This window comes from Tamandua tetradactyla, chromosome 5, assembly GCF_023851605.1.
Source record: "Tamandua tetradactyla isolate mTamTet1 chromosome 5, mTamTet1.pri, whole genome shotgun sequence".
Classification (NCBI taxonomy): Eukaryota; Metazoa; Chordata; class Mammalia; order Pilosa; family Myrmecophagidae; genus Tamandua; species Tamandua tetradactyla.
In genome coordinates this window covers 105,076,313-105,220,491 of record NC_135331.1, presented here as the reverse complement: position 1 = coordinate 105,220,491, position 144,179 = coordinate 105,076,313, and the positions used below count along the sequence as shown (strand labels likewise).

Below are 144,179 nucleotides of genomic sequence, written 5' to 3'. Positions count from 1 at the left end.
ATAGAGCTTTCAAGGTGTGACCATGGGACTGAGAAAATTTTGAGTGACACTCCCTTCATTCAGTGTATGGATAGATGAGTAAGAAAAAAAAAATACAAAAAGTAAATAAATAATAGTGTTATGGGATGTATTCTTTTTAACTTTTTTTTCTTTTTTAACACAGGCAGGCTCTGGGAAACGAACCCGGGTTCCTGGCATGGCAGGCGAGAATTCTGCCATTGAGCTACCATTGCCCACCCTCTTTTTAACTTTTATCTTTACTTTTATTCTTAGTTTTTTTTTTTTTGGATTAATAAGAATGTTCAAAAATAGATTATGATAGTGAATGCATAGCTATATAATGTTACTGTGAACTACTGATTGTACAATTTGGATGGTTAGATTGTATGTGAATATATAATATATCAATAAAACTGTATTAAAAAGATTTCTTTGTGTCTACCCATGCATGTATATCTGTATCTATACACAGATAAAGAGGCATGTATACATACATACATATGTGCACACACACACTCTCCATATATATCTATATATAGTGTATATATTTATATATAGTATATGTACTTATATATAGGTATTTGTATATTGTCTGTACATATAGTATATGACACACAATACACAAATACAATTAATTTGTTTTTTTATCATTTTAAAACAAATAAAGACATAGGATCATCCTAGACACATTATTTTGCACTTTTTCATTTAACATATCATGACTTTTCTTGATTAAAGTTGATGAAATTGAGGGCCAAATAAGATAAAATGTGTGGTTCAAAACTAATATGCATATTATTTCTGGATTTCAAGAAACTGTTTTATATATATATGTTCTAGTTTGCTAGATGCCGGGATGCAATATATCAGAAACAGAACAGCTTTTAAAAAGGGAAATTTAATAAGTTGCTCATTTACAGTTCTAAGGCCAAGAAAACGTCCCAATTAAAGTAAGTCTATAGAAATGTCCAATCAAAGGCATCCAGGGAAAGATACCTTGGTTCAAGAAGGCTGATGAAGTTCAGGACTTTCCTCTCAAGTGAGAAGGCACATGGCAAACACAGTCAGGGCTTCTCTCTCAACTGGAAGGGCACATGGCAAACATGGCATCATCTGCTAGTTTCTCCTCCTGACTTCCTGTTTCATGAAGCTCCCCGGGAGGTGTTTTCCTTCTTTCATCTCCAGGGCGTTGGCTGGTGGACTCTCTGCTTCGTGGTGCTGCAGCAGTCTCTGCTCTCTCTGAATCTCCTCTATTCTCCAAAATGTTTCCTCTTTTATAGGACTTCAGAAACTAATCAAGACCCACCCAAATGGGTGGAGACATGTCGTTACCTAATCCAATTTAGCAACCACTCTTGATTAAATCACATCATCCAGGGAAATGATCTGATTACAGTTTCAAGCACACTGAATAGGGATTATTCTGCCTTTATGAAATGGGATTTAGATTAAAACATGGCTTTTCTAGGGGACATACATGCTTTCAAACCAGCACGATATATTTAGAGATAAGAACAAAGCCAAACAGGTTGGGGTTAAAGTAGTTTAGAACACAGAGGTAAGGGAGATAATGTTTATATTTTAGAACCACACATACTCTTTGAGTTCAAGGGAAGAAAGATTTTTTGGTTTGGAACTGAAATTTTTTGTAGCACATATTCTAACTCAACCTATCTGTATAGCTCGTTTGAACAAATGAAACACAGTGAGTCCAGAATAATCCTTTAATCCTGTATAGCTTAATGTAAGGCCTGGATACATCCTAGAGTATATTAAGCAGATAATCAAAAAGTATTGGTAAAGTCTCTTGAGGGGTGGGAAAAAAATAGGTAACTCTGAAACTTTACTATCAGGAAATTCCCTGATACTGTATCAAACTATAGAGACACCCTAGGCCATGCCCTTGATCTTGAAGCTTACTCTTATGAAGTTTATGTAGGTAGTGGAGAAGTTTAGACTACCTATAGGTATGCCTAAGAGTTACTTCTGGAGGACCTCTTTTGTTGCTTACATGTGGCCTCAGTCTCTCTAAGCCCAACTCTGCAAGTGAAATCATTGCCCTCCCTCCTACATGGGACATGACATCCAGGGGTGAAAGTCTCCTTGACAACTTGGGAGATGACTCCCAGGGATGAATCCAGACCTGGCACCATAGGCTCCTGACCAAAAGGGAGAAAAGAAGTGTAACTAACAAAGTTACAGTGGCAGAGAGAGTTCAAATAGAGTTGAGAGGCTACTCTGAAGGTTGCTCTTAACGGAAGCGTTAGTTAGACATTGACACCTATTATAACCTGCCAAACTCCAACCAGGACCATTCCAGTCAATCCTAAAGAACACCTAGGGTAATGTATAATATTCCAAAAGGGTCTCATGCACTAGGGTAACTTTCCAGAAACCTACAGCCTCCAGATGGGTCCCTGGTCCAGATAAGTCCTGAAACCTAGAGGGCCCAGCTTCTCCAGAACATCAGATAGTTCCATCTTCCTACTCCGTATTAGTGACAGACCCTTCCAACATGAAAAAGTTAGAATGGCCATAGCCCAAAAACCCCTAAAGAGAGGGAAAAAAAGATCAAAGGTAATGGTGGAGTTATACAGGAAAGACAGGATTTAAAAAAATAATATGATTGCTGAATCATTAAATTGATATCTCGTTTAGTCTCCAGTATCTTAGAACAGCTATAAGTAAAAACCTAAAATTGTGGAATTGTAACACATGTCAAACTTTGAAATATGTTCTACAACTAATTGTGGTGCTGTGCTTTGAAATTTATTGCTTTTTTTTTGTATATATGTTATTTTTCACAAAAAAGAAAGAAAAAAGGTTGATTGTGGTGATAAAATATTTAAGCCCTCTAGCCTCCTATGTTCCAGAGCAGCTAGAAGGAAAAATCTGAGAGGATGGTATGGTAGCCCATGACAAACTCTGGGATCTGTTCTGTAACTACTTGTTGAAGAGTGCTTTGAAAACTATTGCTTTTTTCTTTCTTTGTTTTGTATATATGTTATACTATACAATAAAAACAATTAAAAAAAGAAAAAGACTGGGATGTAGCTAGTGTTGGAACAGAATGGGAGTCTGCATTATTCACTTGGCCATTCTGCCTTCACCTACTACACAGCCTAACTTTGATGCTATCCTCAGAGCACAGACCTTGCCTGAGATGGATCTGGTAAAATCAAGATGCTTTGCTCATGCAAAGGTTTACAACTTTTGCTCCTCTGCAGAAGTACATTCCCATTCCAGAACCAGCAGAGTTGACAAAGTGAGTCTTCCTTTTATTCTTACCAAACAAAGAGAAGAGAAGTTCCAGGAAGGGTCCCTTGGGCCGAAAGTGACAGAGGCCCCAAGAACAAAGTAAATACATGATGCAGTAGGATCCATTCATTAACAATTCTGTCCTCTCTAATCCTTGTTGCAAAGTCTATATGAATTTAATGTGTATCTTTATATCCTAATGATAAGATATCAGTTTTTGATTTATGGACCTCAAATATGACTACACTAAAATTTTCTATTCTTGGCACAATCCTGTTTCTCAGTTACAGGGAGTGTCTTCTTGATGTCCTTATCTTATTAACCTATACAATTTAGACCAAAAATCCAAGGGACAATTATCAGGAATTATACTGTCTCCATAAAGCTGTCTAGGCAAAGTAGTACCAGATCACCAGGAGAGTTCCCAAGGGAAGAAGCCCACTAATATGCTTTTACTCTCCTTTCCTTATTTTTGCATACCAATCCCAAAGTAAAGAAGTAAAGAAAATGTGGATATACCCTCAACTCACTCCCCATACAAGTTGCACTTCCTTCTACTGCAATAAATACTGGAATACCCTGCTTCATTATCATCATCCATTCCATCTGTTATCATTCCTCAAATCTCATCTCAAGTCCAATTGTCTGCAAGAGAGAGTGGAATGAGGAACACACTGGAGCCAGATGAACTTGGATACAAATATAAACTCAGCTCCTAATTGGCTGCATGAACTTGGGAATGGTTTTAAACCTCTTTGTGGTGCAGATTCTTGAGGAGTAAAATTCATAAATAATGACTAACTTCTGAGTTTGCTTTGGTTTTCTAGGATCACAGTGGAAATACCACTAAGTAGGTACCTTAAAGCCACAGAAATGTAATGTTTCATAGTTCTGGAGGCTGAACGTCCAAACTCAAGATGTCAGGTGGGCCACGCTCATGCAGAAACCTGTAGGGGAGACTCCTTCCTTGCTTCTAGCTTCTTGTATTGCCAGCACTCCTTAGTTCTCCTTGACTTGTAGATGCGTCACTCCAATCTTTATCTCCATCTTTACATGGCCTTTGTCTTGCTGTATCTCTTTCCTTCTTATAAGGATATCAGCCATCAGATTATGGTCCAACCTAATTCAGTAAGCCCTCTTCTTAACTTGAATATATTTACAAGGACTTTAGTTTCAAATAAGGTCACATTCACAGGTCAGGGACAGAGGTCAGGACTTTGAATTATATTTGTGGGAGGGCACAATTCCATTCACTCCAGATTGTTATGGGAATTAAAAAATTAGAACAGGTACTAAATCAATATTAAACATTCTTATTGCCCCTTCTCTTGTCCATACTGATTTCCCCCTTCTTGGAACTTCCCTAAGACATGAAGGAGAACTCAATAACTTACCTTTTTTTTCTGATGCCTGGTCTGGGAATCGAATCAAACTTAGGTCTCCCACATGGCAGGTAAACATTCTACCATTGAACCTGCCGTGCACCCTCAATAATTTACTTAAAAATTTTTAATTTCATTTTATGGTGTAAGTTTTGTCTCACCAGCAAGAGCTTGAAAGGGACTTTCTTCTCCTGCTTCTGACTTTCCCCTTCTCCTCTTCCCCATTTCTTCCCTCCAATGTCTATAATATCTGGTGTTTAACAAATACTTATAATCATCTCGACTAGAGTATTCCACCCTTCTTAGAGACCTCTAGAAAAGCCTCAGTCAGGCCCAAAATGACTGGAAGGTTGTGGAGAAAAGGTTCCTTAACAGAAAGAGAAGCAAAATGTCACTGTTGAACAAATGCAAGCTGAACGTGAAGGATGGCGCCAAACATTTTTGTGTGCTCCTACAGTTACCTTGAATCCTCCAAGCGCCTACCTCAGATAGGCAACTGGATGCCTTTCGCAGTGTGGTCTGTCCTTTCTCCAACCCCTTGATACTTCCTAACCTAACTGAGGTTCAGAAATGATGCTGGGCGTGGCTGGATGAGGCTTTATGTTTTCCATATTCTTCTGAGGAGCATTTGGGAGCCATAAACAAGCAACACTTCTCTTGTCAATACATAATCCTGCTCAGAGAATAACTTCATTTCTGCACAGTACCAACAAAACCTCTGCTTCTGTATTGCCTTTTTAAAAAAATACCTTTTATTTATTGACCACATATATTTAAGCCTATGAGGTAGTTACTATTATTACCCCTATTTTACAAATGAGGAAACTGAGACACAGAGAGTTTGAATAACTTGTCCAATGTTATCTATTGCCTAATTAAAAACTGTACCATCATTGCCCCATGGTTAAATGCAGTTTAAGGAAAGAAACTCCCACCATGCTTACTACGTCTTACTGTACAGAGATGCTTCACCTAGTCATCCCTCAGATTTCCCAAAGAGTAAGTGACTGACATGGGAGTCTTGTTCTCCAGCCAATCTCCTAAAGAGGATTCGGTGGGATTAGTGTTTGACTGTCAAGGTCACTCTTTCAGGCTTACTAGGTTATATGGTCAGTGGGGAGTCAAGTGTTCTTGCTGTAAGTGTCGTGATCTGTTATTATCAACCTGAGAAGGGACGTCACATAACAGTAAAATATATTAGGAAAACTCATCCTGTCAGAAAAAAGGACAAAGGAGACCATCCCATGAAATCAGCCTGTGTGCATTTCTAGGGAGCAAGTCAAGAACACTCATTTGGAGCAGTAGCCTGAGTGTATAATATCAAAGGGATGTGAATAGAAAAGAGCCAAGGGAGCCTTGTCCTGCATTTCACTTAAAATGCTCTACTGGCTGTCAGGGACAGTCACATGCATGCACAAAGTATGAAAATCCTCATCAGGAAAAGGTGCTTTAGGTAAAACAAAACCTAATGAAGTATCTTCATGCACAGGAAAATCACACATATTTATCTTGATGTCTTTAGTGACGAGCCCCAGCCACAGAAAACCAGCCCTTTGTTTCCGCCCTCCATAAGCACAGCTGTGACCCAGTTCTTCTTATTCTGTTGCCACAATGGGAGGTGCACAGTTGATTTTTCCCATGATAAATCTAAAGTAGGTAATCTTTCTTTTCTCTAGTAAGCAAGGCAGCACTTAGATTCTGCTTTTCTAGTTCATTTAAACTCGTAATTTCACATGGGTCTGTGGTGATATAGCAGACCCTCAAAATAGGTTAGTTTCATCTTACTGCCCATAATCAGAAAACAGACAAATGAAAAAAAACCAGGTTTTTTTTTTTGGTAGGGGAGTATGGATAGCTAAATTTCATATCATATTCTTAAGCCACAATAGATGACTCCATGGATGTATAATCAAGTCCATTTCCCTGGAGAGTCACTGGAAAAAAAGATGCTTCCTATTTTTATGGATGCTTGAAGCCAAGTACTCAGCTTGATGGGAATGCACATTGTGCTAGTTTGAATCTGTTATGTACCCCAGAGAAGTCTATGTTCTTTTAATCCATTCTTGTGCGAACAGACCTATTGTTTCCATGAAGATGTGACCCACCCATTTCAAGGTGGATCCTTTCTTGGCTTAATCCTTTACTGGAGTCTTTTATGAGAGGATAAAAGACAGAGCAGTTTAGAGAGAGCTCAGAGGCATTTGGAGGGAGATGAAACCAAGAGATGGACACCCAGAGAGAGAAATGCCCCAGAGATGCAAAGAAAGGGCCCATGGAAGCTAAGAGAAAGCCACTGAAACCAGAAGCTAAACCCAGGAGAGAAGGACCAGCAGACATTGTCATGTGCCTTTCCATGTGAAAAAAAAACCCTGGATGCCAGCGGCCTTTCTTCAGAGATGGTAGCCTCTTGTTGATGCCTTAGTTTGAACATTTTCGTGGTCTTAGAACTGTAAGTTTGTAAGCTAATAAAACTTCATTGAAAAAGCCAACCCATTTCTGGTATATTGCATTCTTGCAGCTTTAGCAAACCAAAACACACATGAAATGCCCTTTCATTGTCCATTCCATAATTGCCCCAGGATGTCAATCACTCACCCAGCTCCAGGGCTTGCAAACTGCCAAGGATCTTGGGCCAAAGGACTTTGACCCTATTAATTTAATACAAAATTCTATGAAGGGCTTATAGCCTTCAAAGGAACTTAAAATAATTATATTTTGGCTATAACATAGAATCCATTTGTTCCACACATTTAAATTAATCCAATTGCATTTCAATTTACACCCAGTTAAAATCTGCTGTGTGGCAACTGTGAATAAAGCATTATGAGGGGCCCTTAAGAACAGCAGTTCTCACCTCAGGTAGCACATGAGATGCATGGAAGCTTTTTTTTTTTTTAAGCTTTGTCTAAGAAATTTTACCTGCTATAAAATTCACGCATTTTAAGTATACAACTCAATGATTTCTACTAAATTTGCAGAACTTTGCAAACATTGTTGCAACCCAGTTTTAGAATGTATCCATCACCACAGGAGCTTTTAAAAAAATACCAATACCTGGGCCTCACTCCAGACCAATTAAGTCAGGCTTTTGGAGGGTGATTCAGGCAGCTTCCCAACTAACTGCTAAATGCAGCCCTTGTACCACAAATACTGCTGCAAAAGATGCCAGCCTGAGTGGTACCTGGTTCCCTGTGTTAGGGAATTTATAATCTACGGCAAGATTTCTCAACTCGGCATAATTGGTATTTTGGTGTGGATAATTCTTGTAGGGGTCTATTGTGTGAATTATAGAATGTTTAGAAGCATCCCTGGCTTCTACCCACTAGCACCACCACCCATTTCCCCAAGCTATAGCAACCAATCTCCAGACATTGCTGAATGTCTCCAGGGGGGTCAAAATAATTACCCACAGTTGAGAACCGCTGCTTTATAGGGCAATAATACATGATAACAAATACAATGAAGACTTTGGCAGAAAAAAATAGTACAAGAATAAATTACACTGCTATAGCAATTTAAAGAGGGAAGAAAAGATCTTGTGGGTGTCACAGTGTGGTTAGTGGCAAGATGGAAGGAAAAATTGGAGATGGTAGCCCATCTGTGGATGTGTTTGGGAGTGGTTGTTATGGCACTTCCCATAAAATACCAAATATTAAAAAAATAAACTAAAATTTTTGGTTTGGAGGATTTGGTAGGAAAATATTTGGGATTCTGATGGCAATAGTAAGGGAATCAGCATTGCTGAAGGAGGGGAAAATGTAAGCAAAGGTGAGAGGCTTAAAAGTATGGAGCTTCTTGAGTGTGGCAGTAACAATGTAATATGTATGTTCTAGTTTGCAAGCTGCCAGAATCCACTATACCAGAAATGGAATGGCTTCAAAACGGAGAATTTATTAAGTTGCAAGTTAATATGTTCTAAAGCCATGAAAAAGTTCAAAGTACAGCAAGGCTATAGAAATGTCCAATTTAAGGCATCCAGGGAAAGATACCTTGGTTCAAGAAGGTCAATGTTGTTTAGGGTTTCTCTCCCAACTGGAAAGACACATGGCAAATGCAGCAGATGTCTGCTAGCAAATGGCATTTCCTTTCCTCATCTCCAAAAGTCTCTCACTGGATGAACTCTAAAGCTTTTCCCAAAATGGTTTCCTCTTAAAAGGCTTCAGTAACAAGCCCTGCCTTGAATGGGTGGAGACATATCTCCATGGAAATTATCTAATCAAAAGTTACCACCCACAATTGGGTGGGTCATGGATAATCAAAAGGCTTCTACCCAGCAATACTGAATGAGGACTAAAGGACATGGCTTTTCTGGGGCACACAACAGATTCAAACAGGCACAATGTAGTTTACACTTACTGGGTATACTAGTCCTAAGCATGTTATGTATATCATCTTACTAGCTTCACAAACAGCTTTGTGAGGTAGATATTATTTTCTCAGTTACAGATGAAAAAACTGAGGTGCAAAGAGGTGAAGTAATTTTTATGAGATCATAAAGCCAGCGAGTGGTTGAGCCAGACAACTTGACACCAGAGCCTGCCACTCAACCTACAGACTGAGGAAGGAAAATGTGGAAAGGCAGATTGGGAGCAAACTCACAACATAAGCTACTAGGCATTGGACATTTGCTTTTGTCTAGCCTCTTTACCTTCATTGCACCCAATGCTCAAACCAACTGAATTGAGGTACCTGAGGCTCAATAAGTATATGGGATTTATGTAACAGGGCTTCTCAGTCATGGAGTTTAAATGCAAACTTTAATTTTTCTATTGCCAAATCCTGATTGCTCCACAATACCAATATTGGCTCTCTTCTTTGAATTCTATAGCTTAATAATTATTTTAAAATATTTATTCAACTATGTGATGATATTATGAGGAATTGATTGTACATACACCTTGTATGGAATGTTTGTGTATTAAGATTAATCAACAAAATATTTTTTTAAGATGAAAAAAATTACATGCCCGTGGTTCATTCATTTAACATTTACAGAGTACATGCGTTGGACTGGAGACTCAGAGAGTCAGAGAACTAAGACATGGCTGTGTCCTGGAGGGGTTCACAATCTAGCGTAGGAATAGACAGATGAACAATTGATTCTAGCATTAAAAGATATGATAAAGACCTCTGTCTAGAGAAAAGGGAGGAGTAAATTCTACCTGAGGGAGCAGATGTGGCATTTAAACACAGTCTTAAAGAGTAAACCCAAAAGCTAAGCTTGGGGCTGGGTCTCTTCTTAATTCTTCTGATGATAGGGGGTGAGTACAGAGTCTGTTAGGGATTGAATCATGTCCCCCACAAAGATTTGTTTAAGTCCTAACCCCGGTCCTGTGGATGTGAACCCATTAGTTAAGCACTATATCAGGGTGAGCCTTCATCCAGTACACCTGAAGTTCCTATGAGAGAAAATTTGAGCAACATGAGAGAGAGAAGCAGATGAGAAGAGAGAAGGCGCTGTCACAGAGGCAGAAGTTAAATTGTGGATCACCAGGTGCCCACCACCAGAATCGTACAGACTTAGAGAAAGCCTGGTCCTGCTGGCACCTTCCTTTTGGACCTCTAGACTCTAAAACTGAGAGGCAACGCATTTCTGTGGTTTAAGCCTGCGCTGCTTTGTTACAGCAGCTACGTCAAACTAAGACAAATTTAAAAAGCATTTTAAGAGTAGTTGATGGTAGGATAGAAAATTGATTGAGAGGAGATAAATTATTAGTCCAAGCAGAAAGCTATTATGGTAGCCTAGGAATCAGATGGGATCCTAAATTAGAGCTGGGTGAATGCAGAAGGGAAGAGAAATGGTGGAGAGTATTGTGCATGGTAAACATGAGGTTATTATGCCCTGCAATGTGCTCTATACAGGGAAGGAGGATTTATAGAGGCATCAAGGTGCAAGGCTGAATCTCTGTAATTTACTCCCTGGCCCAGAGGAGAGCCTGAATGATCAGTTAATAAAAGGAAGAGAATCTTAAAGCTCCACTGCTTAAGATTTCTCTCCTTTCTTCCCACACACATAAAATTCCTTCCTTTTGGAGTCAGAAAGTTGCTCTTTGGCATGCAAATACTTTAGCAAAATCATCTGATGTCTGGGAGGTAATGAATAAGAGGTCAAGATAAATTTTCCCAAATTTTTAAATCTTGCTAAAATCTCTGCCAACAGCTCATGAATGAAAGTTCTAACTTTGAGCAGCCCTTATTACAAGCTTACCATTTTTATTCCCATGTTTGCATTAGGTAATCAAGTCTCAGTTCTTAAAATAAAGTATATGAATTTACATTGTTCCCTTTCTTCTATTCTCACTCCCTCCTTCTCCTGTTTCTTTTTTTTTTTCAACAAATATTTGTTCAGAGCCTTCTATGAGTTAGCTATGAGAAATCTGGGCCTTGGCTTGGGCCTTAATATCTAGACAGGATTGTCTTGTACCCCTATTCCCTGTCCTATGGAAATCCAAAGCCCACCCTAAGATGACTGTGAATTCCCAGGAAGTTACAGTAACTTCTGACTCCAAGCTCCTGTGTTTACTGAGTTTACAGATTTATGGCTCACCTGGCAAAATTCTGTGTATTGCCCTGTCCATTTTTCCTCCTGCACAGCCCTGAGCTGAGTGGCCAACCCCTATTTCAGTTTGCTAAAACTCTTGGAACATGATAGACCTGAAATGGGTTGGCTTTTACAATGGAGATTTATTAGTTTATAAATTTACAGTTCTAAGTCCATAAAAATGCCCAAATGAAGGCATTAAGAGAAAGATACTTTCTCTGAGGAAAGGCTGCTTGGAGGTTTCCTCTGTCATGTGGAAAGGCACACAGCCAGCATCTGCTGGTCCCCTGCTCCCAGGTTCTGTTGCTTTCAGCTTCTGATTCCAGTGGTTTTCTCTCTGAGATTCTGTGGGCCCTCTCTTAACATCTCTGGGGCATTTCTCTCTCTCTCTCCCAGAAAAGGTGTTTCTGCCTTTTATCTTCTCATAAAGGACTCCAATAAATGATTAAGACCCACCGTGAATTGGGTGGGTCACATCTCAATGGAAACAACCTAATCAAACGGTCCCACTCACGATAGGTTTGCACCACAAGAATGGATTAAAAAAGCAGTCTTTTTGGGGGTACATAACAGCTCCAAAATACTGCAGCCCTTGTCATTCCAAGCATTATTGGTGATAGAGGACTCACTGAAGATTTAAGTAGGCAGAGGAAAGATTTCTGCTATCAGAAAAACAAACATCTTCAGATCTAAAAAGTCCTACGGCTTTATCACTAACAGCAATTTTCTACTGTTGCATTGCCTTACCCAGCACAGACTCTCAATCCCTCCATCTTCCCTTTCTCCTTCCTCTAAATTCTCCTCTTTGCTTTCTATGAAGGCATCCAGGTCCCAACCTACTTTCCCAGACACAGCTCTAATTTACCATTGCATATCAAAATGACTCAAGAGCTCAGCAGCTCAGTAGGGCTTGTTTATTTAACGGAATGCAGCCTTTTTAGATAGAAATTTGTGGTTGTTAATAGCAGACCTTCTCTGCCTCCCCACCTCACCTTCTGCCTCATTACATAAAAATTGCTATCACAAGATATCTTCCCTTTAGGAGATTTTGGTCTCTTGGGGGAGATTAAATATGTTAGTAGGTGAATAGTGATCTTGAGGGATAAGGACTAGAAAAAGTATATACAAAATGGTATAAGGACATCAGGAAAGGAGAGACTGAGAGGCTTGTGGGTATTAAAGGAAAGATTTCTGAGAAGTTAATTAATTCATTCATTTGTTCATTCATTCATCCATACTTAACAAACATTGACTGAGATCTGCCTAAGTGCCAGACACTATTCTCAGCCTTGCGTCAGTGTGTGTCTCATCATTCCCACCAAGTGAGTCAGTGAAGATGGAGCATTAATTCATTTGAGCAGACATATCAACAGCATCTGGAGAGGAGCCACCAGACCCATTACATTCACTCAAATGATGCGATTAGGACTAGTTTGAAAGCAGCAAACCTCAGACACTCATACCTCAGTCATGACTTCTTCAACCCACCTGCTTCTCAAATCTGTATTCTTAGCTGACTCCTATGTCCACATCCTCCCACTCCCCAGTCCCAGGACACACACTCTTTTTTACTTTCTCTCACCTGTGGTTTTGATACTTTTGTCAAATCACAATGGTCATTGGATCTCCATAACATTAAGGGGGGGGGCGGAGTCATAGACTCTATCCTCCTTAATGTTGGGGCAAATACTGTAATATAAAACATGGTCCAATCCAAATATCTTTACACCTTTATTCAATTCATTAAATTCTAAAGGCAAGACCTGGATGGGACCTTAGAGACCATCTACTGAAATCTAACTTCTTCATTTTAGAAAAACTCAGGCGCAGAGAAACTTAAATAATGTAACAAGGCTTTGGAGATGAAAGGAACAGAGGCGCATTGTTTCCCCTCACTCAGTGGGGGTTATATATGTATGAGTGGGTTGTTGTGTGTATATGAGTGAGTGAGTGTGTGCATGTAGGGTGGTGGTGAGAGGTCCTAGGACTATAAGGGAATTAAAAGAGGTCAAACATAATCCCAACAGCCAAATGGCCAGTTTTTATGGATTCTGGAACATTCTTTAAGTTCTGCAGGAACACTTGAAACAGCCCAGGGTTCAGGCCATTGGTGATGATCTCAGCAGTGGAAACCCCTACTCCCTGTGCCATGATGTCTCAGCTCTTCTCTTGCTCTCTCTGCTTCTACCATTCCTGCTTCTTCAGCTAGCTCAGGTTACCAACTTGGAAAAAAATACCGCTACATTCTTTATGGCTTTTGCTGACTCTTGGCCTCTCCTGATTATAGTTTCTGCTTTTTTGTTCTCTCTATGCATCTTTCAGCTGGGGGACATTTCTGACTCAGGGCTTATGCATTTGCTGTTTCTGCTTGGGTCTCTCCTTCACTTTCCTCAGATCTTTATGCAAATATCACCTGCTCCAAGAGGCCTTCCTTGGCTACCCTATTTAAAATCGCAACTTCTCTCTCTGCTTTGCACTGATCACTATCATATTGTATAAATAGTTATTTATTAACATTTGCTTATCATCCCTGAAATGTAAGTTCTTTGAAGACAGGAGTTATTGTCGGTTTTCTTTGGTGCCTTGTGCTCAGAGTTTAGAATAATGTTTGGCACATGGTGAGTACCTAATCAGTATCTGAAATCAATAGATTGTATAGGAATAGAAAAGAAAAATGATCTTTCAATAGTTTGGACATACAATGGCTGGTGACGGCGTATATAGTGAATTTAGAGAGCTGTCTTCAGCAAAGATGACTGGTAAGGGGGAGATGGATTTTAGATTATTCTCTGATCTTCTGGATAAAGCTGCATTTTTCAAGCTCTTTCTTTGTTCCTGCCACCAGCAGCTGTTAGCCCCAGGTGCTTGAGTAGGAAGCTAGCTTTCTTGTTTGGTTTGTGAGCTTGGGCTGTTGCTTCCCTTTTTGAAAATGTGTTTGTTTGTCTGTAAAATATTGTTTTATTTTGCTAAAGCTGCTGGAATACGATATACCAGAAGTGGAATGGCTTTTAAAAAGGGAATTTATTGAGCTGCAAGTTTACAGTTCTAGGCCATAGAAATGTCAAACTAAGGCATCCAGAAAAAAATACCTTAACTCCAAAGAAAGGGTTAATGAAGTTTGGGGTTTCTCTCTCAGCTGGGAGGGCACAAAGCCACGTCTGCTAGCTTCCTCTTCTCATTTCATAAGGCTTCCCTGGGGGCATTTTCCTTCTGTATCTGCGAAAATCTCTGGCTGTCAGGGCTCTGTCAGCACTCAGGCTTTTAAAAAATGTTACCCCCCACCCACTTTTTTTTCTTTTTTTTTTTTTCTCTCTTAACTAAACAGGTGATATCTATTTAATATGTAAGAATAACCTCCAGGATAACCTCTTGACTCTATTTGGAATCTCTCTGCCATTGACACTTTATTTTGTCTCATTTCGCTCTTCCCCCTTTTGGTGGAGAAGGTTTTCTCAATCCCTTGATGTTGAGTTCCGTCTCATTCTAGGATTTCTGTCCTATGTTGCCAGGAAAATCCACACCCCTGGGAGTCATGTCCCACATAGAGAGGGGGAGGGCAGTACGTTTGCTTGTCATGTTGGCTGACAGAGAGAGAGGCAACATCTGAGCAACAGAAGAGGTTCTTTTGTGGGTGACTCTTAGGCCTAATTTTAAGCAGACTTGGCCTATCCTTAGTGGGGTTAAGTTTCATATGAACAACCCCAAAGATTGGGGGCTCAGCCTATTACTTTGATTGTCCCCACTGCTTGTGAGAATATCAAGAATTCTCCACTTGGGGAAGTTGAATTTTCCCCTTTTCTCACCATTCCCCTAAGGGGACTTTGCAAATATTTTTTTATTCACTGTTCAAATCACTCTGGACAAACCTACAAAATCTCATACCCTACTCAAGATTCTGAATTTTTACAATCAGTCTTGTTGCACAATCTGTATCCCTTCCACTCCAATTACCCAATATCTATCCCTAATTTTATCTCCTGATGGTCTCTGTTACCAACTGAAATTCTCCAAGTTCATTCACTAATGTCAGTTCATATCAGTGAGACCATATAGTATTTGTCCTTTATTTCTGGCTAATCTCACTCAGCACAATGTCCTTAAGGTCCATCCATGTTGTTACATACTTTAAAACTTTATTCTGTCTCACAGCTGCATAATATGCCATCATATGTATATACCACAGCTTTTTTAGCCATTCATCTGTTGATGAACATTTTGGCTGTTTCCATCTCTTGGCAACCGTAAATAATGTTGCTATAAACATTGGTGTGCAAATGTCCATTTGTGTCCTTGCCCTCATGTCCTCTGAGTAGATAACTAGCAATGGTATTGCTGGGTTATATGGCAATTCTATATTTAGCTTCCTGAGGAACTGCCAAACTGCCTTCCACAGCGGTTGTAACATTTGATATTCCCAGCAACAGTGGATAAGTGTGCCTCTTCCTCCACATCCTTTCCAGAACTTGTTGTTTTCTGTTTTATTGATAATGGCCATTCTGGTGGGTGTGAGATGATGTCTTATTCTGGTTTTGATTTGCATTTTCCTAGTAGCCAGAAAAGTTGAGTATCTTTTCATGTGCCTTTTGACCATTTGCATTTCTTCTTCTGAGATGTATCTGTTCATGTCTTTTGCCCATTTTGTAATTGTGTTGTCCATCTTTTTCTTGTCAAGTTGAACAATTTCTTTATATATTCTGAATACTAGACATTTATCTGATATATTGTTTCCAAATATTGTCTTCCATTGTGTAGGCTGTTTTTTTTTTTACTTTCTTAACGAAGTTCTTTGATGCACAAAAATGTTTAATTTTGAGGAGTTCCCATTTATTTCTTTCCTTCTTCAATGTTCGTACTTTGGATGTAAGGTCTAGGAAACTACCTCCTATTACAAGATTTATAATATATTTTCTACATTTTCTTCTGAAAGTTTTATGGTCTTAGATATAATGTTTAGGTCTTTGATCCATTTTGAGTTAATTTTTGTACAGGGTGTGAGATATGGATCATCTTTCATTCTTTGGCCTGTGTATATCCAGTTCTCTAGGCACCATTTATTGAAGAGACTGTTCTGTTCAGGTGAGTTAGTTTGACTGCCTTATCAAAGATCAATTGTCCATAGATGAGAGGGTCTACATCTGAACACTCTATTCAATGCCATTGGTCAGTATATCTATCTTTATGCTAGTACCATGCTGTTTTGACCACTGTATCTTCATAAATATACCTTAAAGTCAGGTAGCATGAGGCCTCTGACTTCATTTTCCTTTCTCAGGAAATTTTTAGCTATTCAGGACATCCTGCCCTTCCAGATAAATTTGTTTATTGGTTTTTCTATTTCAGAAAAGTAAGTTTTGGGGATTTTAATTGGTATTGCATTGAATCTGTAAATCAATTTAGGTAGAGTTGACATTTTAACTATATTATCTTCTAATCCATGAACACAGTATGCCCTTCCATTTATTTAGGTCTTCTGTGATTTCTTTTGACAATTTCTTGTAGTTTTCTTTGTATAGGTCTTTTGTATCTTTAGTTAAATTTATTCCTAAATATTTTATTCTTTTGGTTGCAATTGTAAATGGAATTTTTTTCTGGATCCCCCTCAAGTTGTTCATTACCAGTGTATAGAAACACTACGGATTTTTGAGTGTTGATCTTGTAACCTGCCACTTTGCTGTACTCATTTATTAGCTCTAGTTTTCCTGTGGATTTTTTGGGGTTTTTGACATATAGTATCATATCATCTGCAAGCAGTGAGAGTTTTACTTCTTCCTTTACAATTCTGATGCCTTGTATTTCTTCTCATTGTCAGATTGCTCTGGCTAGAACTTCCAACACAATGTTGAATAACAGTGGTGATAGTGGACATCCCTGTCTTGTTCCTGATCTTAGGGGGAAAGTTTTCAGTTTTTCCCCATTGAGACTGATGTTAGTTGTGGGTTTTCCATATATTCCCTTTATCATGTTGAGGAAGTTCCCTTCTATTCCTATCCTTTGAAGTGTTTTCAACAAGAAAGGATGTTGAATTTTGTCAAATGCCTTTTCTGCATCAATCGAGATGACCATGTCATTTTTCCGCTTTGATTTGTTGATATGGTGTGTTACATTAACTGATTTTCTTATACTGAACCATCCTTGCACACCTGGAATGAATCCTACTTGGTCATGGTGTATAACTCTTTTAATGTGCTGCTGGATTCAATTTGCAAGAATTTTGTTGAGAATTTTTGTGTTGATATTCATTAGAGAGATTGGTCTATAATTTTCTTTTCTTGTAATATCTTTTGTCTGGCTTTGGTATGAGGGTGATGTTGGCTTCATAGGGTGAGTTAGGTAGTTTTATCTCCTCTTTAATTTTTTTGAAGAGTTTGAGCAGGTTTGGTACTAATTATTTCTTGAATGTTTGGTAGAATTCACACGTGAAGCCATCTGGCCCTGGACTTTTCTTTTTCTTAATGACTGATTCAATTTCTTTACCTGTGATTGGTTTGTTGAGGTTGTCTGTTTCTTCTTGAGTCAATGTTGGTTGTTCATGCCTTTATAGGAAGCTGTCCATTTAATCTATATTGTTGAGTTTATTAGCATAAAGTTGTTCATAGTACCCTCTCATTATTTGCTTTATTTCTGCACTGTCAGTGGTTATGTCTCCTCTTCCATTTCTGATTTTATTTATTTGCATCTTCTCTCTTTTTCTTTAGGTTAACCTCACTAAAGGTCCATCAATCTTATTGATTTTCTCATAGAACCAACTTCTGGTTTTGTTGATTTTCTCAATTGTTTTCATGTTCTCAATTTCATTTATTTCTGCTCTAATCTTTGTTATTTCTTTCCTTTTGCTTGCTTTGGGGTTAGTTTGCTGTTCTTTCTCTAGTTCTTCCAAGTGAACAGTTAATTCTTCGATTTTTGGTCTTTCTTTTTTTTGATACAGGCATTTAGGGCAATAAATTTCCCTCTTAGCACTGCCTTTGCTGCATCCCATAAATTTTGATATGTTGTGTTTTCATTTTCATTTGCCTTGAGATATTTACTGATTTCTCTTGTAATTTCTTCCTTGATCCACTGGTTGCTTAAGAGTGTGTTGTTGAACTTCCATATATTTGTGAATTTTATGGCATTCTGCCTATTATTGATTTCCAACTTCTTTTTTTTATGATCTGAGAAAGTGTTTTGTATGATTTCAATCTTTTAAAATTAATTGAAACTTGCTTTGTGACGTAGCATATGGTCTATCCTTGAGAATGATCCATGAGCACTTGAGAAAAAGGTATATCCTGCTGTTGTGGGGTATAATGTTCAATAAATGTCTGCTAAGTCTAGCTCATTTAATGTATTATTCAAATTCGCTGTTTCTTTATTGATCCTCTGTCTAGATGTTCTGTCCATTGATGAGAGTGGGGAATTGAAGTCTCCAAGTATTATGGTAGATGTGTCTATTTCTCTCTTCAGTGTTTTCAGTGTTTGCCTCATGTATTTTGGAGCATTCTGGCTCAGAGTATAAATATTTATGATTATTATGTCTTCTTGTTGAATTGTTCCTTTTATTGGCACATAGTGTCCTTTGTCTCCATTAACTGTTTTACATTTGAAGTCTAATTTGTTGGATATTAGTATATTCTGCTATTTTCTGATTGTTATTTGCATAAAATATCTTTTCCCAACCTTTCAACCTATGTTTATCCTTGGGTCTAAGATGCGTTTCTTGTAGACAGTATATAGATGGGTCCTGTTTTTTAGTCCATTCTGCCAGTCTATGTCTTTTGACTGGGGAGTTTAATGCATTAACATTTAGTGCTATTACTGTATGGGCAGTACTTTCTTCTACCATTTTGCCTTTTGGATTTTATATGTCATATCTAATTTTTCTTCTTTTTGCCTTTACTGATAGTCTTCATTTCTACAGTCTTCTCCACACCTCTCTCTTCTGCCTTTTCCTATCTGTCTCTAGTGCTCCCTTTAGTATTTCTTGCAGAACTGGTCTCTGGGTCACAAATTCTCTCAGTGATTTTTTGTCTGAAAATGTTTTAATTTCCCCCTCATTTTTGAAGGACAATTTTGCTGCATATAGAATTCTTAGTTGGAAGTTTTTCTCTTTTAGTAACTTAGCCTCTTAAAGGGCTCCAGTAAGCAAACCCACCTTGAATGGGTGGAGACATATTTCCATGGAAACCATTTATTCAAAAGTTAACACCCACAACTGGGTGGGTCACACCTCCTTGGAAACAATAAAAAAGATCCCAACCAGCAATACTGAATGAGGATAAAGGACATGACTTTTCTTGGATATACTATAGTTTCAAACCAGCACAAATATGGTTAAGGATTCCTGCCCCATGGGACTCATATGATATAATATTTTGGGAAATGTCTGGCATACAATAATCATCAAACTGAAAGTTTCTGACCTATGAAATTCCAAGTTACTCCTTTCTCTGACCTCTGAAACACTGGCTTCCCCATTATTAAATTCTGTTCTACAACTTAAAAATCCCTCTGATTCAGTTCACTCGACAGGACAAGCAGCAGCAGAAATGAGAGTGTAACTATAGTTTGAAGTTATTTGTAAGCATATCATTATTTCACTATAGAAACAATAATTTTTATGCCTTAAATGAAACTCATTTCTGCAATTACATTTAAGAGAAAAGTTGCATGAAATACCAAGTTATCAATCAATAATGTCAACATCAACCCTTATATTTTAGAATAATATCTGCTCTTTATTAAAGATAGAATGTGATTTGAAGAGTAGAAATGTAACTAGGATGGATTTTCAACCATCACTGATCATAAATCAGTTCTCAAAAAGATAGCTTTTAGAAACAAAAATCCATGGTGTTCATCATTATGAATTTTTAAAATTTAGCTTCAGTTTTAGTGCTGTGAATAGAAACGGCCAAAAACCCCATAAAGAGACAACCACGCTGTTGGTTAAATCTAAGGCTTTACATATTTTAGATTTTTCAGTGAAATAATTATTTTTCAAGCAAGGTTTGGATGCTCATGTTGCTTGGAAATGACTTCAGATACAAGCAAGTTAATTCAATTTGACCTAAGATGTAACATTATGTACAGAGTGTCCCAAAAATCTTACACAGTTTTAAGTTTTAATCACTTCAAAAGTATGTTTGCTACACTTTTGCAATGTGATTGTGTGATTGTGAAAACCTTGTGCCTGATGCTCTTTTTATCTACAATATAGACAGATGAGTAAAACATATGGATTAAAAATAAATTAATAAGGGGAACAAATGTTAAAATAAATTTAGTAGATTGAAATGCTAGTGATCAATGAAAGGGAGTGATAAGGGGTATAGAAAAAAATAGGAGAAACAAAGGCTTAAATATATTGGGTAGATGGAAATACTAGCAATCAATGAGAGGGAAAGGTAAGGGGTATGGTATGTATGAGTTTTTTTCCTTTTTCTTTTTATTTATTTTTCTGAATTGAATCAAATGTTCTAAGAAATGAACATGGTGATGAATATACACCTATGTGATGAAATTGTGAAGTATTGATTATATACCAAGAAAGGAATGATCATATGGTAAGAATGTTCATGTTTGTAAGTAGTTATGTTTAAAAATCATAATAATGATAATAAAAAAGAGGCACCCAAAAGGTTGGCAGCCAAAATGAAGGGGAAAAGGATGTAATGCTGCTCTGGGCACTTAAAAAGAATATTATGGAATTTTAGGGGGAGGAGAGTGTGATTTTGTGATATTCCTTGTATCTGTTAACATTTTTCATTTGTAAGTTCTTTTTACTTTGCTCATTATAAATAAATATTAGTGTTTTTTTTAAAAAGTATATTTGCTGCAGACAACAACAAAAACATTTGGAAGTTTTATTATTTCAATTTCTTTACTTTTATCTATTTTGTTGACTTTTCAGTAATAAATGTTTTACCTTAATTTTTTGTTTCAGTCTGTGTGTATCATCTTCAATCCAAGGGACAAAAAAGATTTTAAATTAAATATGCTCTAAGGGTACATCAACTTAAGAATGCAAGGGGAAACTGTGGTGTACACATATAATAACAATAGACTACTGAGCAGCTCCAAAGAAGGAATGAAATTGCGAGGCATGCAAGTAGATGAGTGAATCTTGAGGACAGTATGTTGAATGAAATGTCAGAAACAGAAAGCAATTATTAGCATGTCTCACTCATATATAAACTTGGATAATTGAAATCAAGAGCATAGGGTATCAAATTAAGGCCTATTGTAAAGTTTCCTAGATTGTAAGCTCTTACGGCAGTCACATCTATTCTAGAGTTGTAACATTTCTAAATTCGGAGATACTGAGCTATTTGTATATAACCTGGTCATTCCCTGGAATTTTGGGTATTTGTGTGACACCTGAAACTCAGAGTTAGAGTCCTGAAGCTATTAAAGCCAGCATTGTCCCATACAGCAACTGCTAAAAAAGTTGAAAAAGTGATCAGATTTCAACTAGAGATATGAATGAAGCTGATTTGGCTAGGACTAAAGTAAGTCAGAATACAGGGTAAAGGATAATATGGTCTGTATTTTAAAACTTCAACTTCTGTGTGAGACCAAAAGAAGTGATGTATATTTGGTGCAAAATTTATATGTATTTTTAGCACAATATCTAATTTAACTTGTATGGTCAGCTTATTTGAACACCATAATTACATGGAATCTTGAATAAGGAATGAGATCTTGTTGGATTATACAGGTCACTGTGATGCCCTAATACATCCCAGAGTAATTTGGGCAGAGAATAAAAAAGTATTTGTGGGGTCTCCTGGAGGGACTGGGGAGAAGGGAGGTAACGTTAGACTTACCCACCTGGGGAATTCCTGCCATTCTTGCAGGCATTGGAGACAAACAATTTAATGGGCCAAGCCCTCAATCTTGGGACTTGCCACTACGGGGCTTGTTCTTGTGGAGGAGAAGCTAAGCTTACTTATGACGAGCCTGGGAGTCATCCTCAGAGAGCCCGTTTTGTGGCTTGGATTTGGCCTCTATCTCTAGGCTGGCTTGGCAGATGAACTCACTACCTGCACCACCACCCCCACCCCCCACCATGGTACATGACTCCCAGGGGTGTAACTCTCCCTGGCAATGTGGGACATGGCTCCCGGGGATGAGTTAGGACCCAGTATTATGGGATTGAGAAGGCTGTCCTGACCAAAAGGGGAAGGAGAGCAATGAGACATGGTTTCAGTGACTGAGAGATTTTGGACAGAGTCGGGAGGTTATCCTGGAGGCTGTTGTTGTGTATTATATAGATATCCCTTTTTAGTTTGTAGTGTATGGGAGTGGTTGGAGCGAGGTATCTGAGACTGTTGAACTGTCTTCCAGTAGCCTTGATTCTTGAAGACTATTTAACTCTATAGCTTTTACAACGTGACCATGTGATTGTGAAAACCTTGTGTCTGATGCTCCCTGTATCCAGGGTATGGCCAGATAAGTAAGAAAATAAGGATAAATAAATAAATAAATAATGGGGAGGATAAGGGATGAAAAAAAAGGTAGATTACAATACTAGTGGCCAGTGAGGGGGAGGGGTAAGGAGAATGGGATGTATTTTTTTTTTCTTTTTTTTTGCAGTGATGCAAATGTTCTAGAGGTGTTCATGGCATTGAATGCATGACTGTGTGATGATGTTCTGAGCCATTGATTGCATACTTTGGATGGACTGTATGGTATGTGAAGATATCTCAATAAAAATATATTTTTTTAAATAAAAAAATAATTAAATCTGTATCATTCACAAATCACAAAATTTAATAACTGCATGAAAGAAAGAGTCAAATCATTCTGTTTTCAAATGATTTTTTAAAAGTTTGTAGCATGCATACTTCTGCAGGTATGGAACTTTAAAATTGCATTAATACCTTTGGGACACCTGTGTAAAACACTATATATACCAAGTGCTGTGGGAAATTAAAAAGTGAAAAAGATTTAATCAGAGAGGAATTCCCTCCTAAGAAAGAAGTGCTTTTTTTCCCCCCTCAGATCTGATGTTATAAGTAGGGTGCCGCAGACTAAGACATTCAAAAAACCCAAAGACCCCCAAGGGGACGTGGGGATGAAGTGAGGTGGGGTGGGGAGGGGCCAAATTGCCATTCTCTTGCTCAAATGACTTTGCAATCCAGTTTTCTTTTGCTAATGAAATGACCCTTTCCATTCATTTATCAGAAAGTTTAAATGTTGCACTTACCATTTACAAAGCTGAAACAGTTGCCCCAAGAAAGGTGCTCAAGTATCTATTGCTCAAAGTATCTTTTGAAACAACTAACAACCTGCTATTGTAAGGTAGTCCTGTGTGTATTAACAAAGAAGGTGAGCCATGAAGCCAGAAGACTTGGGTTCACATCCCGTACCATGACTGGCTAAGTATGTGATCTTAGGTAAGTAACATAACTTCTTTAAGCCTCAGTTTACCCATCTGTAAAATGGGAATGATGACAAGAAGATAAACCCCACCTCCCCAAATTTTGTTGTGTGGATCTCATACAACACTCATTCAGTTTTTTGACAAATATGTATTAAGCACATTCTGTGTGCCAGGCTCTATACTAGGCATTCATTACAGAAGGTTAACAACGGAAAATATTTATATTGCTGTCTTCCTAATAATACTGCCAGGCCCTGAAAACAGTGGTCACTTTTCGTCATCATTTTGTTATATGCATTGCCTAGCATGGCGTTTTGAACATAGTGGGTTTTCAGTAAATATTGCTGAATTGAATGGAAGTGAATGAGAGAGATGAAATTCTGAGATTGGTCTTGACTGGTGATTTCGACTGTTAGATGTTTCAGGCAGAGAAAATGGAATAAACAAAATCACTTAGGAAAGTGCAAGATAGGCTCTAGGAGCAGTGAGAAGTGCATGTTCTCAATAGCTGAGGGAGTAGTGGATAATGAGGCAGAGAAGGGACATTGAGGAAAGAGACTAGAGAGAAATAGTCTAGTTATAAGGCTAATGAGTTCAGCTAAATAAAGATGTTAAAAATTTCAATTAAATTGTTTGAAGAAAGAAATGGAAAGATACACAAAGATACAAAATATTTTGCTACAGTACAAGGCTTAGCAGGAAAGTAAATTCTGGGATTAGGGTATAGGGGGTATAAGTAGGGAAAGAAAAGGAGTCAGGGTTAGCTTTGGGATCGAAGCCCATGGATGGGGAAGTAATGCCACCAAAAGAAACAGTGATAGTAAAAAAAGAAAAAAGGCATTAGCTTATTTAGGAAAGCAATGGAGGTTGGCTTTGAAAATGTGAGGTTTGAGGACCATTTCTGTATTGAGGAAAAAAGCATTGCGCTGGAAACACAAAATGGGTTTTAAGCAAAATGTAGGATCAGAAGAGAAGAGTTGAGAGCTATAGGCATAGAAACAGTGCTAATACCATGATAATAAATGCACTTACAAAGGAAAAGACATCAAGAGAAAAAGAAGAGAATTGAAGAAAGACTATCAGGGACGCCTGCATTTAGGCAGAAAGAAAACTGAATCAAAGAATGAAGCAAAAGCAAAGCGGGTCAGAAAATTAGACATGTTCAGGTGATTCTATGGAATGGAAGCTGGTAGAGAACGATTTCAAGGATGGAGGATGGAGTCGATAGTGCTCAAAGCTGAAGTTTCTGTGGAGCAGGAGCACTGAGAACAGTGATTTGATGAGAGGAGAAACCAGACAAAAGCAGGACGATGATGTGGTGTGGAAAAAGTGGGTTGCTTTTTCAAGAAGTTGATAAAAAGAAAATAGACCTTTTTGTCTCTTTGCCTACTGTATTAGTTAGGGTTCTCTAGAGAAACAGAATCAACAGGAAATAATCATAAATATAAATATAAAAGTGTCTCACATAACCATGAGAATGTAGAGTCCAAAATCCGCAGGGCAGGCTGTGAAGCTGACAATTCCGATAGAGGGTCTGGATGAACTCCACAGGAGAGGCTCGCCAGCCAAAGCAGGAAGAGAGCCTGTCTCTTCCGAATCCTTCTTAAAAGGCTTTCAGTGGTTAGACTAAGCATCACTCATTGCAGAAGACACTCCCCTGAGCTGATTACAAATGGAATCAGCTGTGGTTGCAGCCAACATGATCATGATTTAATTCTATGAGATGTCCTCATAGCAACAGACAGGCCAGCACTTGCCCAACCAGACAAACAGGTACCACCACTTGGCCAAATTGACACATGAACCTGACCATGATACCTACCTGGGGTAAAATGTACTTGTTTATGTGTGTGTTTATTTATTTAGATAGATACTTGAACATTGTTATATGAAGGGGAAAACAAGAAGAGAGAGATTTAAGATGCGAAGTTGAAAGAAGGTACAAGTGTAGAGGAGGAAAGGACAGTGAACTGAAGATCCTAGAAGGACGCATTGAGTCTGGCAAGAAGTACTAATGCTTCAACCACTGAAGCAGAAGTGAAAAAAGAAAAGGAAAAGGAAGACACAGAATAATTTAGACTTGTAAAGAAGGAAGTATAGGAAGTTCATTGTGGAACCATGATCATTAAGATTGATTATATGATGAAAGTGAAGGGACCATGGCAGGGGCAGAGGATTTGAGGAAAACACAAAGAGTTTAGAACAGCCACCATGTAGAGCACAATGAGAAGGAAAAGGAAAAAGTAGAATTGCCACTGAGTAGTGAGGACCGAGCTAAGGTTAGGCAGCATGGAGTTGCATGATCTGAGACTTTCCCGACACTGGGTATTCACAAGGCAAGAACTGAGAAAAGGAAGGGCAGGGCTTATGCCAGATTGCCTTGTAAGTTAGGAATGGCAAGCCACAGGGTAAGAACTTGGAGAATTCTGGGAGCAATAAGGTGACAATGGGGGGAAGGATGACACACTGGGAGAGCAAAGTGAGGTAATAGATCAGAAGCTATGATGAGAGCACAGGTCAGACTTAGTGGGGCTGAAAGAGAGAGAAAAGAACCAGGTGTTTAGTCGGAGAGGGTAGATCTTAGAGGCTGAAATGGCAATGTCAGGCCTTCCTTGTCTGTGCCTTTTCTTGTATTGCTTCTCTGGCTAGGAAACCAAACAATTCTTCTAACAAAAATATTTCTCATTTTCATGGAATAATCTATCAAGCCTTCCCCAAATGCCCCAAACTCTTAACTCTTTACTTGGACCACACATCTTGGTAATAAATTACGTTCAGTCCTATATGCTTTTATGTATGTTCAGCTCATCTGTTTGCTGTTATTGTGAGCCTCTGGAATGGAGAGACCTTGCCTGATATTCTGCCTGCAACCTTCCCTCTTAGCACAGCTCTGGACCGGAGAAAGCCCTCAATAGTTACTTGGCAGCTGACCAGATGAAAGGAGAGTCAGAGAGAGCAAGTGAGAAAAGTAGTGAAGCCAATTACTTGATAAAGCTCAAACTGGATGAGCAGTTCCTGAACAGAAGCTGTTTGTGCTCCATGATCCTTCCACATCTCCAATTCTCTGCTTGGATGTCTCTTTCCCCAAATATTTCCTTCTTCAATCTTCTCATCCTTCCTCCTTCAAACAGCCTGAACTCCTCATAGCCAGGAGAATGTATGCCACATGGGACAATTATCACCCTAGAGTTTCGGGTGTAGAAAGGATCATAAAAGATCGCTTAATCCATGTTCATCATTTTTCACATAAAGTGGCTTTAAAAGGCAACAAACAGATACAAAGAAATTCTATGGTTTATGCAAAGTTAGACAGCTGGCTAATGCCAGACCCAAGACTAGAAACCAGGTCTCCCAATTATTACACTTTTCTTGACACCAGATTGCATAATATCCAAATAAGCAATTTTTCTATCCATTTCAACTCTGAATTCTAATGTGTCTCTGAAGAAATGTCAAACTTTCAAATCCCATACTTCCTCCCTAATAAGAGTAGTTTAAGAAAGATTATCCTTTAAAAAAAAAAAAAGAACTGGAGAAGGGAAATTGATTTATGGAATACAAATTGAAGGGCAAGTCCTATACTGGGAATGTTGCACATTTTGTCTCAGTTATTCCCCTATAACCACTATGAGATAGTTCTTATTAAACTGTTTTACAGATAAATAAACTCAAAGACAGTCATATACTTGTTCAAACTTACCCAATTAATAAGTGGAAAGGTAGAGATTTGATCCAATATCTGATGGCTTCCCAAACATATGTCTTTGAATTGCTATTAGATCTTCCTTTTTCCAGCAAGGAAAGGGAGGGCTGAAGAATGAGGTCTATTTTCTTATTAACTGTCCCATCCAGTGAGAAATGAGTCAGGGCCCTGACTGGGAAAAGCTTGTGGAAAATCTGAAGTGTTACAGGTACACACTCTTGAAGTAGATGGGTGGTGGACAACTCAAGGTGAGCTCCAGTTTTCACAGTGCTACATCCCTGTAGGTTCTTTCCTTCAAAGAAGAGAAATAATTATCTCACTGATCCTATAAGTAAGACAAAAGTGTCAAAAATTTGAGAGATTGGTCATCTTATTTTTTCTTAATGATCCCTCTCTTTTCATCCAAGAGACAACTTCAGAACTAGGCCTGCTTTGCAATTCTATCCCTATTTAATCTTATTCAAGAGTGTCATCTTTGTAGCATGTCACCATGGAGACTTGAACAAACTCATGCTCATGCACTTAATCTTGCAATCTGTTGCCGAATTGTTGATATTCTCTCTTTGGCCAAAGAACAGCAGGTTCTCAGATTAATTCTTTTAAGGAAATAGCTGCTGACAAACTGTTTAACCCATGTCGGGAACAAGGCACGTTAGTAAGCACAAGATTAAACCTATAATTGTTTGTGTAACACAACTCAAGCTCTTTGAATTAAGGCTTTGAAAAAGAAAAGAAAACGCAGATGTGTTGACTATTTCACTGCTTATCAAACTTCCAAGTGTGTTTCATTCAACATATAATTACTGAGTCAGGAAAATGCCACAGATCTTTGCTTTAGAAATATGAAGATGACTAAGAAGTGGACTTTGTACTCAAAGAGTTCAAGATCTGGCCAGGGATTCAGAGAGGTAAACTAACTATAGGATAATATCCTATCATACTATGACAGAGCCAAGTGGTAAAAAACTGGAGAAAGGAGAAAGTAACTCCTTCCAAATGGGAGTGGGGAAGGTGAACAAAGGAAATTAGGAAAGAATTCTCAGAGTTGGTACCAATGGAGTTTGGTCTTAAAGGGCAAATTCCTAGGAATTCAGTATGCAGAGGAGGGGAAATGAAAATAAAACAACACCTAACTAAGGCTTGGAGATATGATACGATTTATGTAGTTAAGAAACACAATGAAGGGGGTGCACAGGTAGTTCAGTGGTAGAATTCTCATGTGCCGTGTAGGAGATCTGGGTTCAGTTCCTGGCCCATGCACTCAAAACAAACAAACAAATATTCAACAAATGGGGCTGTAATAATGGGATAGTCACATGGGAAAGAATGAAATGTGACCCCCACTGCACAGATACAAAGAAATAAACATAAAATTAAAAAGGAAACACAATGATCTAATGGAATTAGTGTGTTGAACCCAGGGTAGGGATTTCTAGGGACTGGCAGGCAGTGTGGATAGAGAATGAAGCAGGGTAGGAGGTAAAAGTCTTTATGTGGTTTACTCGTGCGTATTTATTCAACCCTGTAGCAATGGGGAGTGATTGAATCCTAAACAGGTATCAGAATAGGAGTGGTTTTCTTAGGACTTGAACTTCAAATTGAGCATAATGGGGAAACTTTGCTGGGCTCCTGGCATGGGAAGGATATTACCAAATTTGGGTTCTAAAAAGCTCACTTTCCTTAGGGTGTAAGAAAAGATTTATTATGGGGCCCAGAGATCCTGCCAAAATCAGAGGCAGGCCTATAGGTCAGAACTAAGGCAGAAGCAAAAGGAATATAAGAGGAAGGGCAAGGGAACAAAATGAGAGACCCCTAGCTGGAATCAGCAGACTTCGGTGACAGTTGAGTGAGAGAGATGATGGATGACCAAATCCTAGCCAATGGGAAGCCTTCCCGGAAGGCACACATGACAATCTTGATTGCACCCCATTGGCCAGAACTTTAGTCATGTGGTCATACCTACCACCACTGGAGGCTGGGAAACGGAATCTTTCCTTCTGGGCAGTCATATAAGCAGATGAAAATCAGCGGGTACCTATAATGAGGGACAATGTGCAATCTCTACCAACCCGTAGGTACCTGTACTATAGTTGTACTATTTTAGTCATCTTTTTATCTTTCTGCCTCCCTCCCCAAACATGGCATTAGTTCTAATTATTGTATCTGCACACCCAGTAATTCAGGGTACATAGCAGATAATCAGTACATGCTGAAATGAAACAATATCGCTATTGATTAGAAAAATTTCATTCCCTTCCTCCCTCTGAGCTCGTCTTCAGCTGACACCTGTACCTTTTGATGCCCACACTTACTCCCATCAAATTCCTGCCAAACTTCATGATCAGCTCTGGATGTTGGCCTGAAGTAGTCACTTCTCAGAATGTGAACAAGTGTTATTTTCAATCTGAAAATGGTTATTTATATTTTTAAAAATTGAGATTGTGCTAGAACTGCCAAAAGTGTGCAGAAGAAATTTTTTTAAAGAAGGAAAAACTGAAGACAGAATAATAATTCTGGTAATACTCCAGCGTCCAGATATAAAGGATATGTTTTTAACTAGAAAAACAGAGAAAATGGGAAAAGTAGAAGCATAGAAAAAGCAAATTGAGGGTGGGCCACGGTGGCTCAACAGGCAGGAATACTTGCCTGCGATGCCTGCCTGTGATGCCAGAGGACCCGGGTTCAATTCCTGGTGTCTGCCCATGTTAAAAAAAAAAAAAAGAAAAAGCAAATTGATTGGAAAGGTACTTAGGAAGAAGGAATTAGCTATGATTTTGTGGCTGGAAAACTAAAATCATGCAGCCTTGGCAGAAACAGGAAAAAAACCAAAGCCCAGGTGTGATTGGGGAGGTGGAGGTTGGGATAAGAGTGATTTTATGGAGAAGATTAATTTGATCTTACACAAGTCTTATTATAGGCCTTTGGATTTTAGCTATAACTGTAATTTATCCACACTTATCTTCTCTTTCTTTGAACCTTGAAAAGAAACTTCTTCATGAATTATTAAATCTCTATTCTTTCCCAGAAAATATCCATGCCTAAGTGACCATAATGAAAATGCATCAGTGAGTTACTTAATCAATGGTCAAAGAACATTTCCAAAGTGAAATGAAAGCCATTTGTATATTTTAGTTCAAATTAACAAAACTTCAGACCCCATTTTTAAATTTTTATTGAGATATCTTCAACACACATACAGTCCGTCCAAGTATACAATCAATGGCTCACGGTATCATCACATAGTTGGGTGTTCATCACCAAGATCATTTTTGGAACATTTGCATCACTCCAGAAAAAGAAATAAAAAGAAAAAAGAAAAAACTCATACATTCCATAACCCTTACCCTCCCTCTCATTGACCACTAGTATTTCAATCTACCCAATTTTTTTTTTTACCCCTTATCCACCACCTTTTGTTTACTTATTTTTTGCCCTTATTTTTTTACTCAACTGTCCATACCTTGGATGAAAGGAGCAGCAGCACAAGGTTTTCACAATCATAGTCACATTGTAAAAGTTATATTGTTATACAATCGTTTTCAAGTATCAAGGCTACTGGAATACAGTTCGACAGTTTCAGATACTTCCTTCTAGCCTCTCCAATACACCACAAACTAATAGAAGGCACAAGAATAATTTCTAGCATAACTTCTCAACTCTGAAATCTCTCAGCCAGTGAAACATTATTTTGTCTCATTTCTCTCTTCTGTCTTTTGGTCAAGAAGCTTTCTTAATCCCATGATGTTGAGTCCCGGCTCATCCCCAGAAGTCTTATCCCATGTTGCCAGGGAGATTTACACCCCTGGGATTCAGGTCCCACATGGGGGGAGGGCAGTGAGTTTACCTGCCAAGTTGGCTTAGAAAGATATTCAAACCTCGTCTTCATTCAAATTATCCACAATCTATCACTAGCACAGAGGGACATTTAATTAAATGTTAGTAGTAAACAAGTTTGAATTTCTTCATCTCTCACAATGGATATTCAATTTCAACCTGATATGATCAATGTCACATCAGGAACTGAAACTCAAGTCAAATTCCTTTACCTGAGGACTATACATTTGATCTCAATTCTCTTCACATAAAATCCATGCTTTCTTTATAAGATTTTATGGAGAGAAATAGTTGAGAAAGGATTCCTCATACCTGCATCATAATCCAAACTCTGAACTTGCCCAGCTCTATGGGGCAAATCAATCAGATCTTACCTTGAGAAAGAAAGTGTTTAATGTAAGTTTAAATACAAAGAATTAATGGATTGACATTTTTATTTAACTGAGTAATCAAGTCATTTAAGCTTAAAAATACTAACAATTGTTCTGACCTTTTTCTTTATTACATAGTTGTAACATCTTTTAAGAAGAACTTCTGATAGTACTGACCGGTCATTTGAATTTTTAAAGAAATAACTGAAATTGTTATGCCTGGGGAAATAGCTCCTGTCCCTCATTCCTTTGAACTTCTGAAAACAGGGAGAGGAAATCAAATCAGAATATCATCCTCTCCCTAGAGCTCCATATATTGTGGTAATATTTTCCAGAATTTCTTTGCAATTTACCACAGGCTATATTCTGTGGCTTTTCCCCCTCCCACATTTATGGACAATCCTTTTCTTTACTGGTGAGTGTTTGAAACAGTAGATTGGAATTAGTGCTCAACTTGGTTTTCAGCTTCTTCCAAAATGTGCACAGAACAAAAGCCAAAGGAAAAAAAATGTTAATAAGAAATCCAATAGTTGGCCCTTCCTTCTTCACAGGTAACTTTAGGGGTCCTGAGTATTGGGGTCTTGAGGCTGATAATTGGAAAAGTGTTTCTCAGGAAGTAGAATGGGTCAAGGAAGACTAGAATAAGGTTGGCATCACAAGACTCAATAGAGTAATGTAAACCAGATGGCTAAAGAGGTCATTTCAACATAACATGCCGCATCTAGTACCTAGGTAATGTACAACACCGTATCAGAAATGGTGGCCAGTCAGGAGACTCTGTCTCTCTGCAGGTGAAACAAAGAAAAGGAAGCGTGATCCTTCGTCACACTCAGAAGTCTGGGAGATGTCAACCAGCTAAGAGAAGACCCTGGCTGCTCTTATTGCTGAAGCAATGTCCTACCTCTCTTCTACTCACCCACACCCCTGCTCGTCTCTCCAGGCCTTTGGAATTCAACTCAAACAATTTTTTTGAACACTCTTTGGGAAAGGGAGTGATAATCTGATTCAAAACTCTGGTTCCTTTAATTAGAAAGTACACTTGCACACGCTTAAAGGAATTCACAGCCTCTCCACCACCACCCACAAATTCAACTCCATGAAACTCAGATTTTGAATCCTTGGTTTGAATTTCTCTAACAGTATTAAGTTTAGAAGTTCTCAAACTTTGCCTATATTGAAATCACCTAGTAACAATTTTTTAGATGCAATTTTATTGAAATATATTCACAGCACCTGGAAAACTTTTTTAAAAAATATCTTTATTGACAAATCTTCACACACCTATATTCCATATATGGTATACAATGAATGGCTCACGATATCATCACATAGCTGTGCATTCATCACCATGATCATTTTTATAACACTTGCATCACTTCAGAAAAAGAAATTAAAAGAAAAAAGAAAAACTTCATGCACACCATACCCCTTACCCCTCCCTCTCATTGACCACGAGTATTTCCATTTACCCAATTTATTTTACCCTTTGTCCCCCTTATTATTTATTTTTTATCCATATGTTTTTACTCATCTGCCCACACCTTGGATAAACGAAGTATTAGACACAAGGTTTTCACAACCACACAGTCACATCATAAAAGTTATATCATATACAATCGTCTTCAAAAATCAAGGCCAATTTTCCTAGCAACATGGGACAGAACTCCTGGGATGAGTTGGGACTCAGCAACAAGGGACTGAGAAAGCCTTCTTGATGCAAAACTCCAAAACCATAAACTAAAAAGGGATATCTATAAAATGGATAAGAATAACCTCCAAGGATAATCTCTCAACTCTGTTTGAAATCTCTCAGCCATTGAAACTTTATTTTGTCTCATTTCTCTATTCCCCCTTCTGGTCAAGAAGGCTTTCTCAATCCCTTGATGCCAGGTCCCTGCTTATTCTGGGATTTCTGTCCAACGTTGCCAGGGAGATTTACACCCCTGGGAGTCATGTCCCACATAGCCGGGGAAGGCAGTGAGTTCATCTGCCAAGTTGGCTTAGAGAGAGAAGCCACATCTGAGCAACAAAAGAGGTTCTCTGGGGGTGACTCTTAGGCATAAGCAGGTTTAGCCTGTCCTTTGCAGGAATAAGTTTCATAGGGAATAACCCGGAGATCGAGGGCTCAGTTTACTGATTTGGTTGTCCCTACTGCTTGGGAGAATAACAGAAAGTCCCAGTGCCATGGCCCAGGCCACGTCGCATTCCAATTAAATTAATCTCTCTATATGGGATTAATTAATTTCTCTATGTTTAACTCTCGGTTGATTTCAAAACCAACCGAGTTTGAGAACCAAGGCACTCATCTCTCTTTCACACGCGGTTGATCTAAGACTACTGTGGTCCTTAGCTGTTTTTAATCATTGCCTCAGGAACAATAGAAAGGCGGGTGCCGCAGACGTGGCTCAGCAAAACAATTTATTTAGAATAATCTCAGGTAAAAAAAGTACATTTGGGTCAGGGGTGGGTTGACTTCTCAGCTCTTTCCCGGGGACAACAAGCAGCTGCAATCTCCTCAGAGAACGCCAGGGGGCACCCTCTCCCTCCCGGCTCCACCTGGAACGCCCTCCCTTTTCCCACCGCACAAAGAGCCCGGCCTCCTCCTGGGTGACATCACAAAGGGCCAAACCCCCCCCACCCCACCCCGTTCGGCGCCACCACGTGTGTCCCCTCACCCGGCAGCCGCCCGGCTCAGTCCCTCGCCGGCCGGTCTGGGCAGCGGAGGAGGGTGGTTGTCAGCAGCTGGAGGCTTCGCTATGGGAAGTTGCCCCTTCGCTCTCTCGCACCCAGCCCGCCTCCCTGGTTCTCCGCAGCCGCTGTCGGAGAAGAGCACGGGGAGGCGCGGGCTGGAGCCGCCGCTGCCTCTCTCCGCCGGGGCGGCCGCGCGGCTGGGCAGGTGCTGAGCGTCCCCGGAGCCTCCTCGCCGCTCCCCTCCCCTGCCCGGCTGCCGCAGTGCCCATGGGGTGTTGGAGGTAGATGGGCTCCCGGCCCGGGAGGCGGCGGTGGATGCAGCGCTCGGCAGAAGCAGCTCCCGATTCCAGCTGCCAGGGGCCCGCGCGCCCCCGGCGCCCCTGCGAGCCCCTGGCTCAGCCATGGGGATCTCTACGAGCAGCAGCACCGCCGACTTCACCGCCTGCAGCCGCAAGGCCGGTCGAGCCGGAGCCACGATGAGCGCTGGCTTCCTTCTGGTGAGCGCCCGGGGAGGCTGGGAGCGGCGGCCGCGCGGGAGCACAGCGCGCGGCTCTCCCGGAGCTGGGCGGGACCCAGGCCGGGCTGCGGGAGGCACCGACCTGACTGGCCAGGCTGCCGAGGCTAGCCGGGGCAGAAAACACACCGGAGGGCTCCGACCGGGTCGCTTGGGGTAGCCCTCGGGCCCCGCCGGGGTTCGGGAATGCAGGCGAATTGTTTTCCTTCCAGTCTGGCTGCGCTGGGAGAGGCGCTAGAGGTGGTCACTCGGCTCCCCGCTTGTTTCAGTGTTTTCACCCACGAGGCCCACCTCGTGGGCCCCCCCCCCCCCACCATATCCGGCGGCCGGGGCCTCCTCCGCGTGGCGTGGGGCGACGGTTGCGGTGCGGGGCGCCGAGAGCCAGCCGCGGCCACCGCTTTGTTGCAGCTGCAGTGTCATGTCGGGATGCTACCGCAATGGAAGAGAGTGGTACACGGGTGCGCGCCGGACCCTGAAGACAGCTGGTGGCATTCGCGCCCGGAATTCCCGAGCAGGGCTTCAGCGCCGGCCTCTCCACCCGGCCCCCAATCTCTCCTTCCTCCTGATTGGGATGGGTCCCTGTATCTGCGGGCCAAAAAATCCTTAGACCCGCTCCCAGGCTTTCTCCAAAGCCCCGGCTGTCAGCCAGCCCGCGCTCCGACACTCGGTAGGGGGGAGGGGAAAATAAATCTCCATAAAGAAAGAAGAATTCTTTCTCTAGCTGGTCAGGTCCCTCGTTACCTGCAGCGAGGCAGGTGATCCTGCAGGATGGTGCAGGCTCCTTCGGGACTCAAGCTGCATCCGCCTCTGGGCGTGCCCTGTACTTAGTTCTCCATCATTTACCTGGGCAACGCCTGAAACCTCTCGTCACCCAAAACTTCTTTAACTTACTCCAAATCTTTTGTCTTCTTTTCGGATGTTCCCGGGGCTTGGGTGGGGATAGGTGATAGTGGAGGGGAGATAGGTGAATAAGCCACAAGAAAATTGTGTTGAGCTCAAACCCTTGAGCCACGAAAAGCTTTCCGTGCCTGTCTTTTTGTCCCTGCAGTGGGGGAGGGTGGAGAATCTTAGCTAAAACAAAAAGATGAAAAACAACAAACCAAGACCCCTGTCTTCAGGGCAGGACTGTGTAAGGGAAATGTGGGCTTGCTCTCTGTCTCCTTCCCCACAAGTACTTGACGTCTTGCGGCCCAGAGGGGCATAGCTCCCAGGGCATTGCAGTTGCTGTGGATGGAATATTCATCCTACGCTCTGGTTCCCGGTGTATGTTTTAGGGGGAAGGGAGAGACTAAAGAAAAGTTTGTTGCTGTTAGCACTTATGATGGGGCAACACATTGTCTCCCGTGTCTGTCTGAGACTCTTTTCAGCACATTTGTTATAATGGAAAGGCCAAGGTTTGTATCTTTGTAACAAGTGTGGTGGATGGTAAGCTGTAGGGGCGTCTCTTCTGAGTAGAGAACCTGGATTGACCAATCTTGGCCTACGAGAACCCTAAATCCATGGGAACCTGGATTCTTGAGTTTTCCTTCCCGATGGCCTTAGGTAGGTCCACCACTCTACCCCACCATGTTTGTCAGGTCCTTCCCACACGTGATTTTTCTATTCCCTAAAGAGTCCACTCTTAGATTAAATCTTCCGTGTGTGATACTTCACTTATTTTACCTTTTAGCATGATAAAAGTGTTAAAGTAAGGTCGTGATGTAATGAAAGGGAAAGTTCCTTTACCAACCAAGAGAGAACCAGCTCCCTTTCTTAAACCATCCAGCTCAGTTTATGTAAACATTATGCACTAGATTTACAGTTGAAAAAAAAGAAAGGAAATTTATAGAGGGGGTGTAGAAGCAATCTCAAGGTGTTACCCAGTATAAGATTCCTTACTCTCCTGCTACCTATAATAGAAAAGGCTTCACTTAGTATCGTGGAATGACATGGGGTTACTGCATTTGTCCTGAAGAGTAATGAAAGGTGTGCTGCAGGGATCATCAGGGACCTTGCTATACCCCTCAACTAGAATGGGAAAGAAATGCCTTTGGTTTTTCCCAAATCCCAGGACAGACTTTGCTGATAATGTAAAATGCTGGTCTCAAGTTCTAAGGATAATTTATCCCATTGGGGTTCTTGAAAGTGAAAATGAGATGCACCAGGTATTGGAGCCCAGGTAAATACTGCAGAGTGCTCAGAACTCCACTAGGGGCAGGTGGATTAGTGACCTCTCTATATATTGCACTTAGACTAATAATAATAATAACCAATAAAATGTCATGTTTCTTATGGTTTTCAGTTATCCCTGTTCCTTCAAACACCCCCTTTTTGTGAAAAAATATTTGTTGTTTTTCTGACACTTTTTTTTGTTGGGATATGCTTACTGCGTGAAGGAGAGTTTACTATAAACTTTTTACAAATAGTAACCGATGTACTAATATATATATATAAAATGCTGCATACGTTATATACACCTGGGAAGTGGTATTATCACCATTTTATTGATGAGTCAAAGGAGGCTCAAAGAACTTCAGTGTTTGTCCTTGGCGACGCAACTAGGAAATGGTGATCAAGGGTGGGGACCCAGTACTACTGCCTGATTCCTCAACTCATGCTCTTCCTCTCCCTTGTTCCATGCTGCCTGTTTCACAGGTCCAAACTGCTACATGATGAAATTTAACCAGAAAAGATTCACTGGAAGAAAGTTGGGACTGGTGGTTTGGTTTGTGCAAAAGATAAATGAGAATTACATGTGTGTCTTTGGAAGGAAATGTTTTTACCTCTTGCACTTCTGTTTCTGCTAAGTTGAGGCATCTGCCTGCTATTAGGAAAGTAAAACACAAACTGAGAGACAAAATATATGTTTCAAACCAAAATCCTGGAGACAAGATAGAGACCTTAAGTGTTGCGCCAGTGCTATAGAAAGCCCTAGAAGGGCTGTGACACAACAGTCAGAGGTGTAGCTTGCCATCTGGGAGCTTACTATGACTGAACAGATACAATGTTGGCAGTCAGCAGGAAAAGGAGCCATTATTGATAAGAAATGAGGTCTGCAGTTTTGGAAACTTCTATTCTGCATGTATAAAATCTAGATAGAGGTCCATTTGCTGTAAGAGCCAGCACCAGCTATGTGCTTGCTAGAAAGTATTAAATATTAGTGTTTGTCATTGCGTTTGAGACTGGACAGCCAGCTTACTGCCAGCTTCGATCTTCTGTTGTTGCAGTTAATTTCCCTATATCTTAGCATCTCATTTGGATATTTGACTAGGCAGATATGGATGGTCCAGTGGCGGTTGTTCATATCAGGATTTGGTGGCAATTTTAAGTAGAATTCTGAATGAGAGCTGATGTTATTGTATTTGAAAAATTGTTTCCACAATTCTAGAGAGTGAAAGCTGGAAGGGAGCGTAAAACTCAACTGATCTAACATCCCACATTTTTTTTTATTAGAGAAGTTGTGAGTTTACAAAAAATCATCCCTAAAATAAAAGATTCCTGTGCGTCACCCCACAACTAACACCTTGTTTTGGTGTGGAATATCTGTTACTAAGGATGACAATACTTTTGAAATATACTATTTTTTATCAGTTGTTGCCTTTGTTGCAATTGATGAAAGATTATTAAAATAGTGCTGCCATCCATTATTTATACGAGGTGTAGCTTTTCTATGTACCACACCATTACCACCTTGTATTAGTATTGTATTGTTGTTATTCATGAAAAGAACAGTCTTTTATTTGTACTATTAACTGTAGTCCATCATCTACAATAGGGTTCACTGTGTTGTACAGTCCTATGTTTTATCTTTTAATTTTTATTCTAGTGATATATATGACCTAAAGTTTCCTCTTTTAATCACATTCATCTATATAGTTCAGTGCTGTTGATGACACTCACAATAATGTGCTATCATCACCACCATCCATTTCCAAATCTTTACCATTGACCTAAATAGAAAATCTATACAAATTGAGCGTCAACTCCCCATTCTCTAACCCCAAGCCATCTCTTGGTAACCTATATTCTAGATTTTAACTCTATGAGCTTGCTTATAATTAGTTCATAACAGTGAAATCATACAGTATATGACCTTTTGTGTCTGGCTTATTTCACTCAGTGTAATGTCCTTAAGGTTTCTCGAGGCTGTCGCATGCATTGGGACTTCATTCCTTTTTACAGCTGAATAATATTCCATTGCATGTATTTACCACATTTTCTTTATTCATTCTTTGGTTGGTGGACACTTGGAGTGCTTCCATCATTTGGCTATTGTTGAGAATGCTGCTTTGAACATCAGTGTGCAAATATCTGTTTGAGTCCTTGCTTTAAATTCTTCTGGATATATACCTAGTAGCAGGATTGCTGGATCATATGGTAATTATATACTGAATTTCCTGGAGAACTGCCAAACTGTCTTCCAAAGTGGCTACAGAATTCCATATTCCTAAAGCAATGAATGAATATTCTTATTTCTCTACATCCTCTCCAACCCTTGTAGTTTTCTGTTTTTAATAGTGGCCACTGCGATATCTCATTGTAATTTTGATTTGCATTTCTCTAACAGTGATGTTGAGCATATTTTCATCTGTTTTTAAGTCATTTGTATTTCCTCTTTGTAAAAATGTCGTTTCATACCTTTTGCCCATTTTTTAATTGGCTTTGTCCTCTCATTGAGTTGTAGAGGTTCTTTATATAGGCTGGATGTTAACATCTTGACTATGTTTAGTCTTCCAATCCATGAACATGGATTGTCCTTTCATATATTTAGGTCTTCCTTAATTTCTGAATACAGGTCCTTTAGATCCTTGGTTAAATTTATTGTTTGATATTTTACACTTTTAGTTATTGTAAATAGGACTTTTTTTGCCTTGATTTCCTCTTCAGATTGTTCATTACTAGTGTATAGAAGCACTACTAATTTTTGCCTGTTGATCTTATATTCCACAACTTTGCTGAATACATTTATTAGTTCTAGTAGCTTTGTTGTGGATTTTTGGGGACTTTCTGTATATAGGAATATGTCATCTGCAAATAGTGAAAATTTTATTTCTTCCTTTCCAATGTAGATGCCTTTTATTTCTTTTTCTTGTGTAACTTCTCTGGCTAGAGCTTCTAGCACAGTGTTGAGTAACAGTGGTGACAGTGAACATCTGTGTATGGTTCCAGATCTTAGAGGGAAAGCTTTCGGTCTTTCACCGTAGAGTACAGTGTTAGCTGTGGGTTACATCTCCCATTTTTTGTTTGAGACAAAACAGGCCAAGTTTGAGAAGTGAATTATTTTTCATGTAAACAAACCTATACATGCACTGTCTAAGCATTGGGAACCCAGGGATGAGTTAGGATTTGGATCATTTCCCAAATGGACTATTTATATGGTGTTTAAAAATGCACTGCCATCAGTAATGCTGGTAGGGGGTTCTTTGCTTAGATGGAGTCAATGGAATCAAGTCCTATACACAGTAATATGCAAAATGCAATTTATATTAAAATCTTTAAAACATTTGAACTAAGTTTCACTCACTTCAGAAGAAGAAAATACTTCCATATATCATAATAATACACATCAGACCTTGGTAAAGAAAGTGACCTGATCAGGGCAATTGGAAAAATAGAACCTATACTGAATGCAGGACTCCTGACTTCTTGTAAGTCAGCTGCCCATTCCTCCAGTCAGAATGAATAGAATGGAGCCAAGCTTTCTCATCTGAACTATTTTTGAAGGGTTATGGTCACATGTGCCTTAGGTCCAATTCAAAACAAACCAACCAATCTCCAGTGCAAATAAATTATACAAGCAAACCAAAGAAGCACTAAGAAAGCTCTTTGAAATGGAATTCATACTACCTTAATTTGAGATTAAAAAAGAGACTAAACAGGTAGACCCACTAACTGGCTTCATTAAATATTTAGTGTGGCTACTTTGGGACAAAATCTAGCATGCTGGATATGGTAAACACAGTAGTACTATGTTTTCCAGGGCAGAGTTTTCAGAGGTGTGTCCATATTGAACAGGGGCAAGTAGGTGTGAGCTACTAGGAGCTCTAGCTCTCAGTCTACTTACTATACCATAGATCAGGGTGTGAAGAGATCACACTTTAATGTTGCACTTGAATTTATAAAGCATGTAAGCTATAATTGACTTATTCTAACTTTATTAATTTTTTTCTTTTTAAAATGATGGGAAATGGTCAGATGCATCATCTGCAGTGCCGATTTTCCAGTAAGCACTAGTGGCACCCTTCTGGTCCTCCTCCCCCAAGCAAGCCTGGCAGAGTCCAGTGATGCCAGGTCACCAGAAATTTCCTGGCAAACTGAGGTGCTTCTCTTCTGTGACAAGAGAAGCCTAGCCTTTGAGCATGTGTCTGATGACTCTTTGGAGCAAACTCAAGTCTGGATTGTCAGATGCAGATGTGTCTGCTTAAGAGAATGAAAACCAAGCTCATAATAGGAGTCCGCTTGGTCCCCAAAGTTGAAACCCCAATTAGTGTTAACAGGAGGCTGAATTGTTTTGCTGCTGCTATAGCAGCTGCCGAACTTTTATTCTTTAGAAATAAGGATGAGACCATGAATAAATACCGGCATTGTCCCAGTGTTTGTATTTGCCAAATACGAAAAAATAAACAGGGATCTTAAATTGGTTTGTATGCTGCCACCTGGTTTTCCTACCCCCTCCCATTTCGAGCCTGAATCCAAGAGGAGAGGACCTTGAATAGAGGTTAGATAAGCCCAGAGCCACCTGTGGGCAGGTGTAGGACTGGGAGATGTAGATGGGTAGGGCTGACTGATACTTAGACTGTTGATTCAAAGCAGTAAGTGACTCCGCTCTTTTTGAGGATGTTAGAGGCCATCAGGAATGGTTATCTCTGGTTTTGTGGCTCTCTGGATTTTTCTCACATGTCAGCGTCCTGGTCTTGGAGACAGCAGAGGTTTGAGGTGGTGGGAAAGTCATCTTGAGAGGAACATCAGTCAAACGTGGGGGGTGGGGGGTGGGGTGTGATCATGGTACTGAGCTATGTATATATTGCCTGCTGTTCTCATTAGAATATTTAATTTAGGATGTGTAGAATATTTAAATTATTTAAAAATGATGTCTATGGCTTTGTTCCAAATTAAAAAACAAGAAAAGGGGGTTGCACTTTGTAAGCTCATTATTTGAACAAGGCTCATTATCTGATCTTTCTGTAATTTCAATTTGCTTCATTTAACCCTCTGCCACCCAAATGGGCTTGGTGGCACTGTTCCTTGGAGTCATTTGCAAATCTCTCTGAGAAGAAGGAGCAAGAGTGTAATGAACATAGGAGAGAGGAGAGGGGTGAGTCCTTGAGTGCTGACATCAAATAAGGACAGCTGTGGATTCAGTAGGGCTATGGCACCAAGAGCCCAGAAGAGATAAATAAGAAAGTCACTGTTAATATTCATCATTAATATTAATATTCCTAATCCCCTATTTATTGAGTGCTTAACGTTGGCATTGTGTTGAATACCCTCTACAAATGTGACTCTTACAAGCCCTTGAGTTGGTAGCATCAGCTCCATTTTACAGATAAGGGAATGAAGCTTAAGTGGTTATGGTCACAGTCACACAGGTGGCAACTGCTAGAGAGAGGATCCAAATCTATATCGGTGTGATTTCATACACACTGCTTTCTGCCAACTTGTGGGCTGGGGACGGGTAACCTGAATTTATCAGAATTTTGTTTCCTGTCATGGGAATAATTTTATCAGCGTTATATCTTCTTTCCATGCAATGACAGTTTGGCTCCTTGATGGTGCGCAGAAGTTGAGCTGAAATGACTGGTTATAAAGTAAGAGCAACGTGTTTATGTGGATTGAAAGGGAAGGGCGTGGAGTCATTGCCAAGCATTTTCCTATGGTATGACTATGACAGGCAATCGTGCCATACTTATGATGGAAAGATACTCCTACAAATTGAAATGTTATAAATAGGGAATGGATGCTTTCTTTGCTGCTACTTGGGTCATTTTGAAAAATATTTGCTTAGTGAGTAATAATGTGACATGGGTCCTACTTAACAGTGTAGTTTCCATTTAGGTATCCTAAGAACTTGAAGAACTTTAGCATTTTCTTTGCTGTCAGCCTAGTGATTTATACAGGATGGCTACATAGGCTTGCATCATCTTTTATTGGTATTTCCTTTGTTAACTTTTCATTTCAGATCTCTTAGATATTGGTTTAACTCCATAAGGTCCCATAGGTCATGTGTTTGTGTGTGGTTTATCACACTCCCTTGTAGAATTCTTCTATGCAAACTTTTGAACACCTCTTTGCTTGCCAGCTATAGATTGTAGAGACTGAGTGGAATGTAGAAAGGTAAAGAGTGAGAGGAAATTGTTGAACCAAGAGGTTGGAATTCTGGTCTCCTTAAGACGCTTTGGGGTTAGATCATCATCTGAATCCGTCCTGAGTATGGCCAGATCAGCTCAACCAGTATTAAGACGGGGGAAAGGTTGTGAAGGGCACAGTAGATTCAAAGGCAAATAGTGACAGGTTCCCAGAGTAATTTAATGGTTATTGTTCAATCCTTGCTCTTCCTTTACTCCTAGAAGTCCACAGCTCCTTTCTCCATGGCTTATGTACCTGGTACCTTATGTACCTGGTCCATGGAAAGTCAACAAAATGGACAAGGTTTTGTGTGTGCTTCTTTCCTGGTTTGGAATGCTCAAGGCCAATGTTGTTTTTCTATTTTAGTTTTTCGAAGACAACAGACAATATGCTATTCATCTTTGGGTTTCCGGCTCAATGCCCTGACATAGTAGTTAAGCAATAAATGATTGGGAGTGAATTCAAGGAGGATCTTGCTCTAAACTCAGTGTCATTCATTCTACACTAGCTAGAGGGTAGTTGTAGCTTGATCTGCATCTCAATACTTTGAGCTACAACTCTAGGGTATCTGAATTATTAAGAAATAACATTTTATATTTAAGCAAGTTGGCAGACCAGAAGAACCTAGTGGATGCGGAATTCTCTTTGTGTGTCTCCTCAATTCAATTGTTTTCTTTGATGGCGAACAAGCATTTATGCATAATAAAACTAATATGTTTGTTCTTGCTTTTCTATGTAAAGCTATTTTTATTTTTTTCATTAATTTAATATGTATTTATGGGGCATCTACCAAGTGTCAGGCATTTCTAGATTTGGGGAATATGGTAGTGAAAGCTTAGTCATGTCTCCTGCCTCTTGGAGTATATAGTCTATGGGAGAAGTCCGAAGGGGTGGTGTTTAAGAAGGACTGACCATCAAAAAGCAGAAGAAAGAGCAAACCAATAGGAGGGAATAGCATGTGGATGAGCCCAGAGGTAGGAAAGAGTCTACATATTCAGATAATAGGGAGAAGGCCACTGAGGTTGGTGCTCCGTGAACTGGGCACTGAGGGAGCATGGCTTGAGGTTGAAGAAGCAGGGAAGGGCCAGTTGATACAAGACCTTCTAAAGTGTGAAGGCATCAGGATATCACTAAAGGTGCAGTGGGAAGTAGGATCAGAATACAACTTGATTAGAATTAGATTTTTCTAAAGATCACTTTGGCTGCTGTGTGTAGAATGAATTAGAGAGGAAAACCAAAGCAGGCCAGTTGGAATCTTTCGCAGTATTTCAGGGGATAGATGATGGTTCTGGGATGGTGGCAGTAAAGATGGGGATTTCTAGATTTGAGAAATTTTGGACAAAGAACTGACAGTTTACTAATGGTGAGATAGGAAAGGTGGGGGTGGGATTGAAGGAAAGGTGTTCACAAGGCTGACTAGCTCCAGCAATCTATGGGGCTCTGATTACTTGAAGGAAACACTATGGGAGGAATGGCTGGGATTAGGGAATCCGAAGTTTGGATTTGTATTTAGGAAGCTTGAGGTGCCTGTGATTCCTGTCAGTTTGGACCTCCAGCTTGCCATTTTTAATAGCCGCATCTCATCCAGGTGGCAGTATGCTGAGCCATCCTTCTGTTGTTGGATTCTTGGGTTGTTGTCATTGTTGTCCCACTGCAGGCAGCACTGATGAAGTTGTTCCTGTACAACCCAATTACCCTTTATCCTTTGGGCTGTTTCCCTGAGGTGTATTCTCCAAAGCAGCATTGCCAGGTCAAAGGAAATGAATGAACAGTTTTATGACTCTTGCTGCATATTGCCAGATTGCCTGCAGAAAGGCTGAATTAATTTAGAGTGCCAGCAACAACCTATAAATGTGCCTTCTATCTTACAAGTCAGCCAGCATTGAGGTTTATCATTTTAATTTATTTATGCCGCTTCAACTTAGATATATAAGGGTCCTTGTTTGTGGAAATTTGCATTTCATTAGTTGCTAGGGACATCATAAATTTACCCATATGATGATTAACTTTGCAATTCCTCTGTATCAGTGATTGGGTGGAATTTGTATAAGCCTCATTTGCATTAATTCTTTATACAACTAGGTTATGAATTTTATTTTATTAGGTGTATGGCATATATTTTCCTCATACTACTTTAAATATTATATTTAATAGTACAGAAATTTAGGTTTATATATTTAAACCCACTTTCTTTTTTTTCATTTCTAACGATCTCTCTTTTGCTCACTTTTTTCTGTGGGTTTTTTTTGTATGCTGTATGGCGGGGATCACATTTCCTTCTTTCTCCGTGTGAATATCCCGTTATTGCAGCACCATTTGTAGATTTTTCTCTTTTTTGTTTGTTTGTTTTGGGGAAGTGCATGGACCAGGAATCGAACCCGGGTCTCCCACATGACAGGCGAGAATTCTACCACTGAACTACCCTTGCACCCCGTCATTTTGTTTTTTAATAGTCACAAATGGATCGCTCTTTACAGATAGAGTTAATGAACTATTTTGATTTCTTTGAATTTTAAATGTGACTTTTAAAATGTTGGGTTGTAAATGTTATCGGAATTTAGTGTCGTGTTTGTAGTGAGGACTACCTCCATGTGTCCTGCAGGGAGGGTACACATGCTGTTTGTATAAAGGATTGTCTGGTCAGGTCAGTTTAGGAAGTGCTAGGTTCAAGAGGGTCACAGTGTTCTGCCGTCCTCCTGCAGGAGCTCGGTAAGCTAATATCAAGTGAATTTCTGCAAAAGAGGACAATAATTGGGAGCAAATCCTAAACTTTTTAGACCATGAGGTACATAAACTTCATCTGTAATGAGCCAGATAGTAAATATTTTTGGCTTTGTGGGCCACTGCAAAGCTGAAACTACTCAGCTTTGCCTTTGTAGTGTGAAAGCAGCCCTAGGAAATACCTAAAGGAATGGACATGGTTACGTTCCTATAAAATCTTATATTTGAATTTCTTATCATTTTCATGTGTCATAAAATATTATTCTTCCTTTGATTTCCCAACCATTTAAAAATGTAGAAAACAATCTGAGTGCGTGGTCTGTACAGAAACAGGCAGCCAGCTGGTTAGAGTTTGTCTATCCCTCTTTTAGGCGATATTCATTAACCTCTTATGCGACTACATCAGGAAAATTCACTCTGGAAAATGCTTATTTAAATTCTGCTCTATAGTCTAACGTATATTTTCTGTTCGTACAACCTTTCTCCTCTCTTTTCTTTTCTCACTTGCTGTACACTGAGTTTATATTTTAAATCTTTTTGAAAATGACAATTGGTTCCTTTTTCTCTTTAAATTCACTCCACCCTCTATGTTTTTTACTTTATTAAAAAAAAATTGTAGTATGTTCTGAGTCCAGTTGGGTATTTTTCAGGATTGCCCAACTTTTAAAAATCTGGTGTTTTTCATACAATTCTCAGTAATTGGATATGCATTTTAATTGAGGAATTTCAAAGATTGTCTGTTCCCAAAGGAATTAAGCTAAATACATAGGATGACAAGTGGAGAGAGTTATAGTTAAAATAACTAACATTTATGAAGTATTTACCATGTGTCAGACATATTTTACTTGCTTTACCTGTATTACCAATTAATTCTCAAAACAATCTGATGAGAGGTAGATATTATCTCCAGTATATTAGTTGAGGACACTAAGGCACAGAAGTTGAGCCGCTTACCCAAGGTCACCCAGCTATTCCCTAGTAGAGCTGGGCGTGCTTGGCATATACCAGGCTAAAATATGTTTTCTTATATTTCCGTGCTAGACTTGCTGCAGTGGCTGGTGACGTTGGTTCCTTGGTTTAGATGCTTTTCTGTAAATCCTTAGGGAAGGGCACAGAGGACTATTCCTTCTATACGTATACATTGTCTTGTATATTAATGCCAATTTATTTGCAACTTTGTGGTTTAATGAACAGGCAATTTGATTTTAGTTTTGTGTTAGAGTCTTAGCCTAAAGAAATAGGCGTTGTGATGGGAGGGTCTGTGGCCTAAGGGTTGAATGCTGAACACAACATACTATTCTGCATTGCAAGTTCCAGGGAAGATGCATCTGGGTTAGTTTCTCCTATTTTCCCTTTTCCTTGTGTCTCCTGAGTTTGCCTCCTTCTAATCCTTTAGTCAGCAGTTTCTACCTTTGGCATTCACTATACTCACCAGCTTTAAAAACAGGCTCTGCTTTTGCCTGAGTAACAGAAGTTTTTTTTTTTTTCTGTTATTAAATCAGAAAGGATAGTAGGAAATGCAGGAGCTGACCAAATTTATGTAACATGATTGACAATATATGAGAATATCTGTGTGCTCTGTGGTTGTTTTATCCTTAAAGCTTCCCTCTTGATGCATTTCCCCCCTCCCGTCAAATCTAGAAAATTCCAAGCAGCCAGTGTCTTAATACTACAAATTTAATGTGATGCTTAAAATAAAATGGCCAGAAATTCTGGAGGGACCCAGCTCTGCTTGACTTTGGCCTTTTGATCATATGTTAGCGTGTTTTCCAGTCACCATCTCAGGAACAGCGTGGTTGCCTTATCTTTGTTGTAATTTTCACAATAACTGAGTTTCTTCTTAAAAAAAATTACTTTTATACAGCCTTAAAAAAATGCCAACAGCAAACTCAACAGATGGTCTCTCTGCTCATCCATTATGAACAAGCAAAAACTTATCACTGCCTTGCGTTTGCTCTTTTTCCACTAACAAATCATTAGAATTTGATTGGGAATAAGAATGACATAAATATGTTGTAATCATAAACTGCAAGGAAGTTTTTTTTTGTTTGAAGGATGAGGTCATACCATAATATAATATAAATAGATATCAGCATTCTGATGTGTATTGGCACAGTCTACACTTCTTGTCTTCGGTTAGGTCCATCTCTGTGCCCGAAAGCAGAAATGACCACGAGACAGGAATGATGCATTTACAGCCTAAAGTGTGTACATTAAATGTGTGGAAACGGTCTGGAAAAAGATGCATCACAATTGACAGTGACTCTCTCTAAGAATGGGTGGGTTTTTTGCTGTAAAAATAATAATTAAAAAAAGAACCATTTTAAAACAGTAAGAAGTGCTAGGGTGGGTAAGTGCAGAGGGAAGGTCTCTGAAAATGATACTGGGCTGTCTCCAAAGTATTTCTTATAGACTCGGAGAATATTAAAGCCAGAAGGGCCTTGGCTTAGTCCTGGGGGGTCCAAAAGTGCTGAGTGCTGAGACCCTGGAAGCCATCAGATCTGGTCGTCTTAGAGTTACGTCTTCCCTCTTGGCTTTGTTCTGGGTTATCTTTTAATCATTCAGTAAGTATTTATAGGCTTCCATGTCCTGCACAATTTGGGACGGTTCACTGATATTTGCTTTATTTACCCACTATTGTCAGTGGCATCATTGTCCTGGATAAGTGAAAATTATCAAAGGAGCTGAAGTTCGAACTAGAATGGGCCATAAATAATTTCTGAATAATAATCTTTTGATACTGCTTGTAATTCTAAGCACCAAGGTAGTAGGTTTGCCTGTCATCTTAAGCACCATGCCAAGCGGCGTAATTCTTGTAATGCCAAGCATAATTCTTATAAGTCAGTCATGGTATAAAGCGGAGTGCAGACCTCTGAGTCTTTGAAGACAAAATGAACTCTTTGCCACTACCCTGATGAATTCCCATAGAAAGTCTGCTTTATTTCTTGAATTATTATGGCTTCTTGTGGATGCTTTTTGGGTTTTCTCAACACTTGCTTTCATATACATCCTCATCTTCAGCCACCTCCTTCACCACCACACTTTAATTTGCTGCTTCTAATTATTTGTGGTTGGCAAATCTATTCATTTAATTAGTAAACATTTGTCAGTTATACCATGAATCAGGCACTGTCCTCGAGGGCTTGGAAAGCATCAGTAGGTAAAGTAGACCCATCCTTGGCCTCATGGACTTGTGGTTCAAGGGGAAGCCATGGCAAATAGATTGTTTAAGTACAAAATTAGAGTAGTCATCTAGAAAAAAAGGGATTGAGGAGAGATGGTGAATATTGTTTTAACTTGGGAAGGGGAGGGCAAGGATGGCTTTCTAGAGGAAGTTTTGTCACTGTTAAAGATTTTGCATTTCATCTTAAGTCATGTGGGGAGCCATTGGGAGTTTTAAGTAGGGGATGAAAGGATTAGATTTGGTATGTGAGTTGGGGGGGGGGTGTCAAGAAAAGAAGTCAAGAACTCAATACTCATTGGTAGACTCTCAGAAGAGGTCTGAAGGTTCTTATGAGTGAGCAATTGGTGCCTGCATCTTTGGACATTTCTTTTGACTGCCTAGAGCTGGGATCAACAGATTTTTTCTCTAAAGGGCCAGCTAGTAAGTATTTTCAGTTTAGGAGCCGTGCAGTCTCTGTCACAGTTGTTCACCTCTGCCATTGTAACATGAAAGCAGCTATAGGCCACATCTAAATGAATGAGCATGTTCCAATAAAACTTAAAATAAGAGGTGGTGTGGGGAATTTAATTTGCTGCTCCCTAGCTCAGAGGATGTTTTGCTTATTATTTTAATGCTCTTTATTGTTGAAGTGGTTGAGCAAGGGAGGAAATGCAATCTATGAGGTTGTCCCTGACCTTCAGCTGCTTATAATCATTATGTTCTGGCCTTGAGCTGCTTATATTCATTATGGGAAGATAAATATATACACTTATGAGGCCATCAGCAAACATTACAAGATAATATGTAATTAGGTACCAGAATGATTAATAGAAACAGGAAGTGTGATGAGGAGTTCAGCTCATCTGCTGGAAATTTGGGGTATTTAGGAAGAGCTCAGAAAGTCTTCTCAGAGATGGCAGAACTTGATACAAATGCAGACTTCTAGAAGGTTCAAGTTGAATACATGCTAGTCCCACCTGCTAGTTTTATAGGTGAGTAAAATGAGGTCCAAAGAAAGTGAAGCAGCTAAACTTAAGGCAGAGCCTGTACATGAATGCAAATCTAATGTTCTCTAAAACTTTGCTCAGGTATGCTTTCTACTCCAGGCCTTGTCCTTCCATGAACATGAAATATATATGTATACTAGATGCACAATAATAGAAAGGAGGCGATGGAGTGAGAGGTTTCTAGTGAGGAGAAAGCAGTTCTCAAAAGACTGAGGGCAACATGGTTGTGTCTGTCATTTAGCATAGGAAAGAAAGAAGAGAAAAACTGGGAAGGAGCGGAATATGGAATATTAGAAGATGCATGTACATGATGACATATGGACAAGGAGATAACCTCATATTCTTGAAGGAAGCAACTTTAAATTAAGGCATATCCAGACTGTGAAAGACAGCTTGGCTTTATAAAGAAGGATGTAGTCTCTGTTCTGACATGGAAGAAATTTAGTGATGCAGTCTTAGAAGACAAATGAAAGCAAATTACAGAACAGCGTGTGCGGCCTGTCCCCACTAGATACATGAAACAAAATAGAGCCAAACTAACTGAAACTATCAACTTAACATATGTATATGTAAATGCATAGGAAAAGATCTAGAAAGAGCTGGCACCAAAAATTGATCATGAGTCTCTCTGGGGATGGGTGGGAATTTTGATATAAAAATAATGATTGAAAAGAGGAACCATGTTAAAATAGTAAGAAGTGCTAGGTTGGATAAGGGCAAAGGGATGGTCTCTGAAAGTGGGACTGGATTGTCTCCAAAATATTTCTTTTAGAAGCAGAGAATATTAGAATCAGAGGGGCTTTGGCTTAGTACTCGGGGCGGTGTCCAAAACTTGGTTTGGCAACAGCAACACTTGGAGAACTTTAAAAACAAAACAAATTCCTTGCCCCACTGCAGACCCACCATAGTCTCAGGTGATGGGTCTGGGGATGTGCAGTCCTAAGAAAGCCTCCCAGATCATTGTGTGGCTGTTTTTGAGGTTCCAGGCTTTGGTGACACAAGTGAAAGAACTGAGAGAATCAAAACAAGTCTTGACTGGGGAAGACCCAGCCTCCAGTTTTCTGGCTCCCACTCTTCTGTATTTTTTTTTTTTCTTTGAATGTGTCTCCTGCTTCAGGTGTTTTCCTTAGCATTAGCCGTAGGTATCTTCTCAACTTGTTTTTACCTTATTTAGAGGAAATTCTTGAATGTATTTGAATCTGATCCGCTTCCTCCCACTAGCCATTGTTTCACCCACAGAGTTGTCTGGAATGATTTTTCAGAATTTAAATTTTCCTAGAAAACAGAGGGGTGCCATTCAGCTAGTGGGAAAAGCTGTAGTTTTACATCGTGAGTATTTGGTTGACCAAAAGGCCCTAGGAAAACAGCTTTTATCAGGTTCCATCTGTGTCTCTCTATAAAAAGAAAAAGAAATTGCTCCCTTCTCCTTTCCTCAGTGGGGTTTTTGTAAGGGAAAAAAAAAAGCCCACAAAGCAGTTCCTTAACTATGAATTTGCCTATTCTAGGTATTTCATATCAGTGGAATCATACAAAAGTTTCCTTTCGTGTTTCGTGTACTTCAATTAGCATAATGTTTTCAAGGTTCATCTTAGCTGTTAACTTTGCAGTTGGAAGAGATCTTAGGGCTCTTTCTAGCTCAGGGATTTTCAAACTTGTTTTAGTGGTAAAGCCTCCTTTCAGAAGATTTCTTACTTGGAATCCCCGTTAGCAAATTGGTAAAGCAGAGCTGCTCTCTTTGCAGCAGAGATGAGGGGCTGCGGAGGTGGAACTCTGCCTCCCGTGCCTCCCCTGGAGCCCTCAGTTGTACCCTCCCCAGCCTGAGCGGCAGAACTGAGAGCTGGGTTCTGTCCAGTGTTCTCTTGTTCAATTTGAAAAATCAGTTTCTTCTTCTTTCCCCTCCGTGGGTAATCATTCATCAACTCCTGCTCATCTAAGCCATCAAATCTGTCACCTTCTCTCCACAGCCACCATCCTAGTCCAGGTCAGGGTCAACTTTCACCTTTTCTTTACCCTTCTAATGGCCTTTCTCACCCGCTCTCCCTGCCACCACTCCCCTTTTGTCTTTTCTGCAGCCGGGTGACATTTTTAATGCACAGATCTGATTATATCTCTTCTCCCCTTCCCCCGTATAAACATATAGTGGCTTCTCATTGAATTTAGGATGATCCAAATCCAGAGCCTCTCCAGATTCAACTAGGGCTTCTCTGCTGCATCTTGAGTTGAGCCACATAGACTTCTTGGTTCCTGAGCTGAGCTTCTTCCTTCTACTTGAGGCTTTTGTGCTGCAGTTCCCTATGGCTGCCTCGAGTTGATTTCTGCTGCTCTGTCTTTCAGACAGAGCATTTCTCTTAACATCCCTGAGCTATGAAGTGCTTATTCTTCCTCTCCCACAGGACTCTGTATCTATCTTTCTTGCAATTTCAAATCTAATAAAGTAGTTACTGGTGTAATTAGTTGTTTTCATCCATTCTCCCTTATAGTGTCAAACTCCATAAGGGCTTGAAGAGTTTTCAAAGTTCCGTCCTTAGCCTGTGGCACATAGTAGGCCTTTAATAAATATTTGTCTAATAAATGCAGAGCATCTAGCTTTTGTACAAATCTCTTATCTAGTGGCCAGCCTCCCGTTGACTATCCCCAGAGGCAAGACTGAGGAGACATTGTTTGTTGGCTCTGTTTGTAGGAGCCATAACTGTCCCCCGTAGGGTAATTTAAAGGTCCACCTTCAAAGTCACATCGTCTAAAGTGGGCTATCGAGTATGAAGCAGCTTAAACAGCCAATTTTGCTTTAATTAGAAACTTTTCAGTTTTTCATTGAAAAAAAAGAGCAAAACAATCCACTTAAAAAGAAGGAAAGAATACCGGTGGAGTGGGACTTGGAGGTGGCTTTTGTGTACTGCTTGGGGGCTTCTGGTAATACAAAAATTGGGAAACTGATGCAGAACCTACCATCCCCTGCAGACTGCCTTAGTCAGTATTTAGAAGTGTGTGCCCTGGGGAAATATATAAGTCTGTAGGAAACCTGTCTCCCCACTCCCCCCTGGGCTACTCTCATCCCCATGTGCTGGTTAGGCAGAGTCTGCAAACCTGTGTTTGTCCGGGTGACTGCCCAACTTCCCAGCAGAGGTCGAGAGGCCGACTTAAGTCCCACAGCACATCACGGCAATGTTTGTTCCCTGGCCAGATGGTGTCTTTGGTTCTCAGCTTTTATTTAATCTGCACCAGTGTAATAACCTGTCATTTGGGTTCTTCATACATCTTTTCAATCTTCTAGAACACTGCAGCTATCTAAAACTGCCTTTGCATTTAGAAACCAGATAATGAAGAACTCACAAGAAGTACAGAGCAGGGATGCATTTGCAACCTTTTGGGCCAGTCTTTAACATCAGGGAAATTGGATCTAATCTCATCCATGGTGTCCTTGCCAAATGGAAGTTGGGCTCCCCAGGATGGTGATAGGCTTTTTCCCCAAGAAAAGGGCTCAGAAGAGGGTGGCTGGAGCCAGTTTTGCAAATAGAAGCAGCAAAGAAAGGAAAGGAGAGGTAAAGCCAGAAGTAAAAAGGGAAGATGCTACTGAATTTATCACCATTGGGCAATAGATTGTTTTTTTAAAAGGTGAACAAAGTCTTCATAAACCCAAAAAAAAAATAAAAGAATATATTCTCATAAGTTGAAAATTTGTTTTCAATATTATCATTTAACCTGAGGCAGCTCTGGTATATAGGGTATGGGGCCTTCAAGAAAGATATTTTTGGTTTCTGCAGTTAAACTTTTTTGGGATAAGTGTCAAGGTGCTGAAGAAGACAGGAACTCAGGTCACGTTGAAAAATTCGGGCTTTCTTCTCTGAGTTACTAGTACGGTGGGTGATTTCCAAGGAATTTGCCCTTTCAGGCAGCTGGTAGTTTGAGGCAGCCATTATTTTCTTGACACATACACTTCCTCCATTTCATAGTGGATAGTGAAAGCTTTTGGTTGGAACCTCTGCTCTTTGTGAATACAGAAGAGCTCTCTCTTTTACTATGAATTCTTAAACTTTTTTTTTCCTCCAGAAGAATCTCAGGATTTAGCAGCACAAATATAATTTCCTTTCTCCCAAATCTCCATTCTGGAAGCACGCATGAAATTCTGTCTAGATGGGTGAAGATTCTTGTTTTATCAATTAAATTAAAATGCCTGTTTCTGTGCCCATCCGTGTGCTCTGGCTGCCTGGTGGCTGCAGGTGCGTGCTGAGTGATCACGGCCTTCCGAGGCAAAACAAAAAGGGTATGAATCTAAAAGCATCAACTCTGTCATTTAAAGTCCATTACCATGAATGCCAAGGACCTGCCTCTGTTTTGCATAACAAAAACCAATAAAACAAAACAACAACCCCCCCACCCCCCCCACCCCCCCTTCCCCAGACTAAAGCAGTTTAGCTTGTCATACACAGAACTGCTGAAAAAAGATCATGCCATGTCTTTGGGTTAACCCCAGCTGGGTAACCTGAGGCTGTGGAAATAACAAATTGATCCTATGCCATCCTGGTTCTCAGCTGCTTTGTCCTGGTATCAAGAGATGGAAGCTTAACTTTTGGGCTGTGGAAAGGAAGGCAAATATTCAGCAAGTTGTTTTCTTCTTGCATTAGGATTTTAGCTTCTATATGTCATTTTTAGTACTAGCTACAAAGCACTTTCATATACATATGCACTGTTGATTTTCATAATAAATTTGAAAAGTATTGTCAGTTTTATTTTTACAGATAGGAAAAAAAAGAAAGCTGATGGAAAGGTCGGGCAATTAAACCAAAGTTTTACAGGTAGTAGGCCTGGTGCAAGGATAGAATCCTAATATTTTTTCCTCTAATGTGATGTGGAAATGTCGACAGGACGCAGTACTGGTCAGAACTTTAATACAAAAGATGATGATGGTATTCTGAGTGTTTCTTCCCCTATTCTCTGTTCCTATATAACACCTTTTTGATTTTTGTTCTTTCCCCCTCCCTTTTGATTTCTTTCAGCTTGGATTCCTTTGTACCACCACGGCTCAGCCGGAACAGAAGGTCCCAAATCTCATTGGCACCTACCACCACGTTGACCATGCCACTGGTCAGGTGCTAACCTGTGACAAGTGTCCGGCAGGGACCTATGTATCTGAGCACTGTACCCACAAAAGCCTGCGTGTCTGCAGCCGTTGCCCTGCAGGGACCTTTACTAGGCATGAGAATGGCATAGAGAAATGCCATGACTGCAGTCAGCCATGCCCATGGCCAATGGTTGAGAAATTACCTTGTGCTGCCTTGACTGACCGAGAATGCACTTGCCCACCTGGCATGTTCCAGTCTAACGCGACCTGCGCCCCCCACACAGTATGTCCTGTGGGTTGGGGTGTGCGGAAGAAGGGGACAGAGACTGAGGACGTGCGGTGTAAGCAGTGTGCTCGGGGTACCTTCTCTGATGTGCCTTCCAGTGTGTTGAAATGCAAAGCGTACACAGACTGTCTGAGTCAGAACCTGGTGGTAATCAAGCCGGGGACCAAGGAGGCAGACAACGTCTGTGGCACACCCCTGATCTTGAGCACGACTGCACCTCCCCCTGGCACAGCCATCTTTTCACGCCCTGAGCACATGGAATCCCAGGAAGTCCCTTCCTCCACTTATGTTTCCAAAGGTAACTTAACCCCATGGATTATTGGTTTGAGGAAGGTTTTGTGTCCAGAAGAGGTGTCAAGGATGGGCTTTGGTACCAAGGAAGTTTTCTCCATTTTGCATAGTCTGAAGTCATCCCTTAAAAGCAGGGACTCCATCTTGTTGCTAATTAAATCTGGTGTATTTGGACCTATTAGAGACATTTAAATTCAGAAGCTTTCAAAAAACTAGGTTACATCAAGCTAGAAAGTAAGAACCAAGAGAAACAAGGACAGCATGTGACGTTGTGTTAGGCACTTAACCGTGTCAGGCCTCAGTTTCAAATTTGTCAAATAAATGAATGAATTAGATGTTTAGGGTCCTTCCCAGCTAAAAATATATATATGACATGGTGTCAATCCTAGAAGGAAAGGAGGGAGAAGGGGGAAAATTGCCATTAAATCTGGAAGGATGAATATTGGACCCAAGGACAGGAAGGACAGAAGCTTCAGAAAACAAGTCCATTTGTATGAAATTGAAGGTAAATAGCATTTGCATCTGGAAAATGATAACTTTTTTTCCCAGTGATTAACTTTTATCAAATATCCCAGTTTTGCTTAGAATTAATTTTGAGCTTCTGTTGGAACATAGAGTTCAACCCTTATTTTCAAATCTTGATTGAATTTAATTTTCATGAGCTAACCAACTTGAACTGTCATCCTTGCATAATCTTATGAGTGATTGCATGATAACTCTGTAAGGAAGGCCTTTTTTCAAGCCTCCATTTTTGAAATGAAGAAATTAGCTCAAAAAGTGCAAATGACCTCACCAGATTTTTCACAGGGGGTGATATAGACCAAGTCCTCTCTCTTGGGACTTGAAATCCCCAGGTCTCAACCTCCTTAAGTAAGTCTGCTGTGGAAGCTACTCTGAAAAAAGTCTACTAAGCAGCCAGCCCAAATCTTGTTCATCTATTAACAGAGGGTACTAAGAAATTCCTGCCTTATTTTAGTCACCATCCTATCCCACCAAAACTTACACTGGTCAAAATTGAATTTAAATTTGAGCTCTTTTCTTTATCTTGGTCACTATTTTGTTTTACTGGTGCATCATGAAAAAGTCAAAAGGGTAGGGGTGGAGGAGAATGAAAATAGGAATTAAATTGAATTTATTGAATAACTGAATAATTAAATTCAAGATAATTAAATCTCATTTCAAAATAATTGAGTTGACTATAGCTATGAACACACATATCTCTGCTCAGTATGTAGAGAAACTGCTATGAGGTTCAGATGTTGGATATCTGAGGGTCCCACTTGGTTTTAGATCAAGGAAGCAAGTTTAGCTATTTAATGTCATTTTTGTCCTCTACATAAGTTGTGAGGGCCTTTGTGAAAATTTGCAATATAATTAAAACTTCAGCTCCAAAGTTCACCTCTTTTTTGATTAGGTGGCTTAATTTGGAGATGACCAGGGAGAAGAAGAAATATTTAGATCCTCAAATATGGAAAAGCTCTTCTCCCCTCCTTACTCTTTTTTTCTAGGCATGAATTCAACAGAATCCAACTCATCTGCCTCTGTTAGACCAAAGGTACCAAGTGGAATCCAGGAAGGGACAGTCCCTGACAATACAAGCTCAGTGAGGGGGGAGGGAGGTGTGAACAAGACCCTCCCAAACCTCCAGATAACCAACCACCAGCAAGGCCCCCACCACAGACACATCCTGAAGCTGCTGCCATCCATGGAGGCCACTGGGGGTGAGAAGTCCAGCACAGCCGTCAAGACCCCCAAGAGGGGCCATCCCAGGCAGAACCTGCACAAGCATTTTGACATCAATGAGCATTTGCCCTGGATGATTGTGCTTTTCCTGCTGCTGGTGCTTGTGGTGATAGTGGTGTGCAGTATCCGGAAAAGCTCGAGGACTCTGAAAAAGGGCCCCCGGCAGGACCCCAGTGCCATTGTGGAAAAGGCAGGGCTGAAGAAATCCATGACCCCAACCCAGAACCGGGAGAAGTGGATCTACTACTGCAATGGCCATGGTGAGCCTTCTGTCTTTTCTCTTTGCTCACAGATCCCCCTGCCTCTCTCTCCTTAGTCCCTGCTGCTTGGAGGAATGAGAGAGGCATCATTTCTGGAGCCTTTTTTTGTAAACGAAGTGCTATTTGATTTAGTTGTGTCATGGAAAGTGAGGTGGTCAGCATTAGATGTAATGCATTCAGAAGGAACCCCACCTTTTCCCTCTGGCACCTTTGAAACAGGATGTTGCAGACCAGAAAGTGACCTTAGGGACTTTGTCTGATCTTGTCATTTAACAAACAAAGCAATTGAGTTCAGAGAAGGATGGCTGCATTGATCCTGGGCTACTTGTTTGTTCAAGACAGATGGGACTGGTCACCAGATCTCCTGACCATTGGAACCCATACTTTTTCTACACTCTTAGGCCACTAAGAAAATAGAGGGGGAAAGAACACCTTATCTTAAATTTGCCCTTTTGAATCTGAACCTTGCTTTTAGATTTCTGCTACTTTACTCACATGTACTTTTTTTCCACTTATATTTTTAGGGTCCCATTCCTATCAGTTTGGGGTGATTTACGTGTGGCTTTTTTTTTTCTCTTCTTAATTAGTTTTTCTGTACTTTCCCGAAGTTTTCTTGGACATAATTTCAAACTTTGAAAAAGCTTCAAGAATAGTACAAAGAATGCCTTTATACCCGTGCCCAAGTTGACCTATTATTGACAGTTTGCCCTTTTTTGCTGTATCATTTGTTCTCTCCCCAGAAATAAAAATATATATTATTTTATTCCATAAAATATGCATAATATATAATTGTTTATTACATTTGACACTTTACCCCTCAATAATTCCCTATTTTCTAATAATAAGGATATTCTATTTTAAAACTCTAGCACAATTTCCAACCTCAATAAATTTACTGTCGACACAGTACTGTATTTTCCGTCTATATTCCAATGTTTCAGTTGCCCCAGTGAGGCCCTTGATAGCCTGCTTTTTTCCTGTAGTACAGTATCCAAGCTAAGATCAGACACTACATTAAATTCTCATTAAGTGGCCAGCCAGGACACTTGTTCTGCTCCAGATTTATCTAATTAGTAGGAAAAAAAAAGTGAGCATCCTTCTGGATTATGTAAATATATGAACGTTTTATTCACTTTATTAAAGAGGTGACTTCATTCCTTTAGTATTTGCATGTCCGGACCAGATTATGGTCAGCCTCATTTCCAAACTCTCTTTTGCAGTATTGTTGGGAACACAGCAACTTGTAGAAGGAAAAACTGCCCACCAGGGGAAAGCAATTTAACACAATGACCTCAGACATTCATATGTCTGCGGTAATCTTGTAAACTACTGTGCTTGTGTCCTTAAAGCAATATTCCATTTCATAAAAAAAAAATGCCAGTACCAAATCAAGCAAAGGCCGATCGTATCTTTCGTGAAAGCTGACCTTCAGCAGTAGATGTTTCAGTCTTGTTCAGGTGTAACTATCTCTTCTAGTAGTGTAACATTTTTTCCCCAGGTTTTTGCATTGGTATGTTTATAATTAAAGTGTTCTCCTCAGCAAAGTCTTTTCTTTCCAAGTTGTTAGTCTCAAAGGTACAACCAGGTAAAATTCCTTTACAAAGAGAGGTTCTGTTTGATGCAAACCCTTCCAGGTGCTCAGAGAGGCCTCGGAAACAATGCCTCCTTGATCTGCTTGCAGTGAGTTCTGAATAGCAGATAATCCTATCTAATAAGATCTTTTTCCTGGTCCTTGTCCATTTCACACTGCACTGTTCCTGAGGCTGAGGCTGGGGACGGCCTCTTAGCCTTGGTCTCACCGAGAGGTCATGTCATGTCCTTAAGGAGATCTGAACATGCTCCTGAGCCTTGATGTAGACTCAGGACTCTGAAGTTGGGCCAAACTCTTTTATTATCATGCTCCACTGGCCCTGCACAACCTACTGTGGACTTCTGGGTTTTCAGTCGTGCACCACAAAACTGTATTCCTCCTTTCATGGAATCCCCAAATGAGACCTTTATGGCTAGGAGGATGGAAGAATGAAGATGCCATGGTATTTTGATGCTTTTTCTCCTTTCTGAAGTCAGAACACTTTTTTGTTTGTTAGATCGGGACTGGACTGTGCTTTCTAGCAATGCGTTTATTTCTGTAGCAAAAACTGGAAGTCCCATCAGAGTTAATTATACACAAAAATCTATTTGAGTTTATATTGAGTACAAGCGTCTTCAAGATGGAAGTCTATTGGTAATGCTCAATTTGTCATGTTTTTGTCAATTTAGAAAATTGATTTTTTAAATATAACCCCAATACAATAGGATAAGTGAGGGTCCAAAAGATTCCATTTAATTTAAAATTTAAATTAATGTGGGATCACAGTAATTGGGAGGTTACATGGAAAACAATACTTTTTGTTTTATCAAAAACCAAAAAAGTAAAAATAGTAAAACTTAGTGCATACACAACCGACCATACATTGCACTGGGAAAGTTCCAAATGATCTCAAAACCATCAGCCCCAGGTGAGCATGGAGGCTGCCTGGGAATAGGAATCAGTTGCTGTTCTCTCATTAACCAGAATTTGTGCCATTACCAGTTTTCTTCCCTCTCTTTCTCCCTCCTTCTCCTTTTCCCTTCTCTTTCCTTCCTCTACCTTTTCACCTGCAAAAATTATGAAGCTGGATTCCTAGTATCCTGTTGTCCTAGAACTTTTGAGGGGAAGTTTGGAAAGCAGATGAGGAGTGGAAATTGCCCAGAAAGTTCCTGTGGAGGAAGCTCTACAAGGTGATAAAGGGAACAAAAGATAGGCACAGTCTTTCCTTTTCTTTTGTCTTTCAGACTTCAGGCTATGAAGAAAAATAAGGGGGAAAAAAGGGTGAGAGACAAAGGCATTGGATGTCTCGGGTTTAAACCGTGCTTAGTTCCTGATGGGCACATTCTTCTGACCTTTGCTTTGGAAATCAGTGAGCGCTTGACTGCGGCAGTAATGGCTCTGTTGTAGTCACTTAAAGCACATGACATGGAAAGACAACATTTCCTTTAAAATGACTACAACAGAGCAACTGGTGTTCGCTTTCTCAAATAGACTTTTGATACCCTCAGCAGCAAAAGGACAAAGGTCTCATTCTGTAGAAACAGATCCGAAGATGCTGTTTCTCAATTCCTCTAGCTCTTACATCTGTCATCATTTTTTCCTGTGTGTGTGGCTTGTCTCCCCACATAGCTTGAAAATCCTTAGAGAACAGACACTGGATCTTGCTGTGTGTGTCGCCATCCAATCCCCCTCCTCTTCCTCCGGCCAATGGCACAGGGCTCTGGGCACATCAGTGATGGTGGTGGAGAGTCTAGAGCTCCCTGGCCTATGTGGTACTACCAGCTAAATGGGCTGTTTAATTTTAAATTAAAATGAGATAAAATTTAAAATTCAGTTTCTTAGTCGTACCAGTCACATTTTATGTCCTCCATAGCCACATGTGGCTAGTGGTTCCCATATTGGACAAGACAGATAAAGAACATTTCCATCATCCACAGAAAATTCCATTGGGTAGCCCTGGGCTAAGCATCCATGAATTAATGTACTTATCCTTTTCAAGACTAGATTGTTCTTAAGCCATTGAGTTGTTTTCTTACTGACTTATAGTGATACGTGTTGTTAGGGTTTTTTTTAAGATTTTAAATTCTTTATTCTTTAATGCAGTGCATGATTACATTAGTATTTCCCATCATATAGCTGTGTATTTTTCATCACAATTAACTTTTCTTTTCTTTTTTTGTGAAAAATAACATAAATACATAAGAGCAATCAATTTCAAAGCACATCACAACTATTAGTTGTAGAACAGATTTCAGAGTTTGGTATGGCTTACCACTCCACAAGTTTAGGTTTTTACTTCTGGCTATTCTAAGATGCTGGAGACTAAAAGAAATATCGATATAATGATTGAGCATTCATACTCATTTGTTAAACTCTACCTTCTCTGTATAACTCCACCATCACCGTTGATATTCCTCTCACTTTTTAGGGGTATTTGGGCTATGCCCATTCTAACTTTTTCATGTTGGAGGGGGATAATATGGGATGAGGGATGGAACTAGTTGATGTTCTGGAGAGGCTGGGCCTTCTGCATTTCAGGACTTTTCTGGTCCAGGGACCTATCTGGAGATTGTAGGTTTCTGGAAAGTTACCATCATACATAGAACTGTGGTTAGGGTTTTAAACAAAGGTTTAAAGGTGGGCTCCTTATACACTAAATTGTCATAGACGTGAAGAATTATTTTTTAGAGTTAAAGGAGGCTTCCATGACAGCAGTGCTTTCAAATGTGCAAAAACCAGTTGAGAAGTTTGCTGATATTTGTTCACCTGGTTTGCTTCTTTCAAAGTGGGACCCTTTTGGCTCAGGGATATTGGAAAGCAGTGTGAGATAAAAAGAGGGAGAGAAACCTATCAATCCAAAGGCCACGGTATCTTTTTAAATGTTAAGGTGTTTGGGTTTAATTAGAATGGAATGGAAATGAATTAGCTTTTGGGAGGCCTCAGGCAGAGAAGCAAGAGAATCTGAAATTTACACGATTGGGTGGGTCAGCGATGGGACCAAAAAGAAGCAGTAGAGGTAAGGATTTGGGGAATATCAGTAGAAATTACATCAGCAGATACTGGATTCTAAAATGATAGATTTGCCATTCCTTAGTGATATACTTTCAGTTAGACCCTTTACTTCTTTGGCCTCTCTCTACATTATAATATTAGAATATGCAGTGAGGAGCAAAGCACCTGGAGTCTGGTTCTGTCTACCAGCTGTGTGATTGGGACAAATTACTTAACCATTCCCTGCCTCAGTTTCTTCATTTATAAAATGGAAATAATAATAATACATAAGTTATTCTGAGAATTGGATGAGTTAGTATGTCCCCCGTGGAGCGTTGTTTGGCCACATGCTAAGTGGTCTGTAGGTGCCGGCAGTGCTGAGGGTGGGGTGGAGAGGATGAGATGATATAGGTGGTACATCATCATCATCATCGTCATCGTCATCCCCACTCTCACCATCATTCCCATCCTCTCTGGTCATCTTGTAGGGTCCTGATTCACTCAGAAAAAATGGCCCGGAACAATGCAGAAATATCCTCTTTTAAAATAAACTGTACTTTGTTGAGTCAATGCTGTCACATTAATAGACCTTCTGAGAAATGTGTTTTTCTCTGCATACCAGGATTGAGGATGAGGATGGATGGTGATTCTTTCTTAGCTCAGGTATTAATCTGTTGTGGCAGCAGGTAGCCTCTTTGGTAATCAGATGAGACTCCTTGGTGGCTTTATACCTGAATGTGGATCTGTTTTCTTCACAGTAATATTCTGTCTCCTGGGGGTCAACAAACTTTCTCTGTAAAGGGCCAGCTAGTAGATACTTTAGGCCTTAAATGTCATATGGTCTGCTGCAAGGATTCACCTCTGCCGTTGCAGTGCCACAGACAATACGCAAGTGAATGGGCATGGCTAAGTTATAGTAATACTTTGTTTACAAAAACATGCAGCAGGCCATATTTGGCCCATGGACCATTGTTTACCAGCTCCTTATCCATTCCGTAGACTTGTTGACTCTCAGCGGCTTCTCTCTTGCCTCCTGGTAGTTTGTACAGCTTGGATTGGCAGTCTGGTTCTTCTCGGAGCCTTTCTTGAATTCCAGCAGTTGGTGCCTACCTAACCTTTAGCAGTGTGGTTTCCTTGTCTGCTAAAGGTATAGGTGACAAAGCAGGTATCTGTGAGAGCTAGGAAAATAGAGTAGCTGTTCTTGTCTTTTCTCTTAAATTGTTCCATACTTCTTGTATCTTCTCCTGAGAGAAATCAGCTTTTATCAGGAGAGTTCAACCTTACGTTGTTGGACACTCCCTCAGATGTACCTACTACAACTTTTGTCTTTATAAACTGGAGTCACAGGGGAGGTGAGGATGTCTTGGGGTCCCACCTCTCTCCCCCTACCTTTCATCTACTGGGGGAACTGATATGCTTTGAGGAGAGAGGAGTAGGAGAAAGATTCTTCTAACTTGAGACTCTGGCTTTGCCTGGCTGTCTTTATAAACTGAGAGGATTAATTGGGTCAGATCAGATGTCTCCCTAGCTCATCCCCATATAGTGCTAATTGAGGAGAAGTTGGAGGAAGGGCAAGACGCAGGGTGTGTTGCACAGGGAAAGGAAAACTGAAAAGGAGTTCTTTTTTTAAAAAGTGAAGCAGTTGAGCGTAGGCGTGGGCTCGTTCCTCCAAGGATGGACTGTAGCACTGAGGAGTTGTGGGTAGCAGAAATCACATTGGCTGGGAGAGCCAAGGTCTGCTTCTGCTTCTGCTACGCAAAAGCTGATGATCTTGGACAAGCCACTTCATCTGTTTGTATCTCAGCTTTCTTGGTGAAATGAGGCTTGAATCCGTTACAGAAGGGCCACCAAATTTTGATCAATGTATACAATTTATTTTTGCCTTGAGTGTACTTACTATTCTAGTTTGCAAGCTGCTTGAATGCGATACACCAGAAATGGAATGGCTTTTTAAAAGGAGACTTTACTTAAGTTGAAAGTTTATAGTTCAAAGACCATGAAAATGCCCAGGTTAAACCAAGGCTATAAAAATTTTCCATCTAAGCATCCAGGGAAAGATATCTTGATTCAAGAAGGCCAGTGATGTTCAGGGTTTCTCTCTCAACTGGAAAGGCACATGGCGAACATGGCAACATCTGCTAGCTTTCTCTCTAAGCTTCTTGTTTCATGAAGCTCCCCTGGTGGCATTTTCCTTCTTCATCTCCAAAGGTCTCTGGCTGCATGGGCTCTCATGACTATTTCCAAAATTGTTTCCTTTTAACAGGCTCTAGTAAGCAACCCCACCTTGAATGGGTGGAGATACACTGCCATGGAAACCATCTAATCAAAAGTTACCACCCACAATTAGGTGGGTCACATCTCCATGGAAACAAGCAAAAAGCTCCCACCCTGCAATACTGAATGAGGATGAAAGAACTTGCTTTTCTGGGGTTCACAGAAGATTCAAACCTGCATACTTTTGTCCTGCTGATGTCTTTAGAGGAAACATTGCCTTGACTGGGTCCTGCAGTGTGCTATAGAGTGGGGTACAATGTGCTGCTAATCACAGGTGAGAAGCCAGGCTTAGCCCCAACCCAATGGCAGAGAAAGGATTGTGTGTTCACTGCAACATAAAAGAGTGTTCCCTCAAGATTAAAAGAGGGAGCGAGTTAGGGAAGAAAAAATTCTACTTAAATCAGGACATATGGTTGGGGAGGACCAAAAGACTATATAACACCTCTGCATGCTTGTAGGGGCAGTGTGAAACATCTTGTAGTACAGTAAGATATTGAGCAGTGGTTCTAGCACTTTGATTGAGTCTTTGAAGCCCTGAGAATGTGTCACAAAAATTACAATTCTCCAACATGGACCTTGATTGCAAAGGCGTTGAGAAACCCTGACCAAGAGTCCCCATCCATCGCTGAGCTTTCATGCTGAGGGAGACCTCGGTCTCCTCATGTGAGCCAGAGATCCCCAGCCACAAACAACTCCTGAGAACAGCTTTGCTTTGGTCACAAGGGGGACGCTTCTAGTGTAGACATCTCTGGTAAATGCTTCACCTGCTTTGGAACAGTTGCTCAAGTCTTGTGCTGGCCAACTAGAGGTCAGTGGCTCCCAATCCCTATAAAGGACAGCCAGCTTCCTGGGATACTGTGCTGGCAGTGAGCCTCCCAGTCTTGTAAAGCATTAGTAAGTAAGTTTAGCCTTCGGCTACACTGAAACCCTCCTTAACTTTAGTATATTCTCATCATGGCTCATTAGTGTGCGCATTACTCTCCCCAGTAAAGGGACTTTCAAGTTACATGCTTACCACAGATCAGTGCATTTTTGCAATTCATTGGGAATATATATTTAAGATTTTACAAGATAATTCAAAAGTGTTCCTTGGGGATGGAGGGATCTACCATTCAGTTAAGGTGGGGAAATTGGGATTTTAAAAATATTTTATTTCACTTGCAAAAAGGCAGTGTCCAATCTTGTTTTACCTTCAGGTGACAGGCCAAGCCCCCGGCTGTGCAGAAGGTGACTCTTTAGGAGTCCAGGCAAATTGTGGTCCACGGGATTTTGGCCATGAGAACTGCACATTTCTTCGGAGAAAAATTCGAAAGAAATATTAGATTAAATAACTATTCTCAGCCTTAGTTACATATTTCTCTCTCTTTTTGAAATGTTATCTCTTGTTTTGGAGTTGTCATCATCCATATGTTGAATTGCTTTCCTAAAGAGACACAAAACGATCAGTTTGCCTGATTCTGAATTGGTTGTACTCGGACTGAAGCAGGGAAATATAATATTCGAAGTAAACAATTTCTTTGTACACTGTGCCACCCTACTCTGAAATGGTGAAGGAAAGTTTGGGATAAGTTTGAACTAAGTTCACCTTTAAGGAATCCAAGGCAAAGTAACGACTAGGCAATTTCAAAAAAGTGGCTCCAGTTATTAAACTGCTTACCCTCTATTGTTTTATTTAATTAGATGCACTTGAACATCAAGTTTAAAGTACTCTTCTGGGACTAGAGCTTACTAGGCTTTAGTAACTTAAAGAATATTAGTTTGCTTTTTTTTAAATTTTTTATATTATTTTTATATTAGTTTGCTTTTGATTTACTTTTGGAAAACTTATAAGTTGGAGAGCAATGGAAATTATAGGAGACTCCGTGTGTGTGTGCGCGCGCACGTGCACGCATGCATATGTAAGTCAGAGTTAGAAGGTAGTTCTTAAGTCCAATCTTCTCATTTTACAAAAGATGAAACTGAGGTCCAGAGAAGGATGTTCATTTGCCCAAGGTCATGATGCCCATCTGGTTAAAGAACTTCATAGCTCTATTCAGTACAGAGGGCTTGTGGTTTGAGAGCAATTACTTAAGTTTCTTTTTCTCTTTTTTTGTGAGGGTGAAGGGGGCTGGGAATCAAGCCCAGCTCTCCCACAGAGCAGGCGAGCATCCTACAACTTAAGTTTCTTGAATGAGAAAATGGAGAGGCAGGCTGCTTTCTCTAGCCTCATGAGGATATGGAAGCTGAAGTTGGGGGAGCAAAAGAACGTAGCCCTTTGGCCTTCATCAGGAACTTGGGAGGTAGATGAAGTAGAGGGAGATGGAAGATATTCCTCAGAAGAAGAAGATCATCTGACCTGTTGTAGGAGCCTCTCCCTGGCTTACTTTTTAAATAATAGCGATGGTCCCTAGTTGATAATTAATGTCTGCCGTTAGGCATTTTAATTGTGTGATTTTAGGCCATGGCAGGTGGAAGAGCTGGTAACTGGGAGATTAAATAAGAGATCTTGGCTTCAGCTGAAAATAACTGAAAGAAATTCTTAAAGCTCTTATAATCTGCATGAAACCTTCCCATTTTCACGTGCAGGAGGTAAAGCTTTTCCCTTTCATTTCTCCTGGCTTGTACCCTCTCGGCCTGCCCTTCAGTGACTTCAATATCTTTCTGGCTGTTTTTGACCTTCTCGGACTTTAACTGAACTTTGTTTGAAAATGTTCTTGTCCGGGATATGTCTACAAGAAAATTTCTCTAGGGGATCCTAGATGCTGCCTTGGTATTGATGCACTGGTTTGGGGTGAGGAGAAGGAGAGAGAATACATAAAGTTGATTGAATGCTTGTTATGTTCCAGGTGTTAGTATGTGGGGATTTATGTATTTTTTTTCTCATTTAATTCTCAGAACAGTCTTATAATGTCAAGGTCATGCCCATTATACGTATCAGGCACAGAGGGCACAGAAAGATTTAAATAACTTCACTAAGGTCATAGCACAAGTCACTGTTGAGCCAGGTCTGGAATGTAGGCACATGGCCTTGGATGCTGAGCTGGGAACCACTGTACTACACTGCTTCTCACTCCTCCCTGTGTCCCTTGGAGAAGAAAGGGTGGGGCTGTAGCCACTGGTAGAACCTAGACTGTCATAAATATGTAATTGCAACATATGACTTCTCTCCCTCTTTAGTATGACCCCATGGTCATACTAAACCCTCTTTAGTATGACTCCATGGGGAATGGAGATTGATGGGGAGGCATATTCAGATGACTTGTACCCAAAGTAACAACTAAGACACAGAAAAATGGGGTTGATAACTCTCCATCTAGTCCTGGGAGACAGCATCATGCTGTTAGAGATGGTGGCCAAGGAGACTGGCCCAGGTTTTGAATATCAGCATGCCAAGCTAGCTGAACCTCTCCTCATCTTCTCATTTTTATCAATATGGACATAACACCTGTCTCATGGGGTTGTTAATGGAGATTGAATGAAGCCATCATGTTTGTAACACTGATACAGCTGCTAGCTTGGTTTTCCTTACTTCTCTTATCCCACAGGAAGGTCAAAGGGATGAGCCATACGGAAACATTCATGGAGAACTGAGGTCAGGGCAGAGGGGCCATTATATCTGCTGTTCAACCCAAGTAGAAATCCAGTTAGAGACAATTGTAGTGAATGGCCACAGAAAAAAACATCTTCACTAGCAACTTGGGCTATCAAATGCCTTAAAATCTGATTGACCAGTGTATATATTAGTCAGGGTTCTCCGGAGACACAGAACCAACAGGAGACACACACACACACACATTTGTATTTAATATTGAGTGCAAAAAGAAATAGGAAAGAAAATGATAGTGATAGTGCCTCACATGCTGTCTGATTTTAGTCATTCCAGAGAGAAAGGAAGAACGTGCTGGCTGCCTGCTCAGTAGTGTGAGGAACATTCAATGAGGTGATAAATGGAGAAGTGGGAGAGGGAAAACACTCCATGCTTGGGCGGAAATGGAAACCTACTCTGTCTGGAGAGCATTGGCTGGGGGAGGGGAGCCCTACAAAAGGAAGGAACTTGCTGGCCCCTGGTTTTGCTCATCTGTACATGAAGGTCTTGGTTTCAGGTTATCTCTAATGTCATCCTCTTCCATTATAAAATCATATTCTTCAGTGGTGCAAAGCCAAAAAGAAGTTAAAGCAACCCAAACCAAACCCCTTTGATGTCTTAGGCTTGAAATCCAAATACTGAATTAAATACCAACCGGCTAGCTTGGTGGTTGAACCTTTTATTTACATAATGATGCCCCAGTCTGTGTGTAAAGACTGTTTTTAGGGGAAATGGTGCTTAAGAACTAGGACATAATTTGTCTAGTTCACTAATTTAAAAAGTCCAGACATTGCCCTTGAACTGAACTGTATTTGATGTCTTGAGTTTCTGGTGATATATATATATTTACTTCCTCCATCCTGTCCTCTAGCTCCAACTCACTGCTCAAGCAAAACAAAACATCATGTTATCCCACTTTACCTAGTGTTGTAATTGCCACCATAACAAAGTACCACAGACGAGTTGGCTTACATAGTAGAAATTTGTTGTCTTTCAGAGTGGAGGCGAGAAATCCAAAATCAATGTATGGGCAGGGCTGCACTTCCTCTGAAGTCTCTGGGCTTCTGGTGGTAGCTGGCAATTCATGATGTTCCTTGGCTTGTGGTGTAACTCAATTTTTTTGCTTCGGTCTCTCTGTCTTTCCTTCTGTGTCCAAGTTTCTTCTCCTTATAAGGGGCCCACATAGGATAAAGACCCACTCTAATCTAGTTGAGCCTCATCTTAACTAATAATATTTTCAGAGAGCCTATTTACAAATAAGTTTCCATTCACAGGAGTTAGTAATCCTTGAACCTGTCTTCTTTTTTTTTTTTCTTTTTTACATGAGCAGGCACCAGGAATCGAACCCAGGTCTCCAGCATGGCAGGTGAGAACTCCACCTGCTGAGCCACCGTGGCTGCCCTTAACATGTCTTTTTGTGGAACTCAATTAGATCCGTAACAGCTAGTAAATAACCGAAAATGCATCCCTTTTTAAGTATGTATTGTCTTTAGGTTTTCCTCAGTAATGCCTTGTGCTCTCAGTTCTAGGTCCTTATGAATTCCAGTAGCAGGTTTAGATAAAATGTTTCTTTTCTTCTCGAATTGTGGTTCCTCCTCTAGGATTGGTCACATGTGGGAGAATTGTTCTTTATTATAACTTTACAGACATCCTTCCAATTGTGGGAGTGGATTTGCAGCTGAATGTGCTTCTTGCATAAATATCTTCTGGAAGTTGCAATGGTTAGGTGACATATGTTGAGCAATTGAAGATTATGCCCTGAATGTATTTGAACAATGTTAATATACTCTTCATTTAGGTTTCAAGAATGACTTAAGAAAACATTTGATCTGAATTGAACCACCATTCTCAGTGTTCGGAAACAAAGAACAGATGAAGTATGTTAGGGATACAATAATAAATTAATACTTCTCCAATACAGTTTTGCCTAAAGTAAAACTATGGATTATTCACTACCAACATAGGCAAGATCCGAAGGTGATTTGGGGGTTCAAAGATGACATAAATGGTAACTACTAATGTATTTTTTTTTAACCCTGCAAGGTTTCTGCTACCATTAATAGTTTTCTTTGTCTATCTTTCATTTACGAAGACTTATATAGTACTATATCCTGTTTAAATATATTACAAATATTAACTTAATCTTTATAAACCCTATGAGATAGGCTGCTATCAGCCTCATTTTACAGTTGGGGACATTGAAGCACAGAAAGGGTAAGTTACTTGCCCAATGTCACACAGCTAGAAAGTGTCACTGCCAGATTTTGAACTCAGGCAGCAATCTTATCTAGAAATTGCTGCTTGATTTTTAGAATTTGGATTTCCCATCAATTACACAGTGCTACAAATTTTTACATTTCTGTCGTTGATTTTTCTTTTTTATTTTTTTACTATGCTCAATCAAGACATTTTTTTTTTCCCCTTAGCAAAACCCAGTTTGTTCTGAAAGAAAACAACCACAAAATTATCATCAACAATGGAGTTTTCCTTTGTAGAAGAGATTCCCGGTTTCCTATTTTTTTTTCATGGAAAACTTGAAGTGGAAATTTTCTAAAGCCCAATGTCTGACGGCTCCGAGGGACTGTTTTAAAAAAATAAAGACTGTTTCAAATAAGTGAGGGGTGAGGGGGTCCTGCTAATCTGGACTCACATCTGTTTAATCTGGTGGTTTGCTGAGTACTAGGCAGTACCTAAGGCGGCGGCAGTGGCAGCAGCTGCAACCAAAAGAAGCCCTCCCTCCTGTGCCAGAGAGATGCCTGGACTACAAATTCCAGACAGTCGTCCTCTCTGTCAGCCCAGATTTCCTATGGGAAGTAGACTTGAAGTGTAAACACCAGAAAGTTGGGCTGCAAGCAGATTACTCTAAGAGGCTGCTGTGTCCCAGCCTTCCACATCCAGGCGGCCCTCTGCCCCGCAGGCATTTTACTGGGGCAGGAATAGCCAGGCTGTCTTCCAGCCCTGGTCCCCACCCCACTGCCTTTTCCACCTTTGCTTCCAATCATACCATTTCCAGCAGACAGCACCTTTCTGTTGGGTTTGAGGGTTATAAAGCACACCGAGCTGTTGCAGGTGAAAAGCCTCTGATCGCTATAGCCTAAGAAGCACGAGCTTGTGCACAAAGTGTCGAGGAATCGTGGCCTTTGAATCAGATGTATAAAGGAGAGGCATATTGGGGATCCAGTCAGAGCCGCTGTCACTTGAAGCCCAGCCATGGTGGCTTCTTCCTTTGGCCTTAAGGGGCAGCATTATTTTAAATGTTTGTTCTACTTGTCAATTTATCCAACTAACAGCTTTTGAATTTAAACTGTTCAGGATATTGAGAAAATGAATCAGCACCTCTCCCCGCCCCATAGGACTAAAACACCAAAAGGAAAAAAAAAATTCCAAAAAATCCCTTGACTCAACGTGATCAGGTTTTATGTCAGCAGATATTGTAGGGAAAGAGCAGTCTGTAGAATTTATTGATCATTCTTCATGAATAGTTGGTGGATAATGTTGCAGTATATGTGCAAAACTCGACATACTAGGTTTGTAGACGATATATCAGACTTCAAAAATAGGTGGATTCAAGTTAATACATTAACAAAATAATAGCACTATATTTTATGAAATCTAAGACCCTGTTGATTATGAGGTATGCCATTACTTTATATAACTAAGGAATTAAAAAAAATGCAATCAAGCTATGATATGGTATTGATTAAAATATGCATCAAATATATTCGAATCAGTGAAATATGGTAATGTTTTCACCACAGTCTTGCTGCTTTTCCCTATAATCTGACAACATGATTGTAACTCTAGTTCAGTTCTCGTTTTGCCTCTACTTGGCCCCTTGGCATCATTTGGCCCTCTTGATTCCTTTTTCCTTAAAATACTTAAAATACTCAAAATACTCTTGGCCACCAGGATTCAGCACTCTCCTGGTTCTCCTTCTGGCTCTTCTTTCTCCAAATCTCTCTCCTTGTTTGGTTCCCTCTCCTCTCTCCAACTTTTAAACAATGTAGCACCCCGGAAAGTGCCTCAGTCCTTGCATGGCTTCTTTTCTCCACCTACACACTCTCATTCCTTTGACTTAAGTATTATGTATCTGTTAGTAATTTCCAAATGCATATATCCAGCCTGGCTCCTGTTCCTGAATTTAAGACGCAAATATCTTCCCATGGACCTGACAGACTTGCTGTCTAACAGGCATCTCAGATTTAGGATGTCCAAATGCAAATCCCAAATCCCACCTCCCATCAATTACCCATCACAGAAAGTGACTCCTCCAGTCTTCTGTTTGCTCAGGCCAGAAAATTTGAAGTCATCTTTGACTACTTTCTTTCTAATCCCACAATTGATCCAATGGAAAATGCCATCGTTTCCACTTTCAAAATTTGTGCAGGATCTTCCGACTTCCCGTTGCTTGCACTGCCACCACTGCGGCACCACCATCGCCTCTCTCCTGTATCATGCTGTGGCCTCTGACTGGTCTCCCCATTTCCGCCTGGGCCCCTTCAGTTTATTCTTAATACAACACCCAGTGTGATCCTGTTCAAATGTACGTCAGATCATGTCACTCCCCTGTTCAAAATCTCCAACGACTTTGCATCACATGCAGCCTCTGGGCCCCATGTGGTCAGCACCCTTAACCCATTGGCTTCCTTTTGCTTCTCCCCCTATGACTCCACCGCTCTCCCCTTCGCTCACTTGCTCCAGCCACACAGGCCTCCCTGCTCCTCCTTGCATGTGCTGGCCCCCTCCTGCCCTTGCCCCTGCTGTCCCCCCTGCCTGGCATGTCTTGCCCCCAGATGACCACAGCCTGCTCCCTTACCTCCTTTGGTCTTGACTCGTGTGCTCTGTGGTGAGGCCTTTTCTCAGACCTGGAACAGAAGGCCTCGTATCTAAAACTGCCACCCGTCCCCAGCTCTATTCGCTTTCCTCACTTTATGTTTCTCCTTAGCACTCATCACCATCCAACACTATATACTTTATCATTAATCTTGTTTATTCCTCTCCTAACCCCTCATAGAATGTAAGCTACCCCTCATAGAAGGAGGGCAGGGATTTTTGGTTTGCTTTGTTCGTCTTCACTAACATGTATCCCCAGTACTTAACATGCTGTCTGATGCAAAGCACCTACTCAATATGTTTGTTGTTGTTGAGTGATTAAATGAACAGCTTCAAACAAAGAATGAGATAAGGAGAAAGGAAGAGTTTTTTTTTTAATCTTTGTTTCACACACACACACACACACATTGTTTTTCCTCACAGCATCAGTGATATTTATTTCTTCCATCTAGAAAATTGTGTACTGTTTTGAGAGAGTTTGTCAGTATTAGGCATTCTGCCCATGAACTTCAAGATATCTTTGCACAGTGGTTTTTTAGTAGCTCCTGAGAGTCAGCTGAGCTACACATGCTATCTAGTGAACCTTCAAGCTAGTGACTAATTCTTGCTTCAGAAATCAGTTTTGGGCGGGCCGCGGTGGCTCAGCGGGCAAAGTGCTTGCCTGCTATGCCGGAGGACCTCGGTTCGATTCCCGGCCCCAGCCCATGTAACAAAAACAAAGAAACAAAATACAATAAAACAAGAAAATGTTTAAAGATGTTTCCCTTTCTTCCTTCCTTCCTTCCTTCTATCCTTCCTTCCTTCTCTCTGTCTTAAAAAAAAAAAAAAAAAAAAAAAAGAAATCAGTTTTGGGGGGGAGGATTGACATAAAATCTAAAACTGTTCTCCAGCCTTTATACATCAACTAGGAAAGGAGTATTTTTTTGTCCCCCCATCTTTTATATATATATATATATATATATGTATATATATGTATATATTTTGATTGTGGTGTGTATTTTTTTTTTACTTTTCCTTTTTTTGTGGAAAATAAGAGATTCAAAAAAGCAAAAGATTTCAAAGGACATTGCAACAATTAGTTGTAGAACAGATTTCAGAGTTTGGTGTGGGCTACAGTTCTGCAATTTTAGGTAGACTGGGGACTAAAAGAAGTATCAATCTAAAGGAAAGGAGTATTTTTAACTCAGGACGTACCAAGTTCCCAGTGCTGATAAAGCAGTTTCCTGTGTAGTGCTCTGTGAGTTAACCCTGCTAGATGTACCATTTTTAACCATCCTATGATTTCTTGGTAACTAAAGGCAAATGTACATGTGGGTCTGTTGCTTTTAAGAGCACTTCCTCGGTTATCGGGCCAGACAGACCATGGCCTGGGCAGCTTATCTTAGTAGAAGGATTCTTTTGCGGTGGGGCACAAGGGAGGCCCTTCCTCCTTGGGAGCTCCAGCCTCTGTCACAGAAGCTCTGGGCTGTCCTCACTGGAGAGGGGGCACTGGTGGCAGGAGCGGCTCTTGCGGGAGAATTGGGTTCCCAGGCCAGGAAGCCCAGGTTCCATGCATTGCTGAACAGACCACGGACCTTCCTTCTCCTAATCACAGAGCTGGAGATCTGGCCAGGCCACACAGCCAGGGCGCGGCCACTTGGTCTCTTTCTAGCACGAGTTACTGATGATGGATGGTGGAGGAGTAAGGAATGACGAAAAAGACTCTCAAAGAAACAAAAAAAAAAATTAAAAAATATCTCATTGAAAGATATTTATTGGATTCCCGCTATGTGCTAGGCTCTGGTAGGTGCCGGGAGTAATGGTAATCAGAGTAGATGTGGGGCTGGGAAAGAAGGGTGTCCGAAAAGGTATTCCTGAGGATGTGATCATTGTACAGGGATAAAGTGGAATGCTCAAGCCAGGCTTTTGTCCAGATTTCTGAATCTGGCCTCTCCCATCCCCTGCTCTGTGCATGCGTTGTAGGTGCTATGTCCATCTTTGCTGCTGGTCAGCTATGTGCATGCCTGGGGTTATCGTGCGTATCTGTGAACAGCGTGTCTTTTGGGGGGATTGGGTGGCAGTAAGAGGGCAGTTGTCTTGAGTGCGTGTCTCCTGTTTCCATGTGTACATCTCAGGAGACTGCTGTGTGGATGTTGAGAAGCCATCACAGGGATAAAGGTGGCATCACCTCTCCTGGGAGGAGGTTGTGTATTAATTGCCTCCATGGGAATTTTCTCAGTTATTTGTCTCTCTACTTCTCTTTCTAAAAGAACAATGAAAACTGACATTACATTTAACAAGTATAGGAGATGCTTAAATGAGAGTCGGCCACAATCAAAAAGTTTATAGGTATATTTATCTATTAGGTGTACCCACTCTGTGTGAAGCCCGGCTGTGCGGCAGGAAGCCCAGTGTACCACGTGTGCTGTGGCAGGCAGGCTTTGTTTCCTCCCACTCTTTCATCACTCCCCTTCATACCCTGAGACCGCTTCAAGGGAAGGATTTAATACACGTTTTTAATGAAGGCACTCATTTTGATACATATCTCCAAAGGGAAAAGAACTTTAATACCTTCTCTGACTGTAAAGGTTAATTTGGGTTTTTATCAAAAGAGAAGGAAACCTTTTTTTGCATACTGGTGCTGACACAGGGCTTTTAAAAAGGAGTCTCAAATTGGGTTGTCACCCAGGTGATATCTAATGCAGGGTTTTATAGTGCACTGAAAATGCCATTTCTCCCATAATAACCCAGTTTATACCCTCATGCCTCTTTTCTTGGGCTCTCTTGCTGTGGATCAGGGCTGTGTTTGCTCTCTCGGAAGTGTGCTGAATCCGCATGAGGCTGTGCTGCCGTGGAGTGGCGGGGGGCAGCTGCAGCATTTTTGCATTTTACATTTGCTGTTCTGTGGATGGTTTCAGCAATGGGGCCCCTCCTGTTGCATGCCAGTGAGGTGAAGTTTCCAGGAAGCACAGGGAGCAAAGGTTTTTTAAAAAATATTTTCTCTATATTTTTTGTATTAGAGAAATTATAGGTTTACCAAAAAATGATCCAGAAAATAACAATGTTCCCTTATACCTGGCTATTATAAACACTTTACATTAGTTTGGTATCTTAATTACAGTTGATGAAACAATATTATGATCATACTATCAACTATCCATAGTTTACATTGGAGTTCACTGTTTGTGATGTACAGCCGTATTTTTTTTAATATTCTAGTATTTAGTGTGTTTCAGATATACAACCTAAAATTTCCCCTTTCAACTACATTCAAATATACAATTGAGTGTCATTAATTATATTCACAGTGTTGTGTTACAATTACCACCAGCCTTTGCTGAAACTTTTCTGTCATCCCAAACGAATACTGGACCAATTTGGCATGAATACTCAATTCCCTCTGCCCACCCAGACTCCCATTGAACTGCATTCAAGTGTCGAACTTTATGAATTTCCCTATTCCAATTATTTCATATTTGTGAAATCATACAGAATTTGAGGGAGCAAGGGTTTTGGCGCTGGGCTTCATGGTTCAGCTGGTGCCAAAACCTACGTCCATGCAGAACCCCTCCCTCCTTGTACGTATATTGCCCCAGTGACTTTTTTTCCCTTTTCTTTTTGGCATGGGCAGGCACCGGGAATCAAACCCAGGTCTCTGACATGGCACTGACCCACCATCGCACAACCTGCCCCAGTGACTTTTGTCCATGCAGTAACAGAGGGGTCAGGGAAAGGCAAACCATTGTGTTCTGAGGTGTTGTGCTGGGCATTTTCGATACTTGACCCCATAAATCTTCTTCACCACCCTATAAATTGAGGTGGTCATTTCATTTTACTGAAATCTTAGAGGTTGTTCATTTGCCCAAGGGCCTCCAATTAACAAGTCAAAGAGCTGGAGTTTGAAACTTTATCTTATGACTACAGAGTTCATGATCTTTCCACTAATTGCAACTTAGAATTCACATGCTGCTTCCCTGGGCCATGGCCACCTTCTGAGACACAGTGCCTGGCATGTGCAGCCTCTGGTTTATAGGTCTTGGCTCCTTCGATGATTCAGCCATTCCCCAGAGCTCCAGGACCTGGTGCCATAGGAAAAGGTACTGCTGAGCTCCATGCCCTGTCTCAGCCTTTCAGTGGGTCGAGAACTGGGTTGCTTTCCAACCTAAGGAAAAAGAGACCTGGCTCCGAATTCAGATCAATACCTAGTGACTGCCTCCAGTTTTTTTTTGTTGTTGTTGTTTTGTTTTTTTTATTGATAAAACTTAATGTACAAACATTACATATATGGTATACAATCAATCTGCCTCTAGTCTTGATGAAGACTTTTGGAATTCTGATGGGACAGATGATCAAGGCACACCGCCAAGAAAAGAGAGTCAGTCTCCAGTTCACTTACCATCATGTCATATGGAGGTTCATAATCAGGATGGGAACTTTCATTGTCTCTTGAACTTTTATTTATTTTTAATATCAATAAAACACTCCTAAAAATAATCTTGCTATTTGGTAGCCTAGCTAGTTAGAGTTCCTTTAAGTTGCTGTAGTTGCAGTGGTTGACTGTAGTCCTGGGCTAAATCCAACCTTCTATTTCTTTTTGTAAATAAAATTTTATTAGAATATAGTCATGTTCATTTGTATTGTCTATGGTTGCTTTAGACAATTATGTTGGTTTGCTAGCTGCTGGAATGCGATGTACCAGAACTGGAGAGGCTTTTACAAAAGGGGAATTTGATAAGTTGCAGGTTTACAGTTGTAAGGCTGTGAAAATGTCCAAATTAAGGCATTGAGGGAAAGATTCCTTAACTCCAAAGAAAGGGCCGATGAATTTCTAGGTTTCTCTCTCAGGTAGGAGGGCTAGTTTTTCTCATTTCATAAGGCTTCCCCAGGGGCATTTTCCTTCTGCTCCAGAGGTCTCTAGCTGCATGGGCTCTGTTGGTTCTGTTGGTGCAAAAGCTTTTTCCAAAATGGTACCCTCTTAAAGGGCTCCAATAAGCAACCCCACCTTGAATGGGTAGAGACACATCTCCATGGATACCACCTAATCAAAAGTTACCACCTACAAATGGGTGGGTCACATCTCCATGGAAACAATCAAAAAGGTTCCACCCAACAATATCGAATGAGGGTTAAAAGACATGGCTTTTCTGGGATAGCTTCAAACCAGCATAACAATCGACACTGTTACAATAGAATTGAGTAGTGGTAAAGCCTAATTTACTATCTGACTCTTGGAAGAAAGTTTTCTGACATCTGCTGTAGGGAAATTTTTCAAGTACCAAAATTTCAAAGAAAAGAAATACCTGCAGTTTCCATAGAAAGCTGTTGCATGGTCAGTAATGTTAGGCTAGAATGAAGCCCAAGTACCATGGCCAATCTGGAGTATATTCGGGTCAAGACTTGAGGCCAAAGAGTGTAATTCCAGTGCATAATATGGCTCCTCTGCTACACCACATCAGCTAGTAACCCCAGTAGAGGTGCTCCTACTGGCTGGGTGAGGTTGAACTAGTCATGGATCTCTACATCAGATTCTTCACTGATAAAACTTTAACATTTAAAACAAAATCATATATATATATAATATATATAAATACCCATATAAATATATACTCCTATAAAAGTGTGGGGGGGGCGGTGTGATGATGGCTCAGTAGGCAGAATTCTCGCCTGCAATACCAGAGACCAGGTTCCATTCCCAGTGCCTGCGCATGCAAAAAAAAAAAAGTGTGCGTGTGTGTGTGTGTGTGTGTATACTATATATGTGTATACATACATAGTTTAAAAGAAATAATAAATAGAAAATAAAAATATATAATATATACAGATATTAGCTATAGTTATACTATGTGTGTGTGTACAGTTTAAAAAAGAATAATAATTAATAAAATAATAAAATGAAAAGAAGACCCATTTCCCCACCATCCAACTTAAGAAATAGAACCTTGTGAATACCTTTGAAGTCTTTTCTGTCTGCCTTTGTAGTTATAGTCCCCTTCCTCCCCCAGAGGTAGCTGCTTGAATTTGGTCATCCAACAGCATTTCTTTATAGTTGTATTGCACGTGTGTCTCTAATTAATTTGTTGTTTAGTTTTGTGCAAAGCTTTTTTCCAAACAACATTTTCAAAACCCTTCAAATTTGGTTTCATGGTGTTGCTTCATTTTCCTGGGGTTAACTCTATACGTCTTAAAATTTCATGGAGTTGTTAGTCCCGTGACCACTTCCTAGTTAAACAGTGGCTGTAATAAATACTCTTGAAATATTTTGCAGGCCTTTCTTTTCTCTCTTGGTGGCTATGGAGGGGACAGGTGTTGGTGAAGTCAGTACAGTCTAGTACACTGGCTGGTCAAGTCCAAGGGACTTGGCCATGAACTGGGTTAGTTCAGACTATTCTCCCCTTCTTGTTCTAGGGTGATAGTTTGCTAGGTTGACAGTTTGGTATCTACAGGCGGAGCCTATGTTTGCACAGTCCTTGGACTTAACAGCTTCAGAGAGTGAATGGGAAGCTGGTGAAGAACATTTCTAACTGTTCAGTTTGCTGGTGAGCCAACTTCGTTTTCATAGTTGGGAAATCTAGATGGGTTGAACAAGATGAAACCTGAGTTGTAGGCCTTAAACTTAGCTTCCAGTCAATTTCAGTTGCAGGAAACTCTCATTGTGTTCATTCTTTATGTGTTTTTCTTTAATTGTGCATGCTTAAAAAATAGTATAAATACTGGCTTTTAAAAGCAGGAGTTGTTACACTTCAGACTTTTAAACTCTGCAAGTACTCTGTAAAGCCTGTGTATTTGTATCTGAAATGCACTGAGTCTTAAGTTTTAGTGCCCAACATTTATAATGATGGGGTACATCCAAAAATAAATCAACTCTATAGAAAATGTTAATCAGCTCATCCCCAGGGACTATAGTGAATATCTCTATTGTACAGATGAGGAAATGGACATGACAGTTAGTGGTTTGCCCAAAGCCACACCGTCATAGGCATTATGGAGATTTAAGCAATGACCCTATGTACAAGAAAGTGCAGTCATGTTTTCATGTAAGAGACCGAGGGCTGTAGTCAAACTGGCCTAAATTAAGATTCAGAGACTAACAAACTTTTTGGTATTTGGAAGAGTCAACCACATCAACCACAAAGAGCTGGCTTGTTTCTTAAAGTTACCTGCGGGGTTTTAAATAGGGCATGGATTTTCTGAGGAGTCTATTTGCTTGAAATCAAAAGCTCTGTATCTGGTTAAACATTGCTATGAAAACTGAAAAGCAACTAGTTCAAGTATACTGCCAGAGAAAATAGTGTGAGTGCAGTAATGTTTCAATTTGTGGCATTCTACTTTTACAGTTGACCAAAAAAATAGTCTTCTACTAGGGACTTATTTTTGAAAAGCAATTTTCAGGGGATTAACTAGGATGTGTATACAGTCTGCCAAATCATCTGGTCAATAGAATGGCATGGCTGAGTAAGAATTTAAGTTGCACACAAAGTCCACCATTATCAAAGAAAACTTCAGGAATTATTATTGTACTTTTCTTCGGCAAAAATTGATAGTCATTTTATAAATATTTTCCACAACTGATTGGAACAAAAAGGATTCCTCCTTCCCCCTCCACCCAGGTTAACTTCTATATATTGAAAAGCCAAAATGGTAAGCTCCTCTTTATTCTCCTCTCTTCCTTTTTTCTCCATGCTTCACTTGTGAACTTGACCTGTTTTTTTAGGATGTAGTTAACTATCTGGGCATGTGAGTGTGGCCTTATTTAAAGACCTGGCATTGACTCAGAAGACTTGCCTGTCTGTTTTGGTTAAATACCAGAGCTCCCATATGTATTTGGGCAAACCAATGTGTAATTAGGGAGAAGGTGCTAGAAAGGAGATAAAAAGCATGTGCTGAGGGAGGAGCTCAGAGAGGTTTGGTCCCAGGAGCCCATCCAAGTTTGTAGATCCAGAGATTTGATTTTGACATTTCACCCTATATTCATGAGATTTGATGAAAGCAGACCCACACTGAATAATGTATGAGCAACTGCTAAGCCAGAATTATGACATATTATCAGGGATCGATAACTGGCAGAATAACCAGGCTTGGTCATTTGCCAATGACGTTCCCCCTATCAGTAGTGAAGAATAAGGGATTTTGAGTTACCAACCAGGTAACTGGGTTCAACTCCCAGGCCATTAATCTTTGTGACATTAGGTGAGTTATTTAACTTTTCTAAGTGTTTGTTGTTTTTGTTTTTTGCTTCTGACATTGGAATGTTAGTACCTTGTTGAGATGTTCATTGAGCTAATGCCTTGGCATAATATCTGACAGATAACAGTTATTATTATTATTATTATACGATCACTTTGGCTGTAGTCTTCATTATAACTGTGCAGGTCAACTTAGGAGATTGAATAACAGATAAAATAATTGCTTATTGAGCATAGTATTAGAGTACAAGAAGTTTGATGTTCTTCAGGAATGCCTCTGTAGGGCTGGAACAGCTGGGTACATCATCAGCCTGTTGACATAAAGGATCCCATTCCCAGAATCTGTACATCCTTTACCCAAAAGTGCTGTATAAATTCCTGCAGTTTTAGCCAGGGACTTACTTTTTTTTTTTTTTTTTCTTAACATGAGCAGGCACCGGGAATCGAACCTGGGTCTCCAGCATGGCAGACGAGAACTCTGCCAGTGAGCCACCGTGGCCCGCCTGGTACTTACCTTTTATTAGATTTCATGGAGTCAGCTTTAGCCTCTGATTTGTTTGATTACAGCTGTATTTAGTAGCAATAGAGGAATCACTCTGTTTACCTTGTCTGTATTTGGCTTTCAAAGCCTCTTTTCGGGGTGATTTATTATACTTCTATGATGTCTTCTGGTTCCACATTCAGGAGGTGAAGTTACCTTACTGACGCCCACAATGAGCTGTGCCAACTGCTCATGGCAGGCAATATATTCCTTGGACCTATGGCAATGGGAAACTTGCTTCTTCATTAAAGCACAGTGGCATTCTATAAAGACCTTCTCTCATAAGCTTGTATTTGCTTTTTATGTTGTCTCTCACGGTGTAGGTATTGACATCCTGAAGCTTGTGGCAGCCCAAGTGGGAAGCCAGTGGAAGGATATCTATCAGTTTCTGTGCAATGCAAGTGAGAGGGAGGTGGCTGCTTTCTCCAACGGGTACACTGCTGACCACGAGCGGGCCTACGCAGCTCTGCAGCACTGGACCATCCGGGGGCCGGAGGCCAGCCTTGCCCAGTTAATCAGTGCCCTACGCCAGCACCGACGCAATGATGTAGTGGAGAAGATTCGTGGATTGATGGAAGATACGACCCAGGTAATGTAACCCTGGTTGTCTGTCTTACCCACTAACTTTTTGTCCCTGTGTTTCAAATTTCATTAGCTTTACATAACAAAGAAAAATAACTGATTTTAGGTGTTTAGTTTCACACACGTACACACCAACCTTCTGGGGCAGTGGGTCTCACTGGTTTTCCTTTAGATTCATTTAGGGAACTTGTAAAACTTTTTGATGTTTGGGTCCTACTGCAGACCAGTTACATCAGAAGCTCTACTGGATGACTGAGGAGTCAGGACTTCAGAAAATTCTCCAGGTGATTTTGATGTGGAAAGTTGAGAGTCTCCTCCTTCGGAGTGTGTTCTAGCATTAGCATGTGCCAGATATACTCCTCGTTGCCCATTTTTCTAAGTCTAATTTTACATAACCCACTTTGGACAAAACCAAGAAGGAAGACTTCTTTTAATCCCCATCCTTCCTCCAGAGGATATTTTTGTGATGTGGTTTAGGAAGGTTCAATCTTACTACTTGAGGCTGAGGGTTGTGCTTACAGGAGTTGTTAAGGAGATTGTCCTCCCTCTTAGGCTTATTCAGTCCCGTATATCTGATGGGAACTGAGGGATCCAGGAGGTGTGATTTATTTAGGTCGGTGGTCAATGAGCCCTGACTTTGCTGGATTTGAATCCTAGCTGGGCAACCCAGGAAATTATTTAAGTTATCAATTTTCTATGCCTCTGTTTTCTCATGTGCAAGCCTACTTTATATGGTTAAGGTGAGATGTAAAGTATTTAAAGTGCCTGATGCATTCAGTGTGTTCTACAAATGGTAATTAAACTCATTTTACTTAGCTTTTTTAAAATCATAATGTGCTTCCCTGAAAGACCATGAAGTAAGGGCAGATTTGTGTGTTGAGCCCTATTTTCCTTGGACTTGATTAAAGTTGAGGATGTATTTCTGACAAAAAGAAAATACTGACTTTAAGATTTGATAAATCTCACTTAAAATTTAAGGAGCCATTCTACCTAGGTTATTATTCCAGTGGTTTAAATACATTGTCTGAAATAGGAAGATGTTTTTCCTATTAACTGAAACTCACTATCATTTTGAACCAGAAATTGTATATTGAGTCTCAGTCTTCTATATTTAAAATGCTTTTGTCTTTTTATATTGACAGTGTAGCATTTCTTTGTTATTAAAGTAAGCATTTATCAGGTGGATCTTTTTTCTGATATGTTTGGTTAGATTTTTATAGGTGTGAATTGACTCTGAAGATGGTCTTTAAAGTTCCTGGCATATTTTTAACTTATTTGAAATTTAGAAAAAAATATTTACTGATAGACCAAGTGGTAAATATTCAAAGGCACACATAGTGTCTTGTGACTTTCTGAGAAACCATCCCAATTAATATGGTTTACAATTAAAACTAAGCTTTCGCTGGGTTTTAGGAATGGCAAGGAAGATTATTTACCCTTCAATTAAATTGACTGCACTTAAAATAAAGGAGCTCAAAGGCAAAGCATTATTGTGCTTCCTTGGAGTGCTGGCCTTTAAGAAAGAACCAGATGACAGCAAACTTGAAGGATTTAGATTCTGTGGAATAAGCCATTAGATATTGATGATGGCACTAAAAATGAAAGAAAAATGTGATTGAGGCAATGTTAGGATTTGGTTAAATGGAATATTTAATAAGGTGGAAAGATGATTGTGATGTATGGTTAAGGAAAAGAAAGGTTGCTATGCTTTGTATTTCTCATTTAAAAAAATACGGTGGAAGATAAAAGCATAGATGCTAATGTTAATAGTCATTAACTCTAGGCGGTACAATTAGAAGTGACTTTCTTTTCTTATTATTACTATTATTTTCTACAATGAAAATCTCTTACTTTTGTGATTTGAAAATATTTTTTTCAGTGATAAGGCTAAAAGGATTCAAGAGGAAGAATAGATAGAGCTTTGTTTTACCATGCTATGTTGGAAGAAGCAAAGCCTTGTCTTTCATAGCTCAGGAGGAGTGGACAGGGTTATGTGACAATCAAGTCAGTCCTTTTTAGGACTGAGTGAGGTTTCCTATGTTGGGTCAGATTTACCAGAAAACTCAATTCAATGTTTATTTCTGTGAATCCATTATTTTCTGTTTACATCCAATGATCGCTTAAAATTAGGTCCTTATCTTTATACTTTCATTGGTTTGTGTTGGTAGGAGGAGGTCGAATACAACAAATAGCCTTTGATGATTCTCCGATGTTTCCATTGAGCATCACAAATGTTGTTGAGCCCTGCTTTATTCTGGGCGCTGTCATAGGGGTGGGGACAGGTGGACGCAGGGAGAAATAAGAGGAGACGGCATTTCAAGGAGATGATTCTTGACGTCAAAATCAGTAGGTCAATGGATCAGGGAACAAAGTACCTACTCCCCAGGAGCCAAACTCTTATACCCTTTAATTCTTTCCTTCTTATTTTCTCCTATAATATACAAAAAGATTCTAATAACAGCTATTTTTCAGAGTTATTTCTTTTTTTAAGAAACAGTGACATTAGAGCATCCCCATTGCTTTCTCTTTGGTTCTAGAGCTGCATCCTTGTAATGGTGGTCATTGTTAAGCATCCTGTTCCGTGTTTTAATAATGAACACCATTGTCTGCACCCAGTTCTTATTCATTTAAATAGCCCAGCAATATGGATTTCTGGCTGCTAGTCCTTACACTTGTGTAGTATGTAGCTGTCTGTCCATGAGCTTTGTCAAATGAGATTTGTCGAATCACACAAAAGAACCAGAAGGAAGGGGGCATCATTTAGACTTATTCTTCCTATCTCACAGTGTGTTTGTACTCATTGTGTATCGTGGTACTGCTGGGGATTTGGGACTTTGCCCCAGGAGTTAATGGACTCTTAATGTGTGAAAAATGACTTTCTTTTTTTAAGTGATTAATGTTTTTTTCTAATCATGAGCCTGAGAGTACCTATGTTATAGTCCACTCAAAGTATTAGCCCCAGTGCCTTTTAGTTACCTCTGTCAAGAACAGCTGGCGCATTATTAACCATAGTGGACTATTAGTCATTTTTAAATTAAATGAAGCTTCGAGTCTGACTTTTTTTTTATCTGCAGTATGAAATATATTTTCAGAATCCTCTTCTTTCAGGTTCATCATCTAAACTGAACACACCCCTTCCAGAATCATAGTTATTCTTTCCTTCCAGGGCATAAGCATTTGGAAGAAGCAGCAAAGTACTGGGATAATAGTTAGAAGTTACTGGGATTTTGCCAAAACCATTAAAACACACACACTCACACACACACACACACACACACACACACACACAAATCTCCTAATACGGCATTCTAAATTGCATGTTATCTCTTTTCCTCTCCTTTTACTTTCTTTTTTCCCCCGTGTCTTTATTTATGGAATATCTCTTGTAAGATGCATATATTCAAGTTTTATTTTTTATGCAGCCAGGCATTGCCATTTAATTAGAGAATTCCAGTCTGTATACATTTTAAAAGTAATTTACAGATATATTTGGTTTTGAATTTTACCATCTACTTGCTTTGTGTTTGTCCTGTTCATTCTCTTTTTTCTAACTCTCTTTTCTTGCATTCTTTTGGATTCATCAAATATTTTTTACTGCATTTTTGTTCCTCTGTTAGCTTGTTAGTTACACACTTTTTACTGAACTTTTATTGGTTACCTTAGAGATTACAACATACACTTAAGTTATGAGAGACATTTTATAAATCAAACCTTAAAGGACTTTAATTCTATTTGTCCCTTTCTTGTATTTTGTTTTATATTGTGATTAATTTTAACTCTACATTACATGCTTCTCAACCCCTAAAAAACATTATTATGGTTTTATATAGTCAGGAGTCACTTAAATTTCCCTGCACATTGATCTGTCCCATTGTTCTTCATTTCTTCTTGTAGTTCCAACTTCTACCTGGGATCAGTTTTCTTTTGGCTAAAGAATACTTTTCAGAGAGGTCCTTTAATCCTGTATAGCTTAATGTAATCTCGGATATACCTTAGAGTATATTAAGCAGGTAATCAAAAAGTATTGGCAAAGTCCCTTAAGGGATGAGAGAAAAAGTAAGAAACTATTAAGCTTTACCATCAGGAAATCCTCTGATACTGTTTCAAACTTTAGGGACACCCAAATCAATAGGCCATGCCCTTGATCTTGAAATTTACTCTCGTGCAGCTTATGTAGGTAACGGTGAAGCTTATGCTACCTATAGGTATCCCTAAGAGTCACCCCCCGGAGAACATCTTTTGTTACTCTGATGTGTCCTCACTCTCTCTAAGCCCAACTCTGCAAGTGAAATCATTGCCCTTCCCCCTATGTGGGACATGACGTCCAGGGGTGAAAGTCTCCCTGATGACGTGGGAGAGGACTCTCAGGAGTGAATCAGGCCCTGGCACTGTGGTATCAACAGTTACATCCTGACCAACAGGGAGAAAAGAAGTGTAGCTAATAAAGTATCAGTGGCAGAGACAGTTCAGATGGAGTTGAGAGTCTACTCTGGAGGTTGCTCTTACGTAAACTTCGGTTAGACCTTGCTACCTATCATAACCTGCCAACCCCCAACCAAAACCATTCCTGCCAAGCCTAAAGAACACCTAGGGCAACATATAAGATTCCACAAGGGTTCCAGGCACTAGAGTAACTTTCCAGAAACCTACAACCTCCAGATGAGTCCCTGAACCAGATAAGTCCTGAAACCTAGAGGGCCCACCCTCTCCAGAGCATCAACTAGTTCCATCTCCCTACCCCATATTAGTGACAGATCCTACCAACATGAAAAAGTTAGAATGGCCATAGCCCAAACACCTCTAAAGAGAGGGCTGGAAAGACCAACGGTGATGGTGGAATTATACAAAGAAGACAGGATTTAACAAATGAATATGAATCTGAATCATTAAATTGATACCTCTTTTAGCCTTCAGTATCTTAGAACAACTGTAAGTAAAACCTAAAATTGTGGAATTGTAACCCATGTCAAACTCTGAAATATGTTCTATAACTAGTTGTGGTGATGTGCTTTGAAATGTATTGCTTTTTGTATATATGTTATTTTTCACAAAAAAGAAAGAAAACAAGTCGATTGTGATGATAAAAAAATATTTAAGCCTTCTAGCCTCCTATATTCTGAAGCAGCTAGAAGGAAAAATCTGAGAGGATCATATGGCAACCCATGAGAAACTCAGGGATCTGTCCTGTAACTACTTGTTGAAGAGTGCTTTGTTTGCATGTATATATGCTATACTATACAATAAAATAGTTAAAAAATACTTTTTAGTGTAGGTTTCCAACAATAAAGTCTGTTTTCCTCTCTCTAGAAAATGCCTACCAAATGGACAGACAGACAGATTGACAGCATTATTTTACCTTTGTTTTTGAAGGATGCCTGAAAATAATAGAATTTCAGTATAACAGTTATTTTCTTTCAGTAGTTTAATGGTATCATATTGTCTTTGGACTTCTTTCATTCCCATTTTGAAGGCAGCTTATTGTTGCTTCTTTGAAGGTAGCATGTTTTTAATTCTCTGGCTTTCATAAAGAATTCCCCTTCTCTGTTCATTTTTGCCCTTGAGTACTGGCTGTCTTAGTAGTTCTATGGTATCTTCAAATAGATGTATATTTTTGGATTTTATCCAGCTTTCTAAGACTTGTTGGTCTGCTCAAGATAAATCCTTTATAGCCAGAAGTGGAAGTAGTGCAGTTGGGGAATAGAAATACTCTTTTGTTTTTGTCTGAAGTAATCCAGGCATGCTTAAGGAAGAGCAAGGAGCTGGGACTGTAGTGGAAGAATGAAGGGGGAAGATTATAGGAGATGATGTTCAAGTGGCAAGTGGGGAGGTGAGATCCTATATGGCTTGGCTTTTACGTAAGTGGAATGGTGAACTGTTAAGATATATAGAATAAAGCATGGATGGCATATGTATGGATAACCATTCCTCCTGCTGGGAAGGAAAAAACCTTCCAAGTCAATAGCTATCTTGATGGATGACTAGGGATATCATATGAGAAGAGCACATAATGCTAGCATATTTTTCTGGGAAACCAAAGGACCATTTTTTATATCATTTTTACATTATTTATATATAGCAAGTTGCTGCAATATAGTATCTTTTTTTTTTTTTTGTCTGTACTCTTGGGCTGAAGTTTAACTTAAAGAAATGTGTATGAGGAACTTTTTGAAGTTCTATTGAATCATATGTTAAAACAATTAATATTCTTTTACCACGGTCCCTTGATATCTACCATTGTAGGCATGTGAGGTCTGCCAGCCATCTCTATACTCCAAAAATATGACAAAAATTCATACATTTTCCTGAGAAAATACTTTTAAAAGCCTAATTAAAGCTATAATAGTGTCGCCTCAGTATGTTAACTCTGTTTATCTGGTTCCGAAGAGAAGCTCTCATGGCATTTATACATGCCTTTAAATTAAATGAGAAAGAAATTGCCCCTTAACATATGTAGTTTATTGGCAAGACCTCCTTCAAAGTATGTCTTGAACTGAAGCATTGACAGGGTGACAGAGACCTATGCTCTTACGGAATGTGTTGTAATGTTTGAACTTCTTATTTCCTAAGCTAAGAAAGCAAAATGAAACGACAAGTTCATCAGAAGCATCCTGAGCTAATTATTTTCTAGCCTGGACAAAACCCAGGAACTGTGTATAGTAGAGACTAGCTTTCATGCTGAGATGACATATTTGTCCTTGAATCTGTATATTATCCTTTCTCTGGAATATGTAACTCCTTCCTGTAACCCAAGTGTGACTTCTCTGAGGAATCTCAGGCAAAATTTGACAAGAGTTTGGGCATATATCCCCTCCTTTTTAGACTGGGATGAATTTTCCCCTGCTAAACAGCAAAGAAGATTATTTGATTTTTTAAAATTTCTATTACATAACAAATTATTATACCAGGCACTTTGTGCAATGCAAGGATGAGTCAAGGAAGCCTGTGGTTGAATGGGAGAAACTTTGACCTATTTGTATATTCTTTGGGAGTAAATCCAGGAGGGCAGGGAGATGGGAGGTACAGAATGTACCACTAAACAGCCATTAAGGCTCCAACCTGGAGCACCAATGTGGAGATATGTGCCAGCTTCAGTTCCTATCCATGCAACACAATCACTGTGGGGTCCTGGATAAATTACTTGTCTCTCAGTCTCAGTTTCTTCACGAGAACATTTGAATAACATTAGTGCCTATGTATAGGTTGCTGTGAGAATGAGGTGAGTGTTAGCCACCATAAGCACTCTGCAAATATTTACCGTTATTTCCAGGCTCAAGAAGCAAGAGAGATGGAAAACTGTTTCTGACTAGCTCCAATGCATACACAAAATGGATCCTTTAAATCCCGAACACTGAAAGTCACTTAATGTGGGGTGGAGAGGTTCTCCCAATTCGAATGAAAAGTAGATCATTGAGCAGGAAGGTTGCCATCTGGGTTCAATGCCAAAGCTCTGGAAATCCCAGCCAGCTATAAATTTTTATTCTGTACTGCAATGTGACTGTTGCTAGGCTGGCTGGGATATTTTCTCTAATGAAGGAATAAAAGTGATGGTATGTGTGAAGATGATTATTTGTTCCCTCAGTGGCTTTCAGAAAAAGGGAACCAAGATTAAACACCTGGATTTCTGGGTTTCCCTTTCAGTTCTGATTTTCATATTTTACCCTGAGTTTTTTCTGTTTCAAATGATAATTTTTTTTTAATTTAAGAAAAACAAAACTTAGAATCACCAAAAATGGTTATCTCCGTTAGATTAACCATAGGCATATTTAAATAAAGTGTCCATATAATCATTGTAAAGCCTGTTTGCGTAGTAAGTTTCATAAAACACTTTAATATTAAGACAACAAGGAGAAAGTTTGCAAATTCAGATAGCAAAGTTCTTAAATTATAAGTATTAAACACTTACTTGGATACCATGTGATCATCTGTCAAAATTGTGAATGTTCTCAAAATATCAGGTAGAAAGTTTTTACAAATATCTGCAATGCTATAGTAATGACCTGACCTATGTTACTCAATATTTTCCTAATTTCAGGAAAATATGAAGATACAATATTTTTACAATGAACATATGGAAATCTTAACCACCTAAAATGGATATCTTAGTTAGCTTATCCATAGGCCTATTAAAAAATATGTACCTAAGTAATCTTCATAAAGCCTGTTTGTACAATATGTTCCATAAACTAATTTAAAATTACAGCAAGGAAGGAAACAAAATCTATTGATACAGATACCAGAGTTACTTGAATTCTAAATATTAAACACTATCTTAAATAGGGAGTTAAGGACTTGTTTTTCACACTATTACAGCATTAAGAGCAACCACGACAATTTAAAGTAATATAAAGACTAGCTTTTCCCAGAGGCTGATAATTTTTTAAATTTTTTTGAGATGTGCACGGGCCGGGTCTCCCACATGGCAGGCGCGAATTCTACCACTGAACTACCCTCGCACCCCCAAGATTGACAATTTTAAAAAACTGATGCCAATCATGAGGCAGGGGAATTAGATCCCTCTTATCCCGCCACCCCTTCTCCTGTAAGATTAGTGAAACTGCACTGTGGTTTAACAACTCTGGACCTGGAGCCAATAGTAGAATGATTCTTTGTTAGGACATGTTAATCTTTTCCAGAACCACATAAGAGCCCTAAGTCCCATGGACAGAAACCCCCCAACTAATCCCCCACCCTGTCGATCTCTCTCTCTTTGTCTAATCAAATGAGGGAGAAGCGCTGGGCCTTCTCTTTTGGCAAGGGCAGTGCTCCTGCTTCTGCTGCAGAGGGGACTGCAGTCACTGCTCTTTTGCTTACCAGCTGCAGGACGCAGCTGTCCTTATCTAAGGGTGTGACTGATACCGGCTATTTCCAGAAATTTAATACAGCTAGGGTGAGCTGAGGCAAATACCAGCTGCACATTTAGCTGTTATTGGCGCTTTGGCTATTCAAATTAGTCTTTGTCTTTCATTTGCCTTTTGGTCATCTATTAAAAACAGAGATTGCTGTCCTAAGAACTTAAGTTGTTAGCTAAACTTGTACATCCTAGCCCCTGCGCTCTGCTGGTTTACCACGGAACAGAGGGTCATTTAAGGCCAAGTTACTTAATTTGCAGGGTGTGACTGACTGTGGGCTCTGGGGAACTTCTGGGCGGTGAGGAGAGAGGACAGTACAAGGGATCGCTGACACACAGCAGACCCAGGTGCATTTAGTGATGCTTTTGTTTAAGGTGGTAATCATATCACAAAGGAGCGACAAGTATGGTCAGCCTTTGGATTTTTAATGGCATTTCAGGGTGTTCTACTTGTGATCATTTTCCAGGGTTTCATCCAGTTAGTCAGCTCCCTATCGCAGACCACCAGTGTGCAAACAATTATAGTTCAGGATGAGCAAGTGTTGTAATAGAAGTTTAAACAAGGAATTGTAAGATAGCATCAGAAGGCAGGGGTACTAACCAAAAAAAAAAAAAAAAAAACCAGAGAAAACTAGAGAAGATTTATGTGTGTCCATTTGAAAGTCTTTTAAAAACCAGACTGGTTTCTTTGAAGAGTCGACTAATGACCCATTAAAAAGACTGTTTTGCTTGCTTTTCTGAGACTTTTGCCTTTGGTTTCTGCCTAGGGAACCCCACCTCCTTTTTCACACTAAGAGCTTGTCAAACCTTTGACTTTGCAAGGACTGCTCTTTTTCTTAGGACCTTTTTTGGTTTGCTCAGTAGGTAGCTTTTCAGACACTTTTCCCTGCTCTGTAGCGTTCAAGGAAATGGTTCCTCTGCCAAACTTCATGTGGAGTTCCAGCTTTGAATCTCCAAGACTTAATAGAAGGGGCTGACAAATCCAGGAATTTGACTTTGTCCCTCTGGATTGGATTGGATTCTTGTTCTAGCCATGTATTCTGTGGCCAGGGGCAAGTCCCATCATGTTGTCATGCCTCCGTATTTTTGTAGCTACTTTATGGGCTGCTGAGGGCTAAAGATAATGCGTGTGAAATTCCCAGTCATAACTCTTTTCTTATAGTGGGGAGCTGACTAAATCTTAGCTATTATTTTATTCTCTATGTTGGAATTTGAATTCCACATTTTCTTTCTTTTTTTAATTTTTTGCCTTGAGAGCAAATGATACCACTCTGCTTTCAATAAATGCATATCAAGCAGAAAGGGAACCAGCGTTTGCTGAGTATCTATTGTGTCCCAAGCACTGTGTAAGTGCTTTACATCTGTTCTTATTTAACAAGTTTCATGGTCCTGAGAGGTGTTGTAGGTGTCATAAGCAAGATATGTTACTGTATTTCATTGAATGCCATACTAATTGTAATATGTATCATTATTATATGTACCACTAAGCAAGAAGTAAAACACTATCAATTATAGTTGTAAGACTATTTCAGAGATCTTGAGATGTGAAAAAAAAAGGACTTAAGGATTAATGAAATCTATAAGAAGAAAAGCTTGGGAAACAGATTCTTGGAGTTTAATATCCTTCTCCCCAACACACAATTTTTTCCTTTTCCTTTTTTCCCCTCCCTCTCTCCCTCTCTTCCTTCCTTTCTTCCTTTTTTAAGATTTTAGCCTTTAAGGATGAGTTGGGTTAATACAGGCCATTTATTTAGCAGCTCTAATTGAGTACCTATTTTATATTCAGCCCTGTACCAGGTACTGGAGGTACTACATCAAAACAAAAAAGCCGGGACTCTGCCCTCCAGGTGCTGACCACGTTATAGGAAGTGTACCTATGAGCCAAACTTTAGAATATGTTCTGTGAAACTGATTCAGAGGGATTAAAGTGGGCTTTTATTTTTTCCTGAGATGCAGTAGGTCAATATTCAGAAAAGAGTGAGCTTCAGTTGATGATGTTTTTACCCCTTTAATTCACACACTCACAGGCTTTCTCAAAAACTGTGCTGGGAGCAAATCAGAATCAATATTGTGAAAAGAAGCCTCTTTACTCCCTCAATTATCAGTGCTGTAGAACTTATTTTCAATTTTGTTTTTAAGCCAAAACCTGTATCTGGGTAAAGCTTAATACCTTCTACCTATGACCTGGCTTCTCTACCCTGGTTAGTGAGACTGTCTCTGTGGCTAAATTGATCTGTTACAACCCAACGGCCAGTAAAGTTGCTGGGGAGGGATCCTATCATGGGCAGCAGTGGATTTTATTATGCAGCAGTTAATTTCAGTGTTTCAATGACTTATTCTTTACCACTTCCTTGGGAGGGAAAGCTGTCACTCCTGATTTTTCCATTAAAACAATTCTGTCACAAAGGGAACTTGGAGTTATCCATAATTGGGCTGAATTTGGGGACAGGTTGAAATTACCAACAATTAAAATAACTTATCACCAAAAAAGTTCTCGAAAAAAAGCATGGGGAAAGATTTTATGTTTTTATAATAAAAAAAATGTAGGTAAAGCTTTTCTAAGAATGATATAAAATACAGAGGATATACAAGAAAAATTCAAGTGACAATAACTTTATAAGCCAGAAGATACCATACAAAAAAGACAAAATAACAACTAGGGGAAATTGTTTGCAACATAGGCTTGTCTTACAATATAAAGAGCTTTTGCAGATTCTTGAAGAAGGAGACCAACAGACTAAAAGAAAAATGCACAGTCTGTGGAAAAGGCAGTTCTCTGAAAAGGAGATTCAGAAGGTTCTTAAACACATAATGATTTTTAAACCTCCCTCCCAATAAGAAAAAATCAAATTAAAACCTACAGTGAGGTACCATTTTTAACCTTTCATGCTGGCAAAGAAGAAAGGATATGATAACAAATACACGAGTTGTGAGGGCGAAGGAAAAGAGCAACTATTGCTGATGGATGTGAAAATGAATCCAGCACAGTTCTGGCAGTATCTATAAAAATATGCTGGATGATCCATAATTCCACTTCTGGGAATGTGGTCTACATATATCCCCACATACATGCAGAATGATGCGAGTATAAGAATATCCCGTGTAGCATCATACAAATCGCCTTCAGTAGGGAACTGGTTATAAGTTATAGAGCATCCCTATAGTGGAACAGAATGCATATGTCAAAAGGAGTGAATCAGCTCTTTATATTCTATTCTCAAGAAGTGTCTTTAAGTAAAAAGCAAGATATAAAACAGTATGTACACTATGCTCTCATATTGGTGTTAAAAAGAAAAAGCCAGAGTAGAGTAGAGAACATATATACCTATTTGTCGTCGGTGTAAGTATAGTCTCTCTTTGGAGAGAGCACAGAACAGTTGGTAACGATAATTGACTGGGAAGGGAACTGGGAAAGCAGACAGCTGGAAGTCATAAGTTGAGGTCAGAGGATAAGGAGAGAAGTATGGTTTCTGTATCCCCTTTTGAACCTTTGGAATTACGTGTTATGTGTATTCTAGTGCTCAGTGCATGAACCCAGTTAATGTACTTATTACTACTTTAATCAAATTTGGCAGGTTCAAAAACCATGACTCACAAAGATGAGCTTGGACCTTCTTACCTCAATGCTATGAGTTTCCTTAACAGTTATTTGCTGTCCTGCACAAAGCAGGCTTATAAGGTTCATGCAACCTCTTTATCTTGGTTAGGATTGTCCAAAGTCTTTCTTGTGGGAAGGGCTTCTGAACAGGTCTCAAAGTTTAAAGAAACTCAAGGAATTTCCAAGAGAACATGATCTAATGTTGATAGAGGTGAGCTTTTACAAGGTTTGGCGACATATTCAAATGTGAATGAGGGCCCCAGCTCTGAACCGAGAAGGCCCATTTACTCACTGTCCCTGCTTCCTTTTTTGAGAAAGCTAGTCAGTGAGTCAGCTCAGGGCGGCAATGGCATAACCGTTGATGTCAGCAGCCCGAACAGCCTGCAGACTCCCGTGCCAGCAGCTGGGTGGTGCACACCCTCCCTCCTTCCCTCTGGAGCCAGCTGGTTCTTACCAGCTTTGGCAGCTCCATGCTGTGCTTCTTGTTTCGGCTTCCTGTGGGTTTTCCCATGTGCATCCAGGAGCAGAAGCAGTTCTCTTGCTTGGGGAAGGATTGCCTACCAACACCTTGACTTCAACATGGTGAATTTACAGCATTTGGGGTTCAATTTTGAAATTAATTCATAGATATGATCAGGATTAACAGATGACATATGTACACCTAAGACTACAGCATCTTCCTTGGTTGGTGTTTTGGAAGCTTAGAGGAAGTAATACACCAAGGCCAGCTGACCTGTAGGCTTAAGTAATATTGCAGTTGAGACAAAATCTTTTCATTATCCGGTTATGAACAGATGTAGGGTGGGGTATCTTTTAAAATAACTCTCTGCTTGCTTTGGTATTTTTTGGCCAAGTTAATCCTGAGGTCCTCCTGGATGGTGGACGAGAGTGTCCCACAGGCCCTTAGCTCACCTGGCCAGCACACATCTCAGGTTCATTCAATTCTGCTACCTTTATTGGCCTGCTGACCTGTTGGCATTGGGTTCCTGTTCTGCTGCCATCCTGTGACCTCCAGTGACCCCTGGGAGCACTAGACACCTGAAGACCCTCGATGTTTACTTGCCATTTGATGATTGAGATTTAACTGTTAGCCTCTTCTCTATTTATACAAGGGAAACACTGCCTTACCTTCCTCTCCTGTGGGCCTGGCTGGGCAGGAAAAAGAAGCCAGCAGGAAAGAAGACAAAGGGCTTGGACTAAACAATCAGGAACCTAGGGAAAGTTGAGGGAATTATTGTCTTAAGGTTATTGGCTCTTTACCCTTCTTTTTTCCCTCAACTTCTTTAAATAAAACTTTTGAAACCAAAAATTTGAAAGCACAGTATAAAAAATGCCCATAATCACTGAGATTCAATAATTATTCACATTTTGACATATTTACTTCATTAACATATATGTGTGTGTGTGTGTATATACATATATATGTCTAGTCCATATTCCCATTTCCAAGGCAGCCACCTGAATTTCTTATAACTGGTCACCCTTCTTTTAAGGTATAGGAACCAGCATTTTTTCCCTCTCTCTCTTAACATTTTCTTTTTTATTTGGAAAAACATCTGCTGAGTAAATATGTGCTATTCTTGCCAGGGCCCCTTACTCTGGATTGGACTTAATGAGGATTCACACTCAGAAGAATAATCTGAAAGTCGTTGCCTCTTATTATCATGGACTTTAAAGAAAAACCTACTTATTTTTCCCTTTTTTGTATGAGGGCAATTCATTTTATTTTTCTAAGGGATAAATCACTGAATTACGGGTATTCTTCAGTATCTCTGTATAGCAATTGACTACATTCAGATAAATTTTTGAGATAGGGCTGCTAACCCTCCTTAGGAATCTGAACAGCCTCATTTATATCTGAAATCCTGCAACCAAATGGATTTGGATAACAAAGCATTTCTTTATTATTTGAATTCTTTCTCTCCAAACACAGAGACCAAAGTGATTTGGACATTAAGAGATACTTACATGACAAGAAAGGTAGCACTGTTTTTCGTTTTGTTTTGTGTTCAGAGCCCAACTGTACATGCCTGAATAGACCTGTAGGAAGCCATGAAAACTGATCTGCTCTTAATTGCCTGGGCAACTGGGAGAACAGGGGAACCAAGCTTGAGATAACATTGTAATCCTTAAATAGTTATAATTTTACATTTATTTGTGACTTTCTTTTGGGATGAAGGTAGAAATTGAATTTAGTAGAAATTGAATTTGTTTTTGTAACGGGTCACTGGTCTGTTGGGATCTGAAATATTTGCAAATGGAAACAAACGTTATTTGCTACAGTTGAAGTATCTGGTACTTAGAGAACCTCTAATATTTATCTTAGGGCAGTCTTCCAGCCAGAGTATGAACTCTGCCATTGAACTACAGGTCTTTGTAGATCCTGCCTTGGTTGAGGGAGCAGGACAGTTGCTGTGGTACTGTATTCCTTGGATCCTGTTTACAGGGGTTGTCAATTTTCCTGCGTGGAGTGGACTCAGACATTGAGATGACACAGCTCAGCAAAGAGGATAACTTTGAAAGTAGATGGATCTGGTCTTGAATCCTAGCTCTGTAAGCTTGGGCAAGTTACTTAAACCTCTTTGGACCTCAGTTTCCTCATCTGTAAAATGGAGCTAATAAGACTGCCTTAGCAGCCAAGGGATTATGAGAATTTATGTGGAATTATCAACATAGTTTTGGTAATGGCTTATTAAATTCCCTGTTTGTTTACTGGATCTCAGTAACCTGCTGGTCAACTCAGAATAGCAAATAGCTTCAACTGCATTTAGCATATAGACTTTTTAAAAACTATTAAGTGTGACAGAACTCTTCCTTCTAAGTGTTGGAGGTCTGAAGGAAAAGTTAAGCTGAAACAGTGACTTGACTGCAAGGACCTTTCTTTCTGGAAATTAATCCACGAGGGGGTGTGGGGGGGGGGTTGGGTGGGCACAAGGAATCCAGCTGGTTAGTTGCAGAGCCAGGGGGGTTAAGTTGAATTGTTTTAGCAACCTGACAAGGAACATCCAGGCTGGGTGATTAATGTTTCATTTCAGGAGGTCATTGATGCATTAAAGTTGTTAATTATTTTTGTAAAAACAGATTGAGTAACCACAGGAAGATTGTAATTGTGTAGTAATTAAAAATAACTTGACAGTAAACTTTAGTTGAGTGGACCAGTTAGGAGTAACCTGAAAGGACAAAGGAGTTGGGGGTATGGGGTGAGAGGGGGAAGGATGAAATAGCAATAGATGAAACAAATAATAATAAATCATCATTTGAACTGAAAGAACTTAGAGATGGCCTAGTATGACATTCTTTTTAGTTTAGAAATGATGAATCAGCTCCAAGGAGGGAAATAGTTTCTCTAAGACCACACAGCTAGCTAGTAGCATGTCTCCGTTCTCCCCTTACACTGATTTTCCAGGATTTTCATGACTGATTTTTAGGAGGTAACTGTAGTGAACCTGAAATGCATGCTGAAAAAAAGGCTTCTGGGGCTGGCATTCTTGGCTCATGCCTACCTACAGAGTACACCGGGAATGCAGCTAGATTCTAGGAAAGTAGATAACTCAAAAATCTTGTTTGATTTGTATTCCACGCTCATCGTCAATAAGGTTTGGAAGGATGTTCCTTTTCCATTCATAGTTGTACCATCCCCAGGGCTGGGAAATATTTAAATCTCCCACAGCGAGTCATCTGTAGGAAAGACCAATCAACAGAGAAGGGAATTTTCAGTTTGATATTAAAAGTAGAGAATTAGTTTTTGAGCTTCAGTTCAGGTTATTTAGTTGCACATTCAGGGTGGGTGCTTCAGTTTTAGAGGGCTTGATGTGGTGTGTGTGGAGACCTGTCTCATTGTAATATCCAGTTATAAGTTAAATGAGTGTTCTCACAAACAACTGCTACAAACTTCTGTAGCCCACAGGTGTTCAGGTGCACACATTTTAAGCAATATCCTACTCACCTAATCTCTTTGGAGGGTTTCCTGTAGTCAGCGGTGGTGGCAATCAGAAAGGAAAATAATTAGGTCCGGAACTAAGCTATAGGTGTGATTTCACTGTTGAGTAAGGTGAACCATTTTTTCCTTTCTCTTATCAGTGGGAACCTCATTCTCCCTGCCCCCTCTTTTAATCTTACTGTCTTTACATCATTCTTGGAGTCTTCCAAGTTAGTGTGATTTAATTTACCTCATGGCTACAAAGCAAAAAGAGCTGTACTTTTCAAGTTTCTCCAGGGGGGCTTCTGGTATCTGGTTGACACATTGCCTTCATGGGCCAAGTTTTCTCAGAGGCCTTTCTTTGAAGTCTAAATATCAGTAAGTTGGGGAGAGTATAACCCTTTTGTGTCCATGAATACATAAGAAAAGTATAGAGAAGAGTTTAGCCTTGAAGATGATCTCCTGACTATCCTGTTTCTTGACTACCAGTGTAAATAAGAGCTGCTGCAGCCACAATATTTTCAAGTTAGCAGAAGGAAAATAACTTAGTGGTGACTGCTTTTTAAAATAACATTTATTGTTTCTTCAAATGGTAAAAGTTAATATGTCCCTGTAGAAAATTTGGAAAACTGGAAGGAGGATAAGGAATAAATTGTTACTTATAATCTATTTTGTGGATATTCTGATAAATTTATACACAAAGCTTTTGTAAGATAAGACCCTTTTCTATGGGAATCTGACTTTTGTTTGGAATATTTGTCTTCTCAGTTAGTATCTGAGTCTTATTATAAGTGTTATTCACTTGCTGTAAACTCAGAATACTGAACCATGGACTTTCAGAATTAATAAAATAGAGAATTAATTTATTGTACATATCCTGATGACTCAATTTTCTGATAAGAGATCATAGGTAACAGAATGCCTAACAGCATTGCAGTGTTGCAAACCAGCTTTGATAGATGTTGCAGATATTATGGTAAAGGGAAGAAAATAAGTTTCGAGGAGCAATTTTTTCTTATCTTTGGGAAAAAATGCAAATAACTTTAGACAAATTTAGAATGCAAGCAGCTACTGTTACACCAATTAAGGAATACTTATGCTTAGTTAAGTATAGGCTACTTAGTAGCTGAGTAGAGTTTCTAGAAGAGATGATTGTCGGTGTCTGGCTTTGGCTGTGGTTGTTCAGCCTCATTGTGATGATGCTAAAACCATTTCCTAGGGACATGTTCATATTCACCTGACTCGTTAATTACAGGAAAGCATCAATTCACCATTCTCTCATTCCAAATGATGTCAGATCCCATGTGCTTAATTTCCACTGATAGAAGCCATTTGGCAAAAGGGGAAAAAATCAAAATATTTAAAGTTGTGAACTAATAGAATTTAGGAAATAAAGTGGGTGGACTTCTTTTGGTTTGATGGCATGTGATTTGTGGGTGGGAATTTCTTTTTAAAGCAAGAACAGTGCTCATATTGACTGAGCATGTCTTCCAATGTAATGTCTCTGAGAATCGGAGCATAGACAAATGTTCTTTGTCTAATTGAGTGAATAAGAAATGTGCATTGGCATGAATGGCCATGTACATTTTCATGGAGTAGGGACACATGCCAGGCCCTATTCAATTAAAATTTAAAAACCACATGCATAAAACGTGTCTGTGAGTCAGGAGGGGGCCACTGGGAATGCATGTTATACAAGTCTTAAACTTTCTCTGGAAGCAGAAGCAGGGGGTGGGTGGTGGTACAGAGGAAAAATGCTGTTGGTCCATGAGACACATGCAGTTATCTGTGGTCTTCAGAATCTGCAATCAGTTGCAAGGATTTCTCAGGTTTTAGAAGTTGTAAAAGAGGTGGTTGGGTTTGTTCTGTGCCTTATCTAACCATCTACTGTAATACTTTACCATGAGAATCCTTATCTTCCTTGCTGAAGAGATCGAAAGCATTTCACTTAGAGTGAGTCAGATGATATGGATTCTAAAGGGCAGTGTACGTCACTTCCTGACCCCTGCCCTGTGTGATCTGGCCGTCCGGCCCCCAGGTTTTCATACACTCTGGAAGAGCCAGTATAAAGGTAGTATCAGTGGACTAGGAGATGTCACAAGTGGCTGCCACAGCTCGAAAGCACCGTCTAATGTGAAAGCATGCAAGAGCAGCACTGTCAGGCAGAACTGAGTTGAGCTCTGGTCCTTATTTGTCTCACCTGTAAAATGGGGCGCTACGCCTATCTCTTCTCCCCTTCTCCACTGTACATGCCCTGCCCCTGGTACAAGCTGTGACCATACTTCTTTTTCTGGCTACTGTAGAAACAGCCTAACTCTCTCCCTACCTTCATTCTTGCCTCCCCAAGATTCATTCTCCACGCATCAGCCACGTGGCCATGAAGGCACACTGTCTCTTTCTAAAACCATGTTGTTTGCTGACCTGCTATTGTATCTCTGCGACCACTCCAGAGAGCAAGCTTCACAATTTCCATAGGTCCTTAGAGCTGATGCCCTGGCTATAGCAGGATGGTTTTCAACCTCCCTTCCACCTGTTTTGCCTCTGGTTTTCTGTTCTCATTCTTTTAAGCAGTTTTATTTAATCCCACAGTCAGGAGACATGGAATTTAGTCTTAGTTCGGCCATTTACTTGTTGTGGGTCCTTAATTAAGACAGTTATTTAACTTCTCCAGGCCCCAGTTCCCTTATCTGCAGAGGGAGAGCAGTATACTAAATCCTATCTAAGACCCCTTCCAGGTATTGAAATGATATTTAAGCTGGGACTCTTCCTCCTCACAGCATGTCCAGTTCCATGTCCCTGGGGTATAACCAGTGCCCACAGTTTGGTGACTATGCTTCCTAACTCTCTGTGCTCATACATATCCTCATAGGTGTTTTTAATGGGTTTACAAATATGTGTGTGCCTAGCAATAATATAAATTTACGGAATATCGAAAGGTGAGGATTTATGTATAAAATATCAAGTGGAAAAAGCAATTTCCTTGTTTGTTTTTTCCCTCTATAACCTTTGAAGTACAGAGTTTAAAATTTTCTCTTGTTCTCTCCCGCAGTTGGAAACTGACAAACTGGCTCTCCCGACGAGCCCCAATCCACTTAGCCCAAGCCCCATCCTCAGCCCCAACAAGAAACTTGAGAACTCTACTCTCCTGACGGTGGAGCCTTCCCCCCTGGACAAGAGCAAGGGCTTCTTCGTGGATGAGTCTGAGCCCCTTCTGCGCTGTGACTCCACCTCCAGCGGCTCCTCCGCGCTGAGCAGGACCGGCTCCTTCATTACCAAAGGTACCGACGGGGCAGCTCAGGTCCCAACTGGGTCCCAACTCTTATCTTCCCTCCTTCCCTGTAAGAGTCCTTCGGGGTTTCTCCCTCGGCAGGTCCACTGTCGGGGTTGTCCTTGAGCCATTTGAATAACCTGCCCAGAGAAAACTGCTCAGGCTTCCAAGATGAGATGGGTCCCGGGACACCCTGGGCGTGGCCCAGGAGGACAGCTCTAGAAAATCTTTACACCTCCTCAGTGCCTGGCCGAGAGCTCGTGTGGAGGAGTAGTGTCGCCCTTTCTCCTCACGATGCTATCCAATGTGGGTTTCCGGCAAGGTCTGATAAAATGTAGTCTGACAGGTTTCTTGAAAATTATTTACCAGACTTGCTGAGTGTAAGGATTTTAAAGCGTAACCTATCTTGAGAGTTGGAAAGTTCAGGCTTTCATGACTTAAATTGATCCTCAAATTCGTTCTGTTAAGCTAGGTTGCAAAGAGCAATGCTTTACCAATTATGGATTGGTACATTTGGGAAATATTTTGCCACTTAATTTTTAATAGCAGTATGGAGAATTCGCATACTCAATATATTGAGGATAGATCTCTGTTAGTTATTTCCTGGTTTGTGTAGTTTTGCTTATATTTTATGTTACATTTTATAAAATTTGCATGTTTATCTTCTATGTGCTTTCTATATTTATAGTCGTCCATTTTATATTTTATAATTGCGTTAATGTTTTATGTTACATATTATATTTTAGAGAAAGCTTTTTATAATAATAATAAAAGTTGTGATTCCTTCCTCATAGTAAGCTATGACCCAAGAAGCAATGTTTTCTTATTTATGTGCTTTCGCTCTCTCTCAGCAATTTTAGTTTTAGACCATTGCAATATAATTAGAATGGGAGGTGAGCAGACCTTAACTCAGAATTCTGATCATTTGGCAAAGGGATGGGATGATGAACATCTTTGTATAGTAAACACGATACAGTAGTAAAAATTTTTATTTTTATTTTTTTGAGTGTCTTTAAATATTCAGCATTCTCCATCTGTGTTTTAGAAGATTTTTTTTGTAGTTCTAATGCATTTTATTTACTTATAATTTTTTTATTAATTAAAAAAATTAAGTAACACAACATTTAGAAATCATTCCGTTCTACATATACAATCAGTAATTCTTAATATCATCACATAGATGCATATTCATCGTTTCTTAGTACATTTGCATCGATTTAGAAAAAGAAATAGAAAGACAACAGAAAAAGAAATAAAACGATAATAGAGGGAAAAAAGAAAAAAAAAGAAAAAAGAAGAAAAAAAAAACTATACCTCAGATGCAGCTTCATTCGGTGTTTTAACCTAATTACATTACAATTAGGTAGTATTGTGCTATCCATTTCTGAGTTTTTGTATCCAGTCTTGTTGCACAGTCTGTATCCCTTCAGCTCCAATTACCCATTATCTTACCCTATTTCTATTTCCTGATGGTCTCTGTTACCAATGACATATTCCAAGATTATTCTCTAATGTCGGTTCACATCAGTGGGACCATACAGTATTTGTCCTTTGTTTTTTGGCTAGTCTCACTCAGCATAATGTTCTCTAGGTCCATCCATGTTATTACATGCTTCATAAGTTTATTCTGTCTTAAAGCTGCCTAATATTCCATTGTATGTATATACCACAGTTTGTTTAACCACTCATCTGTTGATGGACATTTTGGCTGTTTCCACCTCTTGGCAATTGTAAGTAATGCTGCTATAAACATTGGTGTGCAAATGTCCATTTGTGCCTTTACCCTTAAGTCCTTTGAGTAGATACCTAGCAATGATATTGCTGGGTCGTATGGCAATTATATATTCAGCTTTTTGAGGAACCACCAAACTGCCTTCCACAGTGGTTGCACCATTTGACATTCCCACCAACAGTGGATAAGTGTGCCTCTTTCTCCACATCCTCTCCAGCACTTGTCATTTTCTGTTTTGTTGATAATGGCCATTCTGGTGGGTGTGAGATGATATGTCATTGTGGTTTTGATTTGCATTTCTCTAATGGCCAGGGACATTGAGCATCTCTTCATGTGCCTTTTGGCCATTTGTATTTCCTCTTCTGAGAGGTGTCTGTTCAAGTCTTTTTCCCATTTTGTAACTGGATTGGCTGTCTTTTTGTTGTTGAGTTGAACAATCTCTTCATAAATTCTGAATACTAGACCTTTATCTGATATGTCGTTTCCAAATATTGTCTCCCATTGTGTAGGCTGTCTTTCTGCTTTCTTGATGAAGTTCTTTGATGCACAAAAGTGTTTAATTTTGAGGAGTTCCCATTTCTTTCTTTCTTTCTTCAGTGCTCTTGCTTTAGGTTTAAGGTCCATAAAACCGCCTCCAATTGTAAGAGTCATAAGATATCTCCCTACCTTTTCCTCTAACTGTTTTATGGTCTTAGACCTAATGTTTAGATCTTTGATCCATTTTGAGTTAACTTTTGTATAGGGTGTGAGATACGGGTCCTCTTTCATTCTTTTGCATATGGATATCCAGTTCTCTAGGCACCATTTATTGAAGAGACTGTTCTGTCCCAGGTGAGTTGGCTTGACTGCCTTATCAAAGATCAAATGTCCATAGATGAGAGGGTCTATATCTGAGCACTCTATTCGATTCCATTGGTCGATATATCTATCTTTATGCCAATACCATGCTGTTTTGACCACGGTGGCTTCATAATATGCCTTAAAGTCAGGCAGCATGAGACCTCCAGCTTCGTTTTTTTTCCTCAAGCTACTTTTAGCAATTCGGGGCACCCTGCCCTTCCAGATAAATTTGCTTATTGGTTTTTCTATTTATGAAAAATAAGTTGTTGGGATTTTGATTGGTATTGCGTTGAATCTGTAAATCAATTTAGGTAGAATTGACATCTTAACTATATTTAGTCTTCCAATCCATGAATACGGTATGCCCTTCCATCTACTTAGGTCTTCTGTGATTTCTTTTAACAGTTTTTTGTAGTTTTCTTTGTATAGGTCTTTTGTCTCTTTAGTTAAATTTATTCCTAAGTATTTTATTCTTTTAGTTGCAATTGTAAATGGAATTCATTTCTTGATTTCCCCCTTAGCTTGTTCATTGCTAGTGTATAGAAACACTACAGATTTTTGAATGTTGATCTTATAACCTGCTACTTTGCTGTACTCATTTATTAGCTCTAGTAGTTTTGCTGTGGATTTTTCAGGGTTTTCGACATATAGTATCATATCGTCTGCAAACAGTGATAGTTTTACTTCTTCCTTTCCAATTTTGATGCCTTGTATTTCTTTTTCTTGTCTAATTGCTCTGTCTAGAACCTCCAACATGATGTTGAATAATGCATTTTAGAAGAATTTTGAAGAGATCATTTAAGTTTAGGCAAATGCTATTAACACACCGCCCATCTATTTAAGCAGGTCCTTGCCTGCTCTCTATTCGGCAAATCTTGTTTGTGTATATCTTATGTGAATTGCAAGTAAAAACTCCTGTGTTGTTTAAAACAGGCCAGAGGTTTACTCACTCGCTTATCTTATGTGTTTGTGTAAAGGAAGAGGAAGGGACAAGCTTGGGAGAGGGCAGATGGCACTCTTAGCCCCACTTCTTCCCCTGCATGGGCCCATCACAGCTGTTCCCTTCTCTTCCCTCTCTCCCTGCAGAAAAGAAAGACACAGTGTTGCGGCAGGTACGCCTGGACCCCTGCGACTTGCAGCCTATCTTTGACGACATGCTCCATATCCTGAATCCCGAGGAGCTGCGGGTGATTGAAGAGATTCCCCAGGCTGAGGACAAACTGGACCGGCTATTTGAGATTATTGGAGTCAAGAGCCAGGAAGCCAGCCAGACCCTTCTGGACTCTGTTTATAGCCATCTTCCTGACCTATTGTAGAACACTACGGCACCACACTCTGGAATATTACTCAATTTAGTGGCAGGGTGTTAATTGTTTTGTTTTTTTGTTTTTGATTTTTTGGTGTGTGTGCGTGCGTGCGTGTGTTTAACAGAATATATGGCCAGTGTTTGAGTTCTTCCTTTTAAAATATAGTTTTTTTTTTAACCCTCCTGGGAAGTTAGTTTATAAACCTTTTCAGTTATAAAGGTATAACTGTTGCAGAATACCTACCACTAAAGTTTTTTAAGTTCCATATTTTCTCGGTTTTGCCTTCTTATGTATTTTCAGAATTGTTCTGTGCACTTTAAATTCACTTAACTTACCATAAATGCAGTGTGACTTTTCCTGCACGCTGGATTTTGAGGCTCTTACCTTCTTAAATGTATAATGGCATCATCGTGTGACTTCTTCATGCCTCTCAACATCCACGCCTCTTTTTTTATTGTTACTATTATTATTATTTGTCATTTACAGATTTTCTTAAGGGTGAAGGAAACTTAAAACCCTGTTGAGTTACTGTAATGTGATTAGTTTTGAGTTATCTCTTTAATATGTCTTATTGTATCGTTTATATTCATGACTGAAACTTGACCGCACTGTTGCTGATTGTATGGTTTTCACCTGGACACCATGTAGACCGCTTGATAACTTGTGCTTCTCATGCTAACATGCTGTAGGCTGGAGAAATGAAATCCTCAAGCTATCAGGGCTTGCCATTTAAGTGGCATGACAACTGGGCCACCAAAGAATTTGAACTTCATCTTTTAGGGATTGAGCTGTTCTGGAATATATTTGCTGCACGTTGGAAGGTCAAAATTAAGTCCCAGTGGCATCTTTTCCATAGAGAATTCACCCAGCTTTGCTTTGAAAGATGTCTTGTTTTTTATACACACATAGTCAACAGGTCCAGTGAGTCCACCAGATCTTGGTCTTGGCTGGGTCTCCTATATCATCCAATCACTTTAATTAAAAATGGCTGCAGCTGTAAGAACTCTTGTCTCATATATTTGCAACTATGCTCCCGTTTATAAACACACTGTCTAATGCTCAGTTGCAAGATTCTAATGCAAAGGTGGGGCCGACTGCCTTTGTGTGGGCTGAGCAGGGGGTGGTGGGTAGTGGTGAGGGACAAATATCTGAAAAATGCCTTCAAGTGTACTAATTTATTAATAAATATTAGGTGTTTGTTACTTGAGTAGTATGAGTGTGTTTAATACTTAGCTTTCCTGCCTTGAACTTGTGCTCAAGTTAAAACTCTTTGCTTAGTCTCTCGGAAAACTGTGTGTCTTCTCAAACCTCAGCCTTTCTAATCTATGAATTGTGCAAATTAACAGAAGTTTGCATCTGGAGAGGTACTCGGGGTTCAAAAAGGAGAAGTCTGATGAAGATTACCAAACATGTCCTAGCCTTTTAGGCTCTTGTTTTTGACATTGTCCCCATTTTAAGAAAAGAGGATTTGGAGGTGGAGAGGTAGGGTGGCATGTATATTTTTCTCCCTCATTTCCATTTAGGAAATTTACCAAATGTGGGAAGGGTCTATACAAGTTCACTGGCTTCTGTGTGAATCCTCATTGCCCTTGAGTAACTTCATGGCCTCTCTTGGCAGATTGCGGTCTCACATGGTTGGAATAAATTAAGTATTCATCATGCGTCCCCCTCAGCCGGGAGCCCTAGACTCATGCATTCTACCAGCCGAAAACTCAGCAGTTTTGTGTTCCTCTTTCAGTGAGAAACCAGAAGTGGGCCGCCTTGTCTGAACTCTTTGATACCCATGTCAGCGACATTCAAGAACTTTCCTGGTTTCATCCAGTTGGACATGCTTGATTTTAGAGAACTACTCTTGCATTTGGTTTCACTGCTTCTCATGCCAGGTTTCTCCTCCTCTTTTCTAGATAGATGGCAGGGATTCTTCACAAAAGCGAAGAAGTAATGCTAGCTAGAAAGCATCATAGATGGGAGTGGAGGAGACAGATTCTTTGTCCAGAGGACTTCAAGACCATTTATTTTATGTGGGCATGAAAAACATGAATCAGGGGTCTAGTTAGTGTGTTAGTAGATTATTCATAGCCTAGGTGATGACTTTCATTAATAACTCATATTTATACAGGGCTTTGTACTTTAAAAGTGCTTTTTACATTATCTGATTGAATCCTTACAACTATCCTATAAAATAGGTATTATTATTATCCTCAGTTTACAGATGAGAAAATGAGTTTATAGAGTGTAGGGAACTTGCTAAAGGCCGTACAGCACAGTTGTACAGGTCAGACTTGAACACAGGTCTTCTGCCTGACTGTTCACTCTGTTCTGACTTTTCACAGTTCAGGACCAGAAATCCCTGGTCAGGCTGCAATAACTGTTAAGAGACCACAGTAATGAAATTTAAATGGGCCGTAAGTAAAGCCCTACACTAATTGTGACAATTTAGAAATGGGATGACGTCTCCTGATGACCAATGGGAATGAGACGTAGGGATTGTGGTTAAAAAAGGAAGCTTTCTATTGAACTAACATGAGACATAGTTTTTTTGGGGGAGGGGCGGGGAGTTGCGTGGTTGAGGAATCAAACCCAGGTCCCCAGCATGACAGGCGAGAGAATTCGACCACCCAACTCCCTTTGCACTGCCCAGTATGTAGCTTTTTAAAACATGTAAATGTGGTCTCCAGCTGCAGTATTAAAAAATTCAATGTTCCAATCAGAGTAGAGATGATAATCACATTTGTACACCGTGTTGGTTGCATCGGAGATACTCTGATTTGGGCTGCCTTGCTTTGAGGGGTACGGCTGAACGGGAAGTTTTCAGTGATGGAGTGAGGAGGGTAATTAGAAAAGTAAGGAACAAAATCAGGAGCAATTGTTGGGCTATCTAGGCCTGACAATGCAGATCATGCAGGGAAGAGAAAGACTATTTTCAGTTATTTGAAAGCCTAAAGATGAGAATTTATTTTTCTTTAGAGAGAAATTACAGTTTCCTCTAAGCAGACTGAGACTAAATGCAGAAGAGTTTTAAACAATTAGGTCAGATTGCTTTGCAAAGGAGAGAACAACTTCTACCTTGGGAAAAATTGGATGTGCTTCTGTGGATCTCAATCTTCCCTGTAATTAAGAATCACCTGGGAATAAGCAGGCTGTTAAAAAAGCAGAATCCCAGAGAGTCTGATTTTGGAGATTTATGAAGTGGAGAACCAGGTTCCCATGCAATCTTTCTGGAAACACTTTAGGTCCTAGCCTCTCAGGACGGGGGACCGGCAGTTTCCACAGCAGGATCACCTGGGAGCTTCTTAGAAATGCATATTTTGAGGTTCCTCTTCTGTGTTTCTTACACTTCAAGCACCTGAGGATCTTGTTGAATCTTGTTGACTACTGTTTCAGCAGTCTTGGAGGATGGGGCTGAGGTTTTGCATGTCTAACAAGATCACGTTGAAAAGCACTAGATTATGCCTCAATTTCACTCAAAGGGTGGTACTAAATATGAGAGAAAATTACACCAATTTCACAAAAGTAGGGTAAACACATTTTGATGACCTAAAGAGATTTACAGAGTCAAAATCTCCAGAAGTGATTATCAATCCTGTCTGCACATTGAAATTGTCAGAACAGACTTGAGAAATACCGATGCCCAGGCCACGTGCTAAACCAACTACATTAGAATCTCGGGGAATAGGACCCAAGCATCAGCATTTTTAGTTTTTTATGATTTTTTTGTAGCATTTTTTAAAGCTCCCCTGGGGGATTCCAATCTGCAATTGGTTTGAAGAACCATTGATTTAAGATCCTGTGAAGAGAGTGCTTCTCAGGCTTCCCTCCAGATCTGAGGAATAAGTCTTCAAGGGAGTTAACCTGGGAATCTAATTTAACAAGGGATTTGCTATTGCCAGCCCCACTCAACTCTGCAGACCAACTCTGCGGACCAGCGGACCATAATGTTACTGTACAATTTTACGTAATGCCAATAAAAACTGATAACGCTACCAAGTGCTGATGGGGAAACACTTCTTTAGAATTTAATTGCATTGATGAACCTACCCACAACCAATCAATTCTCATGGCTTTGAGCATAATGTACAAACTATGATCAGTTAAGAACATTTGGGAAATGATGTTTTTCCGATTTATGTTACAACATACATTGGATAGAAAGCTTACCAATTTTCGAGGAAATGCAGTAAGATATAATGAGTCATAAAGTTGCACTGACCATCACTGAATCGCAGACTTCCATAGCACTTGGGCCATTTGGAATATCAATTGCATTGTATAGTACTATAGGTGCAACAGATATCTATCCTGGACTTGAGGAAAAGAATGTGATCTCTTGCTCAGCAGAATTGTGATCCTTATCTTTGGAAGAAACCTTGGACATCATCTAGTGAGTCGATGGTTTTTGGGTTAAGAGCTATGCCCACATTTGCTCATTAGGTGGCAGAGATCAGTAATTTGCAGTCTGTCACTACCCCAAGCTATCTCATGCCTCTTTTCTTGAAAGTTAAGTAGAAAATGAAATGAGGATTGAGTTCCAAATCTAAAAAGATTTTTTTTTTTACCATATTTGGCTTTAAGTAGCTGTATGTATGTAATGTGCATCCCAATGAGCATGCCAAACACAAATTGGCACTAGGAAATGATAAACAAGCAAGGATGACTTTGATCAAAGCTATAAGGAATAGAGAAGAGAGAGAGACCAGAAGACTATTGAGATTGAACATGAGAGAGGGACTTAGAAGACCATTACAATAGGGAAGAGAGATAGGGCTCCACTCAAGGAAGCAGAAGGCTAGGAGAGATTGTAAGGACTGGGATGAGTCAATTGGAAGAGCGTAGGATGGGGAGGTCAGTAGTTTGTGTCCATTACAAGAGATTCTCTCCTGACTTCACTGCCGAGGACAGGTGGAACATGTTATATCTGAATTTTGTAAGGGCCAACAGGAACCTAGAACAAGGAGAAGCCTTGTCAAATTTGGGGAAGTTAAAGGGAAGTTAAGGTTGTCTTGGTCAATACAACAATGGGGAGGGTGGGGGGAACTTTACCAATGCTGTTTTCCAGGATCACTGGGTTCAGGTAAAACTCAACATTGTTCAAACGTACCTGGATACCACAGTCTTGTATTCCAAAAATAAAGATAGTCACAGAATGCCTTGCAAAGATATATAAAAAACAGGGCAGTTGATTCCTCGTGGGAGCAGAACAGGCTATCCAGGGGTCAGGAGGGAGAGAAAGGACATGTTGTCATGATGTTCTCATGACGTGATTGAAACCTTGAATTTTGGTCATGTGTATATATTAGTGAATTCAAATAATTACAAATAAAAATAATTTTAAAGTATTTCTATGGCACCCAGGGAATATACACCAATACCTCAAGGTAAAAGCTATGTGAACCAGACAAAATGCTAGCAACATCTTTTGCAGCAGCATTTTAGAAAAATCTGTCAAGGAAATCAGCCTCTTGCCCACCCTCCAGAAGTGCTGATTTCCCCAACCCAACTTGTGATTTTAGATCATTTTCCTTGATTTCTAAACATGAAATGAACTTGAAGTTCAAATGGAGATAATTCAAACATAGATATTTAGAAACGTAGAGCAGAGTGGCTCTTTCTGACCACAAAATCATTTTAAAAAAATATTTCTCAGTACACGAAGCACTGATAATGCCTTCATAAGGAAAAAGTCAAAGATTTCTAAAGGATCATCTAGTAATTTTTCATCACTCCAAAGGAGATGCTTCTTTTCTATATTGGCGTTGTCTTATTATCACTCACCTACTGCTTTATCCAGGGCACAATACCACACGGGAAACCTCATGGAGAAGGAAGAGGCAGCAAGGCAGCTCATTTCCAGTAGTCTTATTGAAGCAGGATAAAATAGGACAAGTGTAAGTCCCTGGTTTCCTATTCAGTCCTGAAAGAAGTTAAGAGACAACTCCAAGTCCCTTGTTTCTTATCTGGCTCCAAAGGAACTAATATAGAGCTGCAAACTTCCTGGGAAAAAATTTCCCTAAAACCCCCAAACCTCCCCAAACCGTTGAATTCTCCCCAAACCATAAAAGCTTATAAAATTCTGGGCCCGAAGCAAACTCTTAGTTAATAGGAAGCATAGGGTCATAATGATTATTAACCATTTGCCCAAAGATAAATTTTAGGTATGTGACAGCAAACCATGAATTCTGCTAGCAATTTCTTCCTAGAACAAAGAAAACACCTAGTATTCAAAGGCTACTATGGAAACCTGCCACTGGTAAAACTTTCCTATAAAACAAGCTGGCCCACCCCTCAGTGTGTGTCCCTCTCTCGGGCATGCCTGCATTAACCTCTCTCATGTGTACTCTCTCTTTTTAATAACTTCTCTTTTAATAAACTTCACTACTTATGCCAACTGGCCCTCTTGTCTCTAAATTCTTTTAGTTTCAAACCTGTATCAGGGCTCAGCTGGCACCATTGCTAGCAGGGCACTGGGTACATTATGACAATTTTTTTGTTATTGTTTCTAGAAGCTTAGAACAGCCAATTTCATACCATGCATTGATTCCTTTTGCTTAAATAGAGTGTACCTGACAACAGAAACATTTATTTCCTCATTCTACCCATCCATCCATGAAATATTTGAGTACCTATCATGGCCCAGGTACTATGCCAGCTGTTAAAGATACAAAGAAGAATTGGATACAAGACTAACCAGCAACAAGAACAAGCTTTTGTCTGTTAACTGTTGTATCATCGGCTTCCTAAATAGTGTCTGGAACATGGCTAGATACTCAGTCTGTATATGTTGAATAAGTGAAATAAATGCCAGCCTATGAATGCAAGCAGTTCACAGTCTGGTAAGAGAATTAAATATTGTAATCATATGTTTCTAAATGAAATGAAAGAAATATGAACAGGGTATTAGGAAAATCAGAACGCAAATATGAATCAAGGAAAAATATTGCAAGATTCCCCAGCCCAAGCCTGCCTTTTCATTAATTTCAAAGAAAATTGTGTCAAAAGCAAAAGGCTGACAATTGTAGTTCCATGCATTTCAAAGCCGTGGGGAGTGAGGATGGGCTTAAAAGAGGAAGAAAACTCAGGAGGAAAATATAGGTATACTGTGGACATTATTATGTAAACCAGGAATTCATATCATTTATACATTGGCTATTGCACCATTTTCCAGGCTTATTGGTAATTATTATCATGAAACATGAGGTCCAACTGAGATGCATTGTACATACCACATATTCAAAGCAAAGAATGTGTATATGCCCTCGTGACACCACTAGCCCTCCTATAAATTATGCAAAGCACTTGACATTGCTAACTCTTTTGTCTTTACAAGAACTTTATGATGTAGGAAACAACAATAGTTCCATTTTATTGATGACAAAGCTGAGGTAGAGACAGATTGTGACTTCCCCAAAGTCACAAGCTTCTAAGTGGCAGAACCAGGAAGGCTCGTCATAGAGCTGAACGAGCCGGACTAGGTGTCCCTGAAGCTTCTCAACTGGACTCAGTTATTATTATTATTATTATTAAATATTATTTTTGCTTCTTATCTTTCTCATTAAAAAAAAAAGATCTACCTTGAAATAATTTAAGACACAGGAGATTGCAAAAATGATGCAGAAAGTTTCCGCCTACCCTTCCCCTAACTTCCCCAAGGATAGCATATACCTAGCCACGTACATCATCAAAACCAGGAATTGATGTTGGTACAATGAACTAAATACAGGCTTTATTCAGTTACCATATGTACTTATTTTCATGCATATACAAGAAATTTTATCAAAGGTGTGGGGTCATGTAACTGCTACTATCTCACAGTACAGAACTTCATCACCACAAAGAAACTCCCTTGAGCAACCCCTTTATAAATCACATCTTACCTTCACCCTTAATCCCTGGTAACCACTGCTTCATTCTCCATCAATACAGGATCATAGAGTACAATCCTTTGAAATTGAATCTTTACCTTCAGCATAATTCCTTTGACACCTATTCAAACTGTTGTGTACATCAACAGTTCATTCTTTTTTATTGTTGAGTAGTATTTCATTTTGTGGATGTGCCACAGTTTGTTTAACCATTCACTAACTCAAGAACATTTGGGTTGCTTCCAGTTTCAGGCTGTTACAGATACAAATGCTGTGAACATTTGTGTACAGATTTTGTGTGGACAGAGGTTTTCCTTTCTCTTGGGTAAATACACAGAAGGTTTAAATTTATAACAAAACTGCCAAACTGTTTTCACAGTAATGGCACCATCTTATATTTAGCAATGAATAAGAGATCCATTTGCTCTGTGTTCTTGTCAATTTTTTATTGTCATAAAAAAATGACATTTTTTGTCATTTTAAAAATTTTTATGTATTTTTATTTCAGCCACTCTAATTGCTATGTAGTATAATAACTTGAATTTATAAAGTTATTGAGGTGTGCAACTAAGAATTTAAAACTGGAAATTGCTACCTCTAGCCCTGGTGGTGTGTATTCTGATGCTCACTACAAGCCCTATATTATTTAATTGCTACAACATCATTCTATAATTTAGAGAAATCTTGATTGCCTCACTTCATTTGGCTTCTGTCAGAGGGAAATTTGTTCAGATGGCTCCAGATCAGTGTAAAAAGATGGAGCTAAAATCATTCAGAATTTCCCAGATAATGTCCTGGGGAACTTCTGGAGACATGCTTAGAGTGCTCCACAGAAAAAGAGTTCTATAGACCAATAAACCTGGAAAAAAACAAATTGCCTTCACCCACAACCTCCCCTTGAATATTCCTAATGCTCATTAACAGCATATTAAAGGACTTGAGAAGTCCTGTAATGAAGTAACCTATTTAACATTTAGAATGCTATTTCACAGCATTTTTCAAATTTACATGATCAGGAAATATACACTTTAGACTTTAAATATAGACTTTAAATATAGACTTTAAATTTGCTAACCAATTTCTTTGCTATTACAAATATCTATTGTCTCACGAACTAGTAATTTTCTACAGAGCAGAATCTAAGAGACACTGATATAAATCACAACATTGTGGCATTATAGGAAAACACTGGCTTTGGGGTCAGAAATCCTGAACCCACAGCTGCTGTTAGTTAAGCCTATGAAGGTCTGAGTGTACTGTAATCAAATACCAAAGTAAAGTTATATCGCAGTGGCTAAAGAGTCCCTGAGAGCTCTAGGAAAGCAGGAGGCATAAGACGGACACTCTTACCGTGCTCAGGTCAAGTTCTGGGTCAGAAACCAGCATTCAGACACATAAGAACAAAAGTCGATAATAGGGTAAAGCAATGAGAAAGTGATAATGTGATCCTGATAAGTTGGGCAAGGCTTTAGCTCAGCCAGATTTCACCTTCACTTTCTCCTTGGGCAGATACCAAGTCCAGGGTCATAAGTAAGACTTCAGTCCTGGTGGGGATGAGGGAGAGATGGACTGGGGAACTGCGGAATTGTGAGCTCCAGCTGAGCTGATTCAATAAAGCCTGAAGGTCCACATAAGAGCCCAGCTGGACAGACCCATGGAGGTGGAGCTCCAGAGTATGGGTCCCAGGGTTCCAGGATTTTTTGGTCACAAGGACCATTTCTACCTTAGCAGCGTATGTTGGGCAGTTAGCCGTTGAAACACTGGGAAATAGAGGTAGAAACCCACCAATGACGATTTGAGGGTAGAGGGATTAAAGACAGTTATGCTAGGCATCATTTACCCAAACAGCAGCCTTTCTTTTCTGCTTAAGACCAGATCTGTCCCTAGAGTTGGGGGCAGGATTGACTTCATAGATGAAGGTGGGTAGGCAGCAGTTAGGCATAGAAAACCAGGAGCCCCCACATAAGGAAAACAGATGAGTGAGCCCCTGATTCAAAAAAGGGACAAACCATGGAAGTGGAGTCACCCCTGGATGCAGGGAAACTGGCATGATCCTGGAACAAGATTCTTGGTGGACCTTGAGTTTAGATCATATAAAGGGTGAAACTAGATCCCAACAAAGTTAAACTCCTTCCTCCCCCATCCAAATTAGTCATTGAAACGCCTTCCTAAAGTTTGGTTAATTTTTATTTTAGAAAACACATATATAAATTTAGTAGTTCCAGTCATCTCTGACCCAAGGCTAGATTATTATGTAAATAGAAAGAACATTAAAGGTCATTTAATCACACCTCTCATTCTAAAGCTCCCTATTGCATACTTCACTGCAATTCAAATTTCTGACCCCTGGAACTTAAAAACATCATCCCTCCAGGCCTTGAGCACTGAAACCAGTCAAGGGCAACAAATAAAGTGCAAACTGTAGAATTGTTAACTGCCAAGCAAATCAGGGCAGTGAGGACAGCCAGAACAGATAATCTAGTAGCAGTGATTATTACCTATATCACCCCAATTGAGCAGGCAATTGGTGACTCTGGATTTCATTTTGGGTTCTGCGTAGCTAACTCAGAGTCTCAGTTACATGCTTAAACAGCTCTTGTGATCAAAAATGAATGTTTCCAAAAATATTTCCACAGGTGCATTTCAGGTAGTCAACCTAATTAACAACAATCACAATAAAAATTATTATCTGCATTAACACCCTTCTATCCCAATTAGCATTTGTTTGGTTGCAGCAAGTGAAACACAAATATATAAAAATAATAAGGTCTGGTCTTGATTCTGTTTTGAAAACATTTTCTGAGAAAACAAATATGCGTTTGAAAATATTTTTTCCTGAGAAAACAAATGTTTGCAAACCAAATAAATGTGCCTCTCATGATTAATATTCCTATTCTGACATGTAGGTTCTACCTATATCAAGGGAAAACCACTATCAAAATGAAATGGTGGTCTTCGGAGAACTTGTTTTATTAGGAGATGTCATAGAACTTGAAAACTGCTGTGGTAAATCTATGTATTTGGAGGAACGATCATAGCTTGGTCTCCTTTATATCATACTGCACCTTCTCTCCTACCAGCCTGTTCTAGTTGCTAGCTGTTGGAATGTGATATATCAGAAAGGGAACAGCTTTTTAAATGAGGAATTTATGAGTTGCAAGTTTATAATTCTAAGGTCATGAAAATGTCCAAATTAAAGCAAGGCTATAGAAATGTCCTATCTAAGGCATCCAGAGAAAGATACCTTGATTCAAGAAGGCCGATGATGTTTGGGGTTTCTCTCTCAACATAGCAATATCTGTAAGCTTTCTCTTCAATGGTCTCCTGGGGCTCTGTCAGTTCTGGTGGCTCTTGTGGCTCTAAACCTTTTTCCAAAATGGTTCCCTCTACTCTAGTAAGCAAACTCACACATCTCCATATAAACCATCTAATCATAAGTTGCCACCCACAATTGGGTGGACCACATTCCCATGGAGACAATAAGAAAGCTCCCACTCAGCAATACTGAATGAGGATTAAAAAACTTGGCTTTTCTGGGGTATACAATAAATTCAAACCAGCACACAGCCCTACTTCAACTAGCTTTTCCCATCCCAATCAATACTATAAAGGCATTCAGAGTCCCCTAAAGTCTGGTCTGTGCTTAATTTTACATCTTTACTTCTCATTAGTCTCCTTCCTCTACTTACCTGAATTCATCATTTCATATTTCCCCAAATAGCCCCCAAATTTCCTCCACAGACCCTTGTCTGCTCTGCCTTTTTTGTCTAGAATGACCTTCCTCTACTCTCTTCTACATCTTCTCCTCTCCTTCTATTGGCTAATTCATTCTAACTCTTCAGGACTCAGTTCAGCATCCCTCTCTGCAGGACACCTCCCTGCTGCCTCTTAGCAGCCATAGATCTGCTAGGTGTCCCCAACTCATTTTTTGAGGAACTACTATATACCAGGAGCAGTGCCCAAGTAAATGTCTGTGAGATTAATGAAAAGAAGTTAGGAAGTTATGAGATTGGTTAAAGAGGATCACAGGACACAGGAAAGAAGAGAGGGAGGATGGTAGGCTAACCATTAAATAGACCTCAAGGGCATACAACATTAAATTCAGTAAGAAGAGAACATCAACCTTGCTAACCAAGCAGTACCAATTCAAATCCAGTTGATCAGGCAAACCCAGCTGAGACAATTAAATCTGCCAATTACAGGGCAACATATACAACACTGATAAAGAATAAGCTGCAAATATATATCAAGTGGTGAATCAATTAAAATGGAGTGAAATTAGTCACCTTCCATCCATCCTGGACACTGGGTATCTTGTTTGCCTGTTTCCCAGGCCCCATTCCCTGTTTTAGGAAAAGTAAAATTTATGTAAAATTTGTGTCCCTTCTCCCTTTCCTTTCTGTTTGAGAAATTCTCACCATGAAATACAATTTTTTGGACTTGCTTCAAAATAATTTTCTATTTGGGTGGGGAGGAGTGGAAGATAGATGAAAGAAGTTTGACTATGGATGATAATTTTTCAATCTGTGCTACTGGTGCATCGGAATTTATTAAACTATTCTTTCTACTTTCGTGTAGGTTTGTAATTATTCAAAATGAAAGTACAAAGTAAATCCTCCTCAAAAACCATGAGTTCTTTTCCAATGGAGGCCATTAAATACAGAACACATACATGCTGGCAGCGAAAAAATATTCATGTACAATGTGTCAGATTTTTGACAGGGCATAAGGTATACCATGATAAAATGTTGTCCTTATGCTTTCTCTTTCCTTCTCAACTGGAATCCTGGTTGTTCTGGATCCTGACTCAGTTAGGGGATGATTTGCTTTTCTTGGAGTGATGAGTCATCAGTGGCTCCATAGCTAAAAATTGGGCATAGAGTTCTCTTCTCATCAGATACTGTGATAGTTAATTTCATGGTTAACGTGGCTAAATTAGGATGCCCAGTTTGGCCAAGCAAGCTCTGGCCAGATTGTTACTGTGAGGATTTGCATCCATAGTCAAACAATTGCATCTATGGCTGATTGCATTTGTAATCGGCAATGGATATTTTTCTCAGCAATGGGGAGTCTCCTCATCCAATCAATTGGAGGTCTTACAGCCAGAATTGGGGATTTCAAAAGTAATAAAAATTCCCGTCTCTACTTTAGTCAGCCAGCTTTTCCTGGGAAATTCAACTTCAGCTTCACTGGAGTTCACAGCTTGTGGCCTGGCCTATGGGATTTAGACTTGTCAATCCCCACAAGGAATTGCAAGCCAATTCCTATAATAAATCTCTTAGCGTTTATCCACACAAATATTTTCTGTTGGTTCTGTCTCTCTGTAGAACCCAGATCTATATAAATGTCACTTACATATAAAATATTCACCAATACAGGGACACTTACCACTGCCGTGTTATATGCCTTTATACATTTTCATTCATTTCCTATTTTTAAATGAAGAAATTAAGGCACAGGAAAGTTAAGTAAGTTTTCCAACATCACACAACAGGAAAGGGGATGCAGATTTAGGATTTGAACCCTAAGGTGCAGAATCCAAAGATTATTCATTTAATCACTAAGAAACTACTCTGAACCAGCTCTGCTTCTGCACCCACTTCCTTTCTTCTCACACTTTCCCACTTTCAAAATGCTGGCTTCAGGGGAAACCTGTCACCCTTCTCCCTCCTTTCAGAGGTTAAATGTTTTTTCTGTCTTGTATAGCAGATGTTCTGATTGTCTTAAGATAGACATGATTATTCCTTGTCCTGAAACACAATTTTTCCCCACGCCTAAATTTTTTTTGGTTCTGGGGTCTTTGAAATTGTTGGTTAGGACATGTGGTTGAATGCTGGCAAAGAGGGAAAGAGGAGAAGGAAGCAGATCAGTCAGCTGCCCACTTAAGAAATCATTTATTCCCCTTCTTCTGCTTTGGAAACAGCTCATCAGAGAGGTAGAGAAGGCTAAATGACAGTAATGACTAACTCATCGGATTCCAATGCTAAGCACATTTTATCCATTTTCTTACCAAACCTTAAAACAATCTAGCAGGATAGGCACTATTATCTCCATTTTGCAGATGAGGAACTGAGGCTAATAGAAGTTAACTGACTTGTCTCAGGTCACATAGCCCAGCAGCAGAGGATTGATTTGCACCAGGGCTGCTGAGTGTAGTTGTATAGGTTGGGTTTTTGCAAAAAGTGTGCTCAGCCAAGGGAATGAGGGCAAGCTGAAATGGGGCTTTCACTCTGCTGGCCCTGTCGTGGATGTGAGCCCAATTACAGGAACAGGTGCCACTTCTTTTTTGTTGTTATTGTTTTTTATTGAGAAATTATCACACATGTACATTCTATACATGGTGTACAATCAATGGCTCACAACATCATCACATAATTGTGTATTCATCACCATGATTGCTGTTTAGAACATTTGCATCACTCCAGAAAAAGAAAGAAAAAGAAAAAAGACAAATTCATGCATACTATACCCCTTACCCCTCCCTCTCATTGACCACTAGTATTTTCCTCTATCCAATTTATTTTACACTTTGTCCCCACTATTTTTTTTTTAATTTTTTATCCATATGCTTTATTCATCTGTCCTTATCCTGGATATAAAGAGCATCAGACACAAGGTTTTCACAATCACACAGTCACATTTTAAACATTATATCTTTATACAATCATCTTCAAAAATCTAGGCTACTGATCTCAGCTCAACAATTACAGGCACTTCTCTCCAGCCACTCCAATACACCATAAACTAAAAAGGGATATCTATATAATGCATAAGAACAACCTCCAGGATAACCTCTTGACTCTGATGAAATTTCTCAGCCCTTGAAGTTTTATTTTGTCTTATTTCTCTCTTCCACTTTTTGGTCAAGAAGGCTTTCTCAATCCCTTGATGCTGGGTCTTGGCTCATCCTGGGATTTCTGTCCCATGTTGCCAGGAAGATTTATACCCCTGGGAGTCATGTCCCACATAGGAGGGAGGACAATGAGTTCACTTGCTGAATTGGCTTAGAGAGAGAGGCCACATCTGAGCAACAAAAGAGGTTCTCTGGGGGTGACTCTTAGGCTTAATATTAAGTAGGCTTAGTCGATTCTTTGCAGGAATAAGTTTATAGGGGTGAACCCCAAGATCAAGGTCTTGGCCTATTGATTTGGTTGTTCCCACTGCTTGCAAGAATATCAGACATTCTCCAAATGGGAAAGTTGAATATTTCCTTCTTTCTTCCCATTCCCCCAAGCTGAAGTTTTAAAATATGGATAATATCATCCTTTACCCTGTATTCTGATATACCTTGGTCCTATCCAGATCAGCTTCATTCATGTCTTTACTTAATGTCTGATCACTTTTTCACCTTTTAAAGCAGTTTCTTTATGGGGTATTCCTGACTTTCATAGCTCCAGGTGCCACATAAGTACTTGAAATTTCTGGGAAAGACCAGATTATACAAACAGTTCAGTATCTCAGAATGAGAATTGACAGTTACACCTCCTGAATATGTGACAGCTATAAGAACTTACAATCTAGGACCAAGGAAATGCCACTTCTAATTGGTACAGAAGTGCCTTATGAACTAGGGCAAACCTTCTATGAACCCAGGTCCGGCTGACTCAGGAGTCAGAACATTGGATCTTGCTTCTGCTGCCCAGCAGTAAGCCTGGACTTTCTACAGAGCAGACTCTATGCTCCTGAGACTAGAGGGAGAGAAACAAGAAGCACCAGGAAGCACAACATCTACACTGAACGTGTTTACAGATGCAAACTAATACTTAAAAAAACAATAGCAAGCCATCGAGGACTCTTTCCTCCCTCACTGCCTTGAGAGTGTGAGCATGGGGCCAGAATGCCTTGGTTTGAGTCCTGCCTTCACCGCTTCCTAGTATGGTGGCATGAGTATATTAACACAACGTTCTTTCTGGGCCTCAGTTTCCAGGGGTTATAAGAATACCTACCTCAGAGGATTATTGGAGGGTTAAATGAGTGAGCCCAAGATGACTTAGAATTTAGTCTGGCATCTGATTCACATCCAACAAGTTTACTATTCAGGTTAACTTTAGTGATAGTGTTAGTATTGGTATTGGTATAGATGGTGGAATTACAAAGGCATTTTAAGAAGGGAGAGGCCGATGTGAATTGGCAGAAAAGGATTCATGGAAGAGGTAAGTCTGAGCCACAGCTGGATGGATAGGGAGAATATTTCAAGACAGAAGTAGAAGGCAGGATTTTCAAGGGTAAGGGGGGACCCAGTAACTAGGTATAATCATAGACAATTCAGGGAACAGTGAGGAGACAGGTATGATCAGAGCAGGGCATGCAAACGAGTAGAGGGATCTAGGTATGGAAAGTGAAGGCAGAGCAGACTGTGGGAACTAGAATGGGGCAGATCAATTTAGACCTGAAGAAAGAGGAAATTTGGAGCCAGAAATGAGACATGATTCAGGGAGGGGTGAGATGAAAGCATTTTCTGGAGGATTAAGTGGGCATGAGGCACAGGACATCTTGGCCTCATGCAGGTTCAGACAGGAAGGTTGACAAAAAGTTCCTAAGGAATTGTGTTTCCTGGGGGTTGGCCCATTTGCAATTAGGCAGCCTCCTTGGAAAGACTGGAATTATTTAGGGAATCTACCAGTCTCTCCCTAGGACTCATGCAAGTGCCAGCTTTGCTTCTATGCTGTCCTCTCAACTTACATCTTAGGTAATGCAAGCCAGAGGCTTCAGCAGACTGGCGTTTTCAGAGGTAGCACCCAGGACCTGTCGGTCTGGCTGCCTCCACTGCAGAGAGGAGAAAACACATTGCTTAACTTGGCCTGGGGCCTTTGCAGTCAGATGTCCACAGCTGACCTCGGCTTCTCTTGGTTCACCTCATATGCCCCTTTACTCTTATACAGTCCTTTCTCCCACCTGTTCATACATTGTACTTATTTAAACCTTCACCACTCTAGCTTCCTCACATGGAGACTGTGAGGAGAAATCTACTGCCAGCCCCAGAGGCGAGGTTTATAAAGACACCATGTGCAGCCAAGGCCAGAATGACAAGTTAATGACATGGCAGGTCTGGACAGCTCCTGTCTTATTCTCTTTCATTGGCCATGTGTTTTATGGGTAAGGAAGCAGGCTCCTGGAGGGCATATGTGTCCTAACCCTATGTATGTCTGGAGAGCTGGACCTGAGTTCCAGTTCTTTTTCAGCCACAGGCCCCTCTTCTCCTTTTGTGCAATGTGTGTCTTGGTCTTCCTGTCTCTTAAGTCTTTGACAGCTCCAGCCTCCAGGATACCCATGAGGACGTTTCTATTCCCAGTATGTTGCCTTGGGTAGAATCCTGGCTCTATGCAGGACTGTGGCTGCCCAGAGACCTGAAAACAACAGTCACACTCTTCTGTGCCACTTCATCCCTGACTCTAATCACCATCTATTTAGAGAGGCTGGATGTAATTTCCATTTCCTCCAAGAAGTTTTAGTGGATGTATTACCTGTGCTCTTGTCACTAAAGTCCTCCTGAACATTTTATACTCTGTTTGTTCAGCCAACACTAATATGTGAGCCAACACTCATACCCTCTCCTGGTCCCTTTGCTCTGCTCTATCCCTTTGAATTGCCAGACTCTCTTCTCTGCCTTTTTCTCCCAAAACAGCAGTAGTCAACATGCAATGGATATCCAGGGTGCCTGAGGTCCTGGCATGGCCCCAGTTGCTATCCCAGAGAAGCACAGGCCAGGGTGTCTGCTTGGACGAAGATTTGGTCTCTTTAGGGAAGACAGATGACCAACCCTAAGAGAGAAGATGTCGGTGCCATGAGAGTCTTCAGGGAGCTGAGGTGTTGACAGGTTCAAGGAAGGTTTCTGGAGGATGTGCTCGCAGTGGACATGTGAAGGATAGGGGAGAGTACAGTAAATACGTGTGTGTGTGCGTGTTATGTGTTACGTGTGTGTAAGAGAGAGAGAAAGAGAGGGAGAGATGAAGTATTGAGGGATTGAGGCAAGGGAGAAAGAAAGTGCAATGTCTTACTCTTGGTGCCCAGTAAAAGTTGTTTAATGTGACTTTATTGAGCTGTAGAAAAGAGCAGAATTAAAAAGCTGTACTGGGACCAGCATGCACTCTCTTTCTGGTTTGGTAGATCCCTCCACCAACTAAGGCAGCTCCATCTATTTGCCTCTGAGGCAACAGAAATGTTGGCAAAATGAGAAAGCAGCTTGGAAGCCAATCTCTTTGGGGGCAGTTTTGCTTGTTTTGTGTTAGATTCTGTAATTCTTACTAGTCTTTGGACTCATTAACTTTGCTCCACACCGAGACTATTGACAGAAACCCAACCTTGCACTAGCCACCTTACAAGTGCGTGGACACTTGCAGGTGTGATTGTTTCCAGGTTAAACCATCACCACACTAAAAAAAATCACATGAAGTCTCCTGAGGTTGGGTCAGCAGTGCCACAGTCATGTATGGAAGGTGACATATGCCATCTTTCCCAAGGAACTGAGCTTTTACTCTTATTAAATAGGAAACCAGTAAATCAAACAAATACCAATTGAATGTCTATTATTCCATTTGGTACTTGGAGGCAGCCTCCTTCCTTTGATACTTGAGGAATTCTAACTTTGACTTGAGTGTGAACTTGCCCCTTCATCCAGAATCACTCATTTCTCTTAAATATTTTTGCTTCTTTCTCTGGAAACTGAAGAAATATCTCTGCGCTAAGTGCTCATGGGACATGAGGAGATTTTGGATAATTAAGAATTTCTAAGAGAACCTCTTTGAGTTATAGAAATCACTGATGATTTTAGACTGCGTGGATCTTTTGCCTCTTTTTTCTTTCTCTCTTTTTTTTGGGGGTTCATGGTTCAGGAATCGAACCCAGGTTTCCCACATGAAAGGCAAGCATTCTACTACTGAGCTATCTGTGCACTTTTTGCCTCTGATTTTAAAGTTACAAAACATTTCATGCCTAAGGAAAAGAGTAGTGTGTAAGATAGTAACCATTCGGTACCCGCTATCCACTTTTGTCATATATTAACATTTAGTGATAGGGAATTTTGCTTTTTAAAGAAATGGAGATATTTGGGAAGAAGAAAATTCCAATGATCTGTTCTCGATGTTTTTCTCTTCTCCTTCCACTTCTACATTCACTGGCTTTTAGCCTTTTTTAAACAGTTTGTACTTCACAGAAGTAATAAGGATCATATTCTTGAAATTTTTATAAATATGCATAAAAATTCTTAGAGTTTTTTGCCAACTTCATTAAAGAACCGAATGTAAATATTAACAATAAAGGTGTTGTTTGTGTTTTTCTACAAAAAAAAAAAAAGAAAGAAAGAAATGAAGTTATGTACTTTAGTCCCAATTCACAGTGTAACCTTGTGATGAGTTGGCTGTCTCTTTGTGCCTTGTCTTTAAAATGTGATGAAGATGGTGCATTGGGAGGAAGGAGATGACAAAATTTCTAGAGTATGTCACAGAACAATTATTAAATATGCTTAATAGAAATTCTAAAGTATTTAAAGCTAGAGTATATCGGCAGGGATTAATACATCATACAGTTTAAGTGGGTCTTGATTACCCCACCTACTGAAATTTTTGAAAACTGTTAATAAACTCATCCATCATTCTAACAGTTGTTCTTGCCCTCATCAAATCAGTCATATCCAAATGATCATGACACATTTGGAAGGTAAGACTCTGACTTATTCTTTGGTTTCAGTCCTTAGAAACTCCAAAGTTCAATGTCACTGTTCTAGTTTACTTAGTTTAACAATTTCCTAGGTTGTTCTTTGGAAGGAGAGATATGTAGAATTGTTAACTAAACTTCAATAATGAGTTTCTACTTGAGTACTCAGAGTGGAGGGAGTTTTTCACTTGAATCGGAGAACATTTGTAGAAAATTCTTTCATATATGGAATGGATCTGGTAAGGATTTATAAAATTTAGATTATGTAAAGTATATGAATAATAGTGGATGTACCTTCAAAAGAGAAAGATGATTTTAGTTTACATTTCCATGTTTACTACTGAAAGTCATTGCTCCCAAGAGCAAAGATGAGGTCATGTATATCACGTGCTTAAATGAACACAAAACAGACAGCAGTCCATCAGGTTCAATCTGGATGCTGACAACACCCCATGTACTCACTTGGGAACTAGGAGAGCTTCAAAGACGACTAATAAGCAGCTACTGCACCATCACCAAATTGTGCAGCCAGGGAGACAGATGTGTATAACTGAACATTACAAAGCAGCATGAAGAAAATGCCATAACAGTGATACTAAGGACGGAAGTGCCACAAATCAGTGAGACAGAAGCAATCTGCCAATTCGGCACCAATTTATATGTTAAGTACTGAGTAATTCATTCTTGAGCAAGAAAGCTCAAAATATTGTGGCATTTGAGTTGGGTCTTGAAGAATGCCTAGGATTTGAATAGGAAGAAAAATTGGGGGTGAGGGTGTAGGCAAGAGAGGGAAAGAAGCAGGAGAGAGGAGAAAACTGGTCTGGAATGAACAAATGTCATAAAAATGTAGTGGATATTAAATTTCCAGAAAAACTTGTCTACAACCACAGTCTTCAGTTCCTCACCATCCATTCATTTCTCTCATACTATGATCTAGCTTTTATCTACATCCCTCTACTTAAAGGGCCTAATCAATGATATCTCCTTTGCTAAAACTGAAAGACACTCTTTAGTCCTTATCCTGTTTGACCTCTTGGCAGCACTGCCAGCTGTTTCATGCAACCTCATTCCTTGTCTTCTATAATGCCTAGCTTTCCTTCTTTCTTGCCTGATCTCTATTCTCAGTTCCCTTTTTTCTGTCCACACCCCAAGTATTTCTACATATGTTTTCCTGTGTCTTAACAGCCCTCACCTCCCACTCCATCCTGCCCTTTACTTGGATAATTTTTATGTATTCTTCAGATCTCAGGTTAATCATTACTTTCTTCAGAAAATATCTATCTCCCCACTCCCCAAATCTGGCCCCTATCAAGTGAGGTGCCTCTAGATCAATGCTATAACACCCCATTTTCCTCCTATATTTGTACTTTACTGTACTTTATTTTCATTCCTTGGGTTATTTAAATCTAAAGGCAGAAATCGTCTTCACCATTATATCTCCAGCACTTAGGAAAATAAGGGGGTATTTCTAAGTACTCATCTTTCTTCAGTGAAAGGATGAATGGCTTATTCAGGTGGCATCAAGAAATCTGGATTGCCTGGTATAGGATGCTTATAGAAGAAAATAAGGAGAAATACAGTTTGGGAGGGTATATTAACTTCTAAACTAAAATGTAATTCTACTCTATAGACAAAATTGATACTTCAAAGGGGTCTGAGCCAGAGAATGACATGTTCTAGCTTTAGTCTAATGGTCTGACTTGTTAATAGGTGCCACTGTGGTCCATGGAGTAAGGCACAGGTGAGAGTCGGTTGAGTGCTGAGGAGGGTGAGCCACATGGTAACCAAAAGAATAGAAAGGAAAAGACTGATTGGAGAGGCATAGTGACCAGAGGAATGTAGGGGGATGATGAAAGAGAGGAAGGTTTTGAAAGTAGCTCTGAGAATTCTCTTCTAGATCATCACCATTCCCTGGGAGAAGAATGCAGAGGGAAAACCTGGCTTAGAAGGAAGAGAATTAGCTCATTTTTAAAGGTAGTTTTTGGAGCTAGCGGGATATTTTTGGAGATATTACAAAGGAATAATTATAAATTATAGCCTGTAGCTCAGAAGGTTTGAATAGAAGTTGTAAACCTAGGAGGCACTTGGCAAAAAGAATAATGGCCGAACATATGAAGGTCACCAGGAAGAGAAGAGAAAGAGGAAAGAGTAGAGGGCTACATGGAGAACAGCAAGGAACAAATGAGATTTTTCAGGAAGGAAAATGTAGTCACACTGTCAAATATTGTCATGGTCAGAGTCTTCAGAATGTGGAAACAACATGAACGTGGCAAAGAAACCTGACATGGATCTCAGAGGAGGAGAGATTGTTAAGTTTAGGAGATGGAAAGTCATGCAAGGATGACCTGAAAGCACAGTAAGATAAAGAGTGATGAGACGTGTCCCACCTCCTGATGCTGAGATATAGAAGAAGCAATGAAGGAAGCAAATACTACTTGAGAAGTTTAAAAGTTAAGATAAAGTTAGCTTTTCAGTAGTGTAAGGAAGTGGAAGGGGGAGGAAAAGGCGAAAGAATTCAGGGCAAATGTCCAAAGTGCAAAGGAATTTATTGACAATGAAATGAATGTTCCCAAGGTTACAGTGGAAAGGTTTAACAGTCAGTAAATTTTCATTGAGTCAGATCAACTTGACGCCATAGCATATCTCATCAGCTAATTTCTGCTGCAGATATGTAAATTATGGGTCTATTGACTTTTCTCTTAGTATAGTTAATTATGTGTTTCATAAAGATAACTACTGATTAGTATTCCACCTTCCTGATTTTTATTATTTCTGAGAACCATCCCCCTATCATTTTCTTTTAATGGATTCATTGTCATCATTTTAAACAATAAATTCCATGAAGTCATTAATTTGTACTGTTACATTTTCACAATGTGTAAATTAAATACATAACTGCTAGACTACAAAAGGTTTGTGCAGGTAAAACATAAGACCTGGCACCTGATCTCTTTGTTCAACTCTTATCTCCACCATTTATTAGCTCTGTGACCTTGGACAACAAATTTAACCTCTCTGTGTCAGTTTTCTCTTTTATATAATGACCATAGCAATACCACTTACCTTTTAGAGTTGTTATAAGGATTAAATGAGTTAATATATGTAAAGGGCCTAGAACAGTGCCTCATACCTAGTAAATACTTAACAAATCTTGGCTATTTCTACTATCATTGCTACTGCTATTGTCTTTGAAAGCACTTTAAGTCTTTTTGCATGTAACAAGCCATTTGAATTCCAAGTTTCGAAAACTCCTGGTTTAATTTAATTAGAGACTACTAAAATATTAGAATACTTACAATGCCCCCAATCAATGACCCAGCAAAGTAAAAATATTGATGCATTAATGCATTTAATTGGAGGAACTCACAGTGGACATACAGTATGATATTTTTCAGTCATTATTAGGGATCCTGGAGAATCCTCAACAAATAAAAAAATTCCTGTAATGCAGTAGTTGCTTAATAAACATTTGTTGAAATATAAATTTGGAGGGAAAATAGAGCCATACTTTCATAATTTTATGTTTCATCATCATAATGGTGTATTATATGAGGTATTTGAGACATGCCTATAAATTGAGACCAATTACAGAAAAAAATCCCATTTCATATAGACGATGAATTACTGCACTTCAAAGTAGTCCAGAGGAACTCTAAAATATTGCTAAAATTGTTGCTTGCTAAAAATATTGTTGTAAATCCTTTTGTAGTCACTTCCAAAGACATGGCTCCCAATAAAATATCTTGTTACTTTAAGTCACATCTTGGTTTAAAATGCAAATAAAAGGGATATTATTCAGCTTACTCTTATATTCAGTCTACAGCCCATGTGACTGCCCATGAATTCTAAAATCAAATCCACCTCCAAGCTCAAGGAAGATATTCAAATGACTGTGTTGAAGGTGGCTGCAAAAAAAGATGCTCCCCAAATGGCTGGGTATTGGTAGCATTGCTAAAACAAGAATACAGTCTCCCAGGTTATTCAGCTGTAAAAAGGAATGAAGTTCTGATAAATACTGCATTTATGAATCTTGAGAACATGTGCTGAATGAAATAAGCCAGACAAAAAAGGACAAATATATATGACTCTGATACTTACATATCTGTAATAAGCAAATTCAGAGAGATGGAAAGTAGATTTGAGGTTCTCAGGAATTTAGGGGAGAGGGAATGGGAAATTATTGTTTAATGGTTTCTGTTGTAGTAGTGAAAGGTTTAGGTAACGGATAGTGGTGATGGTGGCACAATGTCATAAATATGGTTGACACTGAATTTCAGGCTAGAAAAATGTATAAAGTGACAGATATTGTTATATATGTTAGCACAATAAAATTAAACAAATAAACGAAAAGCTACCCCAAGCAGGAGGGATTTTTATCCCCACCTTATAGCTGAGGGAGCTGAGATGTGGAAGTAGAGATATTTGGGGGCCCACTTTGTGGGAAGCTGCCAGGAAGAGGAAAGCAAGAAAGAATTTTGCAGTTAGTAAGCACATGCATCAGGCACCAGGTAATACAATTTCCATTTATTACTCCATTCAATCTGCCCAGCACCTCAGTTTCCTCTCAGTGATGCAGCACGTTGGCTTAGAAGTTGGGAGACCAGTGCAGACTCACATAGCCTAAGCATATGAGCCAGATGCCAACACAGGCCCAGATTCTTTCTAGTTCACCACACTAACCCCACACATTGAAAGCCCTGGAATCTGGACCTTTGGGGCATCGTCCACCAGCTCCTTTGCCCCCAACCACTGCAGGGCCTCATGGCATCAGGAAGAGCTGAACCCTACTGTAAGCTCCTGGTCTACAAATCTGGGATGACCAAGGGTACACTAACTTCAGGCATGGCTGGGTCCAGGCCCTATGGTGCCCTCAGGACTCACACTTTTCTTCCCATCTGACCTTCCTGGTTTCAGGCCAGCCCCATTCTTCATACGTGGCAGATAAGATGGTCACCGATAGTTCCCATACCCACAGCCTCCAAGCAACATTAATGGAAAGAGGGAGTCTTTTCTCGTCACCTTCTTAGCAATGTGCTGGGGAATTATTTGGTTGGCCCAGTTTGGGTCACATGTCCATCTTTAAGCCAACTTGAAGGCTCCTGTGGCCTTCAGAAGGATCACCTGTTCTGACTGAATGAAAATTGGATCAGACTCTACGGCCAGAACAGGCCAGATGGGTGCTGAGCAGACAGAGCCAATGGACAGGTCAGTGACTGACGCCAGGAGCACCCTCCCCTTTAGTTGAGTCTTGGGCCCTGTTAGGGGTTCAATTGTGTCCCCCATAAGACTGTTTTTAAAAAAGGAGAATATGCTCTTCCAGGTGAATAGTACATTTGCATAATTCTTGTATTTTTAGTTATAAATCATTCTCATTGCATTAAGAGTTCACCTCAAGTATTATTTAAAGAAAACAGTTTTTTCTTGACCGTATATATGAATTAGTTAAATTTAAATGACCCATCAAATCATTCTTCTGAAAGAGGATCTCTCCCACCCCTCAGATCTTTTATTTAGAAGAAAAGCATTAGAAATGCGTTGACTATGAGGGAAATATAGACTAAAGCAAGTCCTCCCTTCTGCAGAATGTTCATATCTCTTTTTTCTTTTTTTATTAGTTAAATATTTGTTCTCATTAAATACTGCAACCTTAAAAACAAACACCAAAGGAAAACACTGTTTCAGAGATAATATTTCCAAAGAAATGGATAGAAATTCATTCTTTCCCCCACCAGAGCATATTAAAGCTGTCACTTTGCTAAATGTCATATTTTGGGTGATTTACTTGGAACAGACTTTTGGAAATAGATTATTAGTATAAAGAAAATGAATATTTTTAAGGCTCTTGATGCATATTAGTGAACTTCTTTCCTAGAACATTTGTATCAATTTGCAGTCCTACCAGTAGTACATAAGAATGCTTTCTCATTGTATCCCCAACAGCACTGAATATTGGTTTTTTTAAAAATCTGAGTAATTTATTGGAAGAAAGTGAGAGACAATGTCTAAGCATCAAAGAATTATTATTAAATAATACTTTGAAGATTTTTTTTCCTGGAATGTCCTCTTTTCCCTGAGTTTTTTTTCCCTTCCTTCTCCTTTCTGCCTTTCCATACTCTATTTTCAATCTTGGACTAACTGAAGTCCCATGCTTCCATGGGGACTTTACTGTCCACTCCAGCCCACTGCAATCTCCTCCTGTGATGGTTTGAAATTGTATGTACCCCAGAAAAGGTCATGTTCCGAAGAGATCTGCTAATCCATTCCTGTAGGTGCAAAACTACTGCTGGTGTGGATCTATCATAAGTAGGATCTTTTGGTGAGTAGGATCTTAAATTGAGATGTGACCCACTTCATTCACAGTAGGTCTTAGTCCTCTTATTGGAGTCCCTTATAAGAGGATAAAAGACAGAGAGAAACACACAGAGTAACACCACTTACAGAAGCTAAGAGAGATAAAAGCTAAAGAGAACCACACAGATGCTCAGAGAAAAAGCCATTGAAGACAGAAGTTGGAAGCAGTGCAACCCAGGAGAAAAGACAGAGATCAGCAGACACGCCATGTACCTTCCTATGTGACAAAGGAGCTGAGGACGCTTTTCTTCAGAGTCCAGGTATCATCCTGTTGATGAATTGATTTGGACATTTTCATGGCTTCAGAACTGTACCTTGTAAGTTTATAAATCTCCCTTGTAAAAGCCAACCCATTTCTAGTATATCGCATTTCATCAGCTTAAGCAAACTGAAACATCTCTCTCTGTCACTCTTCTGTAGCTCTTTGTGTCTTATTTTCTATCCCTCTTTCCATTTGTCAATTGTCATATACTACCCTTCACTCTTTCAGCAAAAGGAAAATTACTGGACATCTACTATGTGCCAGGCATGGGGGATACAAAATGATAAAGACCCAGATCCTTCTCCTCATGTGTAGAATGTTTCCAAGCTCTGAGTGAAGGTTGAGGAGTTTCAAAAGCATTAACTTTCAGCAATTTAATATTTGTTGAAATGAATTTTGGGGAATGGCATGGAGTGCTACTTTCAGTTCAGCTCAAGGACAATTCCTGAGTTTTAAACAAAGGGGTGAAACTTTTTTGGAAGTAGTGGATTGCTTGGCTAATCAGATAAAAATCTTCTGGAGTAGATTCAAAAGGGAAGCTTCTGAGGGGATTTTAAAGCCTTTACTATAAGCAGCTGAGGAGCTTGCATCTGAATCTGAACTTTCCTTTGACTCCTGGTCTGAGTGTGGCCTTTGGATAAACACCAGCTACTTCTCTGAAATATCTGAAGTACAAAGAGCCTGCAGAAGGTCTTCAATGCCTAAATTCTAGAAAAGAGCAAACGAAAGTGATTTGTGCCCTTTATAGCCTTCAGGAACAAGATTTTAACATGTAATTCTTTGATTGATTTTCCTTTTATTTTGCATTTCAATAATACACATCATAAAGCCAAATCAATATTCATCAACAATAATTATGAACTAGATTCAAATTAAGATCAACTGACCATTATTAGATATCTGAAACATATTAGGTCATTTCATATATGTCATCACATTTAATTATATTAATCTTCACAACAAACTAGGGAGGTAGTTAGTATTAACTCTGTTTTAGTAATAAAGAAACCAAGACTCAAGGTCACTTAGCTAATCTCATACTCTAAATGCAACCATAAGGAAATACCTTTCTAAAAAGACATTGTTTTCTGTTCTGTAAAACTCAGGTATTCATGAAGAAATGCAGAAAAATTTATAAGTAACATATTTTTTAGGTTATAAGTTAAGGCTATATTGTGGGACTGCAAACTACTTGAGCAAAAGGTTATGCCTTGTTTTTTTTCTTTGGATTCCCAGATTCCAGTATGCAAAAGTATGTGATTAAAATGGTTTTTTTTTTTTTTTGAATGCCACCTACACCTATGATTTTTAAACTTTAATGAGCAACATTAGAATAACTTGGGGAGGCTTGTTAAGCAGCATTTAGGGTGGGCCACGGTAGCTCAGCAGACAGAGTTCTTGCCTGTCATACTGGAGACCCGGGTTTGATGCCTGATGCCTGCCCATGCAAAAAAAAAAAAAAAAAAAAAGGGGCTCCAGTCCCAGAGCTTCAGATTTGGTAGGCTTGAGAATTTGCATTTTTAATAATTTTCCAGGTGAGACTGATGCTACTGTTCCAGGAGCACACTTTGAACACCACTAATCAACCACACCAATAACTAACATTTATAAGGACTTATGTGCTAAGCGCATACCCTACATTCTGTCATTTAATCCTTACAATAAGTTTGCAAAGATGGAGACGTTATTAGCATCCCCATTTTATTGATAAGAAAAATGAAACACTGAGAAGTAATTAGCCCAACTTTACCCCTCCAAAAATGGGTGAACCCAGGATTTTGAACTCAGGTGCTGATGCCGGATCTAGCCCCCTCCTCCCTCACTGAGTGAGCAGTGTCCCACACCAATCCAGAGGAGGAAGCGAAGCTGTGGAAGAAGCAGCCTGCCCAGGGCCACACAGGGCAGTGGAAGAAGAGTGAATGAGGACACAGGCTGTTCAACTCAGCATATATAGATTTTTAATTTTTAAAAACTTTAATTTTTTTATTGTGAAATATAACAGATAAACAAAAACCAATAAATTTCTGAGTACATTTTAACAAGTAGCTGTAGAACAGATTTTAAAGTTTGGTATGGGTTACAGTTCCACAATATTTGGTGTTTTCTTCTAGCTGCTCCAAGACACTGGAAACCAACAGAAATATCGATATAATGAGTCAGCAGTCATATCATTTGTTAAATCTTATCTTCTTTGTTATCTTCCTCATTCTCTTGAAATAACATGCATACACAAAAGCAATAAATTTCAAAGTATATTGCAACAATTAGTTGTAGAACAGATTTCAGAATTTGGTATGTGTTACAATTCCACAATTTTAGGTTTTTATTTCTAGCTGTTCTAAGGTACTGGAGGCTAAAACCAATATCAGTATAATGATTCAACATCACAGAGTATGATTTTTTAAATGTTTTTCATTGTGAAATATAACACATATACAAAAAAGCAATCAATTTCCAATTACATTTTAAGAAGTAGTTATAGAACAGATTTAAAAATTTAGTATGGGTTACAGTCCCATAATTTTTCATTTTCTCTTCTAGCTTCTCCAAGACACTTGAGACCAACAGAAATATCAATTTAAGGATTCAGCAATAATGCTCATTTGTTAAATTCTATCTTCTTTGTTGTCCTCATTACCTTTAAATAACGTATATACATAAAAGCAATAAATTTCAAAGTACATTGCAACAATTAATTGTAGAACAGATTTCAGAATTTGAGATGGGTTATAATGCACAATTTTAGATTTTCATTTCTAGCTGCTCTAAGTTACTGGAGGCTAAAAGAAATATATAAAATATAATGATTCAGCAATCATACTCATTTGTTAAACCCTAACTTTTCTGTATAACACCCACCATCACTTTGATCTTTCTCCCACTCTGTAAGGGTTTTGGGCTATGGCCATTCTAACTTTTTCATATTGGAAGGGGCTGTCGATAATATGGGATGGAGGATGGAACTAGTGGATGTTCTGGAAAGGCTGGCCCCTCTGCATTTCAGGATTTATCTAGTCCAGGGAACCATTTGGTGACTGTAGATTACTGGAAAGTTACCCTAGTGCAAGGAACCATTGTAGTATCTTATATGATGCTCTAGATATTCGTTAGGCTTGATTGGCAGGAATGATTTTGATTGGGGTTTGGCAGGTTATGATAGGTAACAACATCTATCTGAAGCTTGTATAAGAGTGACCTCCAGAGTAGCCTCTCAATTCTATTTGAAATCTCTCAGCCACTGATACCTTGTTACACTTCATTTCCCCCTTTTGATCAGAATAGAATTGTTGGTCCCATGGTGCCAGGGTCAAGCCCATTCCTTTGAGCCATCTCCCACGCCGTGGAGACTTTCGACCCTGGATGTCATGTTCCATGTAGGGGAAGACAATGTTTTCACTTGCATAATAGGGCTTAGAGAGAGAGAGAGACCACGTGTGAGCAAGGAAAGAGGTCCTCTGGAGGTGACACTTAGGCTTACCTATAGTTGGCCAAGCCCTTCTGACACACACACAAGCCTCAAGATCAAGGGTTTGGCCATTGATTTGGTTGCCCCTAATGTTTGACACAGTATCAGTGGATTCTGCAGTGGCAAAGTTCAACAGTTCCATATTTTTACTCCCATCCCTCAAGGGACCCAGCCAATGCTTTTTGATTATCTGCTTAATATACTCTGGGATGCATCCAGGCATTACACCAAGCTATATAGGATCAAAGACTCGCATTCTCATTCTGAACTCCCTGCACTTGGACTGTCCAAATGATCCATCCGACAAGTTGAGCCAAACCATGCACTACAGAAGAGTATGATTTTAAAACTGCTTACTTACCAAACAATACTAAGAGAAGTCTTCCTAGTTCTTATCATTTTTTAAAAGCCTCTGCTGTATTAGTCATCACACCAAAAACACTATTCATTACTATAAAATCAATTCTTGAATCTACCATCTTATCCTTTAGTTTTTATTTGTCAGCATATAAAAATGCCTGTTAATTTCAACTTTCTAAAAAGTACTGTTTATTAAGTTATTCATATAATTTCATATAGTTTCTAGAAGAAGTCCTTTAAATATTCTTTGTAACATATTAATGCTGTATTTATCAACTCCAACATGCCATAAATTCTTATTACTATTTCAGTAAAAATGTAAAATAAGCATGGGTCTTCAGTTCAGCATATTTTAAGATGCCTTCTCTTTTCAAAGAGTACTAGGAGTATGCAAGGACTCTATACTCCCACTTCTAATTTGGATTCCCAAGGTCATTACTTTCTAATCAAATTGGGTGGCACAGACATCTTTACGATGTCTTGGCATTCTGGTAGTTCCCACGACTTTCCTTATCATCTCACCTAAGAGAGGTAGTTGCTGTCAGGGAGGCAAGTGTGGGAGGATGTGTCTCGAGGCTGAAGGCTCAGCTCTAAAAAGGAAAAGGGCCAATCAGACTGGGGAGTGGCTAAAGAGGAGGAGAAAGGGAACATCTCCATGTATCTTGGCAAGTCCTCAGTTATGTCTTAATCAACGTTTTAAACATCCAGCTACAAGGGACTTTAGGTCACTGTACTTTGGCTCACCAAATCTCCCAGGGATACTGGGAAGGAAAGTTAAGAATACTTGGTTAGCAAAAGGACGGGCCTACTCACCAGTTCAGTCCCCCAGAGACTGTCTGTCTGTAGATGTACTGTACCCATTGCCCCGGAACGTGACCCTCCTCTGAGTTGTTTACAAAAAGAGGCAGCACACAGCAGTGGGAAGGGCATGCTGGCCTTGGCTGCATATCTCCTTGTCATTGATGGCTGTGTGAACTTGGACAGGCCCGTCAGCTTTCTGAGCTGGTCTCCTCATCTCTATAAAGGGGGTGTGGTTGGCAGAGTAATGGGCCCTCAAAAATATCCACATCATAATCCCTGGAAACTGTGAATCTGTTTCTCTACATGGCAAAAAGAAATTTGCACATGTGATTAAGGGTTTTGAGATAGGGAGAGTATCCTGGATTATTACCCTGGTGGGCCCAGTGTGATCACACGGGTCCTAACAAGTGAAAGGGAGAAGCAGGAGAGTAGTGTCAGAGGAGATGTGACCTCTGGTGCTGGCTTGCCGTAATCCTTGGCTTCTTCATCTTGCATCCTCTGCCTTCCATCACATGGCAATCTCTCTTCCTCTTGTATCTGTTCTTCCAGTTTCCACTGACTTCCGGCTTCTTGCTATGTGCACTTCTCTAACCCTGGTTTTTTCTCTTTATAAAACTTCCGGTAATATAGACCAAGACCCACTCTCCTTCAGTTGGGCCACACCTTAACTACAAATAATATCTTCAAGAAGTTTTATTTACAATGGGTTCACACCCACAGGAATGTGGACTAAGATAACCAACACTTCCATGTTGGGGTACAAAATTCAATCCACCCCATTGTCCCTAATGGGACAAGTTCCTATAGAGAAAATAATTGCTTGGACCTGGGAGCTAGGCTCCCTTGAAAAGTAGCTCACTGCTTGGATTGGCAGAAGTTACACTGAACAAATATAAAATGGAGACCTACTATATTCCAGTGCTGGGCTCATGGAGAAATGTAACTGACAGTTTGACATGGTCTCTGTCCTCAAGGAGATCTAGTCCAGTATTTCTTAGATATCTGTCACTTAAGGATCATACTCCTATCTTCTGTAACTCTACTTACCACTTAAAGTTAATTTATATTTTGTTCATTGAACATTTTAAAATTTAAAGTACCAGGTTTGGATTTGGTTGGATATAAAAGAAACCCAACTGCATTGGTTTAACCTAACAAGGGTATTGGTTTCACATGAAAAAGAGACAAGGGGTAGAAAATCCAGGACAAGGGCAGTGACTCAAGGAAACAGGCTCTTTCTTCCTTCTTACTCTTCATCCATAGAGATATATTTTCATATCTAATATGGACAAACCTCATCCAGCCATCTCACCCCCTTTCCAGGCAGAAGATGGCAGGCAGCAGAAAAGGGTGGAGGGTTGAAAGGGAAAAGGTATGTGCCATCTAAGGCCTTTTTATAAGGAAAACAATCATTTTCCTAAAATCTCCAACCAGTAGACTTCTGCATACATCTCATTGGCCAGAACTGGATCATACATCTACCCCTATCTGCAAGGGAATGTGGGGGGTGAGTGTTTTAACTGGGAGCATTGCTTCCTAAACAAAACTGGGATTCTGTGAGTAAAGCAAAATAAGAGGCTGAGATATTCTAGGCAGCTAACGATACTTAGCACTCATAAACATCTACTTAGCCTCATTTAAGAAATATCTGTAAAAATCATGTGCTTACTGGGCTGGTTCATATGTTTCTAATACATGTATAAAATGAAACAAAAATTAAAACATAAAATACATTACTTAAAACACTTATTTAAGTGTTTAAAGTTACCAGCGTTTGGAAACTCTAGATAGTTCTACCAGAGGTATTGATATTGCTTTACAGGGATGCAGAATTTGCCCAATTCCCTCTGGGACCTCAGGGCTAGCTCAGTCTCCAAACAGGTGATAATTTCTAAAAGGTATGTGGCAGAAACTGGCTCTAGAATGTAGGTTCAGTGTTCAGGAATTAAAACGATTCTTTTTTAAAATGAGGTGTAATTTTATACAATAAAATGCACAGACTTTAAATGTGTATTTTGATGAGTTTTAACAAATGTAAACCAACATTCCAGTCAAAAAATAATCATTTCCATCACCTTAGAAAATTACTTTTTCCCCTTTCTAGTAAACTTCCCTTTTACCCTGGAGTAATCATTATTCTGATTGCTATCCTCATAGTTTATTTTTGCAAAACATGAACCTTTGAGCTGCATTCAGAGTGGTCACAGTAAAAAAAAATTTAGTAAATTTAACATCAGAATAAAATTGCCCACCTTTCAAAGGTGTGTAGTGCCTGGTACAAATCAGATGCTGACAAATAGTGGCTGCTTTTGTTTTGTCAGTGGCTATTGCTTTTCTTTCTCTGGCCAGGAAAAGTTTATTCAATGCCCTGCCTGCAAGGAGCTGATTTCCTAAAGAGCTTTGTGCACATTTTTCACAAAACTCTTCAATATTGAGATCTTGGGTATGATTACTGATTGATCAGTTTCCAGGGCCTCAGGTGGATCAGTAACCAGGTGAGTTGGCTCTTCAGGCCGGGAAACTGCGAATATGAGGCCCCAAGGGACCATGTGCTGTCGAATGAGTCATTGGTAACAAGCAGACAATGCACATTTGTCTTTGTTCTTGCCCCATTTTCCTTCTGCCCTTACTCCAAGGTCTCCTGTCACCCCTTCGGCAGGTAGGACAGCTGGGTGAATAAGACACATTTTCCCAGCAAGATGAGGTTAGAATGACCTTTTAATTATGCAGCTACTCCACAGGGAAACATTTTCAGTGTCAGTACCTTCATGAATGAACTTGTTTGTTAAATGGTTTTTCTGTTTTCTCAGACTTACAAAGGAGATGCATACTTTTGTGGACTTTTTTTTTTTTTTTTTTGTAGAAACAACTACAAAATGGATGAGGTTTCTGAGACACTGATATCTAGCCAAATGACAGTTAATTAAATGCCATAGATCTGCTTGGTTCCCAGTAATACATTCTGGGGATGTCCACTGTGGGCCTGAGGTGGCAGGGACAGCATCTGGACAACTGAGCAGCTTTTAGGTCCCTACTACTCTCCTCAACTTCGCTCCCAAAGGCTTCTGGAATCCTTCTGTTAGATAAGCCTTGGGCACATAGTGTCCTTAGAAGGTTGTTTCCTCAAACAGAGCTATTCTTTTTTTAATTAACAAATCTTCAGACACATACAACCCATACATGGTATACAATCAGTAGCTCACAATATCCAAACATAGTTGTGTATTCATCACCATGATAGTTTTAGAACATTTGTATCACTCCAGAAAAAAGAAAAAACTCATATATACCATACCCCTTGCCCCTCCCTCTCATTGACCATTAAGTACTTCAATCTACCCAATTAATTTTTCCTTTATCCTCCCTAATATTTATTTATTTTTATTTATTTATTTTTTACTCATCTGTCCATACCTTGGATAAAAGAAGCATCAGACACAAGGCTTTCACAATCACACAGTCACATTGTAAAAGTTCTATCATTATACAATCGTCTTCAAGAATCAAGGCTACTGGAAGACAGATCAATAGTTTTAGGTACTTCCCTCCACCCACTCTGATACACCACAGACTAAAAAGGGATATCTATATAGTACATAAAAGCAACCTCCAGGATAACCTCTCAACTCTGTTTGAAATCTCTCAGCCACTGAAACATTGTCTCATTTCTCTCTTCCCCTCTTGGTCAAGAAGACTTTCTCAATCCCATGATGCTGTCTTCTGTTCCACTTTTCAGGGGAGATTTACACCCCTGGGAGTCATGTCCCACATGGAGGGGGAGGGCAGTGAATTCACTTGCCGAGTGGCTTAGAGAGAGGCCACATCTAAGCGACAAAAGTGGTTCTCTGGGGTGACTCTCAGGCATAATTATAGGTAGGCTTAGCCTAAAACTGTGCTATTCTTAATTAAGCCCAGAGGCTTCAACCCAGCAGTCTAGTCCCTGGACAATCCATTTCCAACCAGCTGTGATCACTGGCTTCTATTCTGTGCAAACGTCGTCCTTCTCTAGCTAGTAGAATGTAGTAGTAATGGACTAAAGGATCCAATTCAATTTATTATTATTAGCCTGATTAAACTATAACTTTGTGTTTCCTCATCTCCACACCAACTGCTCTTTCACATATAAGCAAACCCTAGTCACCTTTTAAGACCCAGCTCAAATATTATCTCTTAGCCCTTCCTAGGTACACAACTGGGTGTGATCTTTCTTTTGAATTATGTCAGTATTTCATCTGTTTGCCAGTTCTCATCTCTTGCTTATAAAAAAAAAAAAATGTTCCTAGAGCTAGCTCTCTCTTCTGAATTCCCATCTTGAATATCCATGGTAAAACCTACCATTTGCTAGAGCTGTCAAATAAATAGAGCATACTCAGAAAAATTTGAATTCCAGATAAACAAGTAAATTTTTTTAGTGTAAGTATGGCCTAAATAGTGCATAGAAAATACTCATACTAAATATAATTCAACATTTGTCTGAATTTAACTAACTGGGCATCATTATTTTATCTAAATATGGCAATTTTCACATCTGCCTCTTTTTTTTTTAATCATTGTCACATCTGTCTATTTTTAACATTTGACATTTATCTAGTTCCTTCACTGGACAGTAGGAACCTTGTGTCAGTTATCTTTGCAACACTCTTATTTCTTCATCACAGCAGTTGCTTGGTGTAAAGTGCATATATGAAAAACCATAGCTAATATCATTCCTAATGGTGAGAGACTGAAAGCTTTCTTTCTAAGATCAGGAACAATACAAGGTTGCCCTTTGTCACCATTGTTATTGAACATCATGCTAGAGAGTCTAGCTAGAGCAATTAGGCAAGAAAAAGAAAGAAAAGACATCCAAATTGGAGAGAAGAGGTAAAACATTCACTCTTTGCAGATGACATGATCCTATATTTAGAAAGCCCCCCAAAACCTCAACAAGGATACTAATGTTAATAAAAGAGTTCAGCAAAATGGCAGGATACAAGATCAATATTCAAAAATAAGTAATGTTTTTATACACTAGTAATGAGCAATCTGAGGAGGAAATCAAGAAAAAAATCCATTTACAATAACAACTAAAAGAATTAAATACTAGAAATAAATTTAACCAAGGATGGAAAGAATCTATACTCAGAAAAGTACAACACATTGCTAAAAGAAATCAAAGAAGACCTAAGTAAATGGAAAGACATTCCATGTTCATGGATTGCAAGACTAAATATTAAGATGTCAAGTCTACCCAAATTGATTTACAGATTCAATGGAATCCTAATAAAAATTCCAACAACCTACTTTGCAGAAATGGAAAAGCCAATTATCAAATTTATTTGGAAGGGTAAGTCACCCTCAATGGCAAAAAACATCTTGAAAAAGAAGAATGAAGTGGGAGGAATCATGCTTCCTGATTTTAAAGGACATTAAAAAGCCACAGTGGTCAAAGCAGCATGATACTGGCATAAAGATAGATACATTGATCAATGGAATCCAATTGAAATTTCAGAAATAGACACCCACTCCTAATGTAAATTGATTTTTGGCTAGGCTGCCAAGTCCTCTCAACTGGGACAATCTCTTCAACAAATGGTGCTGGGAGAAAAGAATATCCATATCCAAAAGAATGAAAGAGAACCCGTATGTCACCAATATAAAAATTACCTCAAAATGGATTCAAGACCTAAATGTAAGAGTCAGGACCATAAAACTTCTAGAAGAAAAGACAGGGAAGCACTTCAAGATCTTGTGGTAGGCAGTGGTTTTTTAGACTTTATACCCAAAGCACAAGCAATGAACTAAAGAATGGATAAATGGGATCTCCTCAAAAGTGAATACTTTTGTGCTTCAAAGGATTTTGTCAATTAGATGAAAAGGCAGCCTACTCAATGGAAGAAAATATTGGGAAGCCATATACCTGATAAGGGCTTAACAACATATAAAGAAATCCTAGAACTCCACAATAAAAAGACAAGCAACCCAAATCAAAAAAATGAGCAAAAGACATGAATAGACATTTTTCCAAAGAGGAAATACAAATGGTTAAAAGCACATGAAAAGATGCCCAACTTCATTAGCTATTAGGGAAATGCAAATTAAAACCACAACGAAAAATCATTTCACATTTACTAGAATGTTGACTATTAAACAAATTGAAAACTACAGGTGTTGGAGAGGATGTGGAGACGTAGGAACACTTATTCACTAGTGGGAACGTAAAATAGTATAGCTGCTGTGGAATACAGTTTGGCAGTTCATCAGAAACTAAGTATGGAGATGCCATATGAGCTGGCAATCCTGCTATTAGGTATAATCTCAGAATAACTGAAAGCAGAGACATGGACAGACATTTGTACACTGAGGTTCATGGTGGCATCATTTACAAATGCCAAAGGATGGAAGCAACCTAAGTGTTCATCAACTGTTGAACAGAAACAAATTGTGATTTATACATATGATGGAATATTATTCTGCAATAAGAAGGAATGAAATCCTGATGCATGAGACAACATGGACGAAAATTGAGGACATTTTGTTGAGTGAAATGAGCCAGACACAAAAGGACAAATATGAAATGATCTCACTAATATGAATCAAATATAATAAGCAAGCTCATGGAGTTAATACCTGGAATATAGGTTATCAGAAGATAGAATGAGGATAGAGAATGGGAGCAGACACATAATCTGTGCAAAATTTTGAAATAAGGTTGACTGTAAGTGTTTCAAAATGGATAGAGGTGATGGTAGCACATGATCGTGACCATAATTAGAGCTGAATCGTGTTTGTGACTATGGTTGAAAGGGGGCATTTAGGCTTATGTATTCCACTAGAAGGAAAGTTAAAGGATGAAACAAGGGACTATATAACAATACAAAACCTGTTGTGGATGATGAAGGTGGTTGTGGTAGTTAGATTCAGTTGTCAACTTGGCCAGGTGAAGGTGCCTAGTTATGTTGCTGTGGACATGAGCCAATGATACGTGAACCTCATCTGTCGCTGATTACATCTGCGGTCAGCTAGGAGGCATGCCTGCTGCAATGAATGATGTTTGCTTGAACTGGCTGGTGCTTAAATGAGAGAGGTCAAAGTAGCACAATCCGAGCAGCTCAGCATACCTCATCTCAGCACTCGCAGCTCAGCCCAGGTCTTTGGAGATGCAGAACGAAAACACCCCGGGAAAAGTTGTTGGGACCCAGAGGCTTGGAGAGAAGTCCAGCAGAGATTACCCTGTGCCTTCCCACATAAGAAAGAACCTCAGATGAAAGTTAGCTGCCTTTCCTCTGAAGAACTAATGAAATAAATCCCCTTTTATTAACAGCCAATCCATCTCTGGTGTGCTGCATTCCGGCAGCTAGCAAACTAGAACAGTGGTTAATAGCACAAGTAAAAGAATGTTATTCCATGATTTAAAACAAATTTATGTCATTATTACTAAGCGCTAATAATAAGGTTGCATATGTGGAAAAATTTGTATAAAGCAAACCATGGAATTAAGTTAACAGTAATATTTAATGTTCTTATGGGAACTGTGAAAATGTTCCTTATTGATTGTGGTGATGAAAGCACAACTCTGTGGTTAAACTGAGAATATTGACTGTACACTTTGGATGGATTATATGGTGTGTGAATAGAACTGTTGAAAAAACCTTTTAATTCAAGTATGTCATACTTCACTCTTAGAAAATGCACATGGTGGTATTGTGTTTAAGCAGTATGATATACATAACCTACACTCAAGTGTTCAGAAAATGAACTGATAAATAGGAACACAGGCAGATGGATTGATAGAATGATTAAAAAAATGTGACAAAATGTTAAAATTGATGGATCTGAGTATCTGGGGGTAGAGGGTAGGATTATGTTGGAGTCCTCTGTATGGAGTTTGTATTATTTTTGCAAC

The 144,179-nt window shown here is 39.6% G+C and overlaps 1 protein-coding gene and 1 non-coding gene across 4 annotated transcripts; one reads left to right on the top strand and one right to left on the bottom strand.

The window, feature by feature from the left end:
- The first annotated feature begins 34,101 nt into the window (after window positions 1-34,101).
- On the top strand, window positions 34,102-105,632 carry TNFRSF21 (TNF receptor superfamily member 21). Of its 3 annotated transcripts, none has more exons than XM_077161994.1 (6): window positions 34,102-34,641; window positions 54,869-55,517; window positions 57,019-57,513; window positions 81,773-82,038; window positions 101,446-101,674; window positions 105,323-105,632. In XM_077161994.1, exons 1-6 carry the CDS (start codon window positions 34,546-34,548, stop codon window positions 105,550-105,552), a joined length of 1,965 nt encoding a protein of 654 aa, XP_077018109.1. In that variant the 5' UTR covers window positions 34,102-34,545; the 3' UTR covers window positions 105,553-105,632. The 3 variants fall into 3 exon arrangements, with proteins under 3 accessions (XP_077018109.1, XP_077018111.1, XP_077018110.1); XM_077161996.1 differs by lacking the exon at window positions 34,102-34,641 and adding an exon at window positions 34,993-35,116; XM_077161995.1 differs by lacking the exon at window positions 34,102-34,641 and adding an exon at window positions 41,914-41,952.
- Window positions 45,341-45,411, bottom strand: TRNAD-GUC (transfer RNA aspartic acid (anticodon GUC)). Its single transcript has one exon. It is a non-coding gene; the product is annotated as a tRNA-Asp (tRNA).
- Window positions 105,633-144,179: the final 38,547 nt, after the last annotated feature.

Excerpts from the sequence above, each read along its gene's own strand:
- TNFRSF21 (XM_077161994.1), top strand. The coding sequence starts at position 34,546 with ATGGGGATCTCTACGAGCAGCAGCACCGCCGACTTCACCGCCTGCAGC. Across the intron at positions 57,514-81,772 it reads CTACTACTGCAATGGCCATG|GTATTGACATCCTGAAGCTT; the intron begins GTGAGCCTTCTG and ends CTCACGGTGTAG. Across the intron at positions 82,039-101,445 it reads TGATGGAAGATACGACCCAG|TTGGAAACTGACAAACTGGC; the intron begins GTAATGTAACCC and ends TCTCTCCCGCAG.